This window comes from Lucilia sericata, unplaced genomic scaffold, assembly GCF_015586225.1.
Source record: "Lucilia sericata isolate MDLA Ls3-8-SP2 unplaced genomic scaffold, ASM1558622v1 Contig001388F_arrow, whole genome shotgun sequence".
In the NCBI taxonomy this organism is placed as follows: domain Eukaryota; kingdom Metazoa; phylum Arthropoda; class Insecta; order Diptera; family Calliphoridae; genus Lucilia; species Lucilia sericata.
In genome coordinates this window covers 7,501-122,489 of record NW_023995328.1, presented here as the reverse complement: position 1 = coordinate 122,489, position 114,989 = coordinate 7,501, and the positions used below count along the sequence as shown (strand labels likewise).

The 114,989-nt window shown below is 27.7% G+C and overlaps 1 protein-coding gene across 5 annotated transcripts; it reads left to right on the top strand.

Annotated features, from left to right (window-relative positions):
• Positions 1-24,668: 24,668 nt before the first annotated feature.
• On the top strand, positions 24,669-110,787 carry LOC119611201 (ice-structuring glycoprotein-like). Of its 5 annotated transcripts, none has more exons than XR_005232051.1 (3): positions 24,669-24,697; positions 74,610-74,647; positions 105,599-106,131. XR_005232051.1 is itself a non-coding variant. In XM_037966700.1 (3 exons), the coding sequence occupies exon 3, from the start codon at positions 109,465-109,467 to the stop codon at positions 110,407-110,409; it is 945 nt and encodes a 314-aa protein (XP_037822628.1). In that variant the 5' UTR covers positions 74,610-74,647; positions 105,599-106,098; positions 108,465-109,464; the 3' UTR covers positions 110,410-110,787. The 5 variants fall into 5 exon arrangements, 4 of the variants coding, with proteins under 4 accessions (XP_037822628.1, XP_037822629.1, XP_037822630.1 ...); XM_037966700.1 differs by lacking the exon at positions 24,669-24,697 and adding an exon at positions 108,465-110,787 and having other exon boundaries at positions 105,599-106,098; XM_037966701.1 differs by lacking the exons at positions 24,669-24,697; positions 74,610-74,647 and adding exons at positions 93,692-93,808; positions 108,465-110,787 and having other exon boundaries at positions 105,599-106,098.
• The last annotated feature ends 4,202 nt before the right edge of the window (positions 110,788-114,989 follow it).

Genomic DNA, 114,989 nt, shown 5'->3' with positions numbered 1-114,989 from the left:
GTGCTCTTGGTTGGTATAGCCAAACGAACTTCGAAAAAGCATCCACTATGACCAAAATGTGATTATATTGTTTTTGCGTGGCCTCCATTGGACCCACATGATCCAAATGATACGTTACTAAAGGTCTATCAGCCTTATCTATTGGATTTAGAAATCCTTCCTTATGACCTCTTTTCGCCTCTGAAACAATACATTCCATACAACTTTTTACTACTCTATCCACCTTTACGTTCAAATTAGGTATGTAAAATGATTTCTCCACTAAGTCCTGCGTTTTACGAGATGCAAAATGGCCTTGACGGTGCGCAATTTGTATTATCTCCTGCTCCATAAGTTTTGGTACTACGATCAATTCCTTGTCAGGATCCTTGTACATTATATCAGACTTCAAATAATAATCCTCGTACGTACCATACTCTAAAATTGTTCGTACTGCTTTTATCCAGTCGTCTTGGAGTTGTGCTTCCCTTATACGATGTCTCAAAGAATCTTCCATCATTAGGCATGACACACGGCTTAAAGCATCGACATGCTTCATTTTGGATCCGGTCCTATGTTCAATTTGATAGTCAAACTCCTGTAAAAATAGAGCCCATCGCGAAACTCTTGGAGGTACATCTTGCTTCCTCATTGTTAACGCAAAGCGTTACAATCTGTACCACTTTAATTTTCAACCCTAACACGTAGATTCTCCACTTTTTCAATGCTGTCTATTACGGCCAAAACCTCTAACTCGTAAGAGTTGATACTTCTGCTCAGCTGCAGTCGTTTTGCGGCTCATATATTCAAACTGGATGTAGTTGTTGATCATCTTTGTCCATTTGTAGTAAAACACCACCATACCCATGCATACTCGCGTCAGTGTGTATCTCTGTAACCGCTTTCGGATCAAACAACCTAAGGACAGGTGGCGGTCACCAGCGAATTCCGTAACTGCTCAAATGCTATTATTTCCTTCTCCTCCATCTTGAACTTCACATCTTTTCGCAACAGATCCGACAATGGTTTTGCCACTATTGCGTAATTGGGAATAAAACGTCTAAAAATATGATGTAAGTCCAGGAATTCTGAATAGCTTTCTGATTTTTCGGTAGGGGGAATTTGACACGGCCTTTGTCTTTTCATCCGAGGGTTTTATCGTCGAATTCTCTATAATATAACCTAAAAGTTGATCCTTTTCCTTAAAAACTGACACTTCTTCCATTTTATATCCAGCCCGTTTGTTTCCGCGACTTTCAATACTCTCCTTAACTTCTCGATTCCTTCTTCTTCACTGTTCGAGGGTATTACCAGATCATCCATATAAATCACCATCGTACCATCACTAATAAGTTCTCTAAAAACTGAAGAAATATACCTACAAAACACAGCTGGAGAATTCGATATGCCAAAGGAACGAATAAGAATTCATAAACACCGTTGTGCGTCACAAACGCAGTATATTTCCGCGAATCTTCCTCCATCGGCACATGGAAAAATCCATTTCTAAGATCCAGTGTTGTGAATACCTTTGCACTTGTAGTCTTTGGATAACATCGTCTATTACAGCCATTGGAAAGTTATCACGTATTATCTTTTCGTTTAATTTACGGTAGTCGCAGCAAAGTCGTTTGGTTCGTCTTTTTTCGCAGCTAATACCACAGGTGCAGCATATTCTGAGCAACTGGTTTGATTATACCCTCTTTAAGCCACTCATTTACCTGTTGGTCCACTATTAATTGATCGGTGTAGGGCATTCTTCTCGGTCTTAGGGTAACCGGAATCTCGTCACTCAATATTATTTTCATCTTCACAGGGTAAGCTTCAGGTTTGGTTGGTTTATACATCTCGATCATATTCTGCAATTCCGTCCGAACATTGCCCTCTAGATGTTGCACGTCTAAGAGATCATCACACGTAAAATTCAACGATACGGAATGAATTATGTCTGCATACTCGTCCTGTAATTCAGGTATCAAACTAACATTCTCCATAGCATCCGTTTTCCCTAATTTCCGAAGAATTGTCCTTGAATCGAAATTTCGCTCCATCTGAGTCAATGATCAAATCAACCTTAGCAAAAATATCATTTCCTAATACAACAGAATACAACAGATCGCCTTCCCTACAAACGTGGAATGTGACATCTATTTCAACCTCGTCTACACGAATCATAACCGTAAAATTACCCATCGTTGTAATCTTTTTTCCACCTATCCCAACTAAAGTTTTCCTTTCGGATTCGAGATCGAAATTTCCTAAAAGAGATAAGGTATCATAACGAATAGCGCAAATGTCACTACCAGTGTCAACGAAAGCAGAGATCGTCTTATCTAAAATCGAGATGTCCTTGAATATTCTCCTTGATGGGATAATAACATCCTCAGACAATGTATGAACATTATTGGTGCTCTTGCCATTTCCTCCGCCTCCACTTTCTTTCCTATCTTCGTTCTTCTCCTTCTTGACCTCCTGTCCGCACTCAAATGACTTGTGTCCAAAGCCATGACACTTAAAGCATTTTACCTGCGGATTTGTGCACGCACTCGATAGATGTCCCTTGTCGCCGCACTTATAACAGCGTCGATCATCCTTGGTTTCAGGCATCTTCTTTACAAAACTTTTTGGTCGCGCGCCCTTGAGCTTGATTCTGACACTCGTATCTTCTCGTATATTCCGATATTTTCCTTAAGTTCGTCTAAGTTCCTTGACTGGTATAAAATAGCCTTGTTCGACTTATAGTCGCTTATCCCATCTATGAAATATTCAATCAGGCTTTGTTCGTCTAATCTAATAGGATTTCCAATCTCTCGCAGACTATAAAGATATTCGCGTAATGTTTCACCTGACTTCTTCTTCCGATTTCTCAATATTCTATGAATTTCCAACGATGACAGCTTTCTTCCGAATTCTTTCTTCAAAGCTTGTCTTAGGGAACACCAATCCTTAATACCAGATTCGCTTCTAGCAAAAGTCTTCGCAGCACCCGTCAACAATTGTTTTGCGTATATGTACTTCTGAAGGTCGTTCCATTTAACGGCACATGAACAGTCTTCGAACTCTTCTAACCATTGTTCAATTTCTGGTAAACCATCGCCTGAAAAAGCTGAAACCGAATCCTGAACGTCCCTTAAAGTAAAACTACTGTGGGGTAATGTCGCAACATTGCCGGCAACTACAGAAGAAGCTTCACCATAATCGGAATTATCATCTACATTCTCCACATTAAAATGAGTTAAAAGCCTTTCCTGTAAAACACTCTTGTTACCAGTCTTAGAAAGTCCTAATTCGTCTAATTTGGCTTTCAAGCCCTCTAAATTCAATCTCAAAATTTCGTCTCTGTCCATCTTGTACGTCAGCGGCTTATAAATTCAGATTAAAAATTATTATAAAAATTAAATAATTATTTTAAATAAAATACATTCAGTAATAATATAGAATTATTTAAAATACTGTTCAAATATAAAATTGTTTCATCAACTCACATCAAAATTAATTAAAATATTATAAATTTCATCAATTATCTTTGAATAATTTAAACATTAATAGTGAATCATTAAACTCTTTCAAAATTACCAAATATTCTTATAAAAGCGATTAACAACAAACTCTGTATTAACTTATCTCTACAATATAAATCTTCATCAAATAAAATCAATTATCGTCACACCATGTATGCAATTTTCAAATTATATATGAGAGGCCCTTATCTTCTCTTTACGTCACAAAACTTGCTCAAAACTTAAAATTTAAATTTAGTATACAGTACTAACAACATCTACACATCACAAATGAATGCATTCATCTCAAGCACTCAAACAACTAAAATCATCTATTGTCCTCTAAAAGAGTGTATTCGTCTAAAACACTCATAAATCGTCTATACGTCTAGAGAATGCAAACGTCTAAAGCACTCAAAATTTAATTACTCAACTTCAACATCTAAAATAGCCTCACAATTCTCAAAAAGTCCTCACAATATATCTACTCAAAATAATTTAATGCATACATACACACTTATCTTATTATTACTTATATACGTCTTGGTTGACATTAACAGCAATAACAAAAGTCTTCACGGCTCCGACTGCTCAGCGATCATCTACTGCTCAAGCAATTACAGCAACCAGTTTCGTCATCTACTACGCTTTATCTCCTTCACAATGCAAAAAACAGCTTCTTTACTCTCCGATCATCCTTCATTCATAATCACTTGTTCATTTGATTTAAAAATAAGGGTTGTTTTCATATGCACACTGTGTTGTTCTTGTATATATGTTGAGTTTTATTATTCTGTTTTATTCCATGTCTCTCATTTTTTTTCATATAAAACAATAACAACACACTACCAATCATAGTTTGTAACGTCTGCTTCATACACTTATGTACACACACTTACACAACAACATCAATACATGACTTTTATCTGTTACTATGTTCATAAGTTTTTCGTAACGTTCTTTTCACTTAATTAATCTCTTTGTAACGTCTTTTTCTCAACATACAACAGATCATTGCGTGATCATTTTTGTTGCCACCTTCACAGTTTTTTCTCGAATGTAGTTGTGTGGTATAGTTCAAAATTGTTCACACACACTCACTTAAATTGTAACGACTTTTCGCTTCTAGAAGTTTTTCTTTTTCCATGCAAAAATTTTTCCTTCAAACGCGGCACTTATTCATGTTGTTGTTTTTCTTTTTCTTGGGTACATACGGCACATCACTACAAACAGAAAATAGTTTGACGACGGTTTTCTTTTTGTTGTTATTTTCTTGGCAGTTATAAGTTTTTTTTTATAGTGTTTCCCTATAGTTTCATCACTTTTTCCTCAACATCTTAGTTCATCTCAGTTAGTTTAATTAATTTTAGGTTTTTAACACATCACTTTTTTTTTAATTTACACATTCACTTTTCCTCCAGGGCCATTCCGGTAGAGGCAGTTCATCACAATTCACACTTATTCTTCCGCCAGGGCCATTCCGGTAGAGCCCCCAATTTTGTAGGAATTTGGCGATTCCTTTTTATCAAATAAAACACTTTAAATGTTTAAATTAAATCCATTTTATTTAATAGTTAATGGCTTAGGCGTAAAAATAAGTAAAACTAATGTATTAAAAACTAAAATAAACAGCCGCTTTGTTCACTGCGGTCAACTAAACTTTTTACTTCACTGTTCAACGTTACTTCAAAACTAACTAAACTATTCTACTCTGTCTGTCCGTTGTTCACTATGTAAAGCACATTAATGCTCGTTCTCTCCCATAGATAAATGAGTGTTCTTTCGATTTTTTGTTATTATCTATTAACCCTTGTCTGTCTGTCTTGTCCTTAACTGTCCCAATCCTACATACATAAAGGAAACTTTTGCGAAAAAAATCCTATGAAAGCGATATTTTTCATTGAAAATTTTCCCTCTAAAAAAGCGGATATGTCGAAAATTTTATTGCGTTTTTTGTTTTTTATCCCCCTTATTTTAAAGTTACTATATATTTTATAGTACTCTTCATTTGCATTTTAATGTAAACATAAAGTTTAAATTAAAAAATTAGCATGGTTATAAAAAATTTTGGTTTTTAACCAACAAGTTGGTTATAAGAATAAAATATGTACTACTATTACTCTAGAGTCTAGACCAATAAACTAAAGATATAGCAAAATAATTTTAAAAAGATGCATATAAATATGAACATACATACATGAAAAACTTATTAACCATAAAATAAAACTGACAAACTAAAACTAAAAACCATAATTTTACTACTAGTTTTTCCCATTAAACGGAGATACTATTTCACAGCAACCCAGCAAAAAATTCAGCAATAAAATGAATATTTGTCATATATAGCTTAATTTTTTAAATAACTTTCAAACAGACAACATAAAATTTTATTGACATTTTTGAAAAGAAACAAAATTATATTAAGGACTTTAGTGTGAGACATATTTTCTAGTAATCAGTTCAAAAACACCGAATTTTTTATTATGCCAGTAAATGAGCGATATGTATTTGAAAATGTTAATTTAAAAAATATAAATTATATTAGATCTATGTATACGTATGTATATTCAGCTATCTGGCTCTATTTCTGTGTTTCACTATCATATAAAACACGATTATATGCACTCGTAACTTTTGGTGTCATTATAGGTTTATTGGCCAATATATGACCATCAACAGATGACAAACTGTCTACACATGAAAAGGCCAACGGAATTATAATGGGAGAGAGAGAGCAAATTTAATACAAATGTTTCCATACTTTTTATTTTTATATTACTAACCATAACTTTATATTTATGTATATGGGGAATTTCATATCAAGTGACTTAACTCAAAAAATCGGTTTTGACGAAAGCCCTTCAAGGAAATTGTATAAGATTTCTTTTAAGCAAAAAGGCCCAATTTTGAAAAAAAAATATAAAAAAAATTTTAATTTTTTAAAAAATTAAAAAAAAAATTTTTGAAAGAATATACAAATAGCTATCTAAACTCCTTTGGACAATTTTTGCGAGGACCAATAAGTGAAAAGTTACACTCATTTGAATAAAACCCTGTATGACCAAAATGTCCAAATTTGACCCCCTCTAAGGCCGGCAGTTCTTGAACGATAGAGCTGAAAATTTGTGTCTGACCTACTATCCAATAGTACTAACCTTGGTCCAAATTTCATCCAAATCGGAAGACATCCATTTTTATACCCTACACCACTTTAGTGGGGAGGGTATATTGGATATGTGCTGATGTTTGTAACATACAAAATAGACTCACCTTAAAGTATACCAAAGTATCGGCTTAGAATCGTTTTCTGAGTCGATTAAGCTATGTCAGTCCGTTCGTCTGGCTGGCTGGCTGGCTATCCATGTAAACCTTGTGCGCAAGGTACAGGTCGCAAATTTCAAGATAATTGGATGAAATTTGACATGCACGTTTTATTTGACCCAAGGACGAAGCCTATTGAAAATGGTTAAAATCGGTCCATTATTTCACCAAGCCCCCATAGAACAGAACCCCCCGAAAAGGGCTTCTGAGCTCATAATTATGTTGAATATACAGATACATCGATAAAATACGGCACAACTAAGTTTTATAGAAGTCTTGATGACCCTGCCAAACTTCATAAAGATCGGGCCCCGTTTGACCCTAGCTCCCATACAAAGTCCCCTTCAGAAAATTACTTGAATGTTCCAAATTAACTTATAAACACAAATATCGCGATGAAATTCAGCACAATAAAATATTATGTAAATATAAATATATTCACAAAATTTTATCGGGCTTCGTCCATATTTGCCCCTAGCCCCCATATAAAGCCTCTTTCAGAAAATTAGTTTTTCATCCATAAATTGCTTAAATGTATCGGAACAAGGAAATGTTGAAGATAAATGCTTTATTATGAAAAATAAATCACATTTAATATTCATAACTGGTGTAGGGTATCATATGGTCGGCCACGCCCTACTATACTTTCTTACTTGTTAAAGTTGGTTTACTTGACACGAAATTCCCCATATGTATATTTACATGTGTGTGAGTATTTGTGTTAAATAATACATAAAAATATTTTAAATGACAAAGACATATTAACAGTGAAGGGTAAGAAAGAAAGGACAAAGAATATAAATTATAGAAGGAACTTAATTAAAAAAATATCAACTTCTATTGAGACATGTCTGGCTTCGGATATCTGGAATCAGTTTTGCGTGAAAACTTAAAAGTAAATTTTTCTTGGAAATTAGATGATCTAATTAATTTTTCTCAAAAACTATTTTGAGTTTTCTAAAAAAATTTTAGTAGTAGAGCCGAAAAGTTGAAAATCCATAAAATCTTTTAGATTATAAAAATTATTTGAAAATCCTGAATTGTTTCCTATTTTATATGTGACTGTGTTTCTGCATTGAAGTGTGTGAGTACTCACAAATATTTTACAATAACCCATATACTACATAAAATCTATATATAATTGTATGTACATTTCTGCAAAAACAAAATTTTCTGTTATGTAAGCCACAGAGAGTATTAAAACTTTCTACAGGATGTCCTTAAAAGCCTTTAAAAATAAAAAATACTGAAATCCAATATATACAAGCAAGAGAGACTAAGAGTAGTATCTGTGAGAGTGTTTTAAGTAGTCATAAGATATAAAATGTGAAATATGACAAGACAAAAGTGTTAAAAAATTATTATTTATTAACAATACGAGGAGCATGAACTATATGTTTATTAACAAAGCAACTGGCTGTAGGCGTATTTTTTATGTTCTTTGAAAAGCAACAGAAAACATAAAATTATAAAAACATGATGCCCCACAACAACAATAGGATGATGTCAAGGCTTTAAAGTCAAAATTTGACATAATAAATATGTGGGGTTTTAAAAAAGGGCCAACATACATATATTTGCTGTTAGAATAAATTTGCAAAAAACCTTTTTTTGGTCATTTTAAATGTAGCAGTAAATCATTTATAAGATTTTTTCTTGTAATAAAATATTAACAATATTTATATGATTTCACTGTAATTCACTTGACATTAATTTAAAATCACTCCCAGCCCTTTAAGTGTTGAATAAACTTTTATCAAGAGTTCATTTGAAAGGGTAATTACTTACATTTACTTAACACATACATACAATCCCCAACACTTCGCCAACTGACTGGCAAACTACTAAAACAAAAGTAAATTGTTATAAAATTAATTAAATTCTTTAGTACAAAGTACGAGTATATTTAATTATATTCTCTCTCTTATTTTTATCTTTTTTCTCTCTTCAAATTAAAAATAAAATAAACAACTTAGTTGTTTGTAATTTTTTTCTTTAATAATAAATATGTAAAACAATAAAATAGTAACAATATAGAATTAAAAAAAAAACGTGCAACTTTGTAACGATTAAATTTGTGTTTTTCTTTTTATACCCTACAACTCAATGGTTAAGATGTGTTTTACACAGGGTGTTTGTAAATTAGTCGTTGTTTTTTTTTAACTTTGATAATCATTCTCTTATGAAAGTTATCACAGCTTTTAATCGTTTTTTCCCTAGGGACTCTTTTAGAGTTAGAAAATGGAATTTTATGTTTTCACTCAAAAATCACTAAAAAATCGATTTTTGGTGGGATATGAAAGAGATCACAGATTTTAATCGTTTTTGCCCTATGGCCTCTAGTTTAACCAGAAAATGGACTTTTATGTTTTATCACAAAAAATCGACTTTTGGTGGGAATGAAATTGGAAATGATTTATAGCTGTTGTCTTGTCGAACATTTCCTAGTATACTGTCTTATAATCTACTACTCAAAGTCAGGAAGATTTAAAAAAGAGGGCCTGTGATGGGACTTGAGTCGATTTTGGACCCAAATCTATGGTAGATGAAATCATCAAAAAGATCGACAAAAGACTTGGATATTTATTCTTTTTATAAATACTTATTAATATGGACACTTTCTTAAACATCCATTCATTTTTCACTAAAAATACTGTAAGGTGTGGGTGTACAATGAAACCATTTTTATGTTCAGTACACTTTAAAAAAATGATATAAAAATTACTAAATACAAAAAAGAAATAATTAAAAACTAAATAAATAAAAGTTGAGAAAAAATAGTTCTGCTTAAATGAAATTCCATCACGTTTTTATAACATTTTGTTCTAGTTTTAGCAAAACACTTCTCGTGATGTCTGTGTATATTATTATAGGTACAGTAATAGCAACAACAAAACTGTAATAAAAATAGCAACAGAATTAAATTAAATTATTTTTTTTTTTTTTTGTTTCATTGCCTCGTGCTAGTTGGTATTAGTTAATTTAGTTTTTGTTTATAAACTAATTACTTTGAGAATGAAATATGTATATCATAAAAAATTAAAAAAGTATCTTAAATAAAAAAATATAAATACATGTGTATTATATACATAAACAATTTTATTGTAAGTAGTGTTAGAAATTGATAATTATCTATTATGTTTGACAGTAATGAAGTGAGATGATCTTTATGAATAAAATTTTAAATCATAAAAATTCAACACGGAATAGACATAAATTACAAAGCCTTATTGCTACGAACTGTATAAAACACCAATTCTTTAACATTTTTAAAAACATACACTAAAAATTATTAAACAAACCCAAAGTTGTTTTTTTTTATTAAATTTATTAAATTTATGATTAAATTCCATTTTAAATTTATTTATACTTTTAAAAAATTACACATTTCTCAGAAATGTTTCTAAATTGGACTAGACTATAGACTAGACTATAGACTAGACTATAGACTAGACTATAGACTAGACTATAGACTAGACTATAGACTAGACTATAGACTAGACTACAGACTAGACTATAGACTAGACTATAGACTAGACTATAGACTAGACTATAGACTAGACTATAGACTAGACTATAGACTAGACTATAGACTAGACTATAGACTAGACTATAGACTAGACTATAGACTAGACTATAGACTAGACTATAGACTAGACTATAGACTAGACTATAGACTAGACTATAGACTAGACTATAGACTAGACTATAGACTAGACTATAGACTAGACTATAGACTAGACTATAGACTAGACTATAGACTAGACTATAGACTAGACTATAGACTAGACTATAGACTAGACTATAGACTAGACTATAGACTAGACTATAGACTAGACTATAGACTAGACTATAGACTAGACTATAGACTAGACTATAGACTAGACTATAGACTAGACTATAGACTAGACTATAGACTAGACTATAGACTAGACTATAGACTAGACTATAGACTAGACTATAGACTAGACTATAGACTAGACTATAGACTAGACTATAGACTAGACTATAGACTAGACTATAGACTAGACTATAGACTAGACTATAGACTAGACTATAGACTAGACTGACTAGACTATAGACTAGACTATAGACTAGACTATAGACTAGACTATAGACTAGACTATAGACTAGACTAGACTATAGACTAGACTATAGACTAGACTATAGACTAGACTATAGACTAGACTATAGACTAGACTATAGACTAGACTATAGACTAGACATAGAGCTAGACTATAGACTAGACTATAGACTAGGACTATAGACTAGACTATAAGACTAGACTATAGACTAGACTATAGACTAGACTATAGACTAGGACTATAGACTAGGACTATAGGACTAGACTATAGACGTAGACTATAGACTAGGACTATAGACTAGACATTAGACCTAGACTATAGACTAGACTACTAGACTATAGACTAGACTATAGACTAGACATAGGACTAGACTATAGACTAGACTATAGACTAGACTATAGACTAGACTATAGACTAGACTAGAGACTAGACTATAGCTAAGACTATAGACTAGACTATAGACTTAGACTACTAGAGCCTACGACTATAGCCTAGACTATAGACTAGACTATAGACTAGACTCATAGACTAGACTATAGACTAGACTATAGACTAGACTATAGACTAACTATAGACTAGACTATAGACTAGACTATAGACTAGACTATAGACTAGACTATAGACTAGCTATAGACTAGACTATAGACTAGACCTATAGACTAGACTATAGACTAGACTAAGACTAGACTATAGACTAGACTATAGACTAGACTATAGACTAGACTATAGACTAGACTATAGACTAGACTATAGACTAGACTATAGACTAGACTATAGACTAGACTATAGACTAGACTATAGACTAGACTATAGACTAGACTATAGACTAGACTATAGACTAGACTATAGACTAGACTATAGACTAGACTATAGACTAGACTATAGACTAGACTATAGACTAGACTATAGACTAGACTATAGACTAGACTATAGACTAGACTATAGACTAGACTATAGACTAGACTATAGACTAGACTATAGACTAGACATAGACTAGACTATAGACTAGACTATAGACTAGACTATAGACTAGACTATAGACTAGACTATAGACTAGACTATAGACTAGACTATAGACTAGACTATAGACTAGACTATAGACTAGACTATAGACTAGACTATAGACTAGACTATAGACTAGACTATATAGACTAGACTATAGACTAGACTATAGACTAGACTATAGACTAGACTATAGACTAGACTATAGACTAGACTATAGACTAGACTATAGACTAGACTATAGACTAGACTATAGACTAGACTATAGACTAGACTATAGACTAGACTATAGACTAGACTATAGACTAGACTATAGACCTATAGACTAGACTATAGACTACTAGACTAGAGTATAGACTAGACTATAGACTAGACTATAGACTAGACTATAGACTAGACTATAGACTAGACTATAGACTAGACTATAGACTAGACTATAGACTAGACTATAGACTAGACTATAGACTAGACTATAGACTAGACTATAGACTAGACCTATAGACTAGACTATAGACTAGACTATAGACTAGACTATAGACTAGACTATAGACTAGACTATACCCTACAAACATTTTCTATTGCGGAAGTTACCCGTGTGAAACTTCCAAACGTGCTGAAAGATCGCTAGCGATGTTGCGGAAGTATAAGAATTCTGTCACCAGTCGGGAAGAACTGATGCCGAGCTGGGGAACGTCTAAGAGTAACGTGGAAGATACTTCTGGAAGACCCGCAGAAGAAACTTCTGGATGACTCTTGGAAGTAAGGTATTGCCAAAGACTCTTCTAGATGTGACTAGGAAGTCACTTCTTTAAGTGACTACCTAGTATCATCTAGAAGTGTTCCTATCTTATCTTCTAGTAGATGAGTTTTCTCTTCTTCTAGAAGATGAGTATTCTCGTCTTCTAGAAGATGAATTTTCTCTTCTTCTATTTGTATACTCACCAAAATAAAATCTATAAAAATAAATCTAAATAAAATGAAATTTTATAGTTTTTATTGAAATAATTGAAATTAAAATAGTAGAAAAAATAATTGATTTAACAACTAATCTAAAAAAAGTAATATATGTACATTAGACGGGCTCACAAAAAATGGTGCTTGAGTTACCCCCCTCAAAATATTCGCTGTTATGTAATATGATGATTCTTCATGTTAAATTCAATATTTTACCCAGCTTCAAAAAATCTTTGTTATGTTTTATAATGGTTCCCAAAATATTTCTAGTCTATCGATGGCCGTTCGTGAGCTGAACCGGTTACAAAAAAGTCCCTTTTTAGTTATTTTGTTTTAAATTATACAGCAGTTCTTAATCAATATATACAGTATGTGGTATCATTTGAAAGGTTTTTTGAAGTCTAGTGCTGCGCAAAATTGTACATACATTTTACTTTTTCTTAGTGAAAAACCTAACAATTTTAAATATTTTGGAATATGACAATTATAAGCAGATTGTTATTTATGATTAATACATTATAGGACGCGGCTTTAAAATACCTTTAAAACGATACCCCGTATTGGATATTTTGTTGCAAAACAAACAAAAATTAAAAAAAAATAATTCCAAAATACCTTTTATTGATTTGGTCCAGCTCACGAACGGTCATCGCTAGACTTAAAATATTTTGGGAATTTTGAGAGGGGTAACAAAAACACGTTTTTGCTTTCCATACAGAGTGAGCCGGTCTAATGTACATATGTATCAAAAATTTAGAATTATTATCTTATAATAAGATAATTTTCAGGAAATCTGTATTAATATTCCAACTGTTGACTGGTATACTTCCAAAAATTGTAAAACGTTGGACTCTAAAATATTTTTGTAGTTCTTCATAAATTTTATGATCAATCCATCAAATTGTAAGAGTTATATTTTGGAACACATTAATCCTTCAATGAAATAAACAAAAATAATGTTATAATTAATATTGAATATACATAAGTACTTTTGTATTTGTTGAAATTACCTGTTACACTTTAGGAAGCAATAAAAATAGGATTCTCTTATGATCAATACATTTCCCACCAAAGTTTAAACGGTCAGATCCATTTTTTACATTTTCTGCAAATAATCGACATTTTTAATGGAACCGCGTGATGAAATAAGACATATATAACTTACCAGATCCCTTTTTTATATTTTAATTCAGTTAGAAGTATTTTAATAGGGGGTACAATATTAGCTACTGCTTTCTAAAAATAATTAAAAATTAATTAATTAATTTATTTATTGTTTTGAATCAATAAAAACATTACCTTTCGTGAACATTTTTTAAATAAATTGGAACTAAACCGTCTATAAAGATCTGAAATTACTAAGTCATGGATTATTTTTAAAATTATTTTCAATCACTAACGATAGAAACACCTTAACGACCCTAAACAGGATATTGCTTTTGACACTAATACTGCAATACTATTTTTTGTTTCCTTTCTTCTAATTAAGGAGTTATACACGTTCAAAAACTGTCTACTTAGGTTCAATATATTGGGAATGGCATGTTCAATATTAATAATATTAGTATCATATAAAGGTCATAGAAAGACCTGGTGTTAATAACTAAAAAAGTACCTATAATTAAAATAATTAAATCCAAAGCTATATGAAAATTAATAGAATTGTATTTATTTAAAAAAGGTGGTTTTAAAAATATTTGATTTTAATATTAAATATCTAATATAGGCAATTTCGTGTCGAGTGACCCAAGTCAAAAAATAATTTATGCATGTATAAAACAGTAGTATTAATTTGAATATAATGATTCCAGCTAGCCTTTAAATACTTAAGTAAAATTTTAATGTATTTTTTTTTTTTTTTTGTTAAGATAATGAAATACAAATAAAATTTTAGCTCAAAGTGATCATACGTAATCTAGAAAGAGGACCTAAACGCGCAAATAGTTTAAAAAATATTGAAAGATAAGATTTAACTCAAATAAATCTAAATAGGTTAAACATATTAGAACTTCGTTTAAAAATTATGGAAATGGAAGCCGTTTAGAGTTGTTAACTTATTCCTAAAATAGTATTTTAATGAAAAATATGACAACTTACTTTTTAATTTTATTTATATAATCCTTGAAGATAATTACTTTTTGGTATATATTTAATAAACTTCACCAATTAACAAAACCTTCTTAAATGTTTATTAACAGTTGACTTTTAACACAACACTATCATATTGTTTTTTATTACTTAAGATTCACAATATATTAATTACACTATTTTTCTATGAATATTATGAATATTATTCAATAACTCATTTAAGTTTTACAATGAATAATTAAAACTGAACATGACTGGACAAAACACAAAACATCACTGAACTTAGCAAAATGTCTGCATTATTTATTTTTATTTTTTCGCGTTCAGGCTAAAAATGGAGTATTTATACTTTTTTGTTTTTGTACTCTTCTTACTATCATCCGGAAGTAACCTTAAAGTATACTTCCAGACGGCGAAAACTAGAAATCAATGTATTTTGTTTTTGTAAAATGTGTGCTCTCGTCTGACAATCGTACAGAAGTGACTACAATCCACACTTCCAGATGAATAAAATACAATATTAATGTGAACACTCTTCAAACTGTCTTCCAGAAGTGACATAAACATACATATCAAGAAGGTACAAATTAGGAAACAATGTATTTTGTTATTGTAAAATGTGTGTTCTCACCCAACTCTCATACAGAAGTCACTAAAACATATACTTCCAGATGAAAAAAATTCAACAGTCATGGTTTTTTGTTTAAGCAAAATGGATGCACTCTTCTAACTATCATCCGGAAGTAACTTAAAAATATATTTCTAGAAGACGAAAATTCGAAATCAATGTATTTTGTTTTTGTAAAATGTGCGTTCTCGTCTGACAATCGTCCAGAAGAGTTTCTGACGTGGCGTCTGGGATGATGCGCAATGGTTTTGTCTTCTAAATGTTTGAAGGGTAGACTAGACTATAGACTAGACTATAGACTAGACTATAGACTTGACTATAGACTAGACTATAGACTAGACTATAGACTAGACTATAGACTAGACTTTAGACTAGACTATAGACTAGACTATAGACTAGACTATAGACTAGACTATAGACTAGACTATAGACTAGACTATAGACTAGACTATAGACTAGACTATAGACTAGACTATAGACTAGACTATAGACTAGACTATAGACTAGACTATAGACTAGACTATAGACTAGACTATAGACTAGACTATAGACTAGACTATAGACTAGACTATAGACTAGACTATAGACTAGACTATAGACTAGACTATAGACTAGACTATAGACTAGACTATAGACTAGACTATAGACTAGACTATAGACTAGACTATAGACTAGACTATAGACTAGACTATAGACTAGACTATAGACTACTATAGACTACTATAGACTAGACTATAGACTAGACTATAGACTAGACTATAGACTAGACTATAGACTAGACTATAGACTAGACTATAGACTAGACTATAGACTGGACTATAGGCTAGACTATAGACTAGACTATAGACTAGACTATAGACTAGACTATAGACTAGACTATAGACTAGACTATAGACTAGACTATAGACTAGACTATAGACTAGACTATAGACTAGACTATAGACTAGACTATAGACTAGACTATAGACTAGACTATAGACTTGACTATAGACTAGACTATAGACTAGACTATAGACTAGACTATAGACTAGACTATAGACTAGACTATAGACTAGACTATAGACTAGACTATAGACTAGACTATAGACTAGACTATAGACTAGACTATAGACTAGACTATAGACTAGACTATAGACTAGACTATAGACTAGACTATAGACTAGACTATAGACTAGACTATAGACTAGACTATAGACTAGACTATAGACTAGACTATAGACTAGACTATAGACTAGACTATAGACTAGACTATAGACTAGACTATAGACTAGACTATAGACTAGACTATAGACTAGACTATAGACTAGACTATAGACTAGACTATAGACTAGACTATGACTAGACTATAGACTAGACTATAGACTAGACTATAGACTAGACTATAGACTAGACTATAGACTAGACTATAGACTAGACTATAGACTAGACTATAGACTAGACTATAGACTAGACTATAGACTAGACTATAGACTAGACTATAGACTAGACTATAGACTAGACTATAGACTAGACTATAGACTGGACTATAGACTAGACTATAGACTAGACTATAGACTAGACTATAGACTAGACTATAGACTAGACTATAGACTAGACTATAGACTAGATTATAGACTAGACTATAGACTAGACTGCATTTTAGTGAGAGTGCAGTATCATTGCATTTTGTGCTAAAGACATCAGCTTTCATGCAAGAAACGCTCTTGCCTGCAGTGTTGCTTAGTACAAAAATATTTGTCACATTCATGGTCATGTGCACGATTTCTTTTTTTTTACTTTTGTCGGTAGTTTTTTTTTTAATTTGTTGACATTTTTATTTTTAGAAAACTGTTCTGTGTATTTTTTTAAATTGATGATTTTATTTTTTGTAAATAAGCGGAAACTATTTTTATGTGTCACGAGATATATTGCCAATTTGTAAAAATAAAAGAAAAATTTACGAAACAATAGTGTGAACACATGTAAGACCAATTTTTTTTTGTATAGGTAAGAGAAAGTAATTTGTAAAATTGATGAAAAATATAAATAGATAAAGTATAAGGTTTGTGGAGATATAATGTTAAAACCATACTCATGTTCAAGTGTAAAAAAAAATTAGTTAAAGATTTAGGTTTTTATTACAATGCCTCTCTTTAAACATTTTATTAATATCAAATTTAGGTAAAATTGACAAAACGCCAAAGAGTTTTCATATAACATTATTATTTATTTCCAAAGAAGTATTAAGTTAGATTTCTTCAAGAAAAAGATAAACATTAAGTTTTTTAAAACATTCTTAATACGTCAGTTTCTAATTCAATACAAACCAGAAATAAAGTTTTTCAACTTCCTAACATAACACACTCATTACATCTGAAAAAATTCCCCATTGACTACACTATTTCCATTTTAGTTGTAGTAATTTGTTATTTTATTTCAGAAATTTTAGAAATAAATTCTATTAAAATTTTTTGAAATACAAATGGAAAATTCAGAAATACAATTGCACATTTCTGAATTATAATTAGAAAGTTTTTGAAATACAAATGGAAACAGTGTAGTGCATCTAGGGAATTTAATCTTTTAAAGATGCTTGTATTTTCAACCAAGTAAAACTGATTAAATTATTCTGTGAAAAATGTTTTCCTTTCAACATCTAACTTAAAGGAACATCTTAAACCACCGTCAAAACCGAATCATTTCTTCTATGGTGGCATTTTCATTTCATGTTATTTTTTGCTAACATTCGCCGACTATTATCAAATTTTCGTTTGCGTGAAAGGAATTCTAAAAAAAAAGATACGCGAAAAAAATATTCACACAAATTCCAATCAAATGATGTGCTTTTAATACAATCAAAAGGTCGCGTATGACTTGCTCTGCTCAGCCCGGGCTCTACTTTGAACAATTTGTTTTGCTGTAGACGAGCAGTTGAACTTCCGCAAAAGATTGTTTAAAGAAAATAATGTTTTTTTCTTATAAAAAAATACGAAAAAAATAAACTTATTTGTTTGTAACCTGTATGTATGTATGTTTAAATTGAGAAGCATGCCAGCGAATAGAAAATAAATTGGCATAAAATTCGCTTAAAATGATGTTGATGATGATGAATAGATGGATGTTGTTGGGGGGTGGTATTGGTGGTGAAGTAGAAGAGTCAGAGAAGGTAGCAGTAAAATAAATTGTTTGTACGACAATTTGTTAAAATTTGAAACCAAACTAAATTGTGAAAGAGCCTGCAAATAAACTATAAAGAAAACGATAGAGGTTGGTGCGTTAAATTTTAGTTTTTACTTTTTAAAAGTTTTGTTTAGGGAGAGAGTTTAAAGTTATGGAAATATTTTGTCAAAATACACAAATTTCATAATGTTAAAAAAATACTGTCGTCGAACAGCCCAGCAAAAACTGGGTAATGGCTTTCAATTATAATTACTTACCTAACAACACACTTTTCAATGACTACTACATATTGTCTGTATTACGTAGAAGTAGTCTAATAAGGTCTTACCAGTAATATGTTATATAAATATTTTATAATTCATTAGTCATCTTGCCAATGAAGATATAGAAGCTGTGTACGTTTTTTCATGCGATTTACAATGACTACTTTTTCTAATTATTTGTAATCATTTGTGGTAAGTACTTTGCCTCCAATAACATCACATTAATTAAAATGCTATTGTGTAAGTAAATTTTAGCATTTTAACTACTTACATGGTAATGACAGTTTTTATTGGGAGGATTTTGTTTCTTTGTAGTTTTAAAGCTATTCGCTCAACCCTCGTATGTCTTTATATACATACATACAAACATTATAGCATTACAAAAACGCCCACATACAAATTTAATATTTTTATGAGACAAAATTGAACAGTAGATTGTGGCTTTGTTGAACAAATTGGAACTAAATTTTGAAACGAAAACATTAAACTGAAACCTTTACATTTTTATATATTTATCGAACGTAAATTTGTCTTCCTAAATAAAATGCATATCAACTGAAAGGTCTTTATAATACATATCGAGCATAGCATCCGAAATATATTCAAAATTCAGGAAATATCAAGGGTTTTTTTCGAATTTTTCTCATATTTCCGTTGTTTAGGAAGAGATTTTGCTGATTTTAAATAAATTTCTTGAAAGCATATTTGATATAATTATTCAAGACTTGGAATCTTCGGGATCCAAGTCTGGGGCCTTCAGAATTTATATTTCAAGAGACAGAATATAAGTTATACAATTAAATCACATTCGGAATATAGTTATAATTGGAATATGGTGGGAAAGACTATATGTTTTAGTATAGATTTTTTACACCTTTTGACCTATTTAAAATTGTACTTATTCGCTTTATTTTTTCTTATATACTTTATATATACTTTTTTCTTACAATATCTTTGTCTATTTTTAGGCAAAATATTCATAGAAACTTGCTCTGTAATAAACAAGTTACGGTTGTACGGGGGCTATACGAAATAGTGGACCGATTTTAACCATTTTCAATAGGCTTCCTCCTTGGATCAAAAGAAGAAGAAGAAATTTCATCAAATTATCTTCAAAATTGCGACCTATAGAGTGCGCACAAGGTTTACATTGACACACAGACGGACGGATGGACATAGCTAAATCGACTCAGAAAGTGATTCTGAACCGATTAGTATGCTTAAAGGTGGGTGTAAGATCAATATTTTTGGGTGTTAAAAACAGTAGCACAAACGCATATAACACAATAAGTTTAGTGCTTCGTCATTTCATAGATTTTTACTAAGTCTTTACTGTATAATTTCTCCTTAATATACTAACCGTACAGATTTCCATCTTTTTGTGAATGAACTCAATTTCTTTTATACATTAAAGCACGTAATTTTTCTTATTTTTTATTTCTCAATGAAAATCATGGATAAAGGATTTTCTTTAATCATAGCATATTATAATGCTGTTGTTAAAAATATGTATTTTATTCTATTTATAAAAAATATATTGGTATTATAAAGAAAATAAAACTGACAATTTTTTTAAATCTTTATAAATACACATATTTTGCTCAAATAAATAAAAGCAACAAATTGTAGGAAATAAAATCATTAATCAAAATAAAGAAATTTTGCTAATTACAAACACTAATAAAAAAAAATATCGTGTGAAAATATGTTTTGTCTATTAATAAAAATTGAATTGAGTCACTTGTAATGACAGCAGACAGGCAACTTAAATGTTTATTATAAAAAGGTGTGTATTAAGATGGTTCAAGAAAATACAAGTATTTTTTTAAATATATATGAAAAATATTATGTAAAAGAAATATTTTTCAATCAAAATAGTTATTTTTGGGACATACCTTTTGAATTCTCAAATATCTTTATATAAAATTAATATTTATAAATCACCCTAATATTTATACATTCGTGTATAATTTCATTTATTTTATATTTTGCCAAAAGTCTATAAACAAAAATAAATAATTAAATCAAGGCTGTTTGGTGATTGCTTTTTATTAACATAAATCACGCATACATCAATGAGATTTTCTAATGAAAAATTATCATAAATCAGTTGGAAAAAATTGCCTCATTTTAAGGCAAAAATAAAGAAATTATTTTTTAAATGTTTAGAAAATTTGACACTTAATAAGGAAATAATGTTTAGTCAGTAAAACTGAGAAGAAAATCAGCATAAACACTAACATAACACAACAAGCAAAGTATGTATGCTTTAAAAATTTCCTACTAAAATATTTCATACTAAACTTTATCATAAAATCAATATTATAAATCACAAGAAATTATTTTATAAACAAACCAACGATTTAAAATCAAACTTTAAGCAAAACTAATGAAAAGAACAATTTACACATAATTTTATTAAACATGTGTCTGACTGAAAACCTTAATATACAAAATCATAATCCTCAATTATAATGAGTTACAAACAACCAACTAACCAAACAAATACAAATACAATTAAATCTTTAAAACCATAATGAAATCAGTTTTCATAACTTAACAACTTTTAATCATATTTTCTCTATAATTGCCCAAAATATTATAAATGGTTTCAGATTTATATTGTAATAATATTCATAAGTTTTTGTTCAATGCTATTAGAAACCACCAGTTTTAATTCACTCGACAAATATACAATCATATTGTGGTTAAGAAAACTACTATTGCCTATCTTCTTTATCCATCTGACTTAATAATAAACAAATGAATGAAATTCTTTGATAATCTACAATCCAGACATGAAAGATAAACAAGTGTAAAGAAACCATAACAGTTTAAATACTTAAATCGAACCAGAACAATTAATGATGAAAATAAAATAAGAAATCCATTTTTAAGGCACCTTTTACAGACATGCTTGGATTCATGATAACACGAAAGGTTGAATGAACAAAGCCATAGAAATGAGACAGAGACATAGTCTAGTGTTAAAAGTGTAGGATAAAATTTGGAAGATTTTTGATATATTTTATTTGGTCAAAAAGTTGGTTGAAAAAAGTTAAAAGCTGGGCTTTGTATTAAAAAGCTTAGTTTTCCAGTGAAAAGCTTCAGTTACTAGTGAAAAGCTTGGCTTTAAAATCAGATTTTGTTAATAAAATACTGATTTCTTATTTAAAAAACTATTTTTTTTTTTCTCTTTACCTTATCTTGTTTTTCTATTGAAAAGCTATTTTTCCTTTAAAAAGCTGCTCTTTACTAAGAAACTAGATAAACTATTAAAAAGCAGCATTTCAGCTTTTTAACTGATTAAGTACTTAAATGCTGGGGTGACAATTAAAAAGCTACTTTAGTACTGAAAAGCTGATCTCCTGCTTTGATTATAGTAAGCTTTTCACTACAAAAAGCAAAGCTTAATTTTCTAATTGAAATCATAATTTTCAATGAAAAACTTTGTTTTATATTTAAAAAAAGTTTAGCTATTTTAATCTAAATTCTGATTATCTATTTAAGAACTTTTTGTATTAAAAATCTGCTCTAAGAAAATGGATTAACTACTAAAAAACTGCATTTCAGCTTTTAAATTGACTACTGAAATGCTGGGCTGACTATTGAAAAGCTACTTTTGTACTCTAAAGTTGCTTTCCTACTTTATTTTTCTTATAGTAAGCTTTTCACACAAAGACTGAATTCTAACTAATGAAAGAAAGCTTTAGCTAAATAAAATTTTTATTTTCTAGTGAAAAGCTTGGTTTTATATTAAATAAAGTTAAGCTTTTTTAATTAAAATGCAGATTTTTGATTTAAAAAACTTGTTTTTTTTTCTCCTAAGCTAATGTTTTTTTTTACTGAAAATTTGATTTTTTTCCTAAAACGTTTTTTACCATGAAAAGCTATTTTTCTGGTAAAAAGCTGCTCTTCCACAAAACGACTGGATTAATTACTTAAAATCTGAATTTCATCTTTAAATTAAAAGAACTTGATTAACTATTGAAATGGTGGGTTAGCTATTGAAAAGCTACTTTTGTACTCAAAAGCTACTATTGTGCTGAAAAGCTGCTTTCCTGCTGTATTTTTCACTACAAATACTGATTTGTAACTAAAGGAAGCTTTTTGCATCAGAAAGCTTAATTCTCTAATTAAAATCCCAATTTTCTGGTGAAAAGCTTCAGATTTTTTAATTAAAACGCTGAGTTTTTATTTAAAAAGACTTTTTTTGCTCTTCAGCTTAAGTTTTTTTATGAAAAGCTTTTGTACTAAATCTAATGAAAAGCATTTTTTACTGAAATGTTGTTTTCTCATTAAAAAGCTATTTATACTTCATTACCAACTATTTAAAATGCTAAGTTGACTTTTAAAAAGCTACTTTTATACTCAAAATCTGCCTTTGTACTGAAAAGCTCCTGCTTGCTTTTTCTTATAATAAGCTTTTCACTACAAAGACTGTATTCTAATTAAATAAAGCTTTTGCTTAGAAAAACTTCAATTATGGTCAAAAAGATCTATTTAATGACTTTATAACAATAATATATTAAGAGGCATTCTTTATTTTTATCACAAACAAAAAGGTGTTGCTTTGTGATGAAAAGAATTTCTTCAAAGTTTCTAACAAGTTATGCCTGTCACTTTGAATTTATTAAAAGACAATTTACTTAATTGCTAAACAAATTTATACAAAAAAATGTGTCTCAAGTGTCGGCAAATAAACAACAAAAACAAAAGAATTAAGAACAAAAAGAAAGAAACCCGACAACATGAATAACAGCAGCAGCAACATCAACAACAGCCATTTGTTTATGTGATATAGCGAAACACAATTTTAATAATTTTGTGGTTTCATATTATCAAAAGCAGACGAAACAAATTTGTTTTGAAATTTGAATGAAAATTAATTCAAATAATTTACATTCATTCGTTTTTCCAAAACTAAATGTGTGTCAATAATTGAACCACTAAAATTTAAACACATTCCATTTTAATGGAACTATACACAGTTGCTACATACATAAATGTAACCAAAATATTTGTTTGTAATTGTATGTGAATTTATAGCATTTAATCAGTTGCAAAATTTTTAATTTAGAATTTTTATATTCAAGAAAAATTTTATTTTTACACGATTTTTTTTTTCGGTTGCCTCATGTTTTAAATTTTATTTCTGTGGTTTCTCTGGTAGTGAGTGTTCATACACATGTTTTCTTTTTTTCCAAACCCCCAAAAGTATAATAAAATTTTTATTAAATGCTGCTTTTTAAGTGCTCTATAAATGTTTATTAATAAGTTTATTACCTTTTTATATTAGTCAACAAATAAACACAGAACTAAGTATATAGGCCAAGAGAGTATACATCAGACACTGGGGAGAGATTCTTGTAAGCGATTTTTGAATAGATTATCTATTTGCTGTATAAAAATTTTACTACTTTTATTGGTTGTTTACTGCAAGCAGTAAATAAAAGTGTCAGTTTAATGGCTAAATAATACATATTATCATTTAAATAACTAATTATGGGTTTTTAGAAAAGTAATTTTAGATTTTACATATAGAATAGAAAAATTTTCATCTATAAACAGATTTTTAATGGAATTTTTAATAAAAGGATTTTTAAGGAAACTAATTCATTAAAATATAACTTTAAGTTATTGCAAATTTTATATTTCTTACTAAATTGTTCCTTTTTATTTGTTTATAGAAATGATCCCAGGTTCAAGATGTTTAATGTAAGTATAACAAGTAATGCAATTATAAATATATCAACTATTCATAAGATTTTTGAAATGAGTCAAGAAAATTTAAGAGTGTTTAAATTATATAAATATTTGCTAAAAATCGTGCTTAGCCCGCTTTTTTTACAATAATTTAATCAGTTAAAATAAATTAAAATTTTCAATTATAAAACAAAAAGTTCTTAACTTAACTTCCTTGTAATTTCTATTTAGTAATTCTCATTAAATTTTCCTTTTCACTTCAATCAAATTAAATACTCGCCATACTAATATACCAGTGCACAAATAGTATTTGTGGTTTTTATAGCAAAAAAAAAAAAAAAACATATTTTTCCGCATTGCATCATTAACCCTGTTTTGTAATAAAAACTACAAATGTATGTATTTATAAGAACATACATATCTACAACTAATATAACATATAACAATAGCGACAACATTGTACGAAATTGTACTCTAAACAACTATAGACTAGAAGTAATCGAGTGACGGAACTAAATGAATGAAAATGAACTTAAAAAGTCAGCAGAGAGAGAAAAATATGTACATATATAAGTAATGTGAAGACCACAATGAAAATTAATAACAAATGTAGCAAAAATGCAACTATAGCACTTTATTTAAGTATGAATGAATATGACTGAAAAATAAATGTATTAAGTGGAACAAGAAATTAAAAATATTGTTAAATTTTATAATGAACTAAAATTTAAGAAAAATTTCTTTTGGAATATTTGTAAAAAAAGTTGAATTTTAAGTGAAAAGTTTATTTTTAGTGGAAAAGTTAGTAAAATGTTACTTTTTAGTGAAAAATATACTTTTTAGTGAAATATACACTTTTTAGTGAAAGAGATATTTTTTGGTGAAAAATATACTTTTTAATGAAAAATTTAGTGAAATTGTTCCTTTTAAGTGAAAAATTGACTTTTAGGAGAATAAGATACTTTTAATCGAAAAGTTTCTTTTAAGTGAAAAAGTTCCATCTAAGTAAAGAAGTAACTTTTTAGCAAAAAAAGTGACTTTTAGTATAGAAGATGACTTTTTAGTGATAAAGTGCCATCTAAGTAATGAAGTAACTTTTTAGCAAAAAAAGTGACTTTTTAGTATAGAAGAGGACTTTTTAGTAAAAAAGTGACTTTTTAGTAAAAAGGTGACTCTTTAATAAAAAAGTGACTTTTTAGTAAGAAAAAGTGACTTTTTAGTAAAAAAAAAGTGACTTTTTAGTAAAAAAAGTGACTTTTTAGTAAAAAAAAAAAGTGACTTTTTAGTAAAAAAAAGTGACTTTTTAGTAAAGAAGTGACTTTTTAGTAAAAAGGTGACTTTTTAATAAAAAAGTGATTTTTTAGTAAAAAGGTCACTTTTTAGTAAAAAGGTGACTTTTTAGTAAAAAAAGTGACTTTTTAGTAAAAAAAGTGACTTTTTAGTAAAAAAGTGACTTTTTAATAAACAAAAGTGACTTTTTAGTTAAAAAAGTGATTTTTTAATTAAAAAAAGTGACTTTTTAGTAAAAAAGTTAGTTTCGATTTAAAAACAACACAAGACCTATACGTAATTAAGAAATTTAATAAATCACTCATACGCCCTGATTTACACGTTACTTCTGTCTGTCGTCCCCGCGTATACTTAATGCGTAATTATTTGCGTGTAAAGTATACGCAAAATCCCTCATAGTTTTATGGAAAGTAGTTGTCTTACTCACAATCGATATCGTAGTGTTGTTTCATTGTATTATTACGAGATACAACGATTCGATGTTGAATTGGACAAATATGTTTTTAAAATGTGCTGATTTTCTTTCTTAATATGAAATTCTAAATTAGGTTAAATTTACACATGTAAATATGTTTAAACCATTGTGTTTTTTAAGGACTTATAAAATATTTTAATGGAGGTTTAAGAGAAAAAATTCGACACAGTAAATTACACTGTGATACAAAATTGAAAGAAAGAAGTAAGAGTTAAATATTCGCCTTTAGCGAATCTTGTATACCCTTCACCATAGTGCGTTTAAAATAAGTTTAATTTTATAAAATTTAAATTTATTTCATATTTTCCAACTTTCCAACTCAAAACAACAACGACAAACGAAACAAAACACACAAAAACCAACAAAATACACAAAACAATAAAGCCAACATACAACCACATATACGCTTTCACAATAAGAATATGTTGTTGTTGTTTTTCTCAAATCATTATCTTTTTTGATAAAATTTTCAGAGGTTGGCTCAGATTTTTGCTTATATTTCCGTTATTTATGGACGGATTTTGCTGATTTTAAATAGGAAACTTCACGAATATATCTGAGGTCTACAGAAAATTGATTTCAACAGACAGACTCCGCTATCTGTAAGGATCCAGAATATATATACTTTATAGGGTCGGAAAATTATATTGTCGAAATCACAAACTTATATACACCCTTCGAAGGTGAAGGGTATAATAAAATGCAGGGTTTATCATATACTAATTCAATTTCGATAAAGTTGGAATATATTTTAAGTTTTGCACTATCATTTCCTTTACTCCATTTTTTTAGTGTATCACTGCGTTGTTAATTCATACTGTAGCGCATCACTATTTTCAAAATTAAATTAGCAAATAGGGAGGAATAATTATAACATACATACCTTACCAGTGAAATAATTTTTTCATCATTTGTGGTGGCATTTTTTCCTGACAAATTTCAAAACCACAAAGCAACGGTAGCAGACAGATAAAAAGTGCAAATTATAATAAAAATACTGAAAAAATAAATTAAATATAAAAAAAAAACGAAAACACATGACAACATCAACAATCACGTTATATCTCAGCAACATAAGCAGCAAACAACTAAAAGTGTTTTACGTTACACTTACGTTGACAACAATAAAAAATGAATTACATTTATTTTTTATTAATCGTTGTCGTGTTGTTTGTCTTTATGCAAAATTTATTTGTTTATTTTTATTTAGTTTTTGCATGGAAAGCAAGACGCAAAAAAAACAAAAATTTGCTTTTTTTGTTATGTTTGTTATAATAAAGAATAAATAAAAAAAAATACAAATCAACAGACAAATTATCAATTAAATAATGATTATTGTGCACTTGACCATGCAAAATTTTAAAACAAGTAAGAAGTTATAGGCGGGCAAGGCCGACCATATAATACTCTACACCAGTTAAGCATTTAAGTTGAATTGTACCTTGTCTCAGATATTTTTTTTGTTGAATTTTTGTTGAATAAAATTGTGTACATTTAAGTCATTTTCGAAGAGGGCTTTGTATAGGGTCAAATGATGCCCTGTCATCAAAAAATTCATCAGGGTCATGAAGTCTAGTATAGAACTTGGTTTTGCAGCCTTTTGTCGAGGTACGAGTATATTGAACATAATTATGAACTTAAAAGCCCTACTCGGGGGGTTCAGTTGTGTGGTGTCTAGGTAAAATAATGAACCGATGTTACCCATCATGTGCAAAATTTCACCGAATTATCTTACAACGTTTACAAGCCCTTTTTGGGGGTTCGGTTGTATGGGGGCTAGGTGAAATAATGGAAAAATCGGCAAAATCGACTCAGAAAATGATTCTAAGCCGATTGGTATACTTAAAGGTGGGTATAGCACCAATATTATTGTGCGTTACAAACATCAGCACAAACCCAATATACCCTCCCACTAAAGTAGTGTAGGGTATCAAAAGAAATGTAAAGTTTTGAGCTTTTTTAAACATATGTATGTATAATTTTTCCTGGATGTGTTACAAAAGTATTCAAAATTTAAAATTTTGGAAATTGTATACTACGATGTTGTCAATCAGTCATGATTATTTTAATTTTTGTTTTATTTATTTACAATTTGATTTCAATTATTTGGGGAATTTTGCACAAAATCTTGTGTTTTCGAGATAATTAACACGAGAATTTTTAAATATGCTAAGAAAAGAATGAATATATCATATCATGTATCTATAAATACTGAACAAAAAAATACATATATGATATATACAAGCCCTGTTCATGATCAAATAAAAATTTTAGTATGAATATGTTGACCAATAACTTATTTAGTTTTTAATTGAAAATAGTTTATTATAAATAAATTTCAAATCTTATTTCAATCTACAAAAATACATCCTATAAAAATAATTAAAATTTTTAATATAAATCTACATTTCTTCTTTGTTTTTATCTATCATTTATTGATCATTTTTCAAAATATAATTATTTATTTTGAAAATTCTCATCTTCAATAAATATTTTTGTTGTATCATAAAAACCTCAAAACGTTCCAAGTGTTAATGAATCATATTTTTGTTCTCTACAGACAGACAGACAAAAGAAAAACTTGATTAATTATAGTTTATTTCATCAATATAAAATTAATCAAATTTTAAATACATATTTTTCCTTAACGAAGTGATGACTGCAAAAATGACAACAACAGCAAAAAGCTGAAATAAAGAAGAATTTTAAATAGTCATGGTATGTCAAGTATTCTGTGTGTTGGCAATTCAATCAATTTAAATTAATTTACTGAAAATTTTCTTCAAGAATTTTAATACAAGATTAAATGTGAATGTGTGAATAAGAATTTCAATTTTACAGTCATAAAACAGATGTTACTCTAGAGACTCATGTATATAGGTAGGTATATCTATAAATATGTATACTAGATAGAAGCTACCTTTTTGAGATACTTGTACATGTTGTAGACATTTTCTTTTTCTGTTCTTAATATTACACACATGAATGCATGATTAGTGATGTCTTTAATATACAAAAGAGTTTTTGTTGAAATATAAATCAAAAACTATTTTTTTCGATGTGAATAAATCATAAGACACATATGAAATATTTCTACACGGACCTTAAACATTTTCACGTACACACAATACATAACTTTCTTTACTCATACAGTCATTCACATTCATGGTGTTAAAATATTCATTCATTCTTTCATTTATTTCTTTTTACCTTTAATGAAGATATTTATATCTTATTTTGTATTTCAGTGAAGCGTGAGTTCGTTGCTTAAAAAAACTTACCTGTGAAAAGAAACGAAAAGAATGGATAGTGAGCTAGAAATTAGGATAAATTAAAAGAAGATTTAGTGCTAAAATTAAGTAAAATATCCATGTATAAATATACGAATAAATTTATGTCTTTGCAAATAGAAAAGAACATATTTAGTATTTTTGGCATAAATAAAACGAGTCATTATTAATGGTATTTAACGCTGAATAATGGCAGAAAATAGCAATTTTAAGAAAAAAGAGAAAATATATGGCAGACATTTATACAAATGTTCAAAAAAACTGCCAAAATAAAAAAGTTTTTGGTTGAATTCTGGTGTACACAAATTTCTACACCCTACATTACATTAGTGGGCGGGTATATAGGGTTTGTGCTTTTTTCCGAGTTGATTTTGCTATATATTTATGTCAGTCCATGTAAACCTTGCAATCAAACTACAATTCGAATTTTTGAAGATTAATCAATGAAATTTGGTACATGATCTTTTATTGTACCAGAGACTATTGAAAATGGTTAACATCGTCCCATTACTTCACCTAGTCCATCGAATAGGACAAGAATCAGCACAAGAAGTTTATACTAGCCTCATTTGGCACTAGCCCTCATACAAAGACTTCTTTAGAAAATGTGCACAATTTCATTAAAAAGATTACTGTTGCTCAATCTCTATGTTCATCTTTCTATCTGTCCGGTATACATATGAACTTATGCACCATATAAGGTTCCCTTTAGAATAAGACAACTTTCGTATTCTACAACGAGACATTTTTATTAATAGTATTCTTCAGTACTTTCAAATCTGTCTATGTATATAAATAATGGGACAAATTTTCAAACAGTCGAGAGAGTCGTGAGAAGTGTTTCTATAAAGTTCACCTAGAATATGAAAACACCAAGAATACATACGAATGTATGTTTATACTCCCGAAGGGGGCATTTTACCTTAATGAAAGAACATCATCTTGGTGTTATTGCAATCCCGGGGAAAAGATGTGCTATCAATACCTCTAGTCTTCCGGAACTATAAACAATGATGATCAAATGCATCCTCCGTCTTTCCTTGGAATGATTTGACATGGGTTCGAATAGGGAAACCACATAATCTGGTACTACGGGAACCGCTAGACCACAGGGCAAAGTTTCGGACTTTGTCTTTTCCCGGTTATTATAAAAGTCCTTCTGAGTGTGCTGGCTAAATTCACGGGAAGAGAATGTTGGTTAAAAGACTGATGCATGGTAAAGTCTATAATTAGGGATAAGTTCGTTGCTGTTGCCAAGACAACAGATACCGCGCATAGGAGTGACTGTGAGACTAAGAATTTGAAATGAGTTGGTGTCAAGTGTATATGATACGGGATGAATGTAGGGGTATGAGGACCTTACCCACCCGTATACTTAGAGTAAGTGTGTCGGATGTTTATCTAAATGAGTGTTTGCTGAGTGAGAAATTTGCTGGGTTGAATGGTGATGTATGTAAGGCAATGGTGCCCAAAATCACTATTCCCTATCACGCGAGATAGGGCAAGAATATTCTGCTGACGTTGCGTTGACTCACCTACACTATAAGCTTACTTGTGTATTTTCTTATTTGAGCATGTGCTAGTTGATTATCTCTCAACTTGCAAAACAAAATCAACTCAGTTGCTGATCAGCATTTGTCGAAGTAAGATCTGTACGCAACTTTTTTAAAATACACACAGAAATACAACAACAAAATTTTGAGAAAGCCGAATTTATGTAGGTGAATGAGAGAGCACAGCTGATAGTTTTTTATATATGAACTTTAATGTACGCTGTCTGTCAAAATCCATAATATCAATTTGACAGTTAGAATATACTTTTTAGTATGCAGTCATTTTATTAGTACAGTTTTATTTTGGGTTACATTTTGTTCTCTGCTGCTTTACCAATACAAATGAATGTGTAACAGTGTGTGTATGGGCAACACTGATGTAAGGTATCATACACAAGTAATTCCATTGAATTTTCCTTTCTTGTCTGGATATGTTTCAGGGTTTACTCTGTTCATACCAGATTTAACACAGTGTGGTCTCTGTGAGTTAGAACAAGTCTTCGGCTTATTTGATGGATTCGTATTTCGGTCTAATGATTACGTCTTTAGGTGCAGTTGCCGACTCAACAGTGATGTCTTTGCATCTCGGAAGTTAAGCAACGGGGCAGCAATGGTCAGAGATTAGATAACTCGAGTACTTGAGCAAAGTGTTAGTACGTAGACCGGCAGAACCATGTACAAAAATTGCCACGGGTATATTATATAAACAAAGGGGCGGTGGTGAGTCATCAAAAAAGCTTACCATGTGGATGAAAAGATCGACCGTGAAATTAGGCCTTCAATGCAGATGTTCACGTAAAGCACTTCGACATCTTATCCCTTACAATTTCTAAAAAGGTCACTAACGTAAGTTGTCGATCTGACCCAACTGTAATATTTTACTTTATAATTAATGATAAATTTCTTATATAGTTGCCCTTTGTTTAAAACCATTTGTATGTTATAAATCAATTCAACTATATAACCCTTTGATTTCAAAAATAATATGGAAAACAATTTATAGTCATTAACAATTTTATTTTTATTGTAGTTTCCGTTTGTATTTGAGCATTAGAAATATTACAAATACAATTAATACAAATAAATAAACAATATTTAAAATTAAACCCGATGTGAGCAATTACAAAAATTGATTGCTTACTATGGTTAGCAATAGTTATAGCTATTAAATGTAATAGATATTAGATTGTTAGTTTTCATCAGTTTGCACAATAACCCAGCAAAAAAATCAACTACGAAAAGTATTTTAGAGGTAAGAAAATTAATGCAGAAGTAGTGATGTGGCTAGAAGTTTGGAAGTACATTTGCAAAAAAAAAAAAAAATATCTGTATCAATGGAGATGGACATCTTAAATTATAATGTTTCTAACAGGAAACGATAAGTTGATTATGTAATTGCTGGTAAACTGAAAAAAATTTTCTATCAAAGAAAATCATGTCTTCAAAATTAAAACCTTAATGTTCATATATAAAGTAATATTGAAATACAAAATTCTGAAATTATTTCCTTTTTTATTTGTTTTGTCTAATTTCACCACTTTTATTTGTGTTAATTTCCTTTTTAATCAAATATTTTAAATCTTTTGATGATTGCTGCTAACAGTTTTAAGCAAAAAAAAAACATAAAACATTTAAACTGAAACAGAAATTTTATTTACAAAATCTCAAACAGCAACACAGAAAAAAATGGAAAATAATCAAAATGTTTACAAACAGCAAGTACTAGAGTACGTTAATTTTAAGTATTTTTTTTTCTATTTTGTAAACATTTCAATGCCAAATTAATTACCCACAGAGACATAAAGACGTCCATTACGTTCGTTGATACTGACAGTAATTCAACATTTTATTTATACCAGATCCATCAAACCGTAGGAGGTATTTATATGTAAAAAAGGAAATACATTCAACAAACAAATCAGAGAGAGAGAGAAAAAAACACAACTCAGACACAAAGTGTTGTAAATAATGGTGAAAAAAGAATGGGGTGTTAATTTAAACTGAAAATTTTAAGTACTATAAAAAAAGTTGTATTAAAGTCAATAAAGCTGAAATTGCGTTGATGGAGTAGTTAAGTGTTTAAGTGGTAAAGTAATAAATTTGCTTTATGGGACTAGAGGTTTTCCTTAATCAGCACTGAGATTATAAGGAAAATTCCCAATTCTTTTTAAGGGATATTTAAAGGATCCCTAATGCAATTGAATACTCCACCAATGAGCAAAGAACTTGCATAAGGACTTCTAAATTGAGTCTCTAAAATATCACAAATAGCTATCTTTAAGAATTTAGATCTGTAATGCTTTATAATCAATCATTAATGGAAACAAAACTTGAAAATTGTGGTCGTTACGATACACCAACAGTGTCTGAATATTTATGTACACACCATCAAATGATGTGGGGTATATGTTGTCACGGCAACAGTATTGAACTTATCCCGAATTATAGACTTTAGCATACATCTGCCTTTAACTTACATTCCCGCTAATTTGGGTTTAAACCACAGACACCACGTGCACCCCGAAGTGACCTCTCCTATAAAGGGGAGAAGCGAAGTACGAAACTCTGCCCTGCGAATTACCGGTTTTCGTGGTACCAGATTATGTGGTTCTCTGATTTAACCACATGTCAAATCATTTCAAGGAAAGGCCGAAGATGAATTTGATGATCACCGGTTTATAGTTTCGGAAGACTAGATACTTACTGCCTTATTCATAACAATTTATCAAAGGTTTATAGAACAAATTTTGTATGAAAATTTGTCTTATAAACTTTTGATAAATTGTTATGAATAAGGCCCTTATACAAGTAGCATCTCTTTTCCCTGGAATTGCAGTAACACCAAGATGAGGGTCTTTCATGAAGGTTACATGACCACGGGGGGAACTGACATAAAGACCTTGGGTTACATAGTTTCGTGTAGACGGTTTTCGATAGACTACAGAGATTAAAAATCTTGCGAGATTTCGTTCGGGGTGCTTCTCGATATGTTCTTCAGTGAAGATATATTCATAATTAAAGAGAATTCCGTTACTAAGGCTATGCACAGTGCAACGGAATCAACATGTTTTAAAAGTAATCTGCAATCTGGTCTGTGTTTGATGAATTTTGAAAAAAAATTTTAACATAGAAATTATATAACCTTACGTCGTTCTGAAATTCTAAAGCTGTAATTAAAAATTGGAGAACAGTTTTGGAAACCTTGATATAAGGCTTTAATACATTTTAAAAATAAGCATAATTTTCATTTTATTGTACAAATGTTCAAATTTATTAACGACCAATCTTAACGATCCTTTAAAAAATTGTATTGGCCTTCGCTTTAATTAAATTTGATACCATACTCTTTTTTATATACTTAAAGTTAAATAATAAACAAACACAAAATGATAGACAGTCTCCCAAAAAAAGTTTTTGTAACTTTGTCTTTTTATTCAATTATAAACAAAATCCACCAAATCTGGTATTATTTAATTATAAAAGCACAATCACAAAATGAATGCTGGAATAAAAAATAAATCTAAAATTTTTAATGTGAATTTAACACTCCTACAATGAGAAAGGAAAGAAAATTCCAAGCAACACTCATGATTAACGACATAAATACCGCATTTGTTTCCCTGTAGGAGTAACATTTAATGACACTTTAAAAAACCCAAGTCAAACTGAACGAAATAAATTTAAAAAGACATCTCCAAAGACTTCCTACATATTCATATTTACATGTACAAAAAAATGAGACGTGGATAAAGCTACAAAAAAAAGAACAAAGTGAATTCAATTATACCGTTAAATGGCAACAAACGTGAAAATAACAGCGGAAGGAAATGAAAAAAAGAGAAAAAAATAATACAAAATATTTTAAACATGATATTTTTTTCATTCTGTAGGAATTAAATATTGTTGGAAAAAATACTTGTATAACAAAATTACAATTGTTACAGCGAAATTGAATGAAGCAATGTGTGTTTACAATGTAGAAATAATTGTATTTAAATGTAAATAATTTTAATATACATTTGTAAAATTTACATTTTTAATGAGTCAATTTTAAAAATGAAAATCTACCAAAAAAAAAATATATTATACTTGCAACAACAATTCAAACAAAAGATAATAAAAAAATACACAATCTCAGTAAAACTTCCTGCTTTTTTTTCATTACATTTCTATCGAAATAATTGATGACAATAATGATTATTTTAGCAAATATACATTCAAACATATTTTCCATGCCATTGACGATGATTTACATTTTGAAATCTTATGTTCTTGTATTATATTTCTGGTACTGGGTGGCATTCAAATGAAAACAGGAATGAAATTTGAAAAAAAAAACAAACTGTAACAAATTGAAAAGAAACGTATCATCATTGTTTTATTTTGTATTGTAATTCATACATGTATCGAGTTTGTATTTTAAGTATTTGTCAATAAATTACTTAAAGTAATTACTTTTATTGGTGGGTGTATAGCGGCATTGTAAAAGGGAGGGATAAACATTTATTCAGTTAGTATTTAACGGAAGTCGCTTTTCAGAAAAATCATTTAGTTATATTGAAAACAAACAGAATTGTCTAAATAAAAAGTTTCAATTAAGTTTATAAAGGAAAATTAAAAAATAAAAAATAAACAACTTTTTGAAATAACAGTGTCATGTGAGTTGAATTCGAAAGATGTACATATCTTCATACACTGAAAATAATCCATGCTCAACTTCTTTTTTCGTAATATTTACAAAAATTTCGTGTATAATACGAAATATTATTTAATAAGACCCTTTTCTATTTTTACGAAAGTACGAAAACTTTTCGTAACATTTTTTTCTTAAATTTTAGCGAAATTAAACATAACGATATTAATTATATTATCGTTAAATAAAACTACAACATTTTTATAAAAATTAAGAAAGAGTATAATATAATTCACGAACTATTTCCATAAAAAAATTAATAATTCGTGTGGAGAATAATTTTTAACTAAAATTAGAAAAATTATTTTAAAATGAACAAAAATATTTGCATAAATTAATATTTCGTAAATTTTACCATATTTATTTAAAATTCACTTTTTTCAATTTATTTAAATAAATTTTTCCAAGATTATTTTCCATTATACTAAAATATTTCGTAAAATTTCGTATATATTACGAAAGAATTTCGTGGTGCGAAACAACGAACGATTCGTACAATTTACGACATTTTTCGTATATATTAGGCATGGATTTTTTTCAGTGTATATATGGCCTAAGGTCCTTTTATGTGTCTTAGGTCAATAATACCCGAAGTCTTCTAGATTTGGGAGAACATTTATTATTCTTGTTTATATTACACCGTCCGATCCTCAAAATTAGATACGTAACGGATAATATACGTCTGGAACTAAAAATTTGAAGGAGGAAAACTGATTTATGTTCTTATTGGCTAGAAATATGAAATTAAGCATAAAATGACAATGCGAACCAATGAAAGGGTACTTTTTGGTACTTTTTCGTTCTTCAAAAGATACTTGTTAAATTTTCTATAATATTGAACCTAGAATTATGAAATTAAGCATGTAGAGCCCGGAGTAGGTGAGAACATATAAAAGGTGACTTTTTGTTGCTTTTTTCTACCAAGAAACTTAAAATTAACCATTAAGAGCTCTTAATACAACTCTGTATGAAAGGATGAATCATGAAATTAGGCATGTAGGGGTCCTCATTAAATTCTAAGACGATCTAGCCATGTCTGTCCGCCTGTCCGTCTGTCTGTCTGTTGAAAGCACGATAGATTCCGAACGGAATGAGCTAGAGGATTGTAATTTTCCACAAATATTTTCTATAGACTAGATTTGTTTGATATTGAAAATGGGCAATATCGGTCCACGTTTTCGGATAGCCATATCTGTTTTAAAAGTACGAGTATATCGATTAAATTCAACACAAATAAGTTTCATGCGATCCAAAATCTCCATACCAAATTTTATGACGATATAGTGACTATAACGCTTATTACTGGCTTAAAAATACGAATATAGCGATAAAATTCAATACACAAAAGTTTCATGTGAGCCAAAATCTCACTACCAAATTTTATATGGATCGGTCATTCAGAAAATGACTTTAACGCTCATTACTGGCTTAAAAATACGAGTATAGTCATGAAATTCGACACACACAACTTTCAATGGAGCCAAAATCTTTTCATGAAGTCCATTGACCCCACCCCCTATATATGGTTCCCTTCAAAAAAATGACTTTAACGCTCATTATTGGCTTAAAAATACTAGTATAGCGATGAAATTTGACATAAGTAAGTCTCTTATGATCCAAAACCTCTCTACAAAATTTTATGTGGATCGGTCCATAATTGACCCTATCCCCCATATAAGGTCCCCTTCAGAAAATGACTATAACGCTCATTACTGGCTTAAAAATACGAGTATATAGAAATGAAATTTGACATAAGTAAGTACCTTACGAGCCAAAACCTCTCTACCAAATTTTATGTGGATCGGTCCATAATTTACTCTACCATCCATATAAGGTCCCCTACAGAAAATGACTTTAACGCTCATTACTGGCTTAAAAATACGAGAAAAGCGATGAAATTCGACACACATATGTTTTATATGAGTTAAAATCTCTTTACCAAATTTATTGAGGATCGGTCTATAAGAAAATTACTTTAACGATCAATGCCGACTTAAAAATACGTGAACAATTATGAAATTTGATAACGAATTTCGTGGGGAAAGAGTCGGGAAGTTATATTCGATGTAAAGATGTTTTATACCAAATTTATTGAGGATCAGTCCTTAAGAAAATTACCTTAACGATCATTGCCGACATAAAAATACACTTTCATGGGGAAAGTTATATTCGATGTAAAGATGTTTTATATGAACTAAAATCCGTCTAAAAAAAATTGTGAACAATATTATGAAAAATGGTCAATAAAAATAAATTTTTATCTGAAATTTGTCTAAAGAGAAAATTCTATCGAACATAATCTATAACATAAGAATTTTCTATATTTTAATAATTTAAAAGATAATTTTCTGTAGAATTAACAATTTTTTTAAAAGTAAAAATTTTATATAAACATTTTTTTTTTTAATTTTTAACATTTTAATAGAAAATTTTATAGAAAAATTTCTTTAAATGAAGATTTACATAAATTTAAAAAAAAACGAGAATTTTGTCAAAATTTTTTAATTAATAGAAAATTGTGCGTAAAATTTTAACAAAAAAAGAAAAATGTCCATAAATAATAAATTTATCGAAAATTAACTTGAAAAGAAAACTCACAGAAAATTTTCTCTTAAAAGAATATTCATAGCAAATATTCTCTTAAAATATTATTAAACAAAAAACAGAGAGTTAATAAACACTATAGTGAAAACATACGAGAGATGAAAACTTTTTTTTATTAATTAATCCAATTAAACTATTAATATAAAATTCTTAGTAATTTATATGCAAATTTTAATTTTTGCTTATTATAAAAGTTATTTTTAAAATTCATTAAGCGTTTAATTATAAAAATTATTTTTCCATTTTTATAATCACAACTAAGACTTCATAAATCTTTTTGTTTTTGTCACTTAAATTCTTCATAAGTATGTCACCCTTTTTTGTCATTAAGTATTCTGACTGACACCAATTTGAAATCAATTGTATTAACAAGCAGGAAATCCCAGTTATCGTATTTAGACGATCTAAGGCACGTTTATATTATGCATATGTCTTTAGAGAGAAAAACACAGCAGCAACAACTGGGAAAATTAATTGGCAATAAAATATTCGTGGCAGGCATGCAGTTTGTCACCTGTGTAGTTTGTTGAAAAAGCATCAATTGATTTATTACACTCTGAAAATAATTGCATAAGATTTTGTTTTTTTTTTTTTTAATAAAACTTTTTTAATTTTTTAATTAATAAAAATTGAATCTAAAACATACTATGTATAGAAAATATTCGTGATTTTATTAATAATTTTCTTTCTCATAATGTGGAAAATATTTTTTCTGTACAGCCCAATAGAAATCATTCGATTAAGATTTTTTCCAAAGATAATATCTATTTTCATTTACACAAATACATAATAAATAGTTTTGATGAAATAATATTTCTATAACACTTGAATAATTTTTATATTTCCTACTTTTGTCAAAAAATGTTTGTTTTCATCTTTCAATTTAATTGTTTATTTTTTTTTTACAAAACTGTAAAACAAAATTTTATTGTTATTATATTGTTGGATTTTCACATTACTTTATTTTGTTATGGTTGTAATTTTTTTCATTTCATTTTGTAATTTATTTCTTCTTATTCATATGTATACAACCATTGAAAAACAGAGATTTATTTTGTTAAATTGCTTTAATTAAAAGCTCAATTAAGTCAAGCAATAATAAAAATGTTTTATTTTATCTTTTTTTTTTTTGTTTTTTTGCAAAAAAAAAGTTTTCTTTTTAATTTAATATACACTTTTTATATATAGTGTTTGTTTATACATACATATGTACATCTGTATTTTTAAACAAATAATAGACATTTCAAATGGAATTTTTTTTTCTATATTGATATTTTAAGTAAAATAAATCATTTTGAACAATTGGGTGAGAGTATTAGTAAATTCGTTTGAATAGTGGGTGGGGCTGCTAAGTTTAAAATGCAATGCAAATACATAAATGTTATTCCTATCCAGCAAAAATTTTCATTACCAAGTAAGGGGTTAAAATGCTAAAATCTTCTTACATAATAACATTTTAAAGGTGTGATTTTCAGACTATTATCACCTTTCACCTTCGTGAGAAGTGTAGATATAAGTTTGTCTACAATATATTTTATAATGTATATATATTCTGGATACCTATAGATAGTGGAGTCGATTAAGCTATGTAAGTTTGTCTGTCTATCCGCCTATCTGTCCTTCTGTCTGTCTTTCTGTCCGTCCTTCTGTTCGTCTGTATGTTTGTTGAAATCAGTTTTAATAAGACCCCAGATATCTGCGAGATTCGAACCTCCAATAATTCTGTCAGACATACTTTCGAGAAGATCGCTATTTAAAATCAGCAAAATTGGTGTATAAATAACGGAAATATCAACAAAAGTCCGGACAACCTCTGAAAATTTCATCAAAAATTGAGATTTATGGTGCATGCTGAGATAGTAATTATAAACAAACAACAACAACACAGTGTATTGTTATTGGCCGTATTAAGTAAGAATCTATAAAAGGGGACTTTTTGGTATTTTTTCGTTCTTCAAAAGGTACTTTTTGAATTTTCTATAATATTGAACCTAGAAACATGAAATTAAGTACATAGAGCCCAGAGTAAGTGCGAACCAATAAAAGGGGACTTTTTGCTACTTTTTCGTTCTTCAAAAGGTACTTTTTAAATGTTCTATAATATTGAACCTAGAAACATGCAATTAAGTATGCAGAGCCCGGATTAGGCGAGAACACATAAAAGGGGACTTTTTGGTACTTTTTCGTTCTACAAAAGGTACTTTTTGAAATTTCTATAATATTGAACCTAGACATGAAATTATGTATGTAGAGTCTGGATTAAGTGAGAACCCATAAAAGGAGACTTTTTGGTACTTTTTCGTTCTTCAAAAGGTACTTTTTGAAATTTTTATAATATTGAACCTAGAAACATGAAATTAGGCACATAAAACCCGGAGTAAGTGTGAACCAATAAAAGGGGACTTTTTCGTTCTTCAAAAGGTACTTTTTAAATTTTCTATAATATTGATACTTGTTAAATTTTCTATAATATTGAACCTAGAAACATGAAATTAAGCATGTAGAGCCCGGAGTAAGTGAGAACATATAAAAGGTGACTTTTTGTTGCTTTTTTCTACCAAGAAACTTAAAATTAAACATTAAGGGCTCTTAATACAACTCTGTATGAAAGGATTTTGGTACGTTTTCGTTCTATGACTGGTACTTTTGGTTTTTGTACACACACGCAGCACCCTGATTGTACAAAAATCTATAAAAGGTGACTTTATGGTACTTTTTCGTTTTACAGCTGTTATATATTTTGATTTTTTGTAATAAAATGCGTAAAGAGTAAATATGATTCGGCACAGCCGAATATAGAACTCTTACTGGTTTAATTTGATTCTTTCTATGCGATAAATGTTATTTCCAAAAAAGCTATTATTTAAATTTTAATAAAAGGGAATAATTGTTAGTTACTTAAACCAATTTTATAACTTTACTAAATAAAAAATAGCTAGAAAAATAATCACTGAGGAAATATTGCTTTTCCCTTACCCAATAATATTTGTCATACTTCAGATATTGGTATTATACTCATATTTAGAGTGTTTTTTTTTAGAAAATAAAATTTAAATACACATTTTAATTTATAGATTTATTTGAATTATTTACTTATCTCATTCAAATGTGTTTCTTTGTAGTACTACGTTCTATTTATTATTGTATGATTCTTATTCATATAAACATCATGTAGATGATATTTCCATTAATATAATTTACATATTTGTTATAAATAAATATGTCGCATGCCATAATAAATGCTTCCCTTTCCCCGCCACAACATGATGTGGAGCAGCCAGTAGCAACGTAACCAGCATCAACACCAATTATTATCAACCAGAACAACGTCGTTAATAACAACGTCATCATCAACACCATTATCATCATCAACACCAACTTAGACGATGTTGCTATACCACATAATCATACTAATCTTTTTACTAATTCCACTTTAAGCGATGATACTACTCCCCCACTTGAACACCCTATTAGCGAATAAAGTGCCAGTGTCATGCTCTCAATATCGTTTTTTTTATTCGTTTGTATACAAATGTTATACCAACAAAATAGTACTGTTTAAAAATATCACTGACACCTTCTTCATTCTACTGGCTGCTGCTCTTCACTCCCACCCACCCTTGTGTGTGTTCCAAATAGTTCGAGTGTCATTTTAATATTTTTTTTTACATATTAAAAGTTTTATTTTCCATTTAAATGTTATGAACGTGCGTTGATTTTCAAAATATGTTTGTGTTTTTTTTTTATTTTTCCAATATATTTTTTTTGTGGATCAATATTCACGTTTGTCGATGTTTGAAATTCCGGGTATTGTAAATGATAATGGATTGCTTGTTGTCATCGTTAGAGTTGTCATAGGGTTTTATTATTGTCGTTGATGTTTAAGATGATTATGACGATGTTATTGTGCTAAATTAAGGTTAATTTTATTTTTATTTATTTTAATATTAAGAAAACAAAATAAAATTTTTTGGGTTTTAAAATACTTATTTGTGAAAAACAATGTTAAAGTTTTTGATAAATTACTAAATGAACTAAAGTCTAGACAAAAGAGTAAGGGACTCTAAAATGACTCTAAGAAAGGGTAATCAATAACTATAACTATTTTGACTTTGACTTGAAAAATACCACCAACACAACTAGTCGGCGAGGCCGACCATATAATACCCTACACCTTTGACAAAAATATAATGTGATTTATTTGAATTTTACCTTGCCTCAGATATACATACTTAAGCCGTTTATTGTTGAATAAAATTGTGGACATTTAATTGAAATTTTGATGGAGGCTTTTCATAGGGGCTAGGGTCATATGAGGACCTATTATTATGGAATTCGTGAGGGTCATCAAATCTTGTATAGAACTTGGTTTTTGCAGCTTTTTTCGAGATATGAGTATATTAAACATAATTATGAACTTAAAAGCCCTATTCGGCGGGTTCAGTTGTATGGGGCCTAGGTGAAATAATGGACCGATGTTAACCATTTTTAATAGACTTTGTCTACGGTACCATAAAAGATCATGTGCCAAATTTCATTGAATTATCTCCAAAATTGCGACCTGTAGTTTGATTACAAAGTTTAAAAGCCCTATTCGTGGGTTCAGTTGTATGGGGGCTAGGTGAAATAATGGACCGATGTTAACCATTTTCAATAGGCTTCGTCTACGGTACTATAAAAGATCATGTGCCAAATTTCATTGAATTATCTCCAAAATTGCGAAATAATGGAACAATCTTAACCATTTTCAATAGGCTTCGTCCATGGGACAATAGAAGATCATGTACCAAATTTCATTGAATTATCTTCGAAATTGCGACCTGTAGTTTGATTACAAGGTTTACATGGACTCACGGACAGACGGACAGACGGACGGACATAGCTAAATCGACTCAGAAAATGATTCTGATTGGTATACTTTAAGGTGGGTATAGGACCAATATTATTGTGCGTTACAAACATCAGCACAAACACAATATACCCTCCCCACTGAAGTGGTGTAGGGTATAATTATCAACATCTATGTATAAAAATAAGTATATTTTTCAACAAATATAATTTATCTAAAAGGAAGTATAAAATTGCACTTGACATTTAAGCAAACCACAAAAGTTGTCTATCGTAGTGTCTGTCTGACAGACTGGCATGATGAAAACCATACGACCAGGCAAAGAAAGAAAAATACTCATATATTTAGTTGCTGCAGTTAAATAGACAGACTCATCACTAGTATTTGTACTACATAATGGTTTAGAGAAAAAATAATAATAAATTAAAAGAAAGAAAAACTAAATAAATGGCAGTTAATATAAAACAAGTATTATATGGAAATCGAAACAATAATCTAAAAATAGTTTTCCCAAACTACTAAAAATAGTTAAGGCAACAAATAAGTATATATGTATGTATCACATCAGCATCACTCATAAATTAAGCAATTTAATTTGTAGCAAAAAAAGTCATTATTTTTATGTTAATTGTAAATCAATGTCTGCAACAATTAACGGTCCTAAAAGTTAGTGTAATTATAGAAAAAAATTAATAATATTACAAATATTTCTTTTTAAAAACACATGTAAATAAAAGAAAATGTCATTCATATTTTAAATTTATTATTGCATTTCATCGTCTGGCGTTAAAAACATTTATTTATTTATTTTAAAATAAATGCATGCACAAATATTATAAAAATAATAAATAATTTGAAAGCATTGCAAATTAATTATGAAAAAAAAAAACAAAAAGAAACAAAATACATTAGAAAATTACCGAAAAATTTTAATTTCGCTTTAGTTCCCTTTAAATGTATACAATTAAAATGTATTAGATTTTTTTTTTTTTTTTTTTTTTTTTTTTTGATTTAAAAATAAATATATATGAGAAAAATAATGAGGAAACTTAGAGAAATATTAATACACTTGAAAAAAAAGTGTAGAATAAATAGAGATTAAAGTATACGACATATCATTATCTAAGTGAAAAGCTCTTTTACGGAAAAAGTTTGTAAAAACATTTTAAAGGAAAAGAGCAAGTAAAAAAGTATATGATATGATACCATATGATACCCTACACCAGTTATGAGTATATCTAAAATGTGTATTCATTTTAATAGTAAAACATTTATGTTGAATTTTTCCTTAATTTAGGGGTTTCAGTTATATGGGGGCTAGGTGAAATAATGGATTATACGAAATCAATTGGGTTTGTCCTTTTTTCAAAAGTAATACTTGTACCAAATTTCATCCAATTATCTTCAAAATTGAGACTTGCAGTTTGATTACAAGGTTTACATGGACAGACAGACAGACAGACAGACGGACGAATGGTAGGACGAAGATTGCTTAATCGACTCAAAATGATTCTGAGCCGATTGGTATACTTAAAGTATGTGTATGAACATTATTTCTATGCGTTGCAAACATCAGCACAAATCTAATATCCTCCACTAAAGTGGTGTAGGGTATAATTATAAAAGCTTATTAAAGTAAAAAAAAGTTTTGCCAATTTTTTTTTTTTTTTTGAGTTAAAAAATGTTTAGTAAGAAGATAAAATAAACATTTATTAATACGAGCTTTTTAATAAAAACCTTAGAAAAGCTTTTTAGTAATATGCTAAGAAAATCCAATTTAGTAAAAATCTTATAAAAACTTTTCTGTTAAATATCTTGGAAAAGCTTTTTTAGTATAAAGCTTAGTAAAACTTTTCTGATAAAAACTATTTTTTTGTAGAGAAATTACAAAAAAAATACTAGGAAATCTTTTTTAAAGCATATTAGAGTAAAAACCTTTGAACATTTTTTGTAAAGTGCTTTTTTGAGTTAAAAGCTTATAAAAGCATTTTAGTAGAAAAAAACTTAGATATGATTTTTTAGTTAGTATGAAGCTTAGAAAAACTTTTTAGCAAGAAAACTTAGAAAAAATTTTTTAGCTTAAATTTTTTAAAACTTAAATAAACTTTTAGTAAAAAGCTCAGAAAATATATTTTAGTAAAAAGCTTAGATAAACCTTTTAGTAATAAGCTTTGAAAAACTTTTTTAGTAAACAGCTTAGAAAAACCTTACTCATAAATAAAAAGCTTTATTAAAAAATTCTTAGTAAAACCGTTTTAAGTAAAACAACTAGAAAAGCAGTTGTGTGTAAAAGTCTTCTTTCAATAAAATTTGTGTTTTATTAAAAAGCTTTTTAAAAAAATTTGATAAAAGTATTTATGAAAAAAATCTTAATTCAAATAATGATATAAATATTTTGCGAAAAAAAACTGAAGACAATTTTTGAAAAACTAGTATTTTTTTTTTTTAAAGGCAAGCTTAGAAGTTTTTAATTTTAAGAAGTGTAAAATGTTTTATTAGAAACAAACTTAAGTACGTTGTTTTGTAAAAAAAAAATTCTACTTTTTATGAAAAATTGTGTTTTTGTAAAAAAGATTTGGGTAAGCTTTTTTCCAAAATCATAAAATTGTCATAAATAGCAATAAAACTTTTAATTAAAAATGTAAAAAGACTGGTTTGGTAAAATCATAAAAGATGTTTTCATAAGATAACAATTGATTCTTAAAAAGTTAGGAAAGGTTCTTCTTTAAAAAACTTTTATGTACAATAGATATGAGAATATTCTATAGGCAATTTTTCTAAGTGTTTTTTTTTTTTATTATGATCCCCAAACAAATGTTTCTTTTGTGTATACGAAATTTTGTTTTGCAAATATTCTATTTTATTTTCACTTGTCTGTCAGTTTTTAGAAAATTATTGGACATAATGCAACGGCTTCTGCAAACGTCATTAATTTGAAAAGAAAAATATTTAAGTTTTTATTTACACAAAAATAAATGTATTACATACACAAATAATTCAAATGTATTTATAATAATTAGAAAACATTGGTAGACGATTATTTGCATTGTAAAAAAAACTATAATATTTTCTAATAATTTTTAATATTTATGTGAAAAGAAAAAACTGCAAATTTGTCCTCTCCTAAATCAAGGTCATAGTATATCCCGACTACATAATACTCACCCAGCAAAAATAAAACGAAATACTTCCAAAAGAATAACATTTATCACCTCTTCAAAAGTATCTTCTGAGGAAGTGACGTTTAAAGACTTCCGAAGAAGCGAAAATAATTTAATTTTTTGAATGCTGAAGATATATTTTTTGTTCTTATATTTTTATGAGATAAATGTGTTATTTTTGGGCTTTTGTATTAAATGTGTCTATAACCCTTTTAAATGTTAATATTATTTAAGACAGATAAAAAAGAGCATAAACATTACTTCTTGAATGACTTCAGAAGTAGTGAATTTGGAATCAAATGAAAAGAACATCTCCCCTATGACATGTCTGTGTTAAAATCATCACTTCTTCAGGTCTTTTTCAGTACTTTTTCTCTTCTTTGGAAGTTTTTTTTTTTGCTGGGTCAATTAAGGAACAAGTTATTTGGAAAAAATTCACAAAATCAACAGTTTGAAACATAACAGAAAAACAACCCACAAATTTATTTAGTTTATAAAAGGTGTCCTCATACTAATTTTATTAATGTTTTACCTTTAAACAATAAAATATTTTACTTTTTAATTTATTGTTGTTTTTAAATGTTTAGGCATATTAATGAATTAGTTGTTGTGTAAATTGTTTTACAATACTCTAAGTACATAGTTTTGTTTTCTAATTTTCCATTCAATTATATTCATTATATATTTATGTAGCTGCATTCAATATTAAGAAATTGTTAACACAACTGAATAAATGATGAATAAAACATTTTTTGAATTTGTTAAATTAAAGAAAAATGTTTCAACAAGTTAATTTGCAAATTTTGTTTGTTAATGTTTTTCTTATAGGTTGTCAGAAAGTGAACAGATTAGAATAACAAAATTTACATTTTATTAAGGTTTTTAAGTCTTCATGAGTTGAAAAGAAATTATTAAATAATTTTAAATAAATATATTAAATTTTGAATGAAAATATTTAAATTTAAATAATAAAATAAGAGAATTTCATTTAAATTTCTGGTGTTTTTCTAAATCGCAACTCAAATGATTTATAGGGTTCACTACTATAGTGGAGAGGGTATTATACGTTTGTGCTGATGTTTGTAACACTCAAAAATATTGGTTCTACACCTTAAAGTATACCGATCGATTCAGAATCACTTTTTGAGTCAATTAAGACATGTTCGTTCGTCCGTCTGAATGGCTGTCCATGTAAACCTTTTGCGCAAGGTACAGGCCGCAATTTTCAAGATAATTTGATAAAATTTGGACCAAGCATGGACGAATCCTATTGAAAATAGTTGAAATCGGTCCATTATTTCACCTAGCACCTATACAACCGTACCTCCCGATTTGCGCTTTTTATGCCATAATTACGTCAAATATACTATTATCTCTCTAAAAATTGGCAAAAACAAGTTTTATATAAGTATAAATGACACTGCAGATTTTCGTAATGATCGGCCTTTATTTGACCCTAGCTCCCATACAAACCCCCCTTCAAAAAATGTCTTAGACGTCTAAAATTGACTTGTAACCATTTGTATCGCAATGAAACAAAACAAAACTAACTGTTATTTAAAAATATATCCTTTTCCCAAATTTAATGAGGATCGGCCCATGTTTGACCTATACTCCTATATAAAGCCACATATAGAAAATTTTTATTTTTATCAATAACTTGCTTAAATACTTTGGAATTAAGGTAAAATTCAATATAAAAATTTCTTTATGAAAAATAAAAATTTTAAAAATATACTCATGGTGTAGGATATTATATGGTCGGCCATGCCCGACTATAATTTCCTACTTGTTTTTCCAAAATTTAATGAGGATCGGCCCATATTTGACCTATACTCCTATATAAAGCCTCATTTAGAAAATTAGTTTTTTTATCAATAAATTGCTTAAATACTTTGGAATTAAGGAAATATTCAACATAAAAATTTCTTTATGAAAAATAAAAATTTTTAAAATATTTTCATGGTGTATGGTGTATTATATGGTCGGCCATGCCCGACTATATTTTCCTACTTGTTTTTGAGCATATAAAATATCGAATAAAATTCTATATAATCTTTAGAAACACACACATTTTTTTAACAGAAACATACCAATTACTTCTATGTTAAATAAGTCAATTCATAATTCTCCTTACTTGTCCCTAATTTGTTAAAACAAATTTGTTCATAATTTTAACACAATTTTCGTCATCATACCTCTAATAAATCATTTAAACATAATTTTCAACATAATTGTGTTAGTTTTGATTTATGTATGAAAAACCTTACACATTATGAAATAATTTTTCAGCATGTTGTGTTGCAAGTTGCGAGAATTTAACAGCAATTTATTAAATTTATAGACCCTAATACATGTATTAAAGACAATTTATGTATATTTTTTCTCTGAACAATTTTGCATTTTTAGCAAAATTTTTCAAAAGTACACACAAATGTAGTTCATAAGCCGGTTAGTAGGCTATAAAATAAAAAAAAAAACACTGAAATATGTAATGTAACACCAACTGCTTTATCAGCATTTTAATATCGGAACAAATTTCAATTCTAAACATCTACTAGGCTGCATATACATAAATACAAATACATATACACATACACTCGATTTAAACAACGTGTTGGTAGTTTTTATGTCCCATTAATAAAATTTAATACATATACTGAATTCATGACATTAATAATTTCCAAATGCTTGTTTTACAAAAAATAAGGGGTTAACAGGGGCCAGGAATACAGAGAGCGAAACATCATAATGATGTTGTTAATTGTTGTTGCTTGTGGTAGTGTCATTACGTGCTACACATATGTACATACATATGTATGTATAACTATGTGCTTTCATTCATAAGAATTCAATGATGATTTCAATGACCCATTATTGCACTTAAAGAACAATAAATGGCTATAAAAACCATACGGTTGAAAACCCATTAAATAATGCCAATACCACAGATTTTATATGTATGATGTGTTCTTCATATAAAATAAAGTAAATAATTTCTTTATTTAAAACAAAAGTTAATTTAATGGAAAATATTTATGAAAGTATAAAGTAAAGCTTGTGCTATTGAAAACAAGCTGTAAATTTCCTCATTATAAGAAGATTTAAAAAATAATCCATATATACAGAATTATAAAGAATTTAATGACTACTATATACCGTTTACATTCCTTAGAAGGAGTCAAGTAATGACTTACAAGTAACTATTTACGGAAGTACTTATTTTATATCCTTGGCATTTTGTTTTTACACAAGCAAACATGTTTATTTGGTCAAAACCAAACTGTTTACTTAATTTCTTATTTGCAGTCTATAATAGTAAGTACTTACCTAACTCCCTACTTGTAAGCGAGCGTGGTAAGTAATTGCTATTTTACTTTTCAATGTAAGTGTTTGTGATAAAAACTTTCATAAAAAAATGTTTAAAAAAATGTTCTATACAAAATATTGTAAAAAAGTGTTCTATAAAAGAAAGTTTTGTAAACATTTTCTATAAGAATAAGTATTTTAAAAACTTTCTATAAAGGACGTTTTTGTGAAAAGAAAAATTTATTTTTTTTAAATTTTCTATAAAAGAAAATTTTGTGAAAAAATGATTTATAAAAGAAAATTTTGTGGAAAAATATTAAAATATGAAAATTTTCTATAAAGGAAAATTTTGTGCAAATTTTCTATAAAGCAAAATTTTGTGCAAATTTTCTATAAAGCAAAATTTTGTGAAAATTTTCTATAAAGCAAAATTTTGTGAAAATTTTCTATAAAGCAAAATTTTGTGAAAATTTTCTATAAAGCAAAATTTTGTGAAAATTTTCTATAAAGAAAAACTTTGTGAAAAATTTTCTATGAAGGAAAATTTTGTGAAAAATTTTCTATAAAGGAAAACTTTGTGAAAAATTTTCTATAAAGGAAAACTTTGTGAAAAATTTCTTATAAAGGAAAATTTAGAGAAAAATTTTCTATAAATGAAATTTTTTTGAAAGTTTTCTATAAAGGAAAATTTTGTGAAAATTTTCTATAAAAGAAAATTTTGTGAAAAATTTTTTATAATGGAAAATTTAGTGAAATATTTTCTATAAAGGAAAATTTTGTGAAAAATTTTACATAAAATACAATTTTGTAAGTATTTTCTAATTTCTATAGAATTATCTATTAAAAGAAATTTTGATAGAATTTTCTATGAAAGAAAATTTTGATAGCATTTTCTATAAAAGAAAATTTTGATAGAATCTTCGATAAAAGAAAATTTTGTGAACATTTTCTATTAAAGAAAATTGTATTAAAAAGGAAAATTTTGTAAGAATTTTTTATAAAAGAAACTTTTGTATGAATTTCAAAGCAAAGAAAATTTTATAAAATTTTTCATAAAAAAAATTTTTGTGAATATTTCCCATAAAAGAAATTTTTGTTAAAATTTTGTGAAAATTTTCTATAAAACGATAATTTTGTGAAAATTTTCTATAAAACGATAATTTTGTGAAAATTTTCTATAAACGATAATTTTGTGAAAATTTTCTATAAAACGATAATTTTGTGAAAATTTTCTATAAAAAGATAATTTTGTGAAAATTTTTTATAAAAAAAAATTTTGTAAATATTTCCCATAAAAAGAAATTTTTGTAAATACTTTGTATAAAAAGAATTTTTTGTGAATTTTTTCTATAAAACATAATTTTGTGAATATTTTCTATAAATATTTTTTTATAAAAACCTAATTTTATGAAAATTTTAAATTAAAAGAAATTTTGTAAAGAGTTTCAATATATACATACATATTTGGTGAAATTTTCTATAAAAAAGTAAGTAAATTTTATAAAACCTTTCTATAGAAAGGAAATTTTTCAAAAATTGTATATAAATTAAACATTTTTCCAAACCTTTCTTAAAAATAGAAAATAGAAAATATTTACCAAAAATTAAGGTTAAATTAATGAATACTTTAAAAACACCAACTGTAAATACGTAAAAATAACAAACTCTAAACTGTTAAATTTCTTGCCTATAAAACAAAATAAAAATATTTGTGCTTTTTTATATTTAGAGGTCTGCTTTAAATAATGTTATTTTTATTTTCTTTCATAAATTAAAACAACAAAGGCCATTCATTACTTTTTGGCATATTTAGAACATGTTAATAAATAAAAATAAAAACAAAGTTTGCAACAACTACAATAATACTGAAAAAAATATAAAGCCCAAATAAAAAACGACCTCAGTGACAAAACAAATGTACAATAAAACATCTACACATTTAACTATAATAAATTTTCTATATATTCGTATACATATAAATATAAGAGACAAGAAATATAAATTCTTTATAAAACAAACAAACAAAAAATAGTATCCTTTTAAAACAATTTTGTTATTGTTGCTTTAAATTTGAGTTCGCCGCCATATCAAAGCCAATCAAATGTAACATGAACTATGTTTAACTTGAAACTCCAAAAACAAAAGAAAGAAAAGAACAACGGCAATAAAGATTGTGTAAAAAAACGCCGAAAAATATTTTTTAAAGGAAAACATTTTTTGAAACGGATATTGCCCCAACAGAATACAAATGTTCGATAAACCGGAAATGAAGTAAAAATAAACTAACACAAACACAACAAAAGGAAAGAAATAGAGATACAAAGTATGCTTATGATTGTTGTTGTATAGTACATAAATTAAAAAACATAAAAAAACAACTTGTTTTTCATTCCAATTTAACCTCAAAAAAATAACATGAAAAAAAAACGACATTGATTGGTACGTGGTATGTAAAAAAGGTCTTCTTTTTATACGTATGTATGTGTGTCAATTTTATAGAGACTCAAGCAATAATGCTTTGTAGTTTTGTCTTAGCAAAAAATTCCTTTAGCCTGTCATAGTTTTAAAATACTTCGAAATAAATTTCTTAACAAAGTTTTTTCTCTTCGTTTTTTTTTCTTTTGAGGCCAATTGCTAGTAAAACCTACATACTAGACAATTTTTTTAAATTTTTCCATGATTCATCAAGAATTTTTTAAAAGTAAAATTTATATATTTCATAAATTTTTTTCTCACATAATTTTTTTTTTCTGGTGCTTTGAAAGTTTATCCTTAGAAGTTTGCTCAAGTGACCATTGTTATCCTTAACATCATTCCCCCAATTCTCTTTCTTATATAGGGCCCTGCACTTATCATGTTTCTGTTTACCGTTGCTGGGTCAACTGTAAGTTTTGCAATAATTTATATGGCTTTTGAAATCTGTTATAGTTTTTCATTTTCTGTTTGCTGCCATTTGTTTTATTTTTAAATTAAACTTAATAACATTTTGAATTGTTATTTTAGCGCTTGGATAAACGTAAATTTATTTACAACATGACAGGACAGGATAAACTTGGAATATAGCAAGCTTTAATTTGTTGCAAAGTTGAATAAAGTCAAAAGTGCATTTGTTAAGAAGAATATAAAAAATAAGTGATGGTTATTTAAATAAATAATGTTGTTTGTTGTGCTGTTGTGAATTTATTAAACGAAGATTTTGGCAAATAATTAAAATTTTTGAACAGGCAAATCGGATTCACCTCCGTTATATTTGGTGAAAACTGAAATAAAAGTTAAGTTAGGTTGATAGAAGGATACTACATCAAATCCAAAGAAATATACACCTAGGTCACTATCGGGTCCGTTGTTGGTAAAAACAAAAACCTTATACATATAGTATTCAGTGAATGTATTATCGTCCGATGTTCAGAAACTCAGATTCCTGGACATAATTTCTAAGAATTTTCCAATCAGTGTTCGTGATGTTATCTCCGTAATAATATCATGCCCATGATATTTGGATCTAGAGTTTCATTGTCCTCTCTCTACGTCCAGTTTTGTATAATTATCCCCGTTATTCTGCGTGTCCACTCGGAATACGCACCATCATAATAACCTCAGACTTGCTCATTTTAAAGAGGATTCACGCCCTGCTCTCGTTAGGGTCACCACATAGGACCTTTGTGGTCCTACCCACCAAGAGGACTTATGGCCCCATGTTTTTAATTCAGCGTTCATCAGGTTAACTACCTTGATCTCGCCGCCCTTTAAAGTCCTTACATTCGCTTTTTCGTTGTCGACTACTCCCGTGTGGCCTGGTACCCGTATGATGTAAACCTTACCTCTGGGAGAGTATTGGGTTAAAGCTTTCTTAGAATTGCCTTATGACTGTCGGTACATATGTTAACTAATGTTGGTGTCACATTTATTCTAATCCGTTATTGTTCGGACTTCTGCCTGGGAGATAGTGTTATAATTAGACAAACGGTTCTGTTTCTGAGTTTCAATATAGCAACGAATATTCCACTTGACCACGACATTCTATCTGAAATCAGTGTTTCAAAGTTCTTGTAAAATTTTGCGGGTGGTATGCGATTGGGCACATCCGATGATTGTAAGTAGCCTTCCAATGTATGCAATATACTTTAAACTCTTTTGGTCGGTTCGCTTAAAGTCATGAGCCGATCGGCTGCAAGTGCAGAAGAACTTTTTTCACTAAGTTTATAGACAAAGCTTTCTCGCTAAAAAGTATTTTATTAAAAGGTTTCTGCAAGTGCAGAAGAACTTTTTTCACTAAGTTTATAGACAAAGCTTTCTCTCTAAAAATTATTTTAAAAAAGCTTTTTAGACTTTAATTATAAAGACTATTTTCTTTAAAAAAGCTTTGATTAAAAAAAAAAAACTTTTACTTGAACTAGAACTTGGTTTTGCAGCTTTTTGTAGTGAAACGAGAATATTCGGGTGGTTCAGTTGTATGGGGGCTAGTTAAAATATCGGACCGATGTTACCCATTTTCAACAGGATTCGTCTCTAGTACAATAGAAGATCATGTGCAAAACCAATTTCAATAAGCTTTGTCACTGAGATAATAGATCATGTACCAAATTTCATTGAATTATTTTCAAAATTGCGACCTGTAGTTTGATTACAATGTTTATATGGACGGACGGACATAGCTAAATCGACTCAGAAAATGATTCTAATCCGATTTAAGGTGGGATCAATATTAATGTGCGTTACAAACATCAGCACAAACCCAATATACCCTCCCCACTAAAGTGGTGTAGGGTATAAAAATAATTTTTAAGCTTTCTGGGAAACGGTTTTTGCAAATAAAGCTCATTTGAGGAAAAATAATTTTTGGTAAAAGCTCTAATTTTTTTTTGAACAATAAATATTTAAACAGTCAATTAAAACATTTGATTAGCCTCTTATTTGCTAAAATAAAAAATTATGTTCATTTACATTTACCTGAATATATTTTAAATGTCTCTATTGTTTGAATGTATGAAGAGGATGGCCTTCAAAAATGTTTCAACACTCAACTGTATAATTTTAGTCAAAGTATGAATGTCCTTTATTAAAGCCTTGATTATTGTTCGGAGAAAATAAAAAATAAACAACATATTTCAAAAGCCCTTTAACTTGTATACCCTTCATATTTCAAGGGTTTTTATAATGTTTATTTTTTCTTTTGAAAAAAATAGCTTAACACATTTATGTGTGTGTGTGTGTGTTTGTATGTAATTAGCAAATTACCTACTCATACAATTTTGTTACAACAACGAAATGCAAGTTTTTTTTTTTTTGGTTTAACTGTGTATTTTAAAATTTGTTTGTTTAACCTCCAGTTTTGAAAAATGCCCTACAGCTTAATGAGGTTTAAATTAAAATTTATGTTTGTTTTAACTTAATAATTTTTAAAAGGTCAGTTTTAAAGATTTAAGTCAAATATTATTTTTTTCTTATTTGCACAGATATTTTCAGATTAATTGATTAAACTAAAGTTAATAATAATAACGGCGAAATATTTTTAATTAAAAGAGTGGTTGATTTATTTACAAAAATAATTTTTTTAATTACGTTATTAATAATGTCTAGAAAAAAATTATTTTCTGACCCTTGAAATAAGTTTTCAAACAAATAAACCTCTTATAACTTATTGTAGGGTAAAATTTATTTAAATAAAATCTTTTATATTAAATTTAAAAAAAAATAATAAAAATAAAATACCAGCAATAGCAAAAAAAAAAAATCAAAAATCAACCAAATACACCAACAATAATAATAAAAAATACATCATTCTATATAAAAATATAATGCTTCCATGAAAAAAATCATTGAAGTATTTTTTATTAACACGCAGTCGGTTAAAGCCAATTTTACCACAAAATAACAAGGGTCATAACCTTAAAAAGGTAGCAGTACCAGCAGCAACAACAACAACAATAATAAAAGCAATTTAAAATGCAGTATTGAAAGAAAAAAGTAATAAGGATTTCAATTCAACACCATTTTCACACTCACAAACAGTCACATATACCAACACATGAAGTGTAAAAAAAATTTAATGACCTTTTTCAATATAAAATACCATTTTATTAAAAGTACTTATTTCATTTAATTCAACAAAGAAAGAAAAATTGCTCTGAAAAGGGAATCTAAAATCTAAAAAAATCAAATTGTTAGATGATCTGCCAAGTATTTTTAATCACCTGCTAAAATGCTTAGTGTGTAGATTTTTATTTAAATACTTCAGAATTGAGCAGTAAAAATTTTATTTGTTAATTTAACACACAAAAGAGGGGAATATTTAAAAGTAAATTAACACTAATCAAGCCAATCGTGTTGCAAGTGTTGCAGTTTAACAAAGGTATTGTATTCATTTATAGTGTTAAATTGCAATTGTATAGTTAAGAATGGTAGCAGTAGGAGAGTAAGGGAAAAAAAGCGTAAAATGAAACCAAAATGAATTGTTTGGCGTTAACAACCTTAAGCGCATAATAAACAGTTGAACTTGCAATGTGCGCACACAAATACATACATACTATATACAAAAATTCACAGTTTTACAAAATCACATAATGAAATAAAATGTCTATACTGAAACGGTTTTGTGTCAAAAATAGGTGAATTCATTTTATGGATATAATTCGTTTAAAATTAGAAAAAGTTTTTTTTTTGAGAAATATTTTATTAAAGCTTTTCTTTAAAACAAACTTAGGTATTGAAGAGGCTGGTGCCAAAGCTTATAAAGACTTCTGGTTAAAAAGCTCATTAAAACTTTCTAGAAATAAGCTCATTGATGACCTCTTGTGCAAAAGCTTATTCAAGCTTTTTAGAATTAAGCTTTGTAGAAAAAAGTTTTTATGAAAAATACTTATTAAAGCTTTAACTAAAGTGTATTTTTTAAAGCTTTTTAGAAAAATAACTGTTTTCATTTTTGTAAAAAAATTGATAAAACTTTGTTAAAGCTTTCATGAAAAAGCTTTTTAAAAAAGAGAGCTTTTTACATTGTTGTAGAAAATGCTTGTTAAAATCATAAAGAAAGCTTGTTGAAGCTAAGCAAAAAAAAAAATATTAAAGCTTTTTACAAACAGCTTATTAATTTGTTTACGAAAAAGTTTATATTTTACCGAAAAAGTCCTCTGTAATAGTTTTATGCAAAAACTTAAGAAAATAATTTTAAGGTTGCCACCTGTAATTTGATGAAAATATTTATAGCCTTCTGTAAAAAAAAACTATTCTATTCGCAAAAGCATCTTTAACACCTTTTTTAATGGAGAAAAAACTTTAAATAAAAACTTAAAGCAAAAAAGCTTTATTAATTGGAATAATGTTTCACTAAAGCTTTTATAAGAAAAAATTCTCTTGTTAAAAAAAGTTTAAAATGTGTAAGGCTGATGTCAGATTGCCTGCGCTACAGTGCTTTGAGCTACAAACCTTTCCTTGTGTTTTCCTATGTGTCATGTCAGAGTGAAAGTGAAGCTTGAAAGAGAAAAGTTTATAGCGCAAAGCTTCGCATCGCTTGTAGCGCCCACTCTGACATCAGCCGAAGCTTTTACAAGCTAAGTGCATTTAGAATCTAAATTTTAGATATAGTAGAGCCAAAAGTCACAAATAGTATACTAAGTTACTAAAATTTACTATCAAGAATTAATTTCTTAAAAGTTCTGCTTTTAAGGAAAGACACTCGCACTCACGCAGCAGTAAAACTGCGTATTTGGAATGGCGAGAAAAAATAAACTCGTAGTGTTGAAATTGCATTTAGGGTGCAATAAACATTGAGCTGGAGATTTGTGAATAAATTTGTTACATTTTTCTAACTGTACTCTGCTAACATTTGCAAAAACTCCATTAACCTCTTAAAGCATTCCAGTTTGGTTTGGTTTAGTTGTTGCGCTTCAATTAAGCGTTAAAATTTGTTCGGTATTTAAATTTGCTAGAAATAAAAAAAATTGAATACAATTCTTTTCTTTATATTCAAAATTTCAAATGTTATTTGTAAATGGATTTTAAAAAAACATTTAAAATTTATGATACATGAAAAATTATTAATAATAAGCTGCTTTTTGTAAGTAGAGGTCATTTTATTTTCGGCGCTAACCAGTTTTAACAACAAAAACATGTGTATGAAAGCGTATAAATGAGAACGTCTACTTTAACTATAATAAATGAAACACTTGAACTAGATTTTCTTTTACGAGAGCAACAAAACGTTACCATTTTGTTTGGTTTATTTTTATTTCCTTTTTTGCAGTGTGTTGTTGTTGCTGTTCCGTTTTGCTCCCTTTTCGCCTTTAACAGCTGTAAATAATGTATGTCATTAAGTATATGTATGTGTGTGTAGTATGTATGTGATTGTTGTTAGTGTTGCAGTAAATTGGAGTACAAGTGTCTGTTAAATGGAAATATATACATATGTATGTGAGTGTATCTATGTATGTATACATCCTAGTGTATCCTCTTTTGCATGATACAAATGATATGATCTGATGTTTTGCAAGTTACCTACCACTACTCTACTACTACTGTGTATACATATTCAAAAGTATAGAATAAATTGTTTCTTTATCGTATTTTGTATGACATCACATCGTAAGTAAAATTACAAAATTTTATATATATACTATACCACCATTTGACTTACAAACACACATATTTATGCATATTTTTATTTATGTATGTAATAATGAGTGTATATATTTGTGTGTGTGTGTATGTTTGTTAAAACTTGTCGTTTTGTATTTTAACGTTTCACTATTTTTATTTTTTTATATAAAGTGAGAATAAAAATAAAAGAAAAAAAGTTGACAACTATTAAATTTGCAATTACTCGTGTATTTGATTTAGTGTCATTCACTTATCGCTAACAATTTTAAAACACACTTAAATTCACACACAAAAGCTGATATTTACACACATTCATGTATGCAGGTTTTCTAGTAGGGTTCCTTTTCTATGGACATGTACATTAGGGTGTCTCGTGGGCCATTTTATTCTAGGAATATCTCTCAAATAATGAGTATTAATGTACAAAACACGAAAAAATTAAATTATTTTTTTTGAAAAGGAGCCTCAGTTTCCAACCAGCGATTCAAAATCTTGATCTCAGTACAATATGTTCAAAATAAGTTGTCTGCAATCTTTTCGAAATGGGTTTCAAAAATTCCGTAATTTTGAGCAGATTATGGCACAAATAATTTAAAAATTTTGTTGGAATATTTTTAGTCCACAAAATTTAAAAAAGCTCCATAAAACTTGCTTGATAAAGCTTCTTAAATCTTACCTGATAAAGTTTTTTGAACCTTTTCTGATAAAGCTAATTAAAGTTTTCCTGATAAAGTTTTCATTACAAAACGTATAAAAGTTTTCTTGAAACCTTTTGAAACCTTAATAAAGTATTTTGTGCTTTTTAGCTTATTAACACAGGGCACCTTAATGTATATGTAAAAACTAAATTCAATATGAGAGACAGAAATTAAAAATAATGCATTCTTAAATAAAATTCAATGCGAGCCATTTCCTCCATTAAAATATCGAACTTATTAAATATTGAAAATACAAAGATGATCTCTCATCTTTATAACTCACTCTTTCAAAGACCTTAAAATGTCAATATTCTATTTCTGTAGAAGAAAAGGGCGGTGATGATGCGGCTGCTGCTTGATAGTTAGTTACTGATAGTTATTTGTGTTGACGACTCTATGATTTTTTTCTTACTTTGTTGTCAACATTCATCAGTTCAAATGTTATTACTGCAAGCAATATACACTCTCTGTCTCTCTATATCCCTCTATCTCACCCTCTTACATCTTTTCAAACGACTTCAACAAAAACAAGTAAGAAAGTATAGTCGGGCGTGATCGACCATATGACACCCTACACCAGTTATCAATATTATGGATGAAAAACTAATTTTCTGAAAGAGGCTTTATATGGGCGCTAGGGGCAAATATGGACCAATCTCGATAAAATTTTGTGAATAGATTTATATTTCTATAATATTTATTTGTGTTGAATTTCGTAGCAATATTAATGTTTATAAGTTAATTTTGTACATTCAAGTCATTTTCTGATGGGGACTTTGTATGGGAGCTAGATTCAAGGAGGCCCGATCTTTATGAAATTTGGCAAGCTCATCATGACTTGTATAAAAGCGTGTGTTTACATGGACAGCCAGCCAGACGGACGGGTGGACGGACAGACATAGCCTAATCGACTTAGAAATTCTAAGCTGATTGGTATACTTTAAGGTGTGTATAGGACGAATATTTTTGTATGTTATAAACATCAGCACAAAACCAATATATCCTCTCCACTAAAGTGGTGTAGGGTATAATTAAATTGCAAAATACAGCCAGAAAAAAATCTGACATCTTACTTGTTGCAAATTGCCAGAGTTGTAAATTAAATTAAATGATGTATTTTTTACTTTACACATACATTTAACAATATTAAAAAAAAAAATAATAAATAAACACTCAATGAAAGTTAACAAAATACTATGTGCTATGTGGAAATAAATTTTAAGTGACAATTTTTATTTCATATTAAGAAAGGAATTTAAATATTGTTTTTACTTAAAGTTCGTGAGCAAAAAATTTATTTTGAAAGTTTTCTGTGTTCTAATTAATATTATTTCTCCATAAATACATATTTATACCGTACACCACCTTAGTGGGGAGGATATTATGCATTTAACTCAAAAAATCATTAGTCCCACATCCACCTTAAAGTCTATCGATCGACTCAGACTGGTTGTTCATGTAAACCATATGCGCAATGTACAGGCCGCAATATATATATAAGGCTTTTTAGCTCATAAATACCACAAATATATTGGCATGTCTTCATAAATCGATTTTCTTAATGATATGTTAAAGCTAGCTCCCGTACAAACTTCCCTTTAAAAAATTACTTAAAAGTTCATAAGTGTAGATTTTTCGAGTTTTTGGTATATTTAACATAATTATAAGCTGAATAGCTTTATTTGTTTTCACTAGGCTTGATCCTATTAAAATTATCGTGAAATTTGTAGTTTAATAACAAGATTTACATGGACGGACAGATGGAGGGATGGCTGGAAAAACTGACAGACAGACAGACGGACAGACATGTCTTAATCGACTCAAATCGGCTTTAAGACTAATATTTGTAAGCGTTACAAACTTCAACATAAACCCAATATATTCCTCACCACTTTAGAGGGTAAAAAACTGGAACTAACTTTTTAAGATTACTTTACTATATTTAACATTTGTCCTATTTAACTAATATAAATCTATGTCAGTCACAACTAAATATTCAAACAAACTTCTATTTATTTGTTCAATATTAAAATTCAATCACTGTAAATTTAAATGAAAACATTAATTATTTATTTTAAACAATTACTCAAAACATTTATATTCATTATTAATATTAAGCATTGACTTTGAAAATGAATGAAAGTTTCGAAACGACTTCATCAAATTAAATATAAATCTTATTTTATGTGAGTACATGTCAAAATCATCGTTACAACTGGATTTCATTAAACATTCTACTACAACATCAAATAAAATGAGAAAAATGAAAAAAATAAATAAATGAAACTAAATTATTAGCGACAAAAACAAACCATCAACTGGTATTATAATGAAAACCAGTAGCAAGAACAGTAAAATTACTTAATACTAAGTGCCATCAGCTACCACTGGCAACCAACACAAGTTGTAATAAAATATTAACTATTTTTCCAAGTTTATGTTGCAAACGTATAAAATGTTAGAGTTCATTAGTTTTATTGTTTACACCATTATGACCAAAAATTGTATTAGAAATGTAGACAACAACACTCGGTTATGAAATGCTGAAAGTCTGGAGTGTATATTAATTTTTTTTTTTTGTGACATTTAAGTTTTTTTTTTTATTCTAGAAAGAATGTTAGATTGGTAATATTAATGATTGAATAAGTTTTTTTTTTTGAATAAGTTTCTTTTTAGGAACTTAGTTTTCTGATGAAAGTTTTGTATAGTGCAAGTAATACGGGGAACAAATCATATGGAGACATTTGCTCATAGTAAAAGATTTTCCCTTGACAAAGTATATGAACATAGATTTAGCGGACTTTAGATGTTACAAAATGAGCAAAATACTTCTTAAACATCATTATCACCAAATGTTTTAAAACTCTAAAAATTTTTAAAATTATAATATATTTCTAGCAACTTACATAAGTAGGCAGAAGTTAAATATTTGGATACAATAACGTTATTAGAATAATAAATTACAAAAAAAGATTTATTTAATATTACCAACTGTTGATAAATTTACACCTTTTCTTTTATTTGTTCTATAAAAACTTCAACCAGGGACATTTCATTTTTCCATTATATTAAATGCATTTGGGAATTTTGATTGTTTTCTTCCAGCAGTTGAGATAAAAAAGGACATCGATAAAAACCTTTCAGAACATGAAATACATATAAATTTGTATTAATATTTACCTACAGTTTGTAATTTGAAGTAATAGCACAATTTTGGGTACTAACGAAAAAATGCACAATGGGCAAAAAAACTTAAATATATAAAAAGTATATTTGATTGAATAAAAAAATTCATAACTAATATTCAAATATCAATGTTTTACGTTTAGTTTATATAATTTTATCAATAAGTTGTGAATATGGGGTCTCGATCTTTTGTAATAAAAAGTGATATTTTTAGGTAATTAAATGTTGTTAAAATATAAATTAAAAATTATAAACAGAATAAAAACAATAATGTTAGAAAAATGTGATCATTTTAAAAAATGCAATCTTTTTAGAAAAAAGAAAATAATATTTTTAGAAATCTTTCAAAAAAAAATTTTTTTAAAGTGAAATTTTTAAAGAAAAGTGATGCTTTTTAGAAAAAAGTGATCTTTATTAGAAAAAGTAATATTTTTTACAAAAAAGTGATATTAAGAAAAAAAAATATTAGGAAGAAGTAAGAGTAATGTATACGGCCAAGCCGAATCTTATATACCCACCATCAAATCAATGCCTAAAAGGGATTGAACCGATGCTTTTGTTATTATCGAAAGAATTTTCTAATTTATTAAATCTAAGTTGAATTTGCGTTAAAATCATTTCTGAAAGGGACCTTATATGGGGGGAGGGTAGGTTAAATTATGGACTGATCCTTATAAAATTTTATAGAGTTTTTGGCCCGGACAAAACTTGTTAATGTCGAATTTCATAGATCTCTTGGTATTTTTATGCCAGTAATGAGCGTTAAAGTAATTTTCTGAAGTGGCCCTTATATGGGGGGTAATGTCAATTATGGACCGATCCGATGGACCTCCTAAAATTTTGTGGAACGATTTTGTACTCGCTATTTTGTGCCAGTAATAAGCGTAAAAATCATTTCTGAAGCAAATTTCACCGCTGTACTCTCATTTTTTAGCCAGTAATGAGCGTTAAAGTAATTTTCTGAAGGGGAAAACTCAACAGTAGAGAGTTCTATCGTTCGGCCTCTATCGTGCTTCGACAGACGGACAGACATGCCTAGATCGTCTTAGAATTTCATAAGGACCCAGAATATATATACTTTTGTGGGTCTATGACCAATATATCGATGTGTTACAAACGGAATGACAAAATCAAATCAAGATGGGATGGGTATCTTTTTTTGATGGTGGGTATAAAAGGCGATCATTTGTGTGGACTTTTCGAACAAAATAATTTTTACACCAAAAAGCTATAACCTTAATCCATTGTGCTTTGCAAAAATAAAATTAACGTAAATATTATGTGTCTTAAAAAACCCTCATCACTTTCGGTTTGTACACAGACAAAAATATTGGAAATAAAAAAGTACCAAAAAATTGGATAAGAACCCTTAAAAAATCCTGCAATGATTAATAGCTTATGTGGCTGTTTATACGAGTATATTGGCTGCTATTTTTTTTCATTGTTGGTATTTATTCTTTTTGTTGTTTTCCTTTTCTTTTCTGTTATTGCCCCAATTTTCACTTAAACTTTTGTTATTTCAGGCTGTTGTTGTGTGTGGCAGCTGCTTTGCTAAACACCTTAGAGACCCAATGATTTAGGAAAGCAAAAAGAAATATTTATAAATTTTTTTCTTTTTTTTTTGGAGATGCAGAAAAAAGTTTTGCCAGTATGAAATGGTAGGAAAATTTAATAAAAAGTTTAGTAGGTCAGAGAGTTGTTTATATTGTATGACCTCTAAAATAAATAATGTTTCCAGGTTTGAATTATAGAAATTTAAAGAAACAAGGCCTTAATTTTTTAAATTTTTAAAATTAAATTAAATTTTGAATTATGCTTAAATTAAATTCATTCATAACTTTGAAAATAAACTATATTTTACTTAAAAACACAAATAGTATTATTAAATAAATAATATGATTTTGTAAAAGTTTAAAACCGCAAAAAGTTTTTCCTTCTCTTGCCAACTAAACGAAAACCAAAAGGTAAATATTTTAAGAAAGTAGGAAAACCTCAATCCCTTAAAAGAAAATAAAAACAAAAGTTTATATTTATGAACAACCATCAAAAGATAATCACCAAATTTCCTAATTTTGTCTATTAACAACAATAAATGTGAAAAAATTAAAGCAACAATTTAAGTTTGTTTTAAAAAATTATTTTTCTGTTTGCCATGGATTGGACGTGTTTAAGGACATTGTTTTAGTTTTGCTGTTATGTTCCTGTGTTACATTTAAAGTTCAGACAAGGAAATGCATAGAAACCCATTAATGTGAAGGGCAATGGATTTTTTTGTTTTCTAAATGTCAAAGTTATTTCAACACATTTATACAGATACATATTCATATGTAAATATATTCATATACAAACATATTATATTTTAATTTGGATATAAATTTAAATTTTTTTGGCAAACTCTTTAAAGCAAAGGTCATTGATAATTCGAGAATAATATTTTTTATTAGCAGAAGAATTGTGTTTTCCTTTAAGGAAAATTGGTGAAAGTTTAAAAGAAAAACTTAAAAAATTCTGCCAAATACTTAGTATACATTAGTTGTATCTGGCAAACAACCATCATTTTTGAAACCATAAGTATATTTTTTTTTATGAATAAAGTATAATAAATTTGATATTATTGTAAAAAAAATAGTGATCATATTATAAAAAAGAAATAGTTTTGAAAATATATTTTAGTTTCTCCAAAAAGTGAATTTAGGAGAAACTAACCAGTTATTATACTTTCCATATATATTTTTTCTAACCAATTTATTTAAGAATTATTTTTATATAAAAAAATTCCCATCAAGCACTAATTGGTCCTGTGGTTAAGTATCAATGAGCGCATTAGTTACTAAATGGACGAGTCTATAATGTGCTATATTTAACAAGGTATAATTGAAATAACAAAATCCTTCTACTCAAATTTATTTGTAATTTTTTCTCCTTTTCAACTATTTACAAGCTCACGCAGGCAACAATAGCAAAATAAATAATTGTGAGGACTGGAATCATTTAAATTGTCCTGGTCTACGCTATTGTCTAGAGTTATAGTCTATATATAGATAAATGCTTTGAGTTCATATCAGGCATGAATTTCTTTTATATCCTACACCACTATTGTGGGGAATATTAACCCTACACCCACCTTAAAGTATACCAATCGGTTTAGAATCGCTTTCTAATCCGATTGTCCGTCTGGCCTTCCCTATGTGTTTCCATGTACAGCTTGTGGGCACGCTATACGTAGCAATTTTCATGATATTTTGATGAATTTTGGCAAGTGGCCCTCTTTTGGTCCAATAACGCTATTAAAACTGGTCCATTATTTCACCTAGTTCATAAACTATTTCAAAGAATAGTCCATAGACTAGAGTTGTCAATAGACTCGTCCAATAGTCAATAGTCTGGTCCATAAACTAGGTTTACTACACTAGTGCCTAAAGTAGTGTATAGACTATCCAAATTGTTGACTATGGGAAAAATTTTTTTTATACCCACCATCAAAAAAGATCGAAACATTGGTCTAAGTCCCAGAAAAGTATATATATTCTTGATCTTCATTAGATTCTAAGACGATCTAGCCATGTCCGCCCGTCTGTTGAAAACACGATAGAGTCAGAACGGAAAAAGCTAGGGGATTGACATTTTTTACAAATACTTTTTATGGATGCAAGTTATTTGGTATTGAAAATGGGCAATATCGGTCTATGTTTTCGCATAGCCCCCATACAAAAAAACAGTTTTAACAGTCATGTATGGTTTACAAATACCAGTATAGCAAGTCTTATATTAACCAAAATATCTCTACATAATTGACCCTACCGCCCATATAAATTCCCCTTCAGAAAATTACTTTAAAGCTTATTACTGGCTTAAAAATGCGAGTAAAGCGATGAAATTCGGCATGAATAAGTTTTGTACGAGCCAAAATTTCTCTACCACACTTTATGAGGATCGCTCCATAACTGACCCTATCCTCCTATATGGTCCCCTTCAATGACTTATAAATACGAGTACATGGATGACATTCAACGTAAACAAGACTTGTATGAACTAATATCGTTCAACAAAATTTAAAGAGGATCGCGCCATAATTGACCCTATCCCCAATATATGAAATTCGACATAAACAAGTTTTGTGTGAGCCAAAATCATTCTACAAATTTCAGCGAGGATCGCGCTATATTTGACTCGACTCCACAGAAAATGACTTCTACTCTCATTACTGGATTAATTCGACATATAAACGCCCATAAACGGGTTTCTTCATAAAATTTCTTTTAAGCTTATGACTGAATTAATGATACGAATACTGTGATATTTTTATTAAACTCAGTCCTTAAACAAGTATTTGTATAAGTATTCATGTTTTTATATTTCTTGTATATTTACTTGTATTATGTTTTTTCTTTTCCTTTACATTTAACTTTATTACATTCACAAGTTAAGAATACAACTAAATTCAATTAGAATTACATCATAATAACGCATATAATTGTCATTGTGATGAGAAAAATGAGCATTAAAGATAAATAAAGGAAAACTGACACACACACACACACACACACACACACAAACAGTATAAACTAGTAAAGCAAGATTTTAGTATCAATTGAGGCGAGCTGTGGGTGTAAAATAAGACAAAGATGAAAGAAACACTAGATACAATATCTTGCTTGTAAAATATATAAAGAATTAAAGTGAATGTTGCAACATACACAGCTATAAACATACATACACACAACAACAATATAAACAACTAATCCTGTAATAACAACAAATGACATTTTGTTGTCTCATAAGAATTAGTTGTTGTTTGTAGAAGTATGTAGAACATTAGATGTGTATTAAACTAAGTATGTTTCCATAGCTGAAGTATGTAGATTGTGGCAGTAGATTGTTAATGGTTGTTCCACAAAGAACTACATTCATAAGTACATACACTCTGCTTTTTGGAACAGACCCTCTTAAATAAAATGTATTTTAAGAAAATTCTATAAAATGTTTTTGTTCTTTTACTTTATATAGACATACATATAAACAAATTTGGTTCATATTTTTTTATTTTAGATATTTATTTCAAAATTGTGATAAAATTCTGTTGCATGGACTAGAGACAAAAATATGGTTTACGTACAAACATACACACATATATGTATACAAAAATCTTCAAGAAAACAGACTTGTTTTTTATTATATTTTTTTGCAATATAAAATTTCAAGTATTTATTCTAAATAAGAGAAAAATATGTGAAATGTTTGAAAAATATAAAAATGTTATAACAATTTGATAAAAATTAAAGTTGTAATAAAAATAAGTAAGAAAGTATGGTCGGGCATGGCTGACAATACGATACCCAGTTATTATAAGTATAAAATACGATTTATTTTTTATAATAAAACATTAATGATGAATTTTAACTTGTATGGACTTGTATGTTTACATGGACAGGCAACGAACTGCCCTAGTTTAAGCGCCTTGAGGTGGCCGTGGAATAACTTATTTTATACAAAAATCTAGCCCACTCTACAATGTAGAGCCTTAGGTTGTTTAACCTCTAAAGATAAAGTAGAATTGTGAAAGTACTCTTCTTGTTTTTATTGTTCAAAAACCAATAAAAAATTTTAAATGACAAATGCCATTTGAGTTAAACAAACTGTTGAGCAATAACAGTAAACAATATTTTTCTAAAAATATCCTCAGTAAACAAATACTCTTAATACTGCAAAATCTCCATTATAATTTAATATTATATATTATGTATTATAGAGTAGAGTAGATTTTTTAATATCTTCTTTTAAAAACAAAAAGAACAACTACTTTAAATTTAACTTTATTTTCACATTTAACATTTCAAATGTTTTAAGGACATTTCTAGTTATTTCTAGCTATTTCCGTTCTTTTATTTTCTAGGATGTCTTTAAATAAATTATCCGCCATAAAGAAAATATGCGATCAAGTAAAAAAAAAACTGACACAAGCTTCAACAACTAAATGTCAATTTCAGCTAAAGTATTATTTTAACTTAACGCAACAGGAAATCTCTTGGTTCAACAACGCCTTCATGTCTACTTTTTTGTCAGTTAAGATTTTATGGCAAAAAAAAAAAAAAAAACAGTTTATTTGATGACTTCCTATGCCACTGGCTAAACACCATCTTTGATATTTTGTACTAAAATTTAATACATCTAGTTTAACTAAAAGTTGCAGCAATAAAATTTTATTCAATTTTTTTTTTTTTTGTTCTTTCTCAAAATTGCTGTTTTATTTTAATATATGTTTCAAGTTTTAACTTTGAAATTTAAGATTTTAGCCTATAAAAGTTTTTGATATCTTGTCAAAAGTATATGAGAGTATAAATAAAATCATAAAACAGCATGTTACAGTTTTATTCCTTTGGCTTTTTGGGGGGAAAATTTGATACCTGTCAAAATATACTGAAATCTAGAAGAACAAAAAAAAAAAAAAAAAACAAAGAGTTTGAAGTTGTAGCAATAACAAGATATTTGTTAAAGAATTTTATACATTCATGTCTAACATTGAAAGAACTTTTAAACTCAAAACACTTGATGTTTTATAACAAAAGCTAATCATTACACTAAGCGAAAAAATAAATATCTGGCAAGTGATACCATTTTTCTGAAAAGTAGATCCGAGTAGAACAAGAATCTGCCAGACACCTCCAAAATCTTGAGATACGGGTAAAAAAAACTGGTTTTCGTACTTCTAGGCATTTATAAGTCAGTAACTTAGTTGAATCTGAACCGATTTTAAGTTTCTCAACGTTTTTAGAAAGCAGAAGATGAAGGCTTTATAACACCGTGTAACAATTTTGAAAAAAGCTTTCACACATAAAAAAGTTGTAATGCACGTGAAACTAGAGACCATTCATAGCAATTTTGCATACTTTGATTTTTATAATCAGCTCTTATGTACTTATAACAGGACTTTAAAGTTTAAAGGACTTACAGTTTCAAAGGAATATTTTAAAAATATTTATATATGTTGTATAATACTAATATTGGTATCAAATGAAAGCTGGGAATCTGTACATTCTATGTATATTGTTTATTTGACTCACTTAGACAAAAAATCGAAAAAGAAATTAAATTTAAAAAAGGTCTCATTTTCGAAACTACATTTTTTAACTACTTTTTTGTGACAAATTTTCTTTGAGCTTCCATTTCTTTTTTAAACCTGATGAATTGAAATAAATAATATTATTTTGAAGCAGAAGTTCCCAGCTTTATTTCATATTAATATTAATACCAAATTGTTTATATAAATTTGGAATTCCATCTTTTGAAATCGTAAGTCCTTTAAACTTTAAGGTCCTTTTACAGGTTCATAAGAGCTGATTATGAAAAACTGAGTATACAGAGTTAATAGTAATATTGCACAGTTTCCTGTACACATAAAATTTTTCATGTGCGAAAATGACTGTTGCACGGTGTAATAACATGTATGATGTTTAATAAACCTAGAGAAATACGTGTGCATTTCATCGGTAAACATATATCTGATTTTAGTTTGGCACCGTTTCCAAATTATATATAGGAACCGTACAACTTATTAATGCATTAGAAAACCATATCTGTTCATAAGTAAAACGCAACTTTTCTTTTTAAAATTCTTTAACAATTGACGATGTTATTAATCTTTTTATTAATAAAAAATTGTTCAAAAACTAAGTTTCTGAAAGATGCTTCATATGGACGATAGTGTTAAATATAGGCCGATCCTCATAAAATTTGGTGGAACTCTTAAAGTTTATATAGAAGTTATTTATGCTGAATTTTATAGTGATATTAATATAACTAAGAGAATTAAAGTCATTTTCTGAAGGTAGGGTTTGTATGGAAACTAGGGTCAAATAATTCTGTATTATTTAAAGAATCAGCAATATCACTAAGGATTATGGAAAACTTATTTATACCGATCGGGCTTTATTTTGAGTACCCATACAAACCCTCCTTCAGAAAATTCTCTATGACTTGTGGTCTGACTGGAGAATCTAACCGATCTGGTACTAAAGCGATCGGTAACTTAGCGATATCAAGGTGGCGGTGTTATGACATCTCTTGACCACCCTTTAGTTGAAAAACCCCACCGTAGAATAGAGCCGACTAGGCAGATATTCACATAAAGCACTACGGGTTCATAACCTTCTCACGAAAGTGAAGAATATAATGATGTTTGCATGTTCTGCTATATTCAGCCTGACGTATGATGATTATGAAATATTTTCACATAACTCATACGCTCGTGCAACAATGCAATTTGATGTGGTTACCTCATTAATTTCAACCACATATACACATTTAAAATGTTATGGTATTATTTTCATTTTCTTCTTTTTTCAGAAAATATATACATACATATAATTAATTAATTAAATTAAAAAAATAAAAATAAATGATTTATGTGAATATATTTTTTTTAATGAGAAATATACATGTGTAATTGATATTTTTTAAATTTAAAATCTAAAAGTTTATAAACTTAAATAAGAAAAATTGTTAAATAAAAATTTGTATAATAACATAAGCCGTTTGTTAGTTAATAAAAGTTTTTAAAATAATAATACAGTATTTAAGTATATATATTACCACTGAGAAGATAATAGATATCTATCTATGTTTTGCACTTATTATGTTTGTCTTTTCTCTTTTTCTACTCAGTTGTGTTTGTCTCTATGTCTAACTGCGATAAAATTTTCCGACATAAAAACAGTAATAGTATACATAGACATTGAAAAGCAAATATCATGGCAAATGAATTTTAATTAACACACTAAGCTTCTTATGTTACTAAATTACATGTTTTTTTTTTTACTAAATACTTGATTTTAAGCAGAATAAGTGTATAGACATGGAAATACAAGAATCTACTTGGTTTCTCTCTAAAACCAATCAATAAATGCAAATTTCCTATTTTAACTTTACAATGCAAATAAAAAAAAAATGCAAAAATTGCTAACAAACTCTTAATAAAGCAATATTTATGATTACATTCGATTATCAGTTGTTGGTTGTTTTGAAGAGGGGTTTTTAAACCATTAAGATACTAGAGGAAAATAATGAAAATATAAAATGTTCTTTTTAAAGAGCATTTCTTAGTTTAAATAAATTCTAAGCTTTTTGCTCAAAATGCAAAAAAAGATAACAAGTAAAGGTTAATAAAAATTAACTTACCAAATTTTCTGAAATGAAGAAGAAATAGATTAGTAAACATATTTATAAACATTTGAAAATTATGACTTAAATTTAATGTTTTTAATATATAAAATTATGTAAATTAAAAAAAGAAAATGTTTATTTATTATTTGACATTTTGAAATAAATTAAATTAAATTTGTATAACTACGGTGTCTGTCATATCAGGTCTAAAAATGGATCTATTGACTATCTTACTGATTAATTTATTGACAGCTTAATCGGCCAATCTATGAACTAGTATAACTACAGATATGTTAGCTAATCTCTCTAGTCTCTAAATTTTTTTAAGCTAATGTTTACCATGCGTTTAGTGCAGTACTTTTCGTTGTCAAAATGTTGTAACAAAAATTAAATAGTACTGAATTTTCCTACTCTGTTCTGTGCTTTCCTTTTCTCATTATACATCAAAAATAAAAACAAGAACCAATTTTTCTTAGAAAGTAAAACTCTTGTAAAAGAAAATTAAAGGGAACAACAACAAAATAGCTTAATTTTTTACGCATTTAAAATTGATGATTGCATTTTTCAATTTTAACATTATTTTTACAATTAATTACTTTTTCCCAATTTTTTCAACTAATTAGTTAGTACGATAAATTTCAATCAACTGAACAATTAACGTGTTAAGAAAGAACTACATTTTCGATAGAAAAATAATAAGAGTAATTCAGGCATCGGCAAATAGAGTGAAAAGTGTGCTTTCTTTCGGTGACTTATCATAATGTCCATGGACTTTAAGATATTCTAAAAAGTGTCATTTATTTCATGTAGATTTTTCTTCATTTCGCGATGGCGATATTCGAATTTAAACCTTCGCCCCCGAAGATCGGCTATACAGGACACTTTTTTTTTAGAGAATCCAAAATGCATAGTACTTCACCATATTGCCAAAAAAAAAAAAAATATTTTTGTTTAAAGCCACACTTTGGGAAACATCACAATAAAAGAATATAAATTGTTTTAAGTTGCATCCAAAATACTAGCAAAATCTTAATGATGTTTCAGGAAAATTCATACCACACATGAAGCTTTTTATACCCACCATCAAAAAAAATTAACCTCCATATTGATTTTGTCATTCCGTTTGAAACACATCGAAATATTGATCATATTTCGATATATTTTGGGTCCTTAACCTTCTAAGACGATTAAGCCATGTCTGTCCGTCCGTCTGTCTGTCTGTTTGTCTGTCTGTCTGTCTGTCTGTTAAAAGCACGATAAAGCTAGAGAGTTGAAATTTTCCACAAATATTTCTTATATGTTAGGTTTATTTGGTAAAATGGGCTATATTGGTCCACGCATAGTCCCCATACAATTGGACCCCCGAAAAACAGCTTTAACTGCCATAAGTGAAATTCGACATAAATAAGTTTCATATGAGCCAAATTCTCTCTACCAAATTTTATGAGGATCGGTCCATAAATGACCCTACCCCTCATATATGATCCACTCCAAAAAATGACTTTAACGCCCATCACTGGCTTAAAAATACGAGTCTTGCGCTAAAATTCGATATAAGTAAGTTTCTCACGATCAAAAGTCTATCTACCGAATTTTATAAGGATCGGTCCATAATTTACCATACCACCATATAAGGTCCCCTTCAGAAAATTACTTTAACGAGCATTACTGCCTTAAGAATATAGCGATGAAATTCGACATAAACAAGTTTCTTATGAGTTAAAATCTTTCTACCAAATTCTATGAGAATCTGTCCACAATTGAGTTTACTCCCCATACAAGGTTCTCCTCAGAAAATTACTTTAACGCACACTAGGTACTGCTTAAAAATACGAGTATAGCGCTGAAATTCGACATAAACAAGTTTCTTATGAGTTAAAATCTCTCTATCAAATTTTATGAGAATCGGTTCATAATTGACTCTACCCTCCATATAAGGACCCCTTTAGAAATTACATTACACATTACTGGCTTAAAATGCAGGCATAGCTATGAAATTCGATATACAGAAGTAAGTTTCTTACGAGCCAAAATCTCTTTACCGAATTTTATAATTGACCCCCATATATGTTCATGGTTTAAATTTTGTTTTTAAAAATTAATAATTTGTCAATCCGAAAGGGATGTGTCCATAATTGATTTAAGACCTATTTTAAACATCAACCTAATGTTTATAGGGGAGCATTCCATTTACTATGCCGAATCATATATATGTCCAATACAACACTCTGCAAGTTAAGTGTTAAGTACATAAAATAATATATGTCTTCTTTCTTTTAAACATAATATTTAAATAGTTTTTGGTTTCACTATGGGTTAACGCAAGAACTGAGTATTTAATAACATTCATTTATTCTGCTTATTTTAATTTTTACTCCTTAATTTTTCATTCCCTACTTTATTCACAAAAAAATGAATAGATTTCCTTATTTTGGTATGTGCTAGAATGTGTGCTGATTCAATTACATTCATCCTTATAAATGTAATGATATTAGACTAGCTCTTAAAAGTTAAAACTTTTCTTAAGTATTTCGAACTAAAACTTGTCCAATTAATAAAAAAGTACTATCTTGTTCTTAATAAATTTAGAACTTGTTGTCAAAGGTTTGTTTTCCTTAAAGGATCAGAACAATCTGAAATCAATATATTTTTAGGGTCTGGTGTATTGTTCATACTATATTTCTTATACATACATATGTCTGAAAGTACTATTTTCTACTTAAACTGTTTTTTTTTTTTTTGTTGTATAAAACTTTTTGCTATGAACATTTTTACAAAAATTTACACATATATGTACATAACTTTACATAATTCTTGTAAATTGTTGTTAAAAGACGTGTACGAATGTTATTTCATGTTAAAAGAAAACGTTAAAAAATCTAGAGCAAATGTTATAAAATACTTTAAGGCTATGATGATCCTTGTTCCTCGAAAACGTAGTGGTATGTAAAAATAACGAAAATTCATTTTAATTTTCTTTATTAAGTTTTATAATGTTTAATGATAATATAAATAATATTTATGTTTAATTTATAATTAATTCTTTTTCTTACTCTTCTTTGCAGACTTGTGTGGTGATGGCAGCTTTTCCTTGGTATTAAATGTAAGTAAGTAAAACTATTTGTTTAAGTTATTTTAAATAAAATTATGTAAAATTATGAAGAAAAAGTTTTCATATTTGCAAAGATTGTATGGTGAAAAGTATGTACGTATGTGGGAATGATAATTGCTGAGGTTTACCCTTATTGCAATTAAAGTTGTAAAAGTTTATTAAAATTTTTGGAAAAGAATAAGCTAAATCAAGTAAGATTTTATAGTCGGACATGGCCGACCATATGATACCCTACAAATGTTGATTATTTTTTTTAATAATAAAGTATTTAATTTAATTTTTACCTTAATTCTGAGATATTTAAACAATTTGTTGACAGAATAGGGATTTTCTAAAAGATGGGTTAAATGGGGACAGGGGGTCCTATCCTATTTATGCAAAATATCATAGAGATATTAATGTTTATAGCAAGTCATTTTATGAATGGGGAATGGGGTCAAATGAGGCCCGAACATTACAAAAATCTGCAGTAAATGTATTAAAAAATGTATATAAAAGTTTAAGTTTTGCCGATTTTTGAAGTGATACAAGAACATTTAACATATTTATAAGCTCAAAAGAGCTATTCGGGGGTACGGTTGTATGGGTGCTATACCATATAATGGACCGATTTTAGCCATTTTCAATATGCGTCGTCATTGGGTCAAAAGAAGAGTATGTACCAAATTTTAAATTATCTTGAAAATTGCTACCTGTAGAGTGAGCACAAGGTTTTCATGGACATACAGATGGACAGACAGACAGACAGACAGACAGACAGACAGACAGACGGACATAGATAAATCGACTCACAAAGTAATTCCGAGACGATTGGCATACTTTAAAGTATAGGACCAATATTTTTGTGCGTTACAAACATCAGCACTAAAGGGTGGATATGCGGTATTATAAAATTATAAAAATCGACTAGGAATAGTTTTCTTAGACTCCATTCTTTGACTGTTCATATAAACTTTAAACCAATTTGCAAAGAGATCGGGTTGCTGAAAATGGTAGAATCGGATAATTCGAATAGGCTTATGGAGCTCATAATTTTGTTAACAAAGTTTTCTATATGGATCTGATAATAATACTGCCGATTTTTTTAACGATCGAGCTTTACCAAATTTTATGAATATTAGACCACATTTGATCGTAGTCCCCGGATAAAGCAGCTTCCAGTAGATAATTTTTTTCACAATAATTTTTAAATAATTACATTTCGAAATTATGGTAAATTGCAATTAATATGACAATTGTTTGTCAATCAATTAATTAAACATTAAGCTCTATATTAACAACTCAATTTAATCAATTATGCAAAACCACAATAATTTTATGGTATTTAATATAAATTTATTTCAACAGAAAATCCAATTAATCTTAATAATAAATTTTATACTAACACCTTTCTCACTTTTAAGAATAAACAGATTTCTTTATATTTTTTTATATTAACTCTTGAGTATGACATTAATTAAAAGGCAACACCTTCTACCCTTTTCACTATCAAACCCAACAGACAGAAATCCTTTAAAGCCCTTATTATGCTTTTGTTATTTTAAGAAATCCTTAAATAAATAAAAACAAAAAAAAACAGAACACGTTAAGAAATCCAAATTAAATGTAGCGATAACTCATTAACAGGGTGATATTGCGTAGAAAAATAACATTATTTCATTTGCCAACAAAAAATAACAAGGGAGTAGAATAATAATAAATATAATAATTTATACAACTATAATCTACATTATGCTACAGACATAGATAAATAATACAAAGTATGTTCAGTAGACCTGCTCGTAAAAAAAAAATCGTAAAATGAGGTGAATTTGAAATATTTTGAAACTACCCAATACTTTTTGCCTAATATAGAGGACCTAAAATTGAATAATATAAAGTTAAATCTTTCTCTATTTCCAAGGTAAGAAATTTGGTCCTTTTTATCACTCGTTTGCTATTTTGTGAGTGAACCAATAAAAGTCCCTTTTATGTTCCGATTTTATATCTTACATGTTCAAATTAAAAAAGTACTAGAAAGGTATCTTGGTTGTTTGCACAGGTCTATTAGACACGCATTTCTAACACATTTGTTATCTTTAAAGACTTGTAAGTGTATGAATGTGTATTTTATTTATGTACAGAAATGTAAATAATAATAAAATAAAATGGCATTTAATTACTGTTTGTTGCCATTTGGCTCTACTTCTAGCAGTAAGATATTTGTGCAAAAAAGCTCAACTACTTAAGACCACTTCACAGGCAGATAAGGACATGTAGGGCAAAAATATACAAATTAAAATGGTGGCATTTGTTAAAAGATTAAACATATTTTGGCATTTCTTAATTTTAAGTATAACAGAAAGAAAAATCGTATACTAAATTTAACTTTAATTGACAACCTATAAAAAAGGACTTTTTGGTTTTCAAAAAGTACTTTTTGAATTTTCTATAATATTGAACTGAGAACCTTAAAAGGGGACCTTTTGGTACTTTTTCGTTTTTCAAAAAGTACTTTTAGAATTTTCTATAATATGGAACTGAGAACCTTTAAAAGTGGGCTTTTGGATACTTTTTCGTTCTTTGACTTAATCCAAAATTAAGCATATAGAGCCAGAAGTAATTGAAAACCTGTAAAAAGGGAATTTTTGGTAATTTTTTGTTTTTCAAAAAGCACTTTTTAAATTTTCTATAATATTGAACTTTGAACCATGATGTATGGAAGTCAAAATGTTGAGCCTTAAGTAATGGAGAATCTATAAAAATGGGTTTTTGATACTTTTTAGTTTTTCAAAAAGTACTTTTTGAATTTTCTTTAATATTAAACTATGAAACATAAAATAAAAAAAAAATAAAAAATAATCAGACATATATCCTGATGGAATGAAAAATTATATGAGTGAATTTTATGGTACTTTTTGATCTTCAACTGGTACTCTTTTACTTTTTGGTAATATTGAACCAAATTAAAATTTATAAACTCCCATTACTCGTACCTCGTACTTTTTTGTCTGGTACTTTTTTGATTTTCTCAATTATTAATCCTAGAATCATTCATATGGGATCCTGATGGAATAATTTTTTATAAGAGCAAAGTTTTTCGTTCTTCAATAGCTTCATCAACATCCTGATAGATAGAATGAAGAAATCAAGCTCAACTATATTACAACCTACAACTATATGATCTTATTTATATATATTTCCAATACAATTATATATGAACAAGCTCTTTGTGCAACAAAGTTAAATTGCATCTAAAAGATTTATAAAAAGTAATATTTTATTAATTTTTAACTCCTTAATTTTCAATAAAAATGTTTGCTGGAATATTTATTAGTTTCTAAACTAATACGACAATAGCTTCTTTATCGGTAATCAACAGTAATTATTCCTATTAGTGTTAACAATACAGTTTCAAATATTATATTATTTTTGTTCTCCACTAAATAATAATTACTTAATAATAATACCCATTCACTTACACTGATGCGCTTTAATATCAATTATCAACCGAGTGATGTTTAGAGCAAAAGAAAGTGTTCTAAACAAAAACAAGTACTGGTTTTACTTACTCTTAATAGAGAAAAAGAAAATTATAAAAAAAGAGAAACTACATAATGTGAGTAATTGCAATTATAATAGAAGAAAAAGCTGTCAATGATAACTAAACCCTTGTGTTTACTCCTCTTGATTTCCTTTGACATTATTTGATTTGTTAGTTTTTTTTTTTGCAATGACTGCATTTACAACATTGTATAAATGGTCTTGCATTATTTCATTTGTATTAAACAACTGCAAATCGCTCATTTGCCGCAAGACTGGCGTAATGCAAAAATGGCTTTTCTAGAAAAATGGCATTGTTTTATAACATTTTACAATTTCTTAAATAACTTTAAAGGAATTAAGCCAGATTTAGATAAAAGAGGTTAATATACATATTTTTAAACTAAATATAAAAGATATAGAGCAAACAATTAGTAAAGTATAGTCGGACATGGCCGATTATATGATACCCTACACTATGAGTATATTTTAAAAATGTTTCATAAAGAAACTTTTATGTTGTATTTTAACTTAATTCCGATTTATTTAAGCAATTTATTGATAAAAAAAATTCTAAAAAAGGCTTTATATGAATGTTAGGGCCAATCCTCAACATATTGGAAGGAGGGATGTATTTTGTTATAAAACTTAGTTGTGGCAATTTTTGGAGATAGTAGAATATTTGACATAGTTATGAGTTAAAAACCCCAAATCAGAAGTTCAGGTTGTATGGGGGGTAGATGAAATAGTGGACTGATTTCAACTATTTTCAATAGGGATCGTCCTTAAAATCATATGGTCCAAATTTTATCAAAATATATTGAAAATTGTGGCCTGTAGCTTGCGCACTAGGTTTACATGGACAGCCAGCCAGCCGGACAGACGAACGGATGGACGGACATGACTTAATCGACCCAGAAATTGATTCTAAGTCGATGGGTATACTTTAAGGTGGGTGTAGGGCGTTACAAACACCAGCACAAATGCGTCATATAGTAGATAAAACTAAATGTTAGACATTAGAACGGAGCACTTTTTTTTTGTTGTTCAGTTAAAATTTTTAATTCTTCTAGTCTTGTAGTTAATGAACGAAATATTAAAAGTTATAGTAAATTCTAATTCATTTATTTTATTTCATTTTTTTTTCTATGTTTATTATTCTGAGTACAATTTCTTTATGATATATGTGGCTATGTCCTTCCATCCATCTGTCTGTCCACCCATAAAAGCTCTCTAATCCAACTACCTACCGTAATTTTAAAGATAATTTGAAGAAATTTGACACATACGCCTATTTTTGACCAAGCACGAAGAACGTTATTGAAATCTGTCCCCATAAAACAGCACTATTTGGTAACCATTCTAACCCAATATTGGGGCAAAACTAATGCGTAAACCACTAATATAAAATTATAATATTTAATCTCTATTAATGTGAATATTTTCAAAATGTTGACAGCTGTCATTATGACATGTTTTACCCCAAAGAAAATTAAAAGCTTATGTTAGTGTATCTAACATTGCGTAAACAGTTTAAATGTCATTTTAAAAAGAGAAAAAAATCTAATATTTTGAGCCTAAAAATTCATCTGTCAAATTTTCCAAAAAAAAAGAAAAAAATAAACTGACAGCTATTTGAAAATCATATTTCCAGACACAAAACACACATAATAGGAATTTATCAAGGATCTTTCTTTTTTTTTCCTTTTTTCGTCAACATGCATGAGTAAAAAACAATTTAAATACTCATAGAATTGAGAAAGCATTTTGCATCTGTCAGTTGTTTACACATTCGTTTGTTACGTGCATAAACACGCGCTTTTCAAATACATTTCACTCGTGTGTATAAGTTTTTTTGTGTTTTCTGTTTAGTCAGCTTTAAACTACTTTTTCGACATACAAACATAGTTTTCTTCCTCTAAGTTGACTATATATAGTTGTAGTTTTTGTTCTGCCTCTCATTTTTCTGGCTCTGTAAAACGAAACATGTATTTTATTTTGCCAGAAAGCAAAATAAAAAACTATAGTCGGTCAAGTTCGACTAAGTATGAATAGTTCGTCCTCTATATGTATTTTCCCTAAATGTTCAGTTTTGAGAGACATGGAATCTTCCAGGGAACGATTTTAAAAAGTTTCAACATAATTTATACAAGATCATTGTGGAGTTATCTTTTTTACTAAACGACCAGATTCTGAGTCGACAGCAAACCTCTGAATAAACTAATTATACCCTGGTTGGTATAGTGGTGGTAGGGTATAACTAAAAGTACAACAAATTTTACACATGTGAACAAGTTGTCAAGTATGAAATATTTTTATTTTAAATGTTACAAAAAGGAAATGTTGCAAAAAAACGTTATACTAAATAAAAGGAGAAAAAACCCATCAAAAGATATGAATTTATGGAAAAATGTTTTACATTATTTTATGACTTAAAGCCGGAAGAAAATGTTGTGTAAAAAAGAAAGGTAAAACGTTGTATATTTATTTTCAAAATAAAATACATTTAATTTAAATCTTTTAATCAGATATATTTAAAAGGAATTTATAAAGAAAATTATAATTTCTTTAAAATGAAATACAATAAATCCGTTTAATATTTTTTTGTCACGTTATATGCAATTAATCAATATTGTGGCAATTTTCTGGCCTCTCACTCCATACACGCATACTTACATACATATATGTATGTACATAATATAATTTTTTGTCTGTTTATTTGATTAAGTCCTGTGTTTGCTTTTTCGCATCTAATGTTAGTTGTTGTTCTATTATTTTATCTTGTCTTGTCATGTCTATGCATGTTTGTTTGTATGTATTTCTTTATACTTTTCTTACACTTGAATAGTTTCTTTCTTGTTTTCTAATTCCAATAAAAAGATATATGTAATAAAAACAACAAAATACCATAAGTATTACATATGTATGTAAGTATGTAATTTATCTATTATGTACAAACAACGAAAGAAATCTATATTATCGCTTATCAATTTAATGTTGTACACACTATTAACTTGTTTAATAGCATTATTATTTTTTGTTTTCTTTAGTTTTTTTACCAAATCATACCCTTTATTATTGGGGCCATATATTAAAAGAGATGATAACTTGAGTGAGATGAGTATTCCTCAATTTGATATGTTTTTGCTAATCTATTAAACATACTTTATATAATATTGTTTTATTTTATACAGTATAGGAAAGAAACATTTTTTATAAAGAGAGAATTAAAAGATTTTTTATAACGAGAAGGTATTCTCTTTATACAAATAGAAAGTCTCTAAAAATCATTTTTCTTATAAAGAGAAAATTTTCTAAAATTTACACAAAACTTTTTTCTTCAATAACAACATTTTAATAAACATAAATTTTTCTATAAGGATACAATTTTATCGAAAGAAATAATTTAATTTAAAATAACATTTTCTGTAAAAAGAAAATTTTATAAAAAGAAATTTTCCACAAAAAAATGTTATTGAAAATTTTCTATAAGAAAAATTTATCGAACATTTTTATAGTGGATTTTGTATAAGAACCATTTTTTTCAAAATTTAAAAAAAATAAAATTGTTATCAAATTCTCTTTAAAAAAAGATTATTATCGAATTTTTCTATAAAATGAAAATTTTCTATAATACACAATTTTTTCAAAATTTTATAAAAAAAAAAAATTCTATAAAGAGAAACTTTTTTCACAAAAAGAAAAAATTATCGTAAATTATTTATAAAAGAAAAATTTTATCGTAATTTTTCTAGAAAAAGAAAAATCTCTCGTAAATTGTCTATAAAAGAAATATGTTATCGTAAATTTTGTATAAAGTGAAAATTTAATAAACAGACATTTCTCTACAAGGATAAAATTTTCCAGAAAGATATAATTTAATCTAGCATTTTCTATAAAAAATAATTTTATAAAGCGAGATTTTGTAAAGAAAGAACTTTTTATAGAGAACAAATTTAATCGAAAAATTGTTATAAGAAAAACTAATCGAATATTTTCTGTAAAAAAAATTCTCGTAAATTTTCTATAGAAAATAATTTATTGAAAATTTTTTATAAAAAGGAAATTCTCAGCAAAGAAAAAATTTTTTATAAAACTAAAATTATTATCAAAATTTTCTATAAAGAGAAACTTTTTCTACAAGAAGAAAATTTATCGTTAATTATCAATTAAATAAAAATTTTATGGTAAATTTTCTATAAAAAGAAATTATAGCCAAAACGTTATGGAAAATTTTCTATAAAGTGGAAATTTTATCTAAAATTATTTATAAAAAGAACATTTTATCGAAAATGTTCTATAAAAGAACATTTTATCGAAAATATTCTATAAGAAAACATTTTATCGAAAATGTTCTATGAGAGAACATTTTATCGAAAATGTTTATAAGAGAACATTTTATCGAAAATGTTCTATAAGAGAACATTTTATCGAAAATGTTCTATAAGAGAACATTTTATCGAAAATGTTCTATAAGAGAACATTTTATCGAAAATGTTCTATAAGAAAACATTTTATCGAAAATGTTCTATAAGAGAACATTTTATCGAAAATGTTCTATAAGAGAACATTTTATCGAAAATGTTCTATAAGAGAACATTTTATCGAAAATGTTCTATAAGAGAACATTTTATCGAAAATGTTCTATAAGAGAACATTTTATCGAAAATGTTCTATAAGAGAACATTTTATCGAAAATGTTCTATAAGAGAACATTTTATCGAAAATGTTCTATAAGAGAACATTTTATCGAAAATGTTCTATAAGAGAACATTTTATCGAAAATGTTCTATAAGAAGAACATTTTATCAAAATTTTCTATAAAGGAGAATTTTTTATCAAAATTTTCTTTAAAGAGAACATTTTATCGAAAATTTTCTATAAAGAGAACATTTTATCGAAAATTTTCTATAAAGAGAACATTTTATCGAAAATTTTCTATAAAGAGAACATTTTATCGAAATTTTCTATAAAGAGAACATTTCATCGATCATTTTTTATAAAGAAAACATTTTTTCGGAAATTTTGTATAAAGAGAATATTTTATCGAAAATTTTCTATTAAAGAAAGTTGTATCGAAAAGAGAAAATTTCCTATGAAAATAAAATTTTGTCAAAAAATTTAAATAAAAAGAAAATTTCGTCAAAAAACTTCTACAAAATGAAAATTTTATCGAAAAATTTCTATAAAATGTAAATTTTATCGAAAATTTTCTATAAAGAGAACATTTTGTCAAAAATTTTCTATAAAGAAAACATTTTGTCGAAAATTTTCTCTAAAAAGAATATTTTATGGATAATATTCTATAAAGAGGACATTTTATCGAAATTTTTCTATAAAGAGAACATTTTATCGATAATTTTCTATAAGGAAAACATTTTATCGAAAATTTTCCATAAAGAGAACATTTTTTCGAAAATTTTCTATAAAGAGAACATTTTATCGAAAATATTCTATGAAGAGAACATTTTATCGAAAATTTTCTATATAGAGAACATTTTATCAAAAATTTTCTATAAAGAGAACATTTTATCGAAAATTTTCTATAAAGTGAACATTTTGTCGAAAATTTTCTATAAAAGAAAGTTGTATCGAAAAGAGAAAATTTGCTATGAAGAGAAAATTTCACCAAAAAGTTGTATAAAAAGAAAATTTTATCAGAAATTTTCCATAAAGAGCATTTATAAAGCTTTCAATGTGTTTACCAGGAGACTTCCATTGAAAATGCACATCAAAAGGAAAATTGCTATATTTACTTAATGCAGAGACAACGGTAGAACATATGGAACGAAATTCTGTAAATTTTATCGAACATTTTATATAAAGTGATATAGAGAAAAATAATTAAAAAAATTTTGAAATATTTAACAAAGAATCTATCGAAAATTACAATAATAGGGAAAAATTTACATAAAATTTTCAAAAGACATAAAAATTATGGACAAATGCATTTTTGCTTCAATTTCGTATTTCTCTCTCCTGCATTTATAACAGAAACAATTTCTTATCTTCTCTTCTTTTGAAATTCCATTAAATCAAAAATCCTACTAAATTGAATACTATGAATACCAAAATGAAACCATTTTCATTGAAAATTGAACTAATTTTGCAGGAAAAGTCAATGGGGATTTTTAATTGATCATAGTATTGCTGATTTTAAAATTCATGTATTTCATGTAAAATGTTTTGCATTTGTGTCATGTATTTGCAGTATGTAAAACAAGAAAGTTTCATGTTTGTTACGATTGCTGCCTGTCATTGTCAGCATTTCGTATTTAGTTTTTAATTGAAACTTTATTTTCTTCGAATGCATATCTTTGACACACAAAACAAATGTAAAGTTATAAATGAATGACTGTAGGTATTGTGTGTGTGTTAGTTTTGATAGTTTATTTCTTATGCATAGGTAATTATTAGGGAGGTACAAAAAGAAGGGTATGACCTATATATTGTTAAACTTACTTTTTTAGGAAAGATTATCTATTGTCATACATATACATAGTTGTTATAAGAGTTAACTAGTATTTGTTGACATATTGTTTACGGAATAGAAATTAAAAGAAAAATTTAGGATATCTACAACCAATGTTGTCTCTGTATAGACAAGACTATACTACTATAAATGTTAGCTTGAAAGTTGTTGTGCAGGTGTTGTTGTAACACTTAACGCATGAAATTTTGCCAAAAGCTATAAATGTATGTTTGCTCACAATAAAGCAAAAAAAAACATTTTTTATTTGCCAATTCATATAAACTTACATACCAATTACTATTTCCGACAGATACAATTTGTAACAATTCAAACAAGACAGCGAGACAGACAAAATTTGAACAAAGATGCAAAACACTAACCATATTCTTACAAACTGATATTTAAAGAAGTTTTCTTATAAAATGTATGAAATACATTAGAAATAAATTGAATACATGTTAAACGATGAAGCAATTGAGGCTGTTAGTTGGAAACCTTTAAATGAAGTATTTCATTTAGAATTAACACTGATTGAACTTTTTCAGATAATTGAAAAAGAAAACAATTTTTTAAATGAAATTTTCTTTGCCTTAAAATTCAAGTGTATTTTGCTAAAACAAGTTTAATATGAAAATTTGTGAAAGGTTTTTCACAAAAGAAAACTTAACCTAGGTTAACTATAACAAATCATCACAATTTTTCTACAAAAATTAATTTGTTTTTCTCAAATTGTCAAAAGAGTGTTGGATTCATAAAGTTTAAATTTAAAGAAAAAGCTTTTCAAAACTGTTATACAAATCAAATAGTTATTTTTCAAAATTTCACAGAAATTTTATTAAAAAAAAAACTTTAAGAAATTTCTTTCCTTCCTTAAAGAGGAAATTTCTTTTAACTAAAAATGTTTAACAAAAATCTTATTAAATGTTTTCTTCAGAATTAAAATTTATTGAAAATTCTCTATTGATTTTATAATCCCTTAATTATAACATTAATAAAATTGGCAAATTATTTTAAATAAATTTCAATATCTGCACTCAGCATTATTATTCAACCAATGTCAGACATCATTACGTATTAGAAATATTCAATTCAAATAATAAAAAGAATAATACTCATACGCCCTAAGTGTCTTGAACAATAAAAACTTTAATCTTATTTCAGACAAACAATAATGGAAAAAAATAAAATTCATTGAAATGTTTATCTTTACTTTTTTTCACTTTATGTTCTCGTTTCTTTTTTATTAGACAAAATAAAATGTAAATAAGAAGGCTGACTGCAGGAAAGAATTGAAAGTAAAAAAAAAAATAAAAACGAAATCACGCTTACAATATAAATTAGAAATGACTGAATTGGGAATCATTTTAATAAATGACCAGACACAACCTACATTTAGATTTTATTGTTGTTGATGCTGCTATTGTTCGTTACAGTTTTATTTTCATTCTTTCTTCGCTCAGCTTCGATTATTGAAATATTTGTTTAGACCTTAGATTCGATACAGTTTGAAATGAATGTTTTCATGTGGGGATGTAAGTATTTGAATGTCAAGCATCAAATTTTATTTTATTGTTACTGACACTGAGTATATAAATAAATAAAATTTATATAAATATGTGTATTTTAGCATTAAGTTGCACAGAACAGCTAGATACACAAATAGCGACCCTGACACACAGCATTTGGCAGAAGACAGACAAAATTAAGAGAAACCCAAACATAGTCTAAAAACTGTGCGCTTAAAAATATCATAAGAATCATCAATGAAATTCTATTGTTACTTTTTTCTGAATGTCTTTTTTGTTGAAAGAGTCTTAAGTAAATTAGTTTTACCAACTAAATACAAAATTAAATATTGATTTGCTGCTGTAACAAGTACGTTTAACAATATTAAGAAATGTTGAAATCGTTAATTATAGAAGTGTTTAAGTGAAGAAAGCTTTTCATTATAAATACTCAGCAGACAAACAAGTACACTCGAGGAAAATAAGTAAGTTTAATATAAATATGTGTAGAATAAATTTTAATGATATATAAGCTTATATGAATACAATGTTTATACATAATTTGTTATAGCAAAAAAAAAAATATATAAAAAATATTTTTCTATTTAAAAAATATTATCGAAAAATGAATGAATTTCCTATAAAAAGATTATTAATAGAACATATTCTATGAAAAAAACAAAAAATTTTTATTAAAAAAAAATCTAAAATTTTCTATAAAGAAAGAATTCTCTATAAAGAAAAAATTTCTACAAACAGAAAACGTTATCGTAAATTTTCTATAAAGAGACAATTTTATCGAAAACTTTCTATAAAGAGAAACTCTAGTCGAACATTTTCCATAAGAGAAAATTTAGTCGAACATATTCTATAAAGAGAAAATTTAGTCGAACATTTTTTATAAAAAGAAAATTTTGTCGAAAATTTTCTTTAAAAAGAAAATTTTGTCGAAAATTTTCTTTAAAAAGAAAATTTTGTCGAAAATTTTCTTTAAAAAGAAAATTTTGTCGAAAATTTTCTATAAAAAGAAAATTTTGTCGAAAATTTTCTATAAAAAGAAAATCTTGTCGAAAAGTTTCTATAAAAAGAAAATCTTGTCGAAAAGTTTCTATAAAAAGAAAATCTTGTCGAAAATTTTCTATAAAAAGAAAATTTTGTTGAAAATTTTCTATAAAAAGAAAATTTTGTCGAAAATTTTCTATAAAAAGAAAATTTTGTCAAAAATTTTCTATAAAGAATAAATTTTGTCAAAAATTTTCTATAAAGAATAAATTTTATCGAAAATTTTCTATAAAGAATAAATTTTATCGAAAATTTTCTATAAAGAATAAATTTTATCGAAAATTTTCTATAAAGAATAAATTTTATCGAAAATTTTCTATAAAGAATAAATTTTATCGAAAATTTTCTATAAAGAATAAATTTTATCGAAAATTTTCTATAAAGAATAAATTTTATCGAAAATTTTCTATAAAGAATAAATTTTATCGAAAATTTTCTGTAAAGAGAAAATTTTATGAAAAATTTTCTATAAAGAGAAAATTTTATGAAAAATTTTCTATAAAGAGAAAATTTTATGAAAAATTTTCTATAAAGAGAAAATTTTATGAAAAATTTTCTATAAAGAGAAAATTTTATGAAAAATTTTCTATAAAGAGAAAATTTTATGAAAAATTTTCTATAAAAAGAAAATTTTTCATAAAAATCTATAAAGACAAAATTTTATGAAAAATTTTCTATAAAGAGAAAATTTTATGGAAAATTTTCTATAAAGAGAAAATTTTATGGAAAATTTTCTATAAAGAGAAAATTTTATGGAAAATTTTCTATAAAGAGAAAATTTTATGGAAAATTTTCTATAAAGAGAAAATTGTATGGAAAATTTTCTATAAAGAGAAAATTGTATGGAAAATTTTCTATAAAGAGAAAATTGTATGGAAAATTTTCTATAAAGAGAAAATTGTATGGAAAATTTTCTATAAAGAGAAAATTTTATGGAAAATTTTCTATAAAGAGAAAATTTTATGGAAAATTTTCTATAAAAAGAAAATTTTTATGAAAAATTTTCTATAAAGAGAAAATATTATCGAAAATTGTCTATAAAGTGAAAATTTTATCGAAAATTGTCTATAAAGAGAAAATTTTATCGAAAATTGTCTATAAAGAGAAAATTTTATGAAACATTTTCTATAAAGAGAAAATTTTATGAAAAATTTTCTATAAGAGAAAATTTTATGGAAAATTTTCAATAAAGAGAAATTTTTCGAAAATTATCTATAAAGAGAAACATTTTATAAAATAATGTTTATTGCAAATTTTCTAAAAAAAAAAGATATTTATCAACAATTTTCTACAAAAAAATATTAATCGAAAATCGAAATCTTTAAAATGAGAAAAAAATCGATTTTAAGCAATTTTTCTCGATGTGTACATTTCTTTTCACCAAAATACAAAACTCGTGCATAAATATTTGTAAACAGTCATAAAACGAAAAGAAAAAAGGAAAGCACAAACAACTAAATAAAAATATCCTATAATATTTTTTTTGCTTAATAAGCATTTTGCCATTAAGAATTCAAAAGCTAAAATGTTAAATTAATTTTATGAATCAAACTTTGTTGCAGGGAAATTTGAACAAAAGCAATAAATAGACAAACACACAGACACACAAACAAATAAATAAAATACTGAAACAAACATAAATAATACCCAACAGTTTTATAAGGAGTCAATGTATTGTTTTATTCAGTATTTTTTCAAAAAGTCTTAAACTCATCTTGTTGACTCGATTTTTAGTGTGATCATTATTTGTGAAGTGTACTCTTTCATATTCCATGTATAAAATGCTAAACTAATCTGAAATATTTAGATACACAATTTCTTGAATTTCAAACAACCTTCTTATAACATTCGGAAGGATACAAGAACTCCACCCAAACCCTGAGATTGGTAGGTAAAAATACTTAGCGCAGGTATTACAAAGGATAGGGTCGCGTTCTATAACAAGTACTATGTTAAAATGATCTAAAAAATTACTAGGTCGGTACAGCCACCCCGATCTATTGGGTATTTAATAGACTATATATAGTACAAATATTATAAAGGATTGTCTGTACAAAATTTTATATGTGTGTATCGAGTATGAGCAGGCAATCTATTTTATTTGTATAATGTTTGAATAATGTTCTTTGTGCTGTCAAAGCTCATCAAATGATAAATGATGCATAACGGTGGCAGCAGCCATCATTTCTACAGATACAAGCAACAACATCAGATCTGAAAAAGTTTCAACAATAGAGAAAAATAAAACTCAAACTATAAAAACTATTCTGTAGGTCTCTATTGTATTTTCTAGTTTTTTTTCTTTATACTTAAATACTACAAGCAGCAGCGATAGCTGTAACAGACATGATGCTAAAACTTTGGTATTGATGTTTATAGCTGTGCTTTTCAGTGATTATTATAGCTACTGCTTGCTAATGCTCTTGTTGTTATTATTACTTTAACTGACGATGACTATGATGTTGCTTGTTATTATTAATGTTATTAATGTTCTACTATTCCACTCGTAACATGATAATGAAAATGAGTTAAAACTAATTGGTCTTCAAAATGACCAAGAAAATTAATATATTTATATTAAGTCATTCTAATGGAAAGGACAGTTTCCTTAGGCTATTACGTAGAAGGTTCTTTAGAGAGTACGATGTTAATAAAAGGGAGAAACAGATTTTCTTTGTGAATAAATATAATTATAGATAATTTAAAGAAGTTATACAAAATTATTATTATGAATTTAAGATATTTATTTGAGTTCTTTTAACAATATAAAAATATTTTAGAGTATATTAAGAAAAAATAGGTTTCAAACATAAAATCTACGATTAATACAAAATGCTTCCAACAATTACTTTATTCAAGAGCTTTACATAAGCTTTTCAAAAAGCTTTCATAGAAAATTAAAAAAAATCATAAATTCTCTTTATATTAAAGTCTTCTTAGAAAACTTTTACAAAAAACTTCTTATAAACATTTAACAAATAAATATATCTTTATTATTAAATCTTCTCTGAGAAGCTTTTTATAAAAAAGCTTCTAAAAAGCTTACAATTTAAACTATTTCGATTAAGCTTTTTTTAATAAAATCTTAACAAAACTGCTTAATAGTTTTTACAAAAAAAAACTCTATTCATTTATTTAAACCTTTTTAAAGGGAATTTTTTAGTAACGATATAAACTATTCGTTTATTCATTGATTTCATATATTCTTTTAAACCATCATCTCACAAAATAAAACAAGTAAGAATTTATAGTTGGGCATGGTCGACCATATGATACCCTACACCAGTGATTATGTAACAAATTTTGATTATTTTTTTAATAATAAAAAATTTAATTTATTTTTTACCTTAATTCAGAAATATTTAAACAATTTGTTGACAAAATTTTCTAAAAGATGGGTTATATGGGGACAGGGGGTTAATATGGTCCTTTCCTTATAAATTTTGGTAGAGGGATTTGCGCTTACATCAGTTACTTATGCATGGGATATAGGGTAAAATGGGGCCCGATCATTACAAAAATCAGCAGTATCATCAAGACAAGAATATTTAACATATTTATGAGCTCAAAAGTTCTATTTGGGGGGTACGGTTGTATGGGGGCTATGCTAAATAATAAACCGATTTTAACCATTTTTCGTCCATGGATCAAAAAAATAGTATGTGCCAAATTTCACAAGGTTTACATGGACACACAGACGGACAGACAGGCAGACAAAGAGACAGACGGACATAACTAAATCGACGCAAAAAATGATTCTAATCCGATTAGTATACTTAAAGGTTTATGTAGGACCAATATTTTTGAGTGTTACAAACATAAGAACAAACGCATAATACCCTCCCCACTATAATGATGTACGGTACAAATAGTTATTCTATAACCTAAACTAATCAATATAAATTTCTTTTCACCTTCTAACCCACAACTAAATTAAATCTAAGTTTGTATAGCAAAAATATAACGTCAGAAAAAAGAAGAAAAATCTCTTTTAATCTCATAACAGGAAATACCAGCAAAATCAAAGTGTTCGAAAAATATTTAACTACAAGTTCTTGTTATTGACATTTGCAAATGATTAATGGATGTATTTAGTGATAATGATGACCAAAAATGTTGATACTATGATGTATTAAACAAAAAAGCAAAAATATAAAAACAGTAAAGAGAAAATAATCAAAATGTTTTTCTTGGGTTTTAAAAGGGATTTTGATTTGATATTATATAGAAGACTTACATATGTATGTATGTATGTATGTATGTAAGTGAAAATAAGTATGTGTATTTTTTGGATTGACTGCATGTAAGATATTTTGGAATAATATTTATTTAGGATTATATTTTAGACAGACTTTGTTTATTTATATTGTTAAGAAGTTAATAAATTACACACTGACAACTGACAAACTGTGAACAAGAAACAGACTATGGCTTAATAAAAGAAGAAAGAGATTTAAAAGATTTGTCCTTTACTCTCTTCTTTACAAAAAAAAAAAAAACATATTATAAAGGAAATAAGTAAAACGCAAGTTAATGATAGATTTGGGAAAAGTAAACGATTAGAGATCGTTTATCTATCTATTTAAGTTAAAATGTTTTAAACAGTTTTTTTATTCTATTTAATTTAGCCATCAATCTTGTATAGGGACCTTAATTTTTTATATATTTATTTATATTCCAAATAAATAACTTTAAAATTTATGAAAAATAATTTTTTTATAAATGAATATTTATGAATTTATTTAAAAACTAAAAATATGTACATAAGTAGTATATATTTTGACCTTTTCCATATATGGACATGAAAAAACATGCATAAATTTGTTTGACCATTTTGTTGGATTTACCATATTTATTTAAATACTGTTATTATTATTGTGTGTAAGGGTAAACAACATTTATACATTTTTCATTATGTTGAATGTATGTATGTGTGTTTTTTTTACCAATTGGCTCCAAAAACACTTTCTGAGTTGATTTAGTAATGTTCCTCTGTCCGTCCGTCCGTCAGTCCGTCCGTCCGTCTGTCTGTCTGTCTGTCTGTCTGTCTGTCTGTCTGTCTGTCTGTCTGTCTGTCTGTCTGTCTGTCTGTCTGTCTGTCTGTCTGTCTGTCTGTCTGTCTGTCTGTCTGTCTGTCTGCCTGTCTTTCTGTCTGTCTGTCTATGTGGCCATGTAAATCTTGTGCTTGTCGATTTTTAATATAATGAATTTTGATGAAAATTGGAACACACATTACGCATACACTTCTTTTGACCAACGCTATTGAAAATGGTTGAAATCGAGCAATTATTTTGCCTCGCCTATGTTAAATGTTGTAGAATGTATAGAAACATCTGCAAATCTTGGTTTCATATAAGTTTAAATGATATCGCCAATTTTCGCAATGATCGGGAATCATTTGATCCTAGCCCCCATACAAAGTCTCCTTCAGATATTTAGTTAAAGTTTACAATTGGCCTTTAAAACTAATATCGCAATGGAATTTTGCATAAATAACTTTAATGTCATCGTAAATCGCTTTACCAAAATTTATACGTATAGGGGCATATTTACCTTATTCCCCACATAACCCCTCTTTCAGAATATTCATTTTTTTGACAACAAATTGTTAAAATATTTCGGAATATATTATATTTATTATTAGAAAAATAAACCTCATTTTTAACATCCCCACTGGTGAGGGGTATCATATTGTCTGCCATGCCAGACTAAACGTTCCTATTTGTTAATATATGAAATATTATTAAATTTACCACATACTCCTTGGCCCAAAGACATCAATTTTTCTAGACCGTCAAACCTAAGCACTTCTACTGTGGTACGGTGTTGTAGCGGTTTTTGAAGAGATACTAAACCATTTAATGCTTCAAAATTTCGAATGCACTATTACGGTACGGTTGTATGGAAGTAAAGTGAAATAATGGATCGATTGTTTGAAAAGAAGCGTATATGGCCGATGTAATCACTAGCAGTTTGGGTAAATGAAGGTAGCACAAACATAAGTAGTTTTTTTAAATAGTTCAAATTTATGTAATAAGCTGAAACAATAAAAAAGAGTCAAAAATAAAACTGTGAATAAAATATTAAATCAAAGCAAAATATATTATTACTTTAAATCATAAAAATCCACAATACCAAATATTGTGTTTCCTGTTTCACATTTCGACATGTGTCCGACATTCTTAAATGTTATAATAAAGTGCTAATTCTAAGTATTTCCTTATATTTTTTTGCCGATGCCCAATTATATTAATAAATGTATAACCCACAAGCAAAATATTTCCTAACACATATGTACATAAATATTTAAAAAGCTATGTAGCTAATCTGCCGTAAATGTAATATTTTTCAAAGTATTTACTTTATATTCTCCTATGAGTTGTTCGATTTCATTTTGAAAATGAAAAAAACTGGTTGTTTTTTCTTTACCAGCATTACAGTGGGAAGAAATATATTGGATTAATGTGGCAGTCTACTAAGGAACTACATACTTGAAGGACATCGGCGTTGTAACAACTCCTGCAGCAGAAGTTGAATAGAAGATTAAATGTCCTAGCAAGAGTATGTATATGTTTTTCGATTAAATAAAAAGTAATAATTAGTAAAAAAAAGTACTAAAATTTATCTTTACTGTAAATATTTACATACATACTCTCCATAATACATCAACCAACCATCATGGCTTACTGACTGTTAGCCTGTAAAGCATGTCTAAGCACTGATAACCAATAATTCTCAAATCAATAATACTCACAAGATTTTGTATAAAAAGTGGACGACGAGCAAACCAACAAATAAAGCGAAAGTATTACTTAAAAGGGTTTTACTATGAATTTTGTATTTTACTTTTTTACTAACTGGACTAAGTATAAAACTGATTGCACAAAACATACGAGTTGACTACAATATCAGGATTTTTAAAGACTAGGTAACACATGTAAATGGTTATTCACGATTTTGCTGTATGTAATCCCAATTTTATGATCAAGTAATATCGTTTTTTAATCGTATACAAATATTTGTAATGTTTTGTGTCATAACAGTTCAGCAATTGTTGTTACCACTAAAGCAAAATAAAGGAAAAATATACTATTCAGTATCAAAAATTTTCACAATAAAATTTACCTCTACAGTTGACCCCTCAAAATAAACGTAAACAAAAAGATTAACAGTCTGTCAAAAAATCACGCTCTAATAAAGCATGTTAAAACACCTGCTAACTTTGTGAAAAACAAAAATTTTGTCCAGTCATATTGGACATACCCATTTGATTTAGTGATTTTTTTTTTCTTGTAAAGCAAATGAATGACTTTATAAATTTATTTCATTGTTGTTGTTTATTTTACAATTCCATTTTGTAACACCTTTGGGAAGCAGTTTTTCCTTTTTAGTGGAAATACAACAATTTATAGGATGGTCTTGCAAACACAAATCCTGCAATTCGTAGTGACTGTCCTGAAATAATGCTTTTGTAGAATATTACGAATTAATTCAGTTTTAAACTGATTTGGCACTGTACCAGAACTGAACTAGAACTGAACTAGAACTGAACTAGAACTGAACTAGAACTGAACTAGAACTGAACTAGAACTGAACTAGAACTGAACTAGAACTGAACTAGAACTGAACTAGAACTGAACTAGAACTGAACTAGAACTGAACTAGAACTGAACTAGAACTGAACTAGAACTGAACTAGAACTGAACTAGAACTGAACTAGAACTGAACTAGAACTGAACTAGAACTGAACTAGAACTGAACTAGAACTGAACTAGAACTGAACTAGAACTGAACTAGAACTGAACTAGAACTGAACTAGAACTGAACTAGAACTGAACTAGAACTGAACTAGAACTGAACTAGAACTGAACTAGAACTGAACTAGAACTGAACTAGAACTGAACTAGAACTGAACTAGAACTGAACTAGAACTGAACTAGAACTGAACTAGAACTGAACTAGAACTGAACTAGAACTGAACTAGAACTGAACTAGAACTGAACTAGAACTGAACTAGAACTGAACTAGAACTGAACTAGAACTGAACTAGAACTGAACCAGAACTGAACTAGAACTGAACTAGAACTGAACTAGAACTGAACTAGAACTGAACTAGAACTGAACTTGAACTAGAACTGAACTAGAACTGAACTAGAACTGAACTAGAACTGAACTAGAACTGAACTAGAACTGAACTAGAACTGAACTAGAACTGAACTAGAACTGAACTAGAACTGAACTAGAACTGAACTAGAACTGAACTAGAACTGAACTAGAACTGAACTAGAACTGAACTAAGAACTGAACTAGAACTGAAACTAGAACTGAACTAGAACTGAACTAGAACACTGAACTAGAACTAACTAGAACTGAACTAGAACTGAACTAGAATGAACTAGAACTGACTAGAACTGAACTAAGAACTGACGAAGAACTGAACTAGAACTGAACTAAACTGACTAGAACTGACAACTAGAACTGAACTAGAACTGACACTAGAACTGAACTAGAACTGAACTGAACTGAACTAGAACTGAACTAGAACTGAACTAGAACTGAACTAGACTGACTAGAACTGAACTAGAACTGAACTAGACTGAACTAGAACTGAACTAGAACTGAACTAGAACTGAACTAAACTGAACTAGAACTGAACTAGAACTGAACTAGAACTGAACTAGAACTGAACTAGAACTGAACTAGAACTGAACTAGAACTGAACTAGAACTGAACTAGAACTGAACTAGAACTGAACTAGAACTGAACTAGAACTGAACTAGAACTGAACTAGAACTGAACTAGAACTGAACTAGAACTGAACTAGAACTGAACTAGAACTGAACTAGAACTGAACTAGAACTGAACTAGAACTGAACTAGAACTGAACTAGAACTGAACTAGAACTGAACTAGAACTGAACTAGAACTGAACTAGAACTGAACTAGAACTGAACTAGAACTGAACTAGAACTGAACTAGAACTGAACTAGAACTGAACTAGAACTGAACTAGAACTGAACTAGAACTGAACTAGAACTGAACTAGAACTGAACTAGAACTGAACTAGAACTGAACTAGAACTGAACTAGAACTGAACTAGAACTGAACTAGAACTGAACTAGAACTGAACTAGAACTGAACTAGAACTGAACTAGAACTGAACTAGAACTGAACTAGAACTGAACTAGAACTGAACTAGAACTGAACTAGAACTGAACTAGAACTGAACTAGTGGATGAGAAAAAAAATTTTAAAAGGGCACATTGATTCCGTGAAAAGCTACTGGGGAATATATTATTATGTAACTCTTAAAGGAATTACTGTTGTATTGTACAACATAGCATTATGGGGGTATTTGTGGTGTTTGGGGAATTTTAAACGGATTATGATGATTATTTTATTTTGCTTTTAATATTTTTCACAATATTTTTTTCTTTGCATTTCCATATATGTATTTAACTGAGATTTTAAATTTAAAGGATTTTTGCGAAAGGTGTTTTTTTTTCATGCAACAGATAATGTGATGAAAATTTTAGTAATTGACAGAATGTTATCGAAAAAAATTGTATGGAATTCAAAATTTTTAAAAATTTGTTTGATAGTAAATTGAAGTTAGTTCTGGAAAATTAAAGAACATAACGTAAAGACAAAAAATAATTTTTTATATAATCACTCATAGGAAAAATATCAAAAATGTAAAAGTATTTTTACCTCGTTCATATGTGTGTGATTTATACAGTTTTTTCTTTCTTTTTACACCGTAAATTTTCTAAACTCGCGGCATAATAAGTAATCGACTATTTACACTAAACTAAGCACTAATTGTAAACCAATTTATTTAATTTTCATTTTATACAATTTGTGTTTAATTGTACACAAATAAATGTAAATAAAAAATAAGTCTACTACTACAGTAGCAATGTTAGCAATCAACACAAAAGTAATAACTATTCAAAATTTAACATGAAACGGAGGCTATAAATTGGTGGCCAATTTAAATGTAATCTAACTACACATAATGGCAATAAAATTGAATTGGTAAATTAAACAAAATAAAAAGCCAAAACAAAACATAAACAATTTCACTCTCACATTGAAAAGAAAATAAATAACATCAGCAACAAGAACTATTAAAAGCTTACGGCCGGTACATACGAAAACGAGCATTATTTGAAAACGTCAATTTTATAAAATTTTTCAATAGACTTTGATTTTCTTGTTTTTGGTTTTTATGTGTTTCGATAGAAATAGCTAACCATAAAAATAAAATAAATTGTGTATTTTAGTTTTAAAATTAATCAGAAATAGCATATATACATATATATATTTCCATTTGTTTTATGTATGTCACCATTTTCAGCTTTTGTAGCCTTTTGGGGGTGGCTGCGCCGCTGAAATCTTTATTTTGTATATGTTTTGTATTTAGTCAGTTTTTTACCGCATGCTCTTAAGTATTTGACATTTTAAAATTTCTTATTTTTTGCGTTTTTTGTCGTTGTTTTTTTGCCAGATGATTTTTTTGTTATTCGCGTGGTTTAACTTCAACATGTTTTTGTTTTTATTTTATTTGCTAATATTATTGTGTTTATACTTAAAATTTCTTTAAAATTTTATATTAAATATATTTTAGATGTTTTTGAACAGCTGTTTTTATATTAAATTGTTTTAAAAATAATTAACTATCTTAATTTATATTTCTTTGGAACTAATATCTAAAGTGAATAATTTGGTTTCACTGAACTGAACTGAACTTGAACTAGAACTGAACTAGAACTGAACTAGAACTGAACTAGAACTGAACTAGAACTGAACTAGAACTGAACTAGAACTGAACTAGAACTGAACTAGAACTGAACTAGAACTGAACTAGAACTGAACTAGAACTGAACTAGAACTGAACTAGAACTGAACTAGAACTGAACTAGAACTGAACTAGAACTGAACTAGAACTGAACTAGAACTGAACTAGAACTGAACTAGAACTGAACTAGAACTGAACTAGAACTGAACTAGAACTGAACTAGAACTGAACTAGAACTGAACTAGAACTGAACTAGAACTGAACTAGAACTGAACTAGAACTGAACTAGAAGTGAACTAGAACTGAACTAGAACTGAACTAGAACTGAACTAGAACTGAACTAGAACTGAACTAGAACTGAACTAGAACTGAACTAGAACTGAACTAGAACTGAACTAGAACTGAACTAGAACTGAAATAGAACTAACTAGAACTGAACTAGAACTGAACTAGAACTAGAACTGAACTAGAACTGAACTAGAACTGAACTAGAACTGAACTAGAACTGAACTAGAACTGAACTAGAACTGAACTAGAACTGAACTAGAACTGAAATAGAACTGAACTAGAACTGAACTAGAACTGAACTAGAACTAGAACTGAACTAGAACTGAACTAGAACTGAACTAGAACAAATTAATAAATGGTTACTAATTTGATTACAAAAACTTTGCGAAATAACTAGTTACAAATAAATCTACAAATAGGTTATGTGATAGCTAGTTATTTTGGGCCGACTTTGTATGTAGAAAACAAAAAATAAAAAAAATTCTCGGCCGGGATTTGAACCCAGGCATTCAGTTGTTTTCTATGTTTCTTACTCCAGCCGATTACTCGATGCTCCATTAACATGTTGCTTTTTGTAATTTTCAGAACGGCATTTTACAAAAATATATAAATGAATGTCATTTAAAAAAAATAAACAGTATCCAGCAGGGCTCGAACTGCGAACCCCCTGTTTGTTAAATGAACGACCTAGACAATTGAGCCATAACAAATCCAAATTGTTTTGTTCTTTACCAGTAATAACCTATTCAGCTAAATTAAATAATGTGGATGATAATGAACACTCATTACCAAGTAATGTATGAAATAACTACTGGCTATTGCCAAAAATTTCAGATTTTTTGCTGGGTTGCTAACAGTGATATTTTATAAAAAATCGTATTTCATTCAAAATAAGATTTTTCTTAAAATGTATTGTACTTAATATAAAAGCAATCTTAAGAAAACTACGATATTTCACTTGAAAAGTATTCTCTTACAAAATGAATTTTAATTGTCAAAAATAACAATATTGTCTTCAAGCTATATTGTCTGTGAAAGGAGTTTTTTCTCTTAGTGTAAGTGATGTTTAATAAAAATAATAGAAACTATATACATATGCACACGTAAATATAAGCTTAAATATTTTCTTTTATCTCAATTAATAGATTATGAAAAAAGAACAATTTTATGTTTTTTTTTCATAATAAATATACATAATTTTTTAATTTATTTATCATAAATCATGACAAAGCACACGTTGAATTTTAAAAGCGTTTGCAAATGGCGACACTGACAATAGCATTAAAAATCATTTCAAGATTATAAACAACAAGAGGAAAAAAGTAAAATTAAAATCCTTGAATATGCACAGACACAAATATTTGGCGTACAATAAGTTATACAAATTTTAATATGTTTCTGTGGCACTAAAAATATAAATGAATATAATAAAAAACTAGAGTTATTGTAAGTGGTCAAGAACAAATGTGGAAATGTACTACAGAGATTTTAATGTTTTTAACAGGTGATAAATTAATTAAAGAAATTTTCGAAAAATATTGAATTTTTAATTAGTAAAAGTGATTTACTTCGATATTCTTATAGAGAAATAGTACATGATAGTATGATGCCAAATTAAATAGTTAGTGCAATTAAATTTTTTTTATTTACAACTCTAACATGTAGTAACCACTAATCTTATGTTAACTTTATTTCTAACAAAATTGTTTATTAAAAATTTCCATAAACCATTTGACAACCATGACATTTGCTTTAACCTTTCGAATAGATGTGGTCGTCTGTTCATTTTTACACACAACCAATTTCGCAATTGCAATTTTATACTTTTGGTTTCAACTTTCGTTAATTAAATATTCATAAATTTTCTAACAAAAATTTTAATTTTTCAGAAAAATTCATAAAATTGTGGTCAACCCACGAAGCACAAAGTTGCGTATTTGGGAGGAATATGAAACAAATACTATTACAAAGATAAAATAAAATTAAAACAAGTGAGAGTGTTATATTCGGCTGTGCCGAATCTCATATACCCACCATCAAACCGTATGCCGTAAAAGAAATGCTCCCCTATAAACATCAGCGTGATATTTGGAATATGGCTTAAGTCAATTATGGCCCGAGCTCTTTTGAACTAACAAAATATTAATTAAAAAAAAAAATATATATTTTATTTCAATTCTTAAACCGTGAGCGTCAATTATGAACCGATACTCATAAAATTTTGTACATTCAGGGCTATACTCGTATCTTAAATAAGGAACACTCGTAGTTTATTAGCCAAAAATCTTTCCTGAAGGGAACCTTTTGTGTATTACCGACACATTCCGCATGAAATTCGGAGCGAATTTCATAACCGTATTTCATAACTCATATTTTTAAGCCAGTAATGAGCGTTAAAGTCATTTTCAGAAGGGGACCTTATATGAGGGATAGGGTCATTTATGGGCCGATCTTAAAAAAAAAATCGTAGAGCGATTTTGGTTCGTAAGAAACTTACTTATACCGAATTTCATCGCTATACTCGCATTTTTGGACCAGTAATGAGTGTTAAAGTAATTTTCTAAAGGGGACCTTATATGGGGGGTAGGGTCAATTATGGACCGATCAAAAAATTTGGTGGAAAGATTTTGGCTCACATGAAACTTAGTTATGTCGAATTTCATCGCTATACTTGCATTTTGAGGGCAGTAATGAGTGTTAAAGTCATTTTTAGGAGGGGACCTTATATGGGGGGTAGGGTCATTTATGGGCCGATCCTAAAAAAAATGGTAGAAAGATTTTGGTTCGTAAAAAACATACTTATAACGATTTTCATCGCTATACTCGCATTTTGGGACCAGTAATGAGTGTTAAAGTAATTTTCAGAAGGGGACCTTATATGGGGGGTAGGGTCATTTATGAGCCGATCCTCAAAAAATTTGGTAGAAAGATTTTGGCTCATATGAAACTTATTTTTGTCGAATTTCATCGCTTGTACTTCTAAAGCAGTTATGCCCGTTAATGCTGTTTTTTGGAGGTCCACTTGTATGGGGGCTACCCGAAAAAGTGGACCGATATTGCCCATTTTCAATAAAAAACAAACCTTAATAATAGAGAATATTTATGCAAAATTTCAACTGTCTAGCTCCTCTCGTGTGGTCCCTATCGTGATTTCAACAGACATTATGAACTTCCATAAAGTTACCTTGAAATTAAATTTCTAAAATTTTCTTTCGTGTAAAATTTGCACTGACTAAATTGACTTAGAAAATGGTTCAATATTTTAGTAAGTTTCAAACTTCTTTTTATTTACATTTCCAATAGTTTGACAATTTCCGGTCCTCCCCATGAAAGTTATATTTATGGAATCTTTTACACGGATGCCTAAAAGTTTCCGCTTAAAACTTTTTCCACTCAATATTTAGTGGAGCTCCTTATTAAACATAAGCATAGCACTTTTACCGTTTTCCATATCTAATGGTCTCTTTTATATTCAAAAAATATCCATACATACACACAAAGCTTTCTCTGAGAGCTAAGTGAGCAGATTTGCATACATGTGTTGGTGAGTGTATTTTTTTCTATGTATGAGGTTTTTTTCTTTTTTTTTGTCATGAAAAGTACATGTGCTCAGTACACAATTGTGTGGGTGTGATATTGGTGGGAATAATTTTAATTTTTTTTTTTTTTCATTTGTGAGCGGATGTTGTTTTTGTTTAATGTTTGTTTGTGTATATAGTTGAAGGTGGAAACTTTGTGTGTGATTTCCCCATGCATAACATTAACATTGGTATAGGCCAATGTTAATGTCACTTAAACAAATTAAATTATAAATGAAAATACACGCATTTTGATGTTAAAAATAAAAATGAAAAATTAACAATATGTAAAATTTAAATTTGTTTATTAGTATTTAATGAGATCAACAAATATGACAACAAGATTATTTTTGGGGCATGAATAAATTTTCTATAAAATAAAGGTCAAATAAAAAGTAAGCGAACAGCTTTAAGTATATAAAATATTTAACCCAGTGTTAAAACTTAATGTAAAACAACCACAAACGTAATTTCGAAAGCATTTGCTATTACCCAATTTACCCAATTAGAATGAAAATGTATGCAAATTTATTTATCGACAATATAAACTTAACATTTCATTTATTTTTAAATAGATTTTAATTAAAAGTAAATGTGTTACTGTTACGGCTGTCTTAGTTTTACACACCAAACATTTTGCGTTTACAATTGTAGTGTCTTTTCCAATTTCTTTGTCGCCTTGAACTTTTTGCAATAAAATTGAAAAATGTGTATTGTGAACAAATACATAGATACAGTAGATATGGTACATATAATCAAATAAAAATTAATTATTCTTAAACTGAGCAGCAGAACAAGCATCTGCAAACACCATTTTGATAACAATTTTTTAACCAACACATATACACAATACACAGGAAACACACTGATACGAATTATAGGAGAATGGCTGTTAAATAATGGATTGTTATGGCACAGGTGATCAAAGTTGGAAAATATAAACTCATTCAACTAAATTTTTGTAGCAATTATTTGTTAAAATATTAAATTTTAACGATTCTTATATTAATTGCAATCGAAACGTTGTACATCGATATTAATATGAGCATCAGTATGATTTTCAGAATAGCACCTTTCTTAAAAGAAATCAGTTTAGCTTAATTTTCTTTTAAATCCTTGATTTTTAAATCCTTAAATTTTGAATGAACAACTTTGACATCCATATGAAAATATGGGAACAAAACGAGAAGCCTAGTTATAGGGCGTGGCAACTCCCATATTAAGAAAATCTTAAATTATTATATCTGAGACAATGTAACAGTTAGAGTCCTCAAATTTTTGCCGGAATTGACACTAAAGTCAATATGAGATGAAAAATGGCCAGACTAGAAATAGGGGGCGTGGTACTTCCCAAATGAATTAAATACATAAATTCGTTTATTTGGGAAAACATTAGAGCTAGAATCTTCAAGTTATATTCGAAGAATTTAAACATCTATGTGAACAATTGGGAGAAAAATGCGTGGACCTTCATTAGGAGGGCTTGGAACCCTCCATCTATATGCACACATACATATGTATATAAAAATGAATGTGTATTTATAAGTTTGAAGTATATTTGAAGTTTATAGACTTCTAAACGGCTGATCCGTTTTCCTGTATGTCTGGAAGATGTTATATACTACTTTTTTATGAAAATACATTTTGGCGAGGAGCCACGCCCATATTAAGAAAATTTTAAATCATTATATCTTGGATAATATAACAGTTAGAGTCCTCAAATTTTGTTGCAGCCACTTTAGTGTCAATATGATTATTTAGGACAAAAAGTAGGCGAACTAGCAGCAGGGGCATGGCACCTCCCATATAAATGAAATACAAAAATTAGTTTATCTTGGAAACTATTACAGTTAGAATCTTGAAATTTTGCACGAAGAATTTTAACATTTATGTAAATATTTTGGGTAATAAATTGGCGGACTACCAATAAGAGGAGCGCAGGCTTGGGGGGTAATGACTACATTCACAATTACAATTACATTTGAAGTAATTGTAATTGAAGCTTTACCAATTACAATTACTTGTAATTGAAGTTTTGCCAATTACAACTATTTGTAATTGAAGTTTTGACAATTACAATTACTTGTAATGGTAATTGAAGTTTTGCCAATTACAATTATTGTAATTGGAAATTTTACAATTACAAGTAATTGTAATTGGTTATTGCTCAATTATACATTACAAGTAATTGTAATTGACCATGTAATTAATTACTTTGTGTAATCATTACCCCCCATGCCTGGAGGGGCGGCACCTCCCATATAAATTACATACAAAAATTCGTGAAACTAATAAAACTAAATTTAGGACAAAAAGTAGGCGGACTAGCAGCGGGGGCGTGTCACCACCCACATTAACTATCTGGGAAACTATTAAAGGTAGCATCTTAAAATTTTGCACAATGAATTTTAACATCTATCTGAACATTTTGGGGAAAATGGGAGGACTTGATACCTTTCACATCAATTAAATACAAAAATTCGTATATCTGGTAAATTATTAAATTATTCAAATTGGAATACAAAATAATGTTTGGAAAAATTCCCAAACTTGGAATAGCTGATGTGACATCTACCAAATAAAGAAAATACAAAAAGTCGTATATCTGGAAAACTTGCGAATCTTATACTAAATAATGGTATTTTTTTTTCAAAATTTTTTTTATTTTTTATTTATGTGTATATTTCAACGAAAATGTATTTATGATCCAAACAAAATAAAGTTTTTAATATAATTTTTTTAATACGCTTAAATGCTTATTTCTTATCTCTTTAAGTTCAAGAGATATTTGGGATCAAAATCTAGTATTTCATAACTATCCCTCAAAAACTTTCCTCCACACTATTTAAATATGCCTTCCTCTTTACTATTTATAAACTAAGACAAATTCAACAATTTAAATATATTCACAAAATTATGACAACTTATGACTAAACACTTTACACAGAAAATTATAACCTGTCAACAATGTCGATTACCCTAAAGGCAACAGCGTTTAGTAACACACAAAAACTTGTGTTTGAAGAACTAAAAACAAACTTTTTTTTATAATTTTATATTTATGAAAAGGGAAATAGTTTCTTTAGCAAATATTTATGACATAAAATTTATAAACATGTGATGCTATTTACGACTATAATAAAATTCTTAAAAAAACACTTTTTCTATGCCACAAAATTTAAATTTAACCCTTTTGATATTGAAATTCCATAAGTGTGGTAAGCAAAAATTTGCTTAAAAAAACTTAAAAACAAATTTATGAACCATTTTAATAATATTTTTAGAAATAAAAACAAGAAACAACATCTAGTAAATCAAAAAATTAATTTCATTTGATATAGAAAATGTTCGCAAAAGAACACAAATTAAATAAAACACGCGTTCCAGAAATGATACAGTTCATTTTGTGATGAAATGTTTAGATGAATAATAATCATTAAAGAACAAACAAAAATATTTTAATTTGTATGAGAAAAAAAATGAAATATTAAATAAAAAAATTTATTATATGGGTTTAATTATAAGAGCAAAAAAATACTAAAATAGAAATGATAAAAATCTAAAACCTTATAATGAATAAGTTACTTATGTATGTTTTAAAAAAAGTCATATTGTCAAATTTTCACCGTGTCTTTAATTTGTTTTCAAAATAATAATTTTGTTTAAAAAAATATATTTTTGATTTTAATTTCTCTTTTTGTATTTTCATTTGCAGATAATGAAGGGGGAACATATTAAAAAGTCATCAACCACAACACAAAAGAAAATATACAAAAAAATTGTATTTATTTAAAAAAAAATAAAAACTGAAGAGTAAAAATATTGTATTGTATATACATAGAGAAAAAGGAATAAATGAAACGAACACAAAATGTGAGTTAAAAAAACAATAAATCGACCACAAGATAAGAGGAGAATAAGCAAAAACCAAATGTATGAACAGCAACCTTGGAAACCAGCCAACTTTATCATAATTTAAATGAAGAACATCATAATGACGCTGAACATGCGATAATCATAATGATGAGGATCATTTATAATATTTAAAATAAGAATGTTGACAACGAAAATGTCGATTATGATGAAGATGAAAATAGCGAATAATACTCGCGCTTCAATGCCAAACCAAACAGCAACCAACGACAACAACAGAGCAGCAGCAACAGCATCTATAAACAAACAAATAAGCAGCAACATTATTAACAATAATATGCAGTAACAATAATAATAATAATATGCAAAATAATTGTTTACATATACACACATTTAAAGTGATAATATTAATAAAAAAGTGAAAAACCCCATAAAGACAATAAAATGGAAAAACAGCCAAAAATCTCTTAAAAGAAACGAAAAACCTCAAAAAATGCTTAATTTCACACTCTTTGAAGAAAGTTTTTTTAAAAGTTCAAAAAATATATATTTTATCAAAAATCTTAAACACACACCACCTACCCCACCACTAGCGACACCACCATGGTGACAGATATATTTTTAATTAGCAAATTATATGAAAATGTCAAACAAAGAAAACACAAAAATAAATAACAACCAAACAACATTAAAATAAAACCAACAAATATTTAAAGATATAAATCACAGAACTAAACTAAAAATAAAAATTTTAATAAAACGAAAATAAATAAAAAAACAATAATTTAAAACACTCCTCGTTTAAAGAATATTTTAAGACTATTGACTTTTTCTTTTGTTCTAAACATTTGAAATTATTTTCTTAATAATATTTAAACTAATTTTCAAGTGCTTAATAATTATTTCTTTCACCTCCTGTTTCCGTCATACACTCACGGCTAAAAGCAAAACAAACGACGAAATAAATATAAAAATTACAACGCACACCTTCTGGTTTGTTTTTTTTTTCTAAAGTGCAAGTGACACTCGTAAAAATGCAAAGAAATAGGAAATGACAAGTAAACAGCAACAACTAACAAAAAAAAAAATGCAAATAAATTTAATACAAATAAATAAATGTAGAAAAAAATCATACAACAAACACAGCATCTGTTGCAAATAAATCAAATTTTAAATTGAATTTGTTGTAGAATACAGGGTGTTATTAAAAAAAATATATAAATTTTCCATAAATTTTTTTTTTATATAAAAAGTTGCTTTAAAAAAGAACATCTTATTCTATAAAAATTTTTTCTATAAAAGAGTTTTTTTTTTTTTTTTTTTAAAGAAACATTTGTTTAACAGAAACTCTTTAAAAAACTATTTTTTCTATAAATAATAAATTTTTTCTATAAAAAGTTGTTTTATAATAGAGCAAGAAATTGCTCCATAAAGGAGCAATATTTTTCTATATAAAAAGTTTCCTATAAAAGACAAACTTTTTATAGAAAAAGTTGCTTTACAAAAGGAGAAATTTTGCTGGATAAAAGAGCAATTTTTCCTAGAAACAGTTGCTCTATGAAAGAAATTTTTTTCTAGAAAAAGTTGCTCAATAAAAAACTATTTTTTCTAGAAAAGTAGCTCCATAAAAAAGCAATTTTTTCTACAAAAAGTTGCTCATTAAAAAAGAAATTTTTTCTAGAAAAACTTGTTCTATAAAGTAGCAATTTTTCCAAAAAAAAAGTTGCTCTATAAAAGAGCAATTGTTTCTAGAAAAAGTTGCTTTATAAAAGATCAGTTTTTTGAGAGAAAGTTGCTCCATACAAAGCTATGTTTTCTAGAAAAAGTTGTTCTAAAAGGATCAATTTTTCCAAAAAAAAAAAAAAAGAATCTCTATATCGAGAAATTTTTTTAGAAAAAGTTGCTCTATAAAGGAAAATTTTTTCTAGAACAAGTTGCTCACTGAAAGACTTTTAAAATTAACAAATTTTTTTTAGACAAAGTTGCTCAATAAAACAGAATTTTTTCTAGAAAAAGTTATTCTAAAAAGTTGCTCTATAAAAGAGAAATTGTTTCTTTAAAAAGTTGCCCTATAAAAATCAATTTTTATAGAAAAAGTTGCACTTTTATAATTCCATTTTCTGTAGAAGAAAATGTTGCTCTATAAAAGAGTAATTTTTTCTAGAAAAAATTGCTCCATAAAAGACCATTTTTATCTAGAAAAAGTTGCTCCATAAAAGAGCAATTTTTTCTAGAAAAATTTTATCCATAAAGTGCAATTTTTTCTACAAGTAGTTGTTCTATAAACGAGCAATTTTTCGAAAAAAAAGTTGCTCTATAAAAAAGCAATTTTTTAAAGGAACAAGTTTTCATTAAAAACTTGCTCCATAAAAGGTAATTTTTTCTGTAAAAAGTTGCTATATAAAAAGGCAATTTTATCTTGAAATGATTTATAAAAGATAATTTTTTATATTTTCTAAAGAAAAATGCTCTCAAATACTCAACTAGCAAGTTTACCAGAAGAAATTGTTCTGTAAAAGATATAATTCTCCAAAAATTATTGTAATATACATCAACAATTTTCTAAAGTTTTAAAATTTTTTTTATTATTTTTAATACCCTGTAATTCACAAAAATAAAACCTCACCGATCGAATGAAAATGTTTTATTGTGCCGATATCAAACACATTTATTTTATCTCAGTTTTTTTTATTTTGTCTATTTTTCAGAAAATAATGGCAACGTCAACGGAAAATACAAATAAGCGACAAAAACATCACAAGCAACAACAATATCATCATCAACAACAACATCAGCAACAAGCACAACAACAGCAATTACTAAGAAAAAGAACTAAAATTAATTTTTAAGTGAAACGAAAATAAAATATTTAAAACAAAAATAAAACTAACACTATTTTGAAAACATAAAATAAGAGCGAAGATCTAGAAACAAGAAAAAATTTAAAAAAACTAGTGGGTTTGTTTTTTTCAATCAAACACACTCAAAACAAACGAGATGTCGTGTATGACCACGACCTCGACCATCATAAAAATGAGGAAAAAATTTCTCCAACAAGTTTTGCTAAATAAAATATAAAAAAATAAGATACAAAAATAAAAAGAATAATATTGTTTATATATATAAAAAAATAAAGAAATAAATATAAAAATTTTTAACAAAAAAAAAGAGCGACAACAAGTCAGAAAAGAGTCCCATACAAATTTTCTAAAAGAATTTATAGAAAAAATATTAAGATCTTGTGATTTGTTTCTTTTGGTTAAATTTTGTTTTTATTTTTTTATGGAAAATCAACACTTCGAATAAAAAAATTTTGAAATTGAGTCCTCAGTCGTTTGAACGGCATAAAAAAGAACAACGCGCGAGCGCTTCCATTGTGAATGTGAACAAGTGATAAAAAAATACGTTAGAAAATTTATTTTCAAAAGTGAAATTTTTCTTTATAAAAAAATAAAAGTTTTCCATTGAAGAAAGAAAAGAAATTACGAAAACCCAGAGTTGTGAATTTAAAATAAGTGAAAGTTTAAAATTAAATATGTATTTAAATAAAAATATGGCAAATATTAAATAAAATAAAAAAATCTTAAAGAAAAGTGTTAAAGTGAGAGAGGAAAAAAAAAGATTTAAAATAAATTTATTTAAAAAAGAAAAGCAAAAAATCAAGTATCATACAAAATAGAAATTTCTTTTAATAAAAATATATTTGTAATGTCTACAAAAACCACAATAAAACCAACAACTAACACAACGTCAAACCAATTAACAACATCACGTACAAATGTAACAGCAATACCAGCAGCAACAATAGAGGATACAAACGAAACAGCAGCAGCCAGTACTGCAGCAACAACAATTCTAAATGCAGTTCCAGCGCCACAAGAACAGCTAGCAACACCAGCAAATACAACAGCAACAACTTTAAATGCTAGTTCAACAATTGCAAAAAAGTCATTAAAACATAATAATAATGTTTTAAGAAAAACGAGGCGGCAAAGGCCATACGTTATAACAGAAACACAAACAACTGCAGTTGCAACAACAAAGACAACGACACAACAAACACCAACGCCACCACAAAAACAGCAACAAAGACAACCACGACCACTAATTACAACTACATTTGCAACAACGACTACATCATTTACAGCTGCCATTGCCGCAGCCCTATTGCAAACGACAAATGCTACCACCGCTACACTCACCGCCGCCCTTCAAACACACGCTGCAGCAGCTTCCTCTCCATATGAAGTTGCTGGTGCATCACCATACTCATCAGCATCATCGTCATCACCTGCCGTTACACACATACCACCGTCATTATCGATCGATAGTTCACTACAGTATCCCATGGCGGTGTTGGATGGCACTTTAGCCCAAATGGAGCCGAATGCAACCACAACACATTTACTGCATAATACAGTCATTTCCACTGCCACATCTGCTTTAGCTGCCGCTGCTGCAGCAGCTTCAACAGCTAATACAACGCTATTACTAGATGATGATGGTGGTGGCGGCACAGATTCCGATGGTGATTGGTTTGATGATGCTATTTTAGCCTTGAAAGCTTTTGTCATGTTATTTATAATAATTGCCGCCATTTTTGGAAATTTACTTGTTATTATTTCTGTGATGCGTGTTAGAAAATTAAGGTGAGTTGAAATTTTTTAATATTAAAATTTTCATAAGTATATAAAGTTATTCTATGGAGAGGAAATGGAACTATAATTTAAACATTTGAATGAATAAAAGTAGAAAATTTAAAACAGGTTTGCCTTAGGTTGGTTTATAACAAATTATTCAGAAAATCTTATATTAATAAGTTTTCCTTTATTTTAAAACTTGTATATTCAGCATATCGGTTGTAGACCTTAACTATTTGCTTCTGTATTGAAATTAAGAATGATTTCTTTGAAGACCTACTTATAAAACTAGCATGTAGATTAACTCCCACCAGAGACTTTGGTCAACATTTCTATATTTCTATATTTTTTATCAATGTACAAAAACAACATTTTTGTCGTAAATTTTCTACAAAAAAAAAAAAAAAAAAAAAAAAAAAAAAAAAAATTTTGAAAATTTTATATAAAAAGAAAATTTTTATCGAAAATTTTCTATAAAAAGAAGAAGAATTTTCTATAAAAAGAAAATTTTTATCGAAATTTTTCTATAAAAAGAAAATTTTTATCGAACATTTTCTATAAAAAGAAAATTTTTATCGAAAATTTTCTATAAAAAGAAAATTTTTATCGAAAATTTTTATCGAAAATTTTCTATAAAATGAAAATTTTTATCGAAAATTTTCTATAAAAAGAAAATTTTTATCGAAAATTTTCTATAAAAAGAAAATTTTTATCGAAAATTTTCTATAAAAAGAAAATTTTTATCGAAAATTTTCTATAAAAAGGAAATTTTATCGACGATTTTCTATAAAAAGAAAATTTTCTTTAAAAAGAAAAATTTATATAAAAAGAAAATTTTCTTTAAAAAGAAAAATTTATCGAAAATTTTCTATAAAGACAAATTTATCGAAAATTTTCTATAAAAAGAATACTTAACGAAAATTTTCTATAAAAAGAAAACTTAACGAAAATTTTCTATAAAAAGAAAACTTAACAAAAATTTTCTATAAAAAGAAAACTTAACGAAAATTTTCTATAAAAAGAAAACATAACGAAAATTTTCTATAAAAAGAAAACAACGAAAATTTTCCATAAAAAGAAAACAACGAAAATTTTCTATAAAAAGAAAACTTAACGAAAATTTTCTATAAAAAGAAAACACAACGAAAATTTTCTATAAAAAGAAAACAACGAAAATTTTCTATAAAAAGAAAACAACGAAAATTTTCTATAAAAAGAAAACTTAACGAAAATTTTCTATAAAAAGAAAACTTAACGAAAATTTTCTATAAAAAGAAAATTTAACGAAAATTTTCTATAAACAGAAAATTTATCGAAAATTTTCTATAAAAAGAAAATTTAACGAAAATTTTCTATAAACAGAAAATTTATCGAAAATTTTCTATAAAGACAAATTTATCGAAAATTTTCTATAAAAAGAATACTTAACGAAAATTTTCTATAAAAAGAAAACTTAACGAAAATTTTCTATAAAAGAAAACTTAACAAAAATTTTCTATAAAAAGAAAACTTAACGAAAATTTTCTATAAAAGAAAACATAACGAAAATTTTCTATAAAAAGAAAACATAACGAAAATTTTCTATAAAAAGAAAACAACGAAAATTTTCTATAAAAAGAAAACTTAACGAAAATTTTCTATAAAAAGAAAACTTAACGAAAATTTTCTATAAAAAGAAAATTTAACGAAAATTTTCTATAAACAAAAAATTTATCGAAAATTTTCTATAAAAAGAAAATTTAACGAAAATTTTCTATAAACAGAAAATTTATCGAAAATTTTCTATAAACAGAAAATTTATCGAAAATTTTATATAAACTGAAAATTTATCGAAAATTTTATATAAACAGAAAATTTATCGAAAATTTTCTATAAACAGAAAATTTATCGAAAATTTTCCATTAAAAAAAAATTAATCGAAAATCTTCCACAAAAAGAAAATTTATTGAAAATCTTTATATTTATGAAAAATTTTCTATAAAACTAATATTGATCGAAAATTTTCTATAAACAGAGAAAATTTATTAAAAATTTTCTATTTAAAAGGAAATTTGTAAAAAATTTTCCATTTTCCATTAAAAATAGAGAAAATTTATCGAAAATGTTGATAAAATGAAAATATTTTCTATAAACAAATTGTTCAAATGTTTTCTGGAATGTCCGTCCGTCTCTCCATTAAAAGTACATGTTCTATTGCACTTTCTACAGGAAGTTATAAAAGGCATGGTCCGGAAATATTTGGTCTACTTTTGACTCAACCTCCTAATAATGATATTCTTGCTTAAAGCTAAAATTTGAAAAATTGTTTTTGTTGTTAAATAATTAAAAACATTTGTATTTATATACAATTTAAATTGCAGAACTATGCACGTATTTTATTTTTCTTCTTATTACAACAACTACAACAATTCATTTGAAATTCTAAAAATTTTTATTACTTCAATTATCTCACCTCTAAAAAAATATTAAATCCATAATTAATTATTACTGTAACGTACAATTTAATGGCAAAATGACCAGACTGAGACAACAACAAAAAATATTTGAAAAAAAACAATTAAAATATTGAATATGTATGTAGTTTTCATTATTACTAATCTAATATTTAATACCCAACTCATTCATTATTGTCCAATTAAAAATACATTTAAATAATAAATTAAAAAAAAAAATATGTATATATTTGAAATTATGAATGACAAATAAAAGCCAAAAACAAAAAGTATAAAAATAAATACTGACATGACAATTAAAATGATAATTACGAAAGTCAGCAAAAATACAACAAAAACAACTTTCACAGCATTTTATATTATTCAACAAACAGTTAAACTAAACAAATTGTTATTAAATTATTTAAAAAAAATATGCTGAAAGGGCAATAGAAATAAAAAAATAATGATAAGGAATAGCAAAAAAAAATTGTATTTTTTAAGATTACATTTTAAATTTAAATTAAATAAAAAAACAACAAAAATAATTAACGACACTTTTGCCAGACTTTTTGTTATTTTTGCATACAAATTTGGCAATTATTTGTTTCGGTTTTTATTATTATTATTATTTTTTTTTTTTTTTTTTTTTGTTTTCTTTCTTTATTTCTATGGAGGCAATTTCCAGTTGTCGCCTCCAAACGGTAGCCATTCATTGACAAGGTTAAAATCATTTAAAATAAATGAATTTATGCATGTGTCATGAGGTAAATTTTCCCAATAAACATCGATTCAAACCTGTGAATATTTTTGAAAATTTTCTTAACTAAATAATGTATTTTCCAAATTGTTTTCAAATTTTAAAGTTTAGCCTTTGAAATAAACATGATAATTTCAAAAAACGTTTAAAAAAATATAATGTGTGATATTTATAAAAATTTCAAAGTTTTGATTTAATTGAACTTAGAAAAGTTTCTTTCAAAAAATAAATTATTTTAGAAAAATAAAAACAGAACATTTTTTCTACAGCAAGGGCGCGAAAAAACGTTAAATATAGGAGAAATAATCGGAGATATAAATATGCTAAAATAAATATATGAATGTTTTATTTTCAAGTGATGTAAAAAAATATATGAATTTTGCAATAGTTAGCATTATAATTAGGGTTTGAAATATGTATGAAAATAATAATAAAGAATACTTGAAATACGTTTGAAAATTTTTTTAATTTCAAGCTTACCTCTAGCATTTTTTTAAATTTGAAATACATTTGAAAAATACGTTTGATTTCTAACTGCCTTTTTGTTTGAGAAGGCCATAATTTTCCATTTGAAAACAAAAATTTTCAAATTTGTTCTCAAAGGCTATGTATGAAATTTGAATAGGTTTTCAAATACACATTTACATCATTTCAAAGGTTTTTGCTTATTGGGTTATGTTTTTATAGGAAGTATACTATAAAAACACTTTACGAACCATAATTTTTTTGTGTAATTTTTGTTGTCTTTTTAGGTTGTTGGAGAGACAATTTGTGCACAATAAAAAAAACGCATTAAATGCGTTTAATGATTGTCATTAGTGGATTAAGGGAATTTAAAAAAAAAAACGACAAAATTATGAACAGTAAAATAAAGCAAAGTAAACAAAATTATCTTGAGAGAAAAAAATTTTTCAAAAACTTTTTAAATAATCTAATTAAAGATACATTTTATCAAAAAAAATAATAAATATTGTTAATAATAATTTATCGGAAATACATCTAAATATCGGTCGTAGACCCAAAAATTTATATATGTATGTAGATATGTGTATTCTGGGTCTTTATTGAATTCTAATATGATCTAACCATGTCTGCCCGTCAATCTGTTGAAATCAAAGGGACCACACGGGAAAAGTTAGAAAGCTGAAAATTTCCATTAATATTCCCTATAGGGAAGATGACCCACTAGTGGCCCCCGAAATACAGATTAAATCGTCATACAAATGTTAATTATATAGCAAATAAGTCAAAATTTGGCACAAGCTAGTTTTATGTATACAGAAACTATTCTGTAAAATTAGTTTACCATTGACCCTAACCCCAAAGAAGTTAATAACTTTAACGCATAGAAAAGAAGAACATAAATCTCTGTACTTAATTTTATGAGGATAGAACCACATT

What these genes read in the sequence shown, in the direction of transcription:
- LOC119611201 (XM_037966700.1), top strand. Translation starts at nt 109,465, where the DNA reads ATGTCTACAAAAACCACAATAAAACCAACAACTAACACAACGTCAAAC.